At 41.3% G+C, this 144179-nt stretch overlaps 1 protein-coding gene across 1 annotated transcript; it reads right to left on the minus strand.

The window, feature by feature from the left end:
• Positions 1 to 36986: 36986 nt before the first annotated feature.
• Positions 36987 to 104561, minus strand: Rtl9 (retrotransposon Gag like 9). Its single transcript, XM_051177969.1, has 4 exons — positions 104472 to 104561; positions 49634 to 49749; positions 38625 to 42694; positions 36987 to 38099 (listed from the first exon to the last, which is right to left on the minus strand). Exons 3-4 carry the CDS (start codon positions 42627 to 42629, stop codon positions 37989 to 37991), a joined length of 4116 nt encoding a protein of 1371 aa, XP_051033926.1. The 5' UTR covers positions 42630 to 42694; positions 49634 to 49749; positions 104472 to 104561; the 3' UTR covers positions 36987 to 37988.
• Positions 104562 to 144179: the final 39618 nt, after the last annotated feature.

The following is a 144179-nucleotide window of genomic DNA, read 5'->3' on the forward strand; positions in this document are numbered from 1 at the left end:
TCTCAAATTATACTGTATATGATTATATACATTATATATATATGAAACCAAAGGACGAACAAGACCTAGCTTATGAGAATATCAATTTTATTCAAGCATGTATTTAAGCAAGCAAGCTTTATGAAGCTAACATGGTGCCCCCTTCCCCTCCCTGCTCTTTCCCTCCTTATTAGCAGGTATTTAGGCATGAAAACAATTCTGTGAAGTCAGCACTTCCTACTTTAGTGATGAAGAAACTGAAGCCTGTTGAAACTCAGTAACTTGTCCAAAGTGACTCCATCTCTAAGCGGGTGGGGAAGCTAACTTTGGAGACAGATTTAAATGATAACAGGTTCTCTTAATTCTTATGCTTTTTCTCTATAAAGCACAACTATATGGTAGACACGTTTACATACAGAACACATGTTTTTAAATGCATCAACCTTCTAGTCGGCTACTTTAAGCCACATCTCAGACACCACACACACACCCCTGTGCAGAGTACAACTTCCCTGTCTTCAGTCTCTATGGCTACTGTGGTAGAAAAGAAGTGAGAAGGCTGGCAGAAGGTGTACACAACCAGAATTAGATGAAATTTGGGGATTCAATGGGACTCATTCATACTAACTAATGGGGACTGCCTTGTGACCACTTGATTCAAAATTTCAAATCAGCAAGGACCTCAAAAAGAAACAGGTGGCACATTCAAGCTGGGAGAGAGGTTAAATCCGAACATGACTAGCAAAAGTTGATGAGAGGTGGGTACATGGATACATAATGTGTATATATACATGATGAATAGAGCAGTAATTCTGGACTACTAGCAGCAAAGCTTTTTACTAGCCTAAGGCCCAAAGGGACAGAAGGAATGACTTCTAAAAAGCAGAGGGAACGAGTGGTGTGGAAAAAGCTGCACTGAAAGTAGCAGCAGCATTTGGTTAAGTGACCCAACCGTCACAAGGAAGTTTTATAGGGAAAAACCAAAGGAACGAATAACATGACCTTATCTTCCTCTTTCCCTCTGACCTCCTATGGGAGCTTCCATTAGCCAAACACAGCCAGATGCCAGAGGGCAAGGGAGCTGGTTCAGATTACAAAGGGCAGAGAGCAGGGGGAAAAGGACAGAGTGGTTTTGAGAAGGACAAATAGAAGACCTTGGCACAGTTCCTTTGAGAGACTGCTATGGCAACAGAAAGATCCCAGAATGTCTTGTTACCACTGTTTTTGTCTACTGGTAACATAGATATTCAATGATCCAAGAAGCTAGCTTCGAGCAAGTAGATAATAGTGGAGAGGGAACTAGGAGAAAGAGAGGGAAGGCAAGGAAAGCACGTGGGACTAGAAAGATTGAGTCGGGGGAGGAATAGAAGACCGAAAAGAGGGGGGGGAGAGAACTTAAAAGAGGGAGCTATTATAGGATTGAAGAGAAAACTGAAACTAAAGAAATGTCCAGAGACCTACAAGACTGACTCAAACTAACAATTTGAGCAACAGAGGAAAGGCTACCATAAATGTCCTTCCCTGTAATGAGATCAACGACTAACTTATCCACCATCATGAAGCCCTCATCTAGTACCTGTTGGAAACAGAAGCAAATGCCCACAACTAAACACTGAGCTGAACAAGAATACAGATGCAGACAGGAAGGACAAGACCAGGCTGCAAAAACCCACAGAGACAGTTGACCTGAACAAGGAGGAGCTAACGGGACCCCAGACTGAAAGCTGGGAATCCAGCATGGGACTGACTCAGACCCCCTTAACATGGGTCTCAGCTAGAAGGCCTGAGCAGTCTGAGGGACCTCAGAGAGTGGAACCATGGAGGGATACTCCCTTAACCTAGAGACAGGAGAGAAGTCCTAGTCCCTACTTCAAATGACTTGACAGATTTAGATGACCCATCATGGATGGCATCACCCTACATGTGGAGTGTGGGGCGATGGGAGGAGAAGGTGATCAGAGTGCATGTGAGGGGGGAGAGAGGGAAAGAGAGAGGGAGGGGGAAGGAAAGGAGGGAGGGAGGGAGGGTGGGAGGGAGAAGGAACTGGGATTGATATGTAAAATAAAAATAGAAAAATAAAAAAACTTGCAATGTATATGTAAAGGTATTGTTATATGCTCTTATGCTCTGATAATGTTTAAACCCCCCAGTGTCAAAACACAGTAAAAGAAATTCATAGTTTAATATGTGTGTTCTTGGCTGTGAAGGTCTTCTATATGTCTCTATATAAAAGTAGAGAGGTTGGAAATGGTAACAAGAATCTTTGAGAGTCAATGAGGCATCTTTCCTACAGATAGCTTTGAAGACTGATAAGAACTTGAGCATATTGTATTGACTGACTATATCCTACCAATCATTTAAACAACTATAAGCTCCTATATGGTAAGTACAATGTGGAAGAGAAAGGAAATTACCAAGGATGGTGAAAGCCTTTAAAATTGCAAATAATTTTCAGATATATCAAAGTAAAACAGCTAAAACTGAATCAATTATTCAGTTGTCTTTCCGATTCCTAATGCTGGTACTACAAGAACATGTGTATATGAATAGTTCATTGAATCAAGTCCTTTTTCAATTTTTTCAAGTTCTAATGTTCTTTCCACAAACTCAGACAATTCAATTTTGGCTAAAATTGATCCATTGGCTTTACTATGCTATTAGTAGCTTATTTACTTAATCAGAAATGATAGCCAAGCACCTGGTATGTGAACTCTACTTCAGACTTGGGTTTCTTTTTCTTTCTTTTTTTATTTTTATTTTACATATGGATCCCAGTTCCCTCTCCATCCCTCTCTCCCACCCTCCCACCCATCCCACCCTCTCATATCATCCCCCAACTCCAGGAGGGGTCAACAAAATCTGTCAAGTCATTTGGAGTAGGGACTAGGCCCTCCCTCCTGCCTCTATGTTAAAGGAGTATCCCTCCATGGAGGATGTGCCCCCAAAGTTCTTTTGTGCACCAGGGATATATCCTGGTTCCACTCTCCAAGGTCCTTTAGACTGCTCAGTCCTTCTAGCTGAGACCCATGTTCAGGGGTCTGAGTCAGTCCAATGCTGGATTCCCAGCTATCAGTCTGGGGTCCATTAGCTCCTCCTTGCTCAGGTCAGCACTCTCTGTGGGTTTCTGCAGCCTGGTCTTGTCCTCCCTCTCTGCATCTGGATTCCATTTCAGCTCAGTGTTTAGATGTGGGTGTTTGCTTCTGTTTCCACCAGCTATTAGAAGAGGGCTCCATGATGGTGGTTAAATTAGTCCTCGATATCATTATCAGGGAAGGGCATTTATGATAGCCTTTCCACTGTTGCTCAAATTGTTAGTTGGTGTCAGTCTTGTATGTCTCTGGGCATTTCTCTACATAACCCCAGTAGCACAGACACTGAGATCGACAATTAATAAATGGGACCTCTTCAAACTTAGAAGCTTCTGTAAGGCAAAGGACACAGTGGACAAGACCAAACGGCAGCTCACAGACTGGGAAAAGATCTTCACCAATCCTACATCTGACAGAGGGCTGATCTTCAAAATATACAAAGAACTCAAGAAACTAGTCAACAAAACACCAAATGACCCTATTTAAAAATGGGGTACAGAACTAAATAGAGAACCCTCAATAGAGGAAATCAGAAAGGCTGAAAGACCCTTAATAAAGTGCTCAACATCCTTAGCTATCAGGGAAATGCAAATCAAAACAATTTTGAGATACCATCTTAATCCTGCCAGAATGGCTAAAATTACAAACACCAATGACAGCTTATGCTGGAGAGGATGTAGAGAAAGGGGAACACTCCTCCACTGCTGCTGGGAGTCAAAACTTGTGCAGACATTTTAGAGATCAATATGGCTGTTCTTCAGGAAAATGGGAATCAGTCTACCACAGGACCCAGCAATCCCCCTCTTAGGCATATACCCAAATGATCCACATCCATGCAACAAAGGCATGTGCTCAACTATGTTCATAGCAGCACATTATTTGTAGTAGCAAGAACCTGGAAGCCACCTAGATGCCCCTCAACTGAAGAATGGATAAAGAAGATGTGGCACATTTACACAATGGAATACTACTCTGCAGGGGGAAAAACAATGAAATCTTGATATTCTCAGGCAAGTGGATGGAACTTGAAGAAACCATCCTGAATGAGGTAACCCAGTCACAAAAAGAAGAACATGGTATGTACTCACTCATATATGGATTTTAGACCTAGAGCCAAGGATCACCAGCCTATAATTCACACTGCCAGAGAAACAAGGATGAAAGGGGGATTCTAAGAGATTCATACAAGGTCCCTCACAGAAGGGGAAAGGGACAAGATCTCCTGAGCATATGGGGAGTGGGGGGGGGCAGTGAGTGGAGAGGGAGCTAGGAGAAAGAGAACGGGAGGAGAGGAAAGCATGTGGGACTAGGAAGATTGAACTGGGGAGGAATAAATGAGAGGAGAGAGAGAGAGAGAGAGAGAGAGAGAGAGAGAGAGAGAGAGAGAGAGACTTGGGTTTCTTAAATCTCTGCAGCCTAGTTTTCTTATTCCCAGTTCAGTATCCCTGGGGCATCCATTTAATCCAAACAAATGATTGTTGAGGAGGTTAATTTTATCATCTCATAAAAAATGAATTATAATTAGTCACAGGTAATTTTACCCCAAGATTCTAGCCTTTATTTCAATTTCTACTGAGAGTTTTTCTTCTTTTTCTCAAATATCCTTTATGTTTTTTTAACATGTTTTTAAGCAACAAACATCTTGGTTGTCATATTCTTTTGGACTGAATTTTGTTTCAAAAAGGACAGTTGCACATAGTTCAATTTTGGTTTATAAAATTGAAATGCTGTCTGGCAAACACTTAGCAAAGGAACTCTGAAACGTCTGGAATCCATGGATATAAGCAAACTTCTGCATTCTCCACATGCCAAACACATTTTTTTCTGAGAAGAAATTTTGCACTTCTAACGATGTGAATGTGACATTTTTCTTCGTTGGATTAAGCAAAGGTTATAGTGAGTTCTTAAATTAATAAAATAATTACTACTGCCTGGCCTGCCAATGAAGGAACTGACACAAATCTATGGGGGCTACTACATAAGGCACCTGGATATTTGAATATCATAGTTACTTTTAAAACCTTAAAATTCGTCTGCCAAAATTCCAGCTTCCCCTCTACCTACATAAGAGTTCCTAATAAGGAGTGAAATCAGTATTTTTAAATTGCACCTCCTTTCCTTGGCTTGAATATATCCCCCAACGTTTATGTTTTGGAAATTTAATCCCCAATGCAATAGTGTTGAGAGGTGGAATTTTACAGTCGTCTTTAGTCCTTAAGGAATCTGTTCTCATAAGTCGATTAATACTGTTATTACTTGTTCAGTTCCCAAGTAGATTTATCATAAAAGTAAGTCCGATCCTCCCTTGCTTGCAGTTGTACTATCTTGAGCTTCCACTGTCTGGCGTGGGATAATACAGCACAAAGGCACTCACTCGATGCACTCAGTTGGATTTTGAGAAGTAAAAGAAAATCCTTTTCTTTATATATTACTCCAAAGGTGCCCCCTTTGAGCAGTAGGCAGCAAGTCAATATTATGAATTACTCAGTCTACACAGGAGTCTGTGGAGGATTCATTCCTAGACCCCTTAGAGAGCACCTAAAACCATGTATCGTATAGATCTTAAATATACTTTAACAGACTAACAACTAATAAAATGGAAACATACAGCAGAGGACTGTAATAAAAGTTATATGAATGTGCTCTCTCATTCTTACTGTCCTCTGTTCTTACACCAAATACATATAAGGGTATGTGCATGTATATAGTTTAGATGAAGTTAATGGCACTTGGGGAAACAATGTGCTTCCAAGAGCTATAGACTATCTAACAAACCCCAGTATCATACATACGAAGCACCCTTTAGAGTTGATGGTCAGGTGAGTCTCAGAGACTCACCAAAGAGTATAGGCTACTTCTGTTTTCCTTGGTTACCTCCCAGAGGTTGAAAGTAAGTTCCTATTTCTGAAGACCCCTTACACAGGGCTCAGAGGGTTCAAGATGGAGCTGACCCGAAGGCCTCCTCTTTTGAGATTACCTCTCATAGTAGCAGAACGTACAGCCTTCAAAAATCTCCAGAGACTGAACTGGAGAAGTTGGATAAGAATTGTCAGAAAAGACAGATAGGTGGTGCTTTCTGGTATCAAAGTAAAATAGGAAACTTTATACAGCAGAAAAGGAACAGTCCGGAGCCCATCATGAAGGGGCTGATGCAGTTTGAGGAACTCCCTTTCTCAGTGAGAGGAGTGAGTCGTTAAAGAGCCTCAGAAAATTGCAACTTTCACTATCAATAACAGACATCTAAAGGAGTGGCAGGCAGAAGAGAGGAAGCAAATGTTGCATGTGCCAGCAGAAGATGGAAGAGAGATTCTTGGAAAACCCTCCCCTATGTATTCTACCAGAATACCAGTTACAGGCCATTTTAAAACTACTAGAGGATTCTGGAAAGGTGCCATATCAGATACTGCATCTGTGAGACCAAGAGTTTGGAAAAAAGAAAAAAAAAAAAAAAAAACAGAGAACTGAAAGAACCACAGAAAGCAGAAATAAGACTGGGTGGGGATTTATTTTAACCAATGGGAAAGCCAGATGGGATGGTAATCCAGCCACACTAAGCAAAGTGTGTGGAGCAGAATCCCACCAGTAAATGACCAGAAGAACTCTTAAGCACATGGCACAATTAAAGTGATAAAAATATAGTTCGCACTATAGAAAATCTGAAACAGACTGAATTTTGCCATGGAGGAGAAATTTGAACCACAGTGAATGACAGACACACATTAAAAAAAATTAAGGAATCTGAAACAGCAATATTTCCAACACTCAAAATTCTTCTTTCCCACCACTGACCAGAGGAAGACTCTAGGACAGGCTGAACTCAGTCAGACTGAATATACCAGTAAAAGACAGTAACTGAGCATCCATAGACACAGCTCCAGAGGAAGGGTAAGGGAGTCTAATATCTGATACCATGTACCACCCTTACTAGTGTCCTCTGAAAGAAGAAAAGAGTGTGAAAGGAATGTGTAATATGGACTCTTGGCTCCTTCTCCAGCATCATGTCTGCCTGCACACCACCATGACCTACCATGAAGCTAATAGACTGCACCTTTCAACTGTAAGTGAGCCACTGCAATTATATGTTTTCCATTATAAGAGTTTGTGGTGGCCATGGTATCTCTACACAGCAATAGAAACACTAAGATATAAGTGGATTTTTCTGTCCCGCCGGCCAACTTCCAAATCATGACTATTGTCACCTCAGTACTGTATGTTCAACTTCCTCTGCATCTGGCTGGTGAATCTCCCACCTCAGATTCATTTTCAGAGTTCATGTCTCTGCCCAGAAGTCCTACCTATTAGATATTCAGCTTTTTACTAAACCAACTAAAAGGTGCCTTAGGCAGATGAGGTAAAACAGAGACATCTTCACACAGTATACAAAAAGATTATCCCAACAGAGTTAAAAGAAATGGAGTTGGATCCTGTGTTCGGGGAGATAAACAGATTAAGAAATAGAATAAAGAGAGTGACCATCTTGGTGAGTGTATAAAGGTATGTACCCATTATAAGAGCATTATACAAAATATCATCACTGCCATAAAGAGAATTTGGAAAAGAGTGACAGGGGCACTGGAAAAGGTAGGTGAGTAGAGGGATAGAAATTGTGTAAATAAATCTAATTTTAAAAAGAACTGTCAGACAAGGAGTATAGCTCAGTGATAGAGCAGTTACCTAGCATATACAAAGTCCTAGGTTTAATCCTTGGTAAAAAAGAAAACATACTAAAAAAAATCCAGCTATTCTACAGCACATGTGATCAGTGTGTGCAGTGAATCCAGATGGACAGATGTGCCCAAGCAGGCACAGTTATTTGACCTGCTTCTTTTCCCATTAGACAGACACCACTACCTTCAGTGGACTAATAACACCGCTCTTACTATTCAGTAAGCCCAAGCTTAAAGGCTTTTGGAATCCTGTCAGATCTTCCTTCCCCTGAAATTCCAAGGAGAGTGCCTGGGCTTTGGAAACAGCAAAAGTATCCCTTGAAAGGCCCCAAAGTACTCAGCTGGGTGGGCAAAGAGCATCTACCTGAAAGAAGGTTTTGTGTGAATTAGATGAGCCCTATTTCTCTCCACCTGTGCACACAATTGCCCCTAGTCTGATTGCACATCTTTGATTTCTGATGTGTCCATCTTATTACTAAAAAGGCACTAGAGAAAATTAGAATCTGTCATTTCTTAAGCCTACTCCAGAGGGGAAGTCTTATGGGAAGATGTTACTGCAGTGTCATCTTTTAAATAACTAGTCATTTCTGAGAAGTCTCAGCTAGTTGCAATTTTGCCTGTAGTTCCTCCAGACTCTAAAAGCTTGAATTACAAGTATGGTTGTAAAGCTTTTCTTGAGACCCAATTCTCAAGTATTTTCTTTGCCTTTCTTGGTTTCTGCTAATTCACTTTGTTTGCAGAGTTTCAATAGTCTAAAAAGAAATGCAGCCTAATGCATCTTACTCAGTTCTCTGCCTTTGGTTACTTTTGGCTGTTTCAAAGATGAGGTCGTCTTTCAACAGTAGAATTTAAAAGTTTTATTTTTCCTAACATGCTAACATGAAATGAAAATCGAATAGCATTTGTTAAAAGCTATGTAAATAACAGAACTAATTTAAAAGAGGGTACTCAAAGAAGTAAAGGGGGGCTTCCTATTTTTATGTGAAACAGTTATCATATTGGTGATTAACATGAAAGTCTTAATCTTGCCCAAGTTATCAAAGAGTAAATAACTCACTCATTATATATCCTCCAAAACTGAGTCTTCTTCTCCACTTGTTCCATGGAGACAACATAACTATATAACGCTTGCATGGTATCTTCCTTTGGGTATTTTTCGCCTCCAAAGCCACAGAGAAACCCTGTCTCAAAAAATAAAAGAGAAGAAAAGATTTTTTTTTCTTTTATGCTATTGAATAAAACAAAGTGAAAGGAAGAATGGAAACAAATTGAACCTAAGATTTCATTTGTGTTAAGATTGTGAATATCAGTGAGTCCTGAGTGTGAATGGAGGAGCAGGAACTGCAATTGTTAAGGACAGAAAGAAGGTCAAACATTAGACAAGCTAGGTCCTAGGAGTCGGCTACACGAATATGTATCACACATTTGCACACAGAAGTTGCCCAAAGTAGAGGTGTCACTCAATAACTAAAGACTACGTACTATATATACTGTTCTAGGTTGTCGAGATACAACAATGAATAAAACAGACAATCCCTCATCCCACTGCCTTGGAGTTTATATTCTAAACCGCTACTTGGATGTTATTTCCTATCATATTTATCTCCTAAGTACTTTCCCTTTGGCATTTCTCCTTCACTGCCATTTCCACAATTTCTGTTTCTTTACTTCTCTTTGGCCCAGACTATAACTATTCTCTTAATTATCTTCCCTTTATTCAGGTTGACAACTCCTCCCCTCCTAAATGTCAGTGAACTAATATTTCTGGAACACATCTTTAAACTTGTTAGTAATCTTCTACCCCAAAGCTTTTAGTAGTTTCCAACTATTATGAATTAGTCCTAAAACCCACAGATCATCATTAATGATCATTTTCAACATGGGGAAATGTACTTCTATATCCTTGTCCTACCCCACTGGCCTGTACTGCCAACGCATTTCAGCCATTCTATGCTTCCTCAAGAACTGCCTTTACTTATCTCACTCATTTTGGCTTGAATTCTGTTCTTCTCAGAATTTCAAACATTCAATTCATTCTTATACTTTAAGGTCCAGCTGACACTACAGTAGCTAATCACAGATAATTTGTATACATTTTCCCCTTCTCAGCATTACACTCCCCTCTTTCAAATTCAATTAGCGCTTACCTGTTTTCCGTTTTCCTCCCAGATTGGGATCCCTCTTTAGAGTTCAGAACCTCCACAGCATGTTGACTGTTGACAGACTTGCTTTATAACAATCTGGCTGAGTGGGAGGGAAGATGGCTCAGCACTTAAAAGTACTTATTGCTCTACCAGAGGACCCAGTTTTCAACTCCAGGACCCACATAATAGTTAACAACACTCTCTAATTTAACACCTTCTTCTAGCCTCCATGCACATGACACACATACATGATGCACAGTCTTGTCATGTTAACAATACAGCAATAAAATGTCATCCTAGACAAAGTAGGCCCTCACTGCATACTGCCAACACCTTGACCTTGACCTAGGATTCCTCAGCCTCCAAGATGGTTAGAAATACATTCATCTTATTTATGTAGAAATCACTCAAAGGCACTTTCATTACAATATCCTAAATGTATTTTAAGACATGATCCTATGTTTTGACCAAGAGTCAAAATGGCAAAGATAGCCTTCATTTCATCTATTAACTCTAATATGTAGTCCCTCCTCCCCTGGCTTCCTTGATTGGTTAGTTACCAAAAGCCATTAAATGAAAAGAATAATACGATAAATTCTGTATGAAGAAGGTAGCAGTAGTGTGGAAATAAAGTTCACTCACAGCACCAATACTTTCAAACTTCAACACCCTCCCTCAACCAGTCTCACTTTGAAAATTGCCCCAGACTTCCCCCAAATCAACGAAGCTATTTTAAGTCCACAGCATTATCTTGTGTCAGCAGTCAATGTGATCCATTCCTATTGCTCTGTAGATATACTAAATCTGACCCCATTTATACCCTAACAACATTTTCAAACAATGCCAAAAACATTGTAGAAACACAATCCAACAAGGTATCAAGGTGTGTGTGTGTGTGTGTGTGTGTGTGTGTGTGTGTGTGTGTGTGTGCTGAAAGTTCTAAATGTACTCTAGTTACTACATCCTGTCAGTAGAAAGGAGAAACAAAAGTAAAAACAGCTTTGTCCTTCCTGAAATATAAATATTTCACTCTCCTAACATTTGGATTTTTCTTCCTCTGGGACAGTTATAATTTGTCTTTCAGATTCTTCCAGCAGAATCTTGACTTGATTTAGTATGCTCCAGACCCTGGCACCCACAAAGGAATAGCTGCAAAGCAATGATACTCTAGTAAAAAATGGAGCATTCTGTTTGCAGTTTTCATTATACTTTCCTCCACCCTTCATACCCTAAGAATCTTCACTGTCTACTTGAAGAGTCCATTCCCCTGACTCTCTGTCCTTTCCTAATGATGCCCATGGCCTCTGGCTTTTCTTCTTCATAGTTCTCCATTCATGTGATTTTCAGGGCTGGTACTAGGAGATAGCTCTCCCTAAAAGACTTGTTTTTCCAACTCTACAGCACACCTGGGACACTGGCTTACAGCTACCTCAAAATCAAATTTATTTCATCCGCAATCCATTTCTCTTTAGTCCCCTACAATGGGGATCCTTAAAGAAGTTGTTCTTTTAATTATTTATTTTACTTTTTGAGGTTATAATTACATCATTACTCCCTTTCCTTTTCTTCTTCCAAACCCTTCCAGATACCTTTCTGTGCTCTCTTTCAACTTCAAAGCCTATTTATTATTGCATGTATATGTGCAAAATATAATAATTTATATAAATATTTATACATTTCTAAATATATGATCAGTCTGTGTAATGTTACTTGTATGTGTGTTTCCTGACCATTTGGTACTGGATAATCAATTGGTGTGCTCTTCCCTGGGGAAAACGACTTCTCCCACTCTCAGCATTTCATAGTTTCCTGTAGTTCTTTGGAGTTGGCTGTGAGTTTGTGTCTCCTAGTAGTGTCAGAAGCTATACCCCTAAAGTCTTACCAACATGACTGCCTAAACATGAGCTGAACAAGGACCACTCCAATAGACATTGATGCAAAAGTACTCAATAAAATGCAGGCAAATCAAATCTAGAAAATATCAGATAAATCATCCATGACCAAGTAGGATTCATCCCAGGGATGCAGGGATGGTTCAACATATGAAAATCCATCAATGTAATCCACCATATAAACAAATTGAAAAAGAAAAACCACATGATCATCTCAATAGATGCTGAAAAAGCCTTTGACAAAATCCAATACCCCTTCATGATAAAGGTTATTTTGGAGAGATCGGGGATAACAGGTGCGGACATACCTAAACATAATAAAAGCAATATACAGCAATCCAATAGCCAACATCAAACTAAATGGAGAGAAATTCAATGTTATTCCTCTGAAATCAGGAACAAGACAAGAATGCCTGCTCACTTTCTCCATATCTCTTCAATATTGTGCTTGAAGTACCAGCTAGAACAATAAGACAAAAAAAAAAAAAAAAAAAAAAAAAAAAAAAAAAGGAGATCGAGATCAAGGAGATACAAACAGGAAAGGAGGAAATCAAACTTTCACTATTTACAGATAATATGATAGTTTACATAAGTGACCCTAAAAACTCTACCAGGGAACTCCTACAGCTGATAAACACCTTCAGCAAAGTGTCAGAATACAAGATTAACTCAAAAAAGCCTTACCATATACAGACAATAAAGGGGCTTAGAAAGAATTCAGAGAAACATCACCCTTTACAATAGCCACCAACAACATAAAATATCTTGGGTTAATGCTAACCAAACAAGTGAAAGACCTATACAATAAGAACTTTTAGTATTTAAACAAAGATATAAAGAAGATACCAGAAAATGGAAAAGATCTCCCATGCTCTTGGATAGGTAGGATCAACATAGTAAAAATGGAAAACTTGCCAAAAGCAATCTACAGATTCAATGAAATGCCCATCAAAATCCCAGCATAATTGTTCATGGACTTTGAAAGAACAATATTCAACTTAATATGGAAAAAACAAAAGACCCAGGATAGCCAAAACAACCCTGTACAATAAAGGAACTTCCAGAGGCATCACCATCCTTGACTTCATGCTCTAGTATAGAGCTATAGTCCTGAAAACAGCTTGGTATTGGCACAAAAATAGACAGGTAGACCAATGGAATCTAATTGAAAACCCTGATATTAACCCACACACCTACAAACACCTCATTTTTGACAAAGTAGCTAAAATTATACAATGGAAAAAAGAAAGCATCTTCAACAAATGGTGCTGGCATAACTAGATGCTGATGTGTAGAAGACTACAGCTAGATCTGTATCTATCACCATGTACAAAATGTAAGTCTAAATGGACCAAAGACCTAAACATAAATACAGACACACTGAAACTCAGGGAAGAGAACGTGGGAGGAATCCTTGAACTAAGTAGTACAGGAGACTGCTTCCTAAACAAAACACCAGTAGCACAGACTCTGAGGTCAACAATTAATAAGTGAGACCTCCTGAAATTGAAGTTTCTGTAAGGCAAAGTACACAGTGAACAGAAAAAGTGGCAGCCCACAGAATGGGAACCAACGCCACATCTGACAGAGGGCTGGTCTCCAAAATATACAAAGAACTCAAGAAGCTAGTTACCAAAACACCCATCCAATTAAAAAGTTGAGTACAGAACTAAATAGAAAAGTCTCAATAGAGGAATCTAAAATGGCTGAAAGACACTTAAGAAAGTGCTCAACATTCTTAGCCATCAGTGAAATGCAAATCAAAACAACTCTGAGATACCATCTTACTCTTGTAAGAATGGGTAAAATCAAAAATACAAAAACAGTTTATGCTGGAGAGGATATGGAGAAAAGGGTACACTCCTCCACTGATGGTGGGAGTTCAAACTCCTACAGCCACTTTTGAAATCAGTAAGGTGGTTCCTCAGAAAAATGGGAATTATTCTACCTCAAGATCCAGTAATTCCACTCTTAGGCATATACCCAAAAGATGCACATTCATACAACAAAGACATCTGTTCAACTATGTTCATAGCAGCATTATTTGTAATAGCCAGGACCTGGAAGCAACCTAAATGCTCCTCAACAGAAGAATGGATGGAGAAAATGTGGTACATTTACATAACGAGGTACTACTCAGCAAGAAAAAAAAAACAACGGAATGTTGAAATTCACAGGCAAATGAATGGAACTAGAAGAAACTATCCTGGGTGAGGTAACCCAGGCACAAAAAGACAAACACTGTATGCATTCACTCATATGTGGATTTTAGACATAGAGCAAAGGATCTCCAGCCTACAATCCACATCACCAGAAAAGCTATGAAACAAAGTTGACCCTAAGGGAGACACCTATGGTCCCCTGGAGAAGGAGAAAAGGATAAGATTTCCCAAGCAAATTGGGAACTTGGGGAGGGGATAGGGAGTTATGAGGAAGAGGAGGGGAGAGGTGGGCATGAGAGAAAAGGAAGATTGAGTCAGGAAAAGAATAGAGGAGAGCAAGAAAAGAGATACCATAATAGAAGGAGCCATTACAGATTTAGAGAGAAATCTGGCACTAGGGAAATGTTCAGGGGTCTACAAGGATGACCCCAACTAACAATGTAAGCAATACTGGAACAGCTGCCTTAAATGTCCTTCCCTGGTAATGAGATTGCTGACTACCTTATATGCCATCCTAGAGCCTTCATCTAGTAGCTGATGGAAGCAGAAGCAGACACCCACAGCTAAACACTGAACCAAACTCTTGGAATCCAGTTGCAGAAAGGGAGTGATGAGCAAAGGGGTAAAGACCAGGCTGAAGAAACACACAGAAACAGCTGACCTGAACAAGGGGGAGCTCATGGACTTCAGTCTGATAGCTGGGAAACAAGCATGGGACTGACCCAGACCCCTTGAATGTGGTGTTAGTTGGAAGGACTGTGCAGTCTATGGGGCTTCTGGCAGTGGATCAGAATTTACCCCTAGTATAGGAAAGGACTTTGGGAACCCATTCTACATAGAGGGATACTGTCAGCCTAGACACGTGGGGGAAGGCCTAGGCTCTGCTCCAAATGATATGACAGACTTGGACTCCCAGTGGAAGTCATCACCCTCCCTGGGGAACAGAAGGGGGATGGAGGTTGGTGGGGTCAGGGGAGGAAGGGAGGGTTCCGGAACTGGGATTGACATACAAAACATGTTTGTCTCAAATTTTAAAAATATCAAAGGAAAAAATAATGAAGGTTAGCATACTTTGTAAACATAATGAAATATGTTAAAAAATACCAAAACAATATGAAAACAAAAACAAAAAATAATGCATGTTATAACTAAACTTAAAATATTGTTTATCTTGTTCTTGTGATTCAATTTGTATCTTTTTCATAAAACAACTCAGTTTTGTTTACAACTCTAAGTTAATTTTGAGTTTCTAACCTGTTTTTCTTTTTTGCTGTGAGCCACAGTTCTGGATTTCACAACATCAATCACCACTTAGCAGGGTTACTAAAAAAAATAGGCTCTATCAATATCATGTCTATATATCTTCATGCTAGAAGAAATCTTTGAATTATTAGCTAGAGCAGCTCTATACAGAAAGCCATGTCCCAGCTAGATTTTCCTCTGAAACAGTAAGCTAGATATGCAGAGTAAAGATAAGGACTTCTGCTTCAACAGAATTTCCTCAAGATCCTCAAAATTATGACTACTCAGTAAGTTTACATTGTTGGTTTTGAAAAAGCAAAATTACCAGTAAGCAGTAAAAAAGTAAACCACACTCACCAACATAGGGAACACAAATATTAAATTAAAAACAAAACAAAACAAAAAAAGAGAAACCCTTGGCAGTGGACCACAATGCAAACCTGGTATATGAGCTAGCTTGTTGCAGCCCACTCCCTATGGTGGTATGCCATGCTCAGTCTTAATACATGGGAGAGTGGCCTGACCCTGCCCCCAACCTACTGTGCCAGATGATGTTGACTCCTCATGGAAGCCCTTACCAGTGAGAAGGGGTGACCTGGGGGTGAGCTAGGTGTGAGGGGGGGGGTAGAAGGAGGAAAAAGGGGTGGTAGTAGGGGTGGGAGGGAGAACTGTGGTTGGAGTGTAAAATAAAATTAAAAAAAAATAAAAAACTGAGAAAAAAATGGCTTTGAACGTTATGAGGTTAGCAAGAAACCTGGCACTAGGGAAATTCCCAGGAATCCCCAAGGATGACCCCAGCCAAGACTCAAGCAATAGTGGAGAGGGTAACTGAATTGCCCTTCTTCTAAAATCAGATTGATGACTACCTTAATAGTCATCATAGAACCTTCATCCAATAACAGATTGAAGCAGATACAGAGATCCACAGCTAAGCACTAAGGCGAACTCCTGGAGTCCAGTCATAGAGAATGAGGAAAGATAATATGAGCAAAGGGGTCAAGACCATGATGGGGAACCACCCACAGAATCAGCTGACCTGAGCAAGTGGGAGCTCGCAGACTCCAGTGTGACAGCCGGGTAAACCTGCATAAGACTGAATGAACTAGGCACCCTGAAGGTAGTTGTCAGTTGAGGGGCTTGGGTGGCTGGCAACGGAACCAATAATTATCCCTAGTGCATGAACTGGATTTTTGAAGCCCATTACCTGTGGAAGGATGCTCTCTCAGCCTAGATTTGGGGGGAGTGCCTAGGTCCTGCCTAAAGTTATGAACAGACTCTGTTGAGTCCCCATGGGAGGTCTCTCACTCTCTGAGGAGTGAATGGGAGTGGGAAGGGGAGAAGGTTCGGGGAGGCGGAGGATGGGAGGGAGAGGGAACTGGGATTGGTAGGTATAATAAAATTTTTCTAAAAAGGTTTTGAGAATCTGAGCATAGTTGTGTGCATATTCCAAATCCTTTGGAGCTTCATCAGTGAGATTGAGGCTAGCAAGCTGTGAGCCAGTATGGCGTACAGAAAGACACAGTATTTAAAATGAGGAAAGCATGTGAGTAATCTACATACTTTCTGTAAAAGAATCAAAACCAAAGAATGTGGAACAAAACTTTATTGAAGTCTATTTAACAAATGGGTCATTTGGGGAAGCATTTTAATCGTAATTACATAGAGGACTGTTTTCTATGATCTCTTCTTTATTCCACTTGAAGCCATACATGTCTTTACTTTTCCTCAGGACAGATTGTTATAAATAAATCCAGCTTTTGATGTGTGAAAATTTAATCAGTTGTACACAGTTACTGGATTTGAATTTGGTTTGTTCTTGTTTTCCAAATTGTAAGTTGCACCATTAGGTCATTTATTTGTGCTCCTTTCGCTTTTTAAGTATAGGCAAGTGAAGCTATAAGTTTTCCTCATGGGACTACTTTTAGGGTATCCCAGAAGTTTTGTTGAATTATGTTTTCATTTACTTCCAAGTAACATTTTGTTTCCTTGGTTTCCTCCTGACCCATTCATTGTTTAGTAATACATTGTTTAACCTCATGAGTTTCTGTACATACTAGAGATTCTTGATTTTAAGTTTTACTATATCATGGTAAGATAGGATGCATAGAGCTATTTCAATTTTTTATTTATTGAGATTTGCTTTGTATTCCAGCATGTTTTCTGGATGAATAGAATGTGTACTCTTTGGTGTTTGGACAGAATATCCTGTATTCCATATTGTATCAATTAATGCAAAGCTACTGATGCCTGGGACAGAAGAATATTGGTGGAGGAATAGAACAGAATAGCTAAGCTCAAAGAAACACCTGCAATCAGGAACTTCACAAATTAAAGATATGTTAAATCAGCAGTGCTTATACATGGGAATAATAGAAATCAGACACCAGGGATTGGGCAAGAAATAGGATCAGAAATGAACGGAAACATCTTTCATCTTTCATGCTGAGCTGGTCTTGAGTTTCACAACATGCTCCACTAATCAAGCTGACTAGTAAATGCATTTTCCCAAATAAAAGGATAGAGTACAGAAACAGGACTGATCCTTATGTCTTCAAATGTGCAAACACAATCTCATGGTCCAAATGGTCAAAAACAATCAGAGAAATGTGCCAGCTAAACAGGTAAACAAAGAAAGCATCAATATGGGATCTTGAGTGTAAGGAGATGAAATCTACGGTAAAGGATACATATGTGAATATCTTTTTCAGGACTCAAAAACACACCACAAAAGACACACTCAACATTTAATCACATACATAAATCTAAGATTAAAGGTTTAAAAAGGTATTGCAAGCAAATGGAAGCCATCCAAGCAAAAGTAGCTATATTTATAACAGACAAAGTATATCTGAAGTAAAACCTTCATAATAAAATGAGTAGGTTGGCATAGACACCTTATCCCAGCTCCCAGAAGGAATAAGGTGGAAGATTTCAATTTTGAGGCAATTTGAGATTACATAGCAATTTCCAGCCTAGCTTGAGCTACATATTGTACTCCTATCTCAAAAAAAAATACATAACCCATAAAAGAAGAACATTATATAAGATAAAGTTGCCATGTTACTAAGACATAAATAATTATATATATATATATATATATATTATATAATATATATATATATTATATAATATATATATATATATATGGCATGGGATCACCAAACTATATACAACAAACATGAAATAAAAGATATACAGTAGTACATTGATGGTAGAGGACAGCAATGTATCACTTTTAACAATAAACATCATTGAATAGGAAAATCAATAAGGAAAATTTATACTTGAACTACATTTTAGAACAAGTGGACTTAACAGATACACACACACACACAGAGAGAGAGAGAGAGAGAGAGAGAGAGAGAGAGAGAGAGAGAACATTCCATCCAACAACAGCAGAATACACTTTTCTCTCAAGTGCAATGGAACAATCTCCAGGAGAGATCACATGCTAAGCCACAAAACAAGACTTAACAAATGTAACAAGATTGAAATCAGATGAATGACCACAATGGTATGAAACTAGAAATCAATAACAGAGGGCATTTCAGAAAATTAAAAAATTCATGAAAATTAAGTAAAACTCTCCCAAATAATAAAGAAGAACTTTAAAGGAGAACTTTAAAGGAGCAATTTAACATAGGATATGAGAACGGATCTACAAAATACCAAAACATGTAGGATGCAGCAACGGCCTTTCCGTGTGGGAAAAAAAAAAAATATGCATTGGCAATAATTGCTTACTTCAAAAAGAAGACAGGTCTCAAGCAAACAGCCTAAGATTACACCTCAAGGAACTACAAAAAGAGCAAACAGCTAAGTCCAAAAATAATATGGGGAAGGAAATAATGAAGATCAGATCAGAAAAACTGAAATAGAGACTAAAAACAACAGGAAAGATCAACAAAACCAAAAAATTGGTTTTTGAAAAGATAAACAAAATTAACAGAACTTTAGTCAGACTACAAAAGAAACATAAAAAACTCAAATTAAATCAGAAACGGAAAAGGAAACATTAAAGCTGATACAATGGGAGCAGAAGGGGTCCTGGGAGACTGTTATAAACAGCTATGTATAAACACTTTAAATAACCTAAAAAAATAATAATGGGTACATTCCTGGACACAAAGAACTTATCCTCGTTAACCATGAACATGTGAGAAACCTAAACAAACCAATGACAAGGACATTAAATCCATCATAAAAATTCCCCATCAAAGAAAGCTCCAACACAAAATGGTATTAATTTTGAATTATATCAAACATTTTTTTAAAACCAACTAACACCAATCCCTCACATACTATTCTAAAAAACTGAAGTGAGGGTAATGCCTGCAAATTCTTTAGCAACATTGTCTTGAGACCAAAATCAGACAAGGTCACTACAAAATTAAAAGAAAATTACAAGCCAGTGTCCCTGATGGGCATAGACACAAAAATTCTAATCAAAATATTAGGAAATTAATTCATCCGTCCATACAAACACAATCTACTACAGTTAAGTGGGATTTTTCCTAAAATACTATCTCTTGCTAATATAAAAAGCAAAAGTTATAGACATATGAATTTTATGTACTAGAAGAATTACTATTACAAAAATGGCTTCATTATCAAGAAGGAAAGATGGTTAAACACACACAAGTCTATAAATGTGATAAAATATTCACAGAACAAAGGACAAAAGTCATATCAGCAATATTAATTATTGATAACACTTTATATACTTGTATGATTTAAAAAAACATAGCTCAACAAATTATATACAGAAGTAATGCAGATCAGCATAAAATGCCACTTATGATAAACTCAACAGCTAACGTCATGTTCCAACTCAAAACTACAAATCTTGAATGAGAAGAGTCAGAGCAACTCATACTATACACAGAGATGGGAGGAGCATAGAGAAACAACACAACAAAAAAATAGGGTGACTGATTAGACAGCTGAAAGCATGGAAAACAGGAAAGGCCATAAAGAGCAAGGCAGGAAACAGACCTCAGCTCCAGCCACAGCATCATGGTAGGGAAGGGAGATGGAGCCACATCTGCAACCAAACCGAGGATGTCCTGGTAGCAGCTCACAGTATTTACTAGCCTTAAATTCCATCTGGGATTTTATAGAACAATAGCTTCACTCTCGTAGAAAGTAAGCATTGTTGCACTCCATATTCACTAGGTACCTCCTTAAGAGGGGCCTACTGTTTGACACTGAAGTACTCCGGTGACCTGGCGAACAGGAACCAAGACATTTAAAGAAATCCACCATACCCCTTACCAGATTAGAAATCTGAGTTAATTGGGGATTTATAATATCTTTCTCATTAGATGAACAATCCAATATCCTATTTTCTAGATACTAGAAAGAATTAATGTGACTTTCTCTATCCACAATACACATATCATAGCCAACCTATGATACATTCAATAGGAGAAATTAGGTTCATAGTATAATTCACTTCATCTGAAGACACAATCACATAAACATTCTACTCATCAGAAACCAATTTTCACCAGGCAGTGGTGGTGCACACCTTTAATCCTACCACTTGGGAGGCAGAGGCAGGCAGATCTCTGAGTTTGAGGCCAACCAGGACTACAGAGTGAGTTCCAGGACAGCCGGGGCTACACAAAGAAACCCTGCCTTGAAAAAACAAAAAAGAGAAAAAGAAAAAGAAAACAAACAGAAAATGGTTTTAAGATTCACTTTTTCTATTCCCAGTACTCTGAGCTTTATCTTGCTAAATGCCAGTTACACAGGTGTAACTCACACTGCTACTCATTGAGTAATGGGCTTATTTGATAGAACATTCAACTAACTCTCTGATTATGGAAATCTTGATGAGACGATTGTTAAGATTCACTTCCCCATATTTACTCACACTCCAATAGCTTTTATGTGCCCTACTGAAATGAAACAAATGGACTTTTATATTGAAATACATACTCAGTCATTCAGAACTAGAGTCGGCCAAAACAGACTAGAAGTAATGTGTTGTCCATACTTCACCTTTTGCAGAAGTGCTTTAAGCTCTTCTCTCCTGACCTCATGTCCCAGAACTTCTTGAGATTGCATCTCTTGTGAACTTCCCTAATCATTATGCAAAGTAAGCTGGCAGAAATAGATAAAGAGGTTGTTCTCGGGAAAAGATAATTGTAACTTAAGATACAGTGAAACACAATTACAAAGCCTAACTTATACCCAGTCTTTGATAATTGTGAGTGTGTGTGTTTGTGTGTGTGTGTGTGTGTGTGTGTGTGTGTGTGTACATATGGTCCTCACCAGTTTCTAATTGGGATAGTAATAAACTTGAGTGTCAGAATTATAAAAGCTATGCAGGTGGTTCTATGCCTACAAAGTTGAGAATGACTACTTTAGTCAGTTCCTTGAGTATTAGTGTTCTTGATACTTCTGTAATATATTAATACCTATCTTGCAATGTAATGCAACACAAATAATTTTATAGTTCTGGAGGTCAGAAGTCCAAAATGACTTTCACTAGTCTAAAACCAAGGGAAGCTTCTCAAGGCTCCAGAGAATCATCTGCCTCCTTGCTTTTTTTTTTTTTTTTTTTTTTTTTTCTTTTGCTCCCTAGAGTTACTTAGACATTGCCTCATGTCCTTTTCCCTCACGCTTAATGACATTGGAATATAAGGCCAAATCCCTCTTATACCACATCACTCTGCTTTTCTTCTTGTCACTTGTACTTATAAAAACACTACAGTTATATTGAGCCCACCCTTGTAATCCATCTAACCTTTCCATTTCAGGAGTAGTTGATTAATAACCTTAATTCTGTCAGTAACATGATTTCCCTTTGCTGGTTAATCTAACATGTTCACAGATCTAGGAGTAGGATGTAGACACCAGAGAGCAGTCATTTATATGCCTACCATGCTTTAGTCTCTCTAAATTATCAGAAATGATTCTCATATCAGAAAGTAGTGAGATGAAGAAAGGGGAATATATAACAAAAGGGAAACCGTGTATCATAGTCCATTTTCCATTGCTGTAGCAATACAGAGTGAGTAATTTATAAAGAAGTTTTACCAAAATTGGGAGGTGGGAGCAAGACGATGAGGTGTTTCAGCATTTCTGGGCTACATGAGATTTTATCAATAGAAAACGAAAGAAGGCAAGGAGAATGGGTGGAAGGAAGGAAAGGAGGAAGAAGAGGAGATTAAAAGAAAGTATGTTTATGTTTATTTCACAACTTTGGAAGTTCACATTTATAATGTGAGCAGGTAGTGAAACCCTTCTTGCTGCAGCATATACATAGAGTATCATGTAGTGACATAGAGAGAAGCAGCTTGCTAACCCCACTCTCATTCGTTACTTTTCAATGTGCTGATGCCATCATGGGACCCTCAGCCTCATGGCCTCGTCTCGTCCTCATTAGTCCCTCAAAACTTCAAATACAGTTAACATGTGAATTCAAACATTAGATGTCCAACATAAATTTTTCAGGAAACACTTAGACCATAGTAGCACAATCAAATCAATTTTTTTCAGAGCCTGAGAAAAGAAACATAATGGCAAGCTCATATTTAAGTGCTCATTTAGCTAGATATGTGTGATCAGTAAACACTCAGAGACTGATGGGCACTAGTCATTTGATAAATGTTAAATAAATGAATGAATACATGTCTTATATGTTTCTTCTTCAGTTTCTTTTGATTTGATACCCAACACATTCAAATATAAACATTAGCAGGCTTCCTGTAATATCGGATACCTGTATTCAACATGTAACATTTGAAATTGGTTAAACATATCTTTCCCTTGAGGATGTAAGTTCCTAAGTTTTAATTTCCTCACATTTTCAATACTTCCTGAATTGCCTGTGCTCTAGGAAATAGATCATCACTATCCTATCAGTTAAGAGAGTCATTGTGAACACATCCCCCATGGAGGGATAACTGCCTTAATCAAGAGACAGGAGAGAAGCTCTAGTCCCTACTTCACATGACCTGTCAGATCTACATGACCCCAACTGGATGGCATTCCCCTACATATGGAATTGGGGTGGGGGGATGGGATGGGAGGGTGGTTAGAGTGCATGTGAGAGGGCAGAGAGGGTAAGAGGAAGGGAGGGAGAGGGAACTGGGATAGACATGTAAAATAATAAATTAAATTAAAAAAAATGCTTTGACTCCAAAATTTAAGTTCAAGGACAAGTTACTGGGGAAAATGATTTCTATTTTTGTTTCCACAGAAAATGAAAAGATGTGGATTCCTTCCAGACTAATGTGGTTTGATCAAGCCAAACCACCTGAAACAGAGTACCAGGTGATCCTACATTCAAAACAGCTGGACAAAACAGCCCTACAGACTACAGCCAGGATTTCTGAATTTTCTTCGAATCCCCCATGACAGCGCCCCTTACCAGCAGGAAGTAGTTTGGAAAGAATAACGCCCAAATTCCCAAATATTGTCTATAAATGTTTGTTTTCATTTAAATGGACTTGGTTATATAAACTAAAATAAAAGAGAGAGAGAGATTCACTATGAAGAAATTTGAGTAAAGGATAAAAAGGGACTGGATGCGCAAAAGAGAAGACTCCTCAGTAGAAGAAGGTTAAAGTAGAGCATCACTAGCATAAGGAATAGTGCCTTCAGTGCCTCATCAGAGACCTTTTGTGAATGCATGATTTCCTGGTGTCAGACATTAAGATATTGCTTAATGTTCTAGACTGTCTTGAAACTTTAATAGGTAAGTTAGCGAAATGTTCTGTAACAACACCCCAAGTTTGGAATGCAACAATTTGCATTCCAAATGGTATGATATTTTCAGAAGTTGGAAGATGGAGCCCTGTCTGCAAAATCTTAGTGAAATGTTGAAGGAGAGCACAGGAAAACTAAGATGTTATCTGATTCTACTGTTGTATGCACATATGTAGGACAGCCTCCTACTATTTCCAGGTGGGGAACATGTTTACTGGGGTTTAGGACCATAGCTAGTAAATCATGGGTGATCCCTTTAGTGTATTGAAATTTCACAATGCAATCCAATCCCATTGCCTCTAAAACAGGCTTTCATTGTACACCACTCTAGTGTCTGGCTGCTGCCTTCTCTTCCAGGCACATCTGGTACCGCTGGTTTGCACTTGAAGCATTCAAGACATCAAAGCTACCTGGAGTTCAACAGTGAAGAAAGTCTGAACTAATCGTGTTTCTCATTTCTGTAACCAAATTTTGCCAATGGGTTACTTAAAGGGGAAAAAAACAATTTGGCCTCACAGCTTGAGGGTACAGTCCATTACAGTGGAGGATGTTTAGAAGAAAAAGTGGCTCCCAGCTATGGCAGCAGGAGCAAGAAGCTGCTTACTCACATCTCAGCCAAGCAAGGAGATGGAATAGGATACCGGGGCTGACTATCAAACCTCAAGGCCCACCCTCCTGCTTACCCATTCATTCCAACTAGGTTCTAACCTCTAAGAGTTTCACAACCTCCCTAAATACCACCACCAGCTGGGGGCCAAATGTTCAAATACATGAGCTTGGGCAAGAGCATTTCACACTCAAATCATAACAAAAGGAAATGAAGTTCTCTCTCTTTTTTTTTTTTTCACTCTGTCAAATAGGGTGCCAACTTAGGGACACCGCCAAACAACATAATGCGGTGTCTTCCAAACTGGTTCTCCTCTTCCACTCTGAGACTGTGTAATTGGATCTCCTCAGTCCCCTCCAGGCAGAATTCATTCTTTCCAAAGATGTCTTTTGGTCCCTCATGTAAGCAGATTTGCATGCCAGGATACAGCTACATTCCAGTCATGGACACAATTTACCCTCAGAATGGGACCTCTTGCTATAAGTTGATCATAAGGACTTTTTCATATACAAAGAGTGAATCATTTTTTTCCATAGCAAAATTAATAATAATACAAATGCCTTGTTAACACACTGCTAAAGTTTAGAGTTATTTTTTAAAATGTCTCACAGATTTGAGAGGGCCTAGCACAAACATATCTTGAGCAATGTGATGGCACATGCTTCTAATTCCAGCACTTGGGGAGCTGAGGCAATAAGGTTCTCATTTCAAAGCTAACTTGAGGTAGATAGTTCTTTCAAGGACAGCTTTGCTTTAGTAACACCCTGCTTCAAAAGTCAAAATTTTAAAAAAAAATCTATCTCAATTATTGTGAGGTAGATGGAGAGTTTTCTAAATAAAGATACTGGGAAGAAGGGGGAAACACTTTAACTGAAGTAAGTAAAAGAAGGATAATTTTAGCAGGGAACATGGACAAGTGATATATATGGATACATATAATTTGATCAAAATGATCAAAATGTAATTTGAATTTTTGCAAACATATGCTGTGCTGTGAACTTTGTAACAAAGTATTCCCAATTAACATGTTCAGTTGACATTTTATAGGCATTAACAATCATACTGATCTACAAATGCTAGATGTTTTTTCAAGGTCTAATCTACATGGGTATGATAACTAAGAAAATATTCTATAACTAAAAGTCCCTCTTTTATCTCCACTGAACACTGGGACTAGAACTCCAAAGCATTTCTAAGAAAAGAAGTTGGTGTTAAGTGAAGTGACTGGCTTTAGAGTTTAAAACAGTTAATAATTTTGCAATTGGGGGTCAGTGAAATGAGACGTAAAGAACAGCCCAGCTCTAATGGCACACACCTTTAATCCCAGCATTTGAGAGGCAGAGGTAGGTGGATTTCTGTACATTTGAGGCAAGCCTGGTCTACAAAACAAGTTCCAGGACAGCCAGGGCTACACAAAGAAACCCTATCTTGGAAGAGAGAGAGAGAGAGAGAGAGAGAGAGAGAGAGAGAGAGAGAGAGAGAACCAACTTCTTTGGGTTGTCCTCTGACTAGATCAGCGCTACAAAACAGGACCCTTTACATACATATGAAGCAAATGTTTTCTGTTTATTTTTAAAATATAATTTAGCAGTTAACCAGTTGTTTCCACTAGGTTGGAAACATCGATGTGCTTGCTTAAACTATACTGCTATCTGTCTTTATCTCCACAGCTGTTAGATCATAGATGAAAATAAAGTGTAAATGCATTTCTTAACGGGCAGGAACAAGTAGTGTATTCCAAATGAGGAGTAGCATATGTCAGGAACTGTTAGGAAAAGAACAGTTAGAAGGAGAAAGCAAAGGCCAAAACAGCAAAGGGAACTATATTATCATTCAGAACCACTGAACAGGAACCACATTTACAAAAAGTGACATTTGGGTTGATAGGATGTGACTTTTGTGGTGCTTTTACTTAGCAACACCTTGTTAGAGTTAATTATATAGCTAAATCAAGGTTGTGGCAGTTATTTTTCTTTGTTTTCTTTTGTAAGAAAATGATAATTTTCATGCAAAAGGGCAGAGGGTATAGTAATTAAAAGTGAAAACTGTAGATTTACCCTTCTCTTGATTTAAACACCTTCTCCACTACATGGAGACACACACTGCTCTACATTTTGTGTGTGACTTCACAAAATTCCTGAGCTCACAGAAGACAGAAGGAATTTGGACTTATCTTTCTTTCAAAAATTAATGTGTTTTTATCATAGTCACCCAGCTCCACCCTTTCTACTCCTTTCAACCCCCACAACTTCATGGTCCCCCTTCAAATACCATATTCTTGATATTGGGAGGGTTGAGATAGGGTTTCTCTGTATTGCTTTGGAGCTTGTCCTGGAACTCACTTTGTAGACCAGGCTGGCCTCAAACTCATAAAGATCTGCCTGTCTCTGCCTCCTTAGTCCTGGCATTGAAAGCATGTGCCACCAATGCCCAGCATATTCTTGATATTTTAAGTAACATACTGAGTCTAAATAGTTTTGTCCATATGCACATGGGTGTAAAGCCATCCACAAAAGCATGGACAACCTTGTGAACCCCTCCAGCATCCATGAAAGAAAATAGACAGGATTGATCTTGTGTAGGTCTTGTGTGGGCAGCCACAGCTGCTGTGAGTTAGTGAGACTAATTAATGGTCCTGTGGCATCCATGAATTACTTCCATAGGAGAAAATTGACTGCTAATCAAGAACACCACACTGGACTACCATATGAGTGAGAAAAAAAAATTCTATTTTATTAAGCCACTGAAACTCACAGGTTTGTTTGGTACAGTGGCCGTAGTATCTCTTAAGTAGTTTCAGACTCCTCATCACCCCCAAGATGAAACTCTGTGTGTGTGTGTGTGTGTGTGTGTGTGTGTGTGTGTGTGTGTGTGTGTGTGTCTGTGTGTGTGACTGCATCTGTTATTTAAGACAGTTGTATTAGTACCACTCCTCTCTGCCTACATCCCTCTTTGCTCTGTCCTCATTCTCCTGTCTTCCTCTCCTCTTTCCTCTTCTCTTCCTTTTCTTCTTAGCCATCTCTCTCTCTCCCTCTTCCCTTATCCTCCTCCCCTACATCTTCTTCTCTTTCTGCTTTTTATTACACATATTAACCATACAGCTCACTCAATTAATTCAGAAGAAAGAAATCTTCATGAAAGAAGATATGCACCTTTGGGGAAATTAAACAAACAGGTTCCTGAAAGTACGAAGCTAGGACATTTATAAAGGAAATGGCATAGCCATTTTTATAGCATCATTCAAGCTCTACAATAACACATTATATGTTAAAGGATCCTCACAATAGTTGTTATTTTATAAATATCACCATGACTCTGGTAAACAGGGTTTGTACTATTCCCAGAAAAGCAGTGAGACTTACATTAGTCACATGCATGAATTACGGCACAACTGGGTTGTGATTCTGACCTTTTCATAAATGTCTTATTTTGAGAGGAGAAACAGTCACTTGGCTATATTTTATGGTTATTTATAAGTCATTTACCAGTGACTGTCTCCACCCTAGCTGAGATGACAGTGACTGAACTAAGAGAGTGATAGATACATTAAGGGTGGATAGAAGTGTACTTTGCTGTATAATTGACTGTGGGAGCCTAGGGATTAAAAATAAAAGACATTTAGGATGATTACAGATTGAAGGACACCTACTGCTTTATTCATACAAACCCTCCTTTTAGAATTTTCTCTCTGACCACCTCAATTTTATGTCCCAGCAGATCATGACATGTGCTCATACTACCTTGCCCATCAAGCTATCTAAGAATGTTCTAGAAATGGGCATTTCACTTAGCTTTACTAATAAGTTCCTTTTCCCCACATTTTGTGCTTTGTTGTTAGAGAACCCAGTAAATCACCCCCCAAGTAGCCATGAGTTATAAAGCCGTTGACAAGCACAGTCAACAGAAATATACTGTGAGCCAAGTATATAATTTCAAATTCTCTAATGGCTACATTCAGAAAGAAACATGTGAAATCAATTTTAACATTTTAGCACAATGCACCTCATATATTATTATTTAAGCATGTAATCAATATTTTCTTAATTATTGAATTGGTTTACATCCCATTTTTCTTGTCCTTGTCCTTCAAAACCCAGTGCATGTTTATTTCTTCTTAACAACAAACATATCACAATTTGTACTCGCCATATTTAAACTGCTCAGTACCTACCTGTAACTGGTGGTTACCATACTGAACATTGCAGAACCAGGAAGCCAGATTGCCTACCATCTGTGCAGGGACATACACACAAGAGCAGCAGAAGGGCAAAGAATACTGGTGGTGCTAAGTTCTTGGTTCTAGTAGATTTTGATGAAGAGCTGCATGCCACCTTTGTGTCAGAGATTACCTAGATATTCTATGACATGCTAAACCTTTATTTCAATGATAACCTACTTTTATTTTTAAGTATTTTCCTAATATTATTAGGAAATTATTAAATTATTAATTTATTAATTAATAATGAATTATTTCATGGGAATTCATTTACCTCAGGATGTAGCAATACCACTCTTTGTATATACCTAAAGGATAAACTTTCATACAACAAGGACATCTGTTCAGCTATGTAAATAGCAGCATTATTTGTAATGGCCAGAACCTAGAAGCAACCTAGATGCCCCTCAACTGAAGAATAGATAAAGAAAATGTGGTACATTGACACAATGGAGTACTACTCAGCAGGGGAAAAAATAAAAACAATAAAATCTTGTAATTCACAGGCAGATGGATGTAACTAGAAAAAACATCCTGAGTGAGGTAATCCAGTCACAGAAAGACAAGCATAGCATATATGTACTCACTCATATATGGATATTAGACATTGAGCAAAGGATTACCAGTCTACACTCCACACCTCCAGAGAAACTAGGAAGCAAGGAGGACCCTAAGAGAGACATACATCGTCCCCCTTAGAAGGAGAAAATGACAAGAGCTCCTGAGCAAATTGACAGCACGGGGGTGGAGGGGTTAAGAGAAAGAGGAGAGGAGAAGAGGAAGGGGGAGGAGAACATGAGGGATCAGGAAGACTGAATTGGGGAACGAATAGAGGAGAGCAAGAAAAGAGATACCTTAATAGAGGGAGCTATTATAGGCTTAAAGAGAAATCTGGCACTAGGGAAATGTCCAGAGATCAATAAGGATGACCCCAACTAACAATCTAAGGAATAGTGGAGAGGATACCTTAAAACCCTTCCCCTATAATGAGATTGATGACTACCTTAAATGTCATCCTAGAGCCTTCATCCAGTAGCTGATGGAAGCAGAAGCAGACACCCACAGCTAAGCACTGAGCCAAACTCCTGGAATCCAGTTGCAGAGAGGGAGGAGTGATGAGCAAAGGGATCAAGACCAGGCTGGGGAAACCCACAGAAACAACTGACCTGACTGAGTGGGAGCTCATGGACCCCAGTAGTAAAACTGGGGAACCAGTATTGGACCTCTGAATGTAGGTGTCAGATAGGAGTCCTGAGAAGTCTATGGGGCCTCACTGATTGGATGGGTGGTGGGATGGAGGGATCGGTGGGAGACATGGGAGGATGGGAGAGATGGGGAACTGGGATTGATATGTAAAAGAAGACTGTTTCTAAATTTAAAACACGTAATTTTTTTAAAAATAAAAAATAATGAATTATTTCAATAACATCATTTATATGATTCTATCGGAAGGATGGAAGTTTTATCAGCTGTATAGCCAGTCCTCTGTTCTTAACAGACATTACTAAATTCCCAATATAAAGAATACTGAAAGTGGAAAATGCATTAATAGAACCAACCTAGCAAGCACTGGAACTTAATAACACAGCCTACTACAAAGTTCTTTCCCATTGTGATTGTGTAGCTGGTGCCACTGCTCAGCATCACTGGTACTTTGAATGTAATGGGCCCCCATATGTTCATAAGGAGTGGCACAATTAGGAAGTGTGTCTTTGTTAGAGTGTGTCACTGTGGGGGTGGGCTTTTAGGTTTCTTGTGCTTAGTGTCTCAGTCAACTTCCTGTTGCCTGCAAGACCTAGGACTCTCAGCTACTCTTCCAGCACCACATCTGCCTGTATGCCACCATGATGACAACGGAGTAAACCTCTGAAACTATAAGTGAGCCCCCTCAATTAAAAATGTTTCCTATAAGAGTTGCTGTGGTCATAGTATCACATGGTTCACAGCAACATAACCTCTAAGACAATCGCCATTTTATACCCTGCTAACCTGCAAAATGATCAAAATGTAAAATTTGAAGTTCACCTGCTGCTACCATTGGGAAGTTGAAAAATCTTGAATCAAGCCATCCTGAGCCTGAAAACTTGTGTATATTGATTCTAGAATCACTTTCAATAATATTCTAGGCAGCCACTACCAGTAATTGAAGTGTGTATGTGTAAATGGCAGTAGGTGTCACTATTTCCCAGTAATGACAATGTGCATAGTCCATTCTTTTCTTTGATTAACACAAATACCTGTCTTTATGAACGTACCCCGTGTGAGGCAGCCCCACCTTGGCTGGTAGTAGCCTGTGTGCATATTCAAGCTTAGGGAGGACATGGAACTAGAGAACCTTCAATAGCTGAAGAAAGTCAAACCAGAGCTACATAGGTTGAACAGACTTCAGAGCTATATATATATTTTTTTTCCCAGGCCAGGACAGCTTAGAATGCCACACTGACACACAGTACTTTAGCCACTATGAAATGTGGCAAACAATCAAAATATTTAACAAGGGCCTTCTGATTTTCTTTGTAACAGACCCATTTCTTAAATTTTTACTTCATAGTTGTCATAAAACATGTCATTGAAGAGAGAGCCTGGAGATAAGAAGTATTCTGATTGTTTGTCTGTGGACTGGAATAAAACCTCTGGGTAGTTCCCTCATGATGCTGATGGGATTTTCAAGGAGGAAAAGATAGTTGTGCAACTGTATCTGAAGGAGACTAAAAGCAAAGAGGCTTGATTAGGAATCAAAATGCAGCATTTTCTCTTTTTCCTTCTCAAATTGTTAAAGAACCATGAAATTTACAGGGAGCCAAAAACCTTTCTCTTCCTGGTTGCTATGCAGTTCATCAGAAATTACTTTCCCTTTGCAAGAATGCCATTTGTGGAAGAGAAAGAAACTACAGTTTTCAATTAAAGAATCCTGAGCTGACCGCACCCCAGGCAGCTATATTAGAATATAAACGCTGATACAATGCTGCCCTCTAGCAATGGCTCAGACTGGGCTTGGGCCCCTGTAGTCCTCTCCCCAAGTCACTTGGACCCCTCCAGACACCCAGAGTATGTTCAAACTGAGAAGCATGTGTCACACAGATGGACTCTCCAATAAGAATTTAGCAATGGTAAATGCAAGTTAACTAAGGCTCAGAATGACCAAGTAACTTCCTCAAAGTAACACAGCTTATTACTGGTATACTAAGGATTGGAATCCAGATTCCCATCTTGTTTTGCACTCATCCCATTTATTCTGTGCCCCCTGATCCCACATTCTCTCTTTGTTTGACTTTCTGTGATCAGGATATGGGAAGTCTGGGTGAGGTCAGGAAAGGAAAGAGCAATGACTTATTCCCACAACAGTAAATCAATTGTTTGGTTTATTTTAAGTTTTATTGAGAGGAAGAAGAATACGCAAGATAGTGGTCACATATCCCTGTAAATTCCAGTGTGGGATGGGGTTTATGGACGTGCCCTGAAACCCACCATGCAAGTTTACATGCACCTTTATTTGTAAGCAACCATGATTGAACATGAATAGGAACTGTAAGAAAGTTGTAGCCAGTCTGAGCCATTAGGGATAATCGGCCTTTCTTATTCTCTTCTCACGATTCTGAAATGACAATAGCACCATTGGAGCTACAGGGAAAAGTGAGATGCACAAATTAGTTGGTGAATTCATTGCAGAATATATAGTTTATTCATACAATGAATCGGGTCACCAGCCTTACATAGTAAGCACTACATCCTGAACCCTCCATCGAGCATAGTACACATTTTTTTTTCTTAAAGGAGAAAACGTCTCTGTTTCATTCTAACTCTTGAGGGCTAGTAGAGCCATGCATATAGAAACAGAAGGTCACAGCTTTGCTCCTGGCTGCTTTGTAAATAAGTATCATTCGGTCAAACTCTCCCTTCACTGTATCACACTGGCTTTTTGGTGTACTGTGAAAGTCCTGCTTCTGTCAGCTGGGTCTATAGATTTTCTTTCTGTTTTTACATTTTATTTTTCGCTGATGGAAGCAGAAGCAGACACCCACAGCTAAACACTGAGCTAAACTCCTGGAATCCAGTTGCAGAAAGGGATTGATGAGCAGAGGTGTCAAGACCAGGCTGGAGAAACCCACAGAAACTGCTGACCTGAACAAGGGGGATCTCATGGACTCTCATGGAAACCAGAGCCCCTGATAGTGGGTGTTAGTTACAAGGACTGGGCAGTTTATGGGGCCTCTAGTAGTGGATCAATATCCCTAGTGCACAAATGGACTTTGGGAGCCTATTCCCCATAGAGGGATACTCTCTCAGCCTAGACACATGGGGGAGGACCTAGGCCTTGCTCCAAATGATGTGACAAAGTTTGAAGATCCCCTATGGAAAGCCTCACTCTACCTGGGGAGCAGAAAGGGAATGGGATGGGGGTTGGTGGGGGGACAGTAGAGGAGGGGAGGGTGCAGGAACTGGGGTTGACATGTAAAACAAGCTTGTTTCAAATTTAAATTAAAAATTATCATAAAATATTTATATTTATTTTGTTAGTGTTCTGCCTGTATGTCTGAGTGAAGGTGTTGGATACCCTGGAATTGGAATTACAGACAGTTGTGAACTGCCATGTGGGTGCTCGGTATTGAACCCAGGTCTTAACCACTGAGACATCTCTCAAGCCCCATATTTTCTTTTCTCAATTCAGGCTCCACTATGGTTTTATCCCCACTTTGCTCAACATTACTTTGAATTTTTATCAGAAAAAAACACTCTAGGTTATAAACCATCAATATCCACTTACTAAAATGGAATCTGGGGATTTTCACTGTACATACTCTCCTCTAATATCTCAACCAGAATAACCTTCCATAGGTGAAGAGTGGTATTAGAAGGCAAGGATACAGGGTTTGTAAATAATCCATAACTTTAATCCATAACTTTATGTCCTGGAAATGCCAGGAAAATAAGTGCTGATAAAGAAGAAGCAGCACTTGTCATAACCATCAGAATGTCTTCCACCTGCAGAGTCCTGGGCCCAAGACTTTCTTCTGATCAATAAAAAGATGTCTTGGGGAATATTTTAACTTCCTTAATAGCTCATAGCTCAAACTGATGCTGCTCACTTCGAGACTACACTAGACTGTGCACAAACTTCTAGGGTTAATGGCATTCCATAGTGATTTGATTCTGTTCCCTTGAATATTGAAGACTTTCCCCATATGGAAAGTACAGTTTGTACCTAGATCTACGTTGGGGGAAAGGGATGTGCAGCATTGTTATAAGCTTCAAAAACTGGCTAATGTTAAGCAACATATTTGTTCAGTGGGCCCTCAAAGGGGCCATCAAGGCTAAAAATAACCAAACTTTATGTATAATAGTTCCATTGTATAAGGATCTTGAGACAGATTTCACATGTTCAAATACCAGCCCTACTTCTTTCTTTGCTCAGTAGCTTTGGGCCATATGGTGGCTTGAATAAGAATGGCCCCCACAGGGTCATACATTTGAATGTGTAGACACTAGGAAGTGGAACACTTTGAAAGGATTAGAAGGAGTACAAGGTGTGAAATTGGAGAAATTGTGTCACTGGGGGTGGGCTTTGAGGGTTCAAAACCCAATCAATCCCAGTGCCTCTCTCTGCCTGCTGCCTGTGGGTCAGGATGTAGAACTCTCAGCTGTGTCACCAACACAGTGTCTGTCTGTTTGCTGCCATGTGTCCCACCATGCTGATGATAGACTAAACCTTTGAAACTATATGCAAGCCCCAAGTAGAAATTTTAAAAGAAGTTGCTATGGTCATGGTGTCTCTTCACAGCAATAGAAGGTGACTAAGACGGGTCAGTTACTTAACTTTTCTTTGCCTAAGGTTCCTAGTCTGTAAAATATGATCAGTATGGTCACCTGATTCTCAAAGTTGATGGAGATTTTCTCACAAATACATAAAGTCAAAGCTGTCCAAAGAAGGTTGTTAGACTTTTCATTGTTCTAATAACACGCCTGACATAAACGACTCAAAATGAAGAAAGATTTATTTTGGCTCATGATTTCCGAGATTTCAGTCCATGGGACACTGGATCAGTTGTTTCTAGATAATAATGGCATGAAACACCATGGCAGAAGTGTGTGGTAGAGTAAATTTGTTTAAATCCTGGTACCCAAGAAGCATAAAGAGACATACTAGAAGGGAGCAAAGCGAAATTATATTTTGTTTATGATCTAACAATAAAGCTTGCCTGAAGATGAGAGTGCAAAGCTAGCCACACTAGTCATCCATACAAGCAAAGCAGTGATGACACACACCTTTAATCCCAGCAGCCACACTAGTTAGCCATAGAGGCCAGGTAGTGGTGGTACACACTTTTAATCCCAGCACTAGAGTGGAATTATAAGACTGGAGAAGAGATGAGTCAGTCAATCTGCAACCGCGCTGAGGACAGAATCGCCCCTTTCAGTCTGAGCATTGGTAGAGGTAAGAACTTCACTGATCTTCACCTTGAACCCCAATATCTGTCTCTGGAACTTTATTATTCATGATGCACTACTTTCTCCAAAAACCACACCTCCAAAGTTTCCAGTGCCTCCCAAAATAGTGCTACCAGCTGCTGACCAAGTTTTCAACATAGAAGCCTATATTTAAGGGTCGTTTCAGATCCAAATTGTAACCTGAGGCAAGTACTATTTAAGCTCATTGTTGTGTTCCAGAATCCAAGTCCCTGGCTACAGTTGGCCTCTGTATTCCATTCTGCAGCTAGAGTGGGGTCAAGTGGTGGCCCTACATATCATGTAGCCAGCTGAACTCCACAAGGCAGTGTATCAGTCAAAGCACAACAAGCAGTCTAATTCTACTGGGATCTCCCCCAAAGAACTTCAGAAAATTCTCACGGAACAGAGGTTCTATAACACACAGGAGTTGGTGGTATATAAGTTCTCCTTGCTTGTGGGGCCTTGTTTTTATCCATAGGTCAGTGAGGAATAGAAAAATATGAACCATCATTTTTTTCAACTGACAAAATGATCCCAAGTACATGGGTATAGGATTGCCAGGCTCCGTGAAGCTGCTGAGTGGCTCTTGAAACATTTCTAAATATAAATGCTAGGGTGGGTGGACAAGGGACTGGGCTTTGAAAGAGTGTGATTGGCCTTCATCGGTTCCATTTATCTTTAGTGAAAAGAAAAAAGCCAAGGGAAGATGAGTGGCTGGGGGAGAGAACTCAAGAACTACCATTGCTGTCCATTATCGAGGCCATAAGAAAATGAGTTTCATTTTGAAGACATTTTCCTTCCTGTATGCATTTTACAGGCATGGGTTGTGACTTCTGCATTACACATTTCTTTTTCAGTAGATTTTTGCTTGCTTTTCTGAGATAAAAGCAACCCCAACTGAACATGAATATCCACACTGCACTTGGGTCTAGACTGAGCCAGATGTGAGCCAACGGGCAAAGAAAAGAGGGTGAAAGCTGGGTCCCCTGGGGCTAATTGTCTCTCTGCCTAGAATGTGTGTTACCCAACTTACTGTGCCTTTTTTCTGAGGCAACAGCACTAGTTACTGAGGCAACACCTAGAGCCAAATTCTCACATACGGGACTGTGGGGCTGCCAAAGTGTCTGCCAGTCTTTGCTTTTCCTCAGAATACTTTCCCTCTCCCTGGAATTAGATCCAATGTTTAGGGTAACAGGGCAGCAGACTCAGAGAAGGGTTGGGTTCTGTCCTTGGTGTCCTTGGCTTTTCTTCCACCCCACTAGATATCGTGGCCAAGAAGTCTCCCAGACTGTACCAGGGGACTCAACTGCCTCTGACCCTTTCCTCCATGCTGCTTCCAAACTGTCACCAACGTGGCTTTATAAAATGTTTCAAATTTTATTATTTCTTCTGTCATTAAAATATCTTTGAATATCACACTACAGTGATTATTACTGAACAAATAAAGTGGTCCTATCTGTATAAAATTCCCATTTTCCTGTTTCTTGTCTTCAACTCAGCTTATATCTTATTTCAATGTGTTCTTGCTTGTTGTTTCTGCCCTGCCTTAATTTGAGCGGAATTTTAATATGAGAAAAGGTCTTAATTGTCCCCTAAACAGTGACCAACACATTATGTTAAAAGAACTCAAGTGTTTGAAAGATAGTTTTCCAGTATGTATCCCCAAGCCTGAGTCTAATCCACAGATCAACTCCCAAAAAAGTCTCTTTTTGCCCCTGAATAACACTGTGCATCACTTTCCCCCTCCATACACAAACACACAAAATAAAGATTAAAAAATTAAAGAACACCATAAATCAAATTCTAATGTCCATAATTAATTCATTTTCACAAATTGCCTTTATTTATGGTTACAAACGTAATACATGCTTACTGTAGTGAATCTGGAAATTACAGAGAACAGTACAAAGACAAAAATTAAAAAAAAAACATATAACCCACCACCTGAAGGCAAACACTGTTCATATTATGTTCTAACTACCTACACCTGTTTAGACACCGAGACCCTTAAGGAGAATGCTGGCCACAAAGCACAACAACCAAGGGGAGCAAGGGCAATTGACAACTGAGGGGATCACCCAGAGGTCATAGCTAGAGATTCCACACTGAAGGACAAGGGCCATAAGCAAGAGATCAGAAGCTAACAACACAGGAACAAGTTAGGTACTATAACACTGTAGTGAGATGGTGCTTTTCAAGGGTTTAGCTCAGTACCAGTCACATGGCACATTACCAACATTTGTTAGCCATTAATATCACTATTATTAATACTATGGGTCAAAACAATGGTTCAGGATGGAGACTATAAACAGGGCAAGGGCCCTGGAGACCCATTTAGGTACTATGAGTTGGGGCATATAAGGGTGAATCTGCTGATTTGAACAGATGGTATAGGAGTGGGTATCTCTCTCTTTATAGGCTCCCCTGCCAGGTGGAATAGGACAAGGTTTTCCTCAAGTTTGCCTGGTGACATGTGGCAAGACACTCTAAGGTGTTTTGAGGTAGGACATGATTTCTCCTGCCTAGACTTCTCCCTGGACCAAGAATTTGAAAAAGCCTTGATGGTGATGATGATGGGAGCTCAGACTCTCATACACCATACATTCTTATAGTCCACACTGATTGTCAGGGCAGGTCACAGGCATATAGGTGAAAGAGAATGTCAAGGCAACCAAAAACAGGAGATAAAGTGGGATGTGCCTGAAGGGGAAGGCTGGAAGGTGAAGGCAACAAGGTTTATGATATATTTGAATGGAATGGGTCCAGGAACCAGTCCTCAGGTTAGCAGCCAAGGCAGAAATCGCAGAAGATTTCAAGGAGTACTACTTGTTGGTGGGGGCCTTCTGTGCGCTCTGTCGAAGGTGGTCATGAAGACTTTCTTGGGGGTCTCCATGTTCTTTCAAGTAGTAACAGCGTTTGGGAACATGCTGGTGCTGTGAGAAAGGAGGAAAAAAACAACATAAATAAGAACCACACTTCCTATGACCAAAGGCATTCTGTCTGATTAAGTTCAGTAAGCCAACAAGTCTAAGAACTGGATAATTTAACAGATGTGTAAAAAGAGTGGCCAAGTGCTAAGTTCATGAAATCCTCTGGTGACTTGAGTCCACACACATGTGACTATGAGTAGAACCCAGTCCATAAAAGAAGTCGCTCCCTTGGAACTTTACTTGCAATAGACAGAGAGCTGCGATTGAGCCTACTGATTTTCCTTATAATCCAACGCCTTCAGTAACCTGGGTCAAACATTGTTTCTGAAAATGGCTAATATAACCAAAATAACTTCATATCCATACTCACTGATAAAATTCTACATTGAGCTCTTATTGTCTAGGAACTCAGTACTTCCTTCTCAGCTCTTTCTTAATTCAGCATGAAAGACTATGGGTGTTAATCCAACATCACTATTTCCTCAGTTTTCTAATCAGAAACCATGAGCAAAAGCCCCCCCTGATTACCTCCTCAGTCTGCTGCTGAGAGCCCAGGTCACTCTCCATGGCCTCCTCATTGTTCCGCTTACAAGATGTTGGCACAACTTGGCATGAGTTGCCTGAGGAATCCTTCTCTTCAGCCAACTGACACTCAGTGTACAGAGACCTATCTATCAGTTCCTTCAGGCTGCCGGCCACCTTCAGGAAGATACGACCCATTTTGGTGGTAACAGCTTCCGAGAGTCCTTCCAGAAACCTGGTCCGTAGAATGGCATCAGACCAAGACAAATGTCGGGCCAGCAGCAGGAAGTCAGTGGCATACTGTCTGACTGACTTCTGGCCCTGCTTGGGATGGCAAAGAACAGCACTTAGGATGTCTATCTCAGACAGGGAGTCATATAAGCCCTGTGATCTTCTCAAGAAAGACTTGTTTTCACCGGAGAGGGGGTTTCCGACCTCCATCTGCAAGATAGACCATCTCTCTGCTGCCCCCAGATGAAGAGACACCAGAAATGCCATTTTCTCAGAATCATTTAAAAACCCCTTCATTTGCTTCTCCTCATCAATCTCCTCTGCATCTTCTTCCACAGAGGATGAACCTCGGGCTGCTTCTTGCTCCTCTAAGAGGTAACAGAGTGCTGGGGTCAACATACCAAGGGATGGCACTTCTTTTGGTGGTGGGTTCTTCATCTCAGGGTTTGTGGCAGTCCCATGTGGTGTGCTCTTTGATCCAGGGGCTGTGGCTCTGAAGTGAGAGGTAGATGCCTCTCCTGAGTCTGTGGCTTTGATATTCACAATGGGTGTCATTCCAAAGGCTGGTTGTGATGTGGACATTTTTCCAGGTGCTGGGGTACTCATTAGTGGTGTAGACATCTCTCCAGAGGTTGGAGCTGCCATGTGTGGCATGGTTATCCCTCCTGAGGCTGTGGCCCTCGGTAGTGGCATAGACATCATTCCTGGAGCTGAGGTTCTCATAAGAGGTGTAGATACTACTCCAGAGGCTGAGGCTCTCAGTGGGGGATTAGCCATTCCCCCAGAAGCTGTATTTGTTGGCTGCGGCAAGGATGTAGCTCTAGCACTCACAAGTTTGGTTTGTAGGGTTGACATTGTCCCAGAAGGCATGGTTTTCATTAGTGGCATAGACATCTCTCCAGAAGTCATGGGTGACATCAAAGGTGTGGGCATGGTTCCAGGAGCTGAAGCCCTCATTAGTGGCTTAGACATCTCTCCAGACGCCATAGCTGCCAGCTGTGTAGTGGACATAATTCCAGGGCCTGGAGCTCTCGCTATCTCTGTGGCCATAGCTCCAGACGAGGGTCTCCTAAGTGTTGTAGATATGGTTGAAGAGGCTGGTGCTCTGACTGGTGGTGTAGATAATGCTGCACTGGCTGGAGCTTGCACTGGGAGTGGGCATATGTCTCCACAAGCTGTGGCCATCATTTGAGGTATGGACTTTGCTCTGGAAGCTGGGGTTCTCATCAGTGGCACAGACATCATTCCAGAATCTGTGGGTCTCAAGAGTGGTGTGGACTCTGATACAGGGACTGAAACCTTCATAGGTGGCATGGACATCATACTCGAGGCTGGAGCTGTCATGGGTGGAGCAGATATTGTACCATAAACTGGGGCTCTTGGGGATGGAGCTATCTCTCCAGAAGCTGGAGGTCTCATTAGTAGTAGAGGCTTCTCTCCACAGGATGAGGCTTTTGAGAGCAATGTAGACATCTCTGATGAGTCTGAGGCCCTCATTAGGGGTGTAGACATAGTTGCTGAGGCCTGGGATCTCATCTGCATCCCTCCCAAAGCAACAGGTCTCATGAGTGGTGTAGATACCCCTCCAGAATCTTGAATGCTTATTGCCTGACCAGGCATCTTGTCAGAGGCTGTGGCTCTCATTAGTGATATGGATGTTGCCCCAGGACCAGGGACTCTTGCTAGAGGCTTAGACATGCCTCCAGAGGTGGTGGTTGTTATCTGTGATGTAGACATCACTCCAGAAGCCGTGGCTCTCATTAGTGGTGTGGACATGCCTCCTGAGGCTGGGTCTGTCATCTGTGGCATGGACAGAACTCCAGTAGCTGTGTCTCTCATTAGTGATGTGGGCATTGCTCCAGAAGCTGCAGTTGTCATTTGCTGCATGAACATTCCAGAAGCTTTGGATGTCATTAGTGGCTTGGACAAGGCTCCGGGGCCTGGAGCTCTCATCTGTGGCATGGATATCACTCCTGAAGCTGTGTCTCTCATTAGCAGTGGAGATGATGATCCAGAGGTTTTGGCTGTCATTAGTGGAGTAGACATTGCTCCTGAGGCTGTGGCTCTCATTTGTGGTGTAGATGTCAGTCCTGAGGCTGTGGTTCTTATTTGTGATGTGGACATTGGTCCAGTGACAGGAGCTCGAATTTTCTGTGTGGACACTGACCCAGAGGTTGATTGTGACACAGACATTTCAGAAGCTGTAGCTATACCTGACTGGGTGGACATCAGTCCAGAAGATGAACCTCTTACTCGCTGTGCAGAAACTGCTCCATTTGCTGTGGACTTCGTAAAGCCTATGGGCATTATTCCTGGTGTTTTGGCCATTGTTAAATGTGTAGACATCACACCAGAGGCTGTGGTTGACATTTGTTCTGTGAACATTGCTCCAGGGCTTGTGGCAGCCATCAGTGGAGTTGTCATTGATCCAGAGACTGGAATTGTCTTTTGTGATGTGGACGTATTTCCTGATGCAGGGACTCTCGTTAACTGCATGGGCATCGCCCCTGTATCAGAAGCTCTCACTGGTAGTGTGGACATCAATCCAGTGGCTGGGACTCTTATTGGTGGAACAGACATGATCTCAGAGTTGATATTTTGTGTTATGTCTGGGGACATCACTCCAGAACCAGGTGCTGGCATCAACTGAGTAGGCATCACTGTGGAGGTGAGAGCAGTCATTAGCAGTGGGGACATTGCCTCAGCATCTGGGACTGGCTTTGGTAATGTGGCTGTTTCTCCAGTATCTGGGATTGACAGCAGTGATGTAGACATTGCTCCAGAACCAGAAATTGGTTCTGGCATAGGCAGTGAAGACATGACTCCAGAGTCTGAACCTGACATGAGCACTGTGGGAATTCCCTCGGATTCCTGAGGGTTTGTTGGCTGAGTTGTTGGTTCTCCAGAAGCTAGAGCTGACATGATCAGAGAGGATATCACTTCAGAGTCTGTGCCTGACATTAGCAGCGATGATATCTCCCCAGAAGCTAGAGCAGTCATTAGCACTTTGGACATTGCTTCTGTGTCCTCATCAGTAATTTGCAATGGGGACATTGCTTCAGAGCCTGGAGCTGTCATTGGTGGTGTAGATGCCACTCCAGGGTTCATATCTGGAATCAGGAGTGGGGATATCTCACCAGGATCTGATCCTAGCATTAACGATGCCTCAGAGGACGAAGTACTCATTACAGGTGCAGATATCACTCCAGAGGACGGAACTGGCATTGCCAATGGTGATATCTCTGCAGAATCTGATGCTGCCATTAGTGCTGTGGACATTGTTCCAAAGTCAGGAATTGTCATCATCCCTGGAGACATTAACCCATAGTCTGAAGTAGACAACAATGGGGACAATGTTCCAGAATCTGAGGTCGGCATCAACAGTGGGGACAGTGCCCCAGAGTCTGAGACTGGCATTAGAAGTGGGGACAATGTTCCTGAATCTGAGGCTGTCATTAGCAGTGGAGACAGGGTCCCGGAGTCTGAAGCTGACATCAGCTGTGGGGACAATGTCCCAGAGTGTGGTGCTCCCATGACAGGTGTGGAGGGTAGACTGTCAAAGGCAGTGGATGTCATCAATTGTGTAGCTGTCCCTCCGAGATCTGAGGCTGAAGTTGAGACTATAGGCAACTGCAACTGAGAATGTAGGATTTGAACCTCTGCTCTTGTCTCTGCCATTGGTCTAGGGAAAGTTGCCCCCCTGTTTTGGGGGTCACTATTTTCCTCCCTCATCATATTGTTGAATCGTAATGAATGCAATGGTATTGACATGTCTGCCATGGCTATAGGGCAGGGAGGATGGAGACTCTAATGTGTTGACATCAGGGCCCACAAATCAAGGAAACCTGTAAAAGAGAAAGAAGTTTAAAGTCAAAAGCCAATTTCAGAAATATATTACAACAATTCATAGAGACCTGCTTTTATGAGTTGTCATGTACGTGGCTTTGAAACCTGGTCTATCAGTTTGAAGAAAGCATATAGGAAATAGCCCAGAGCAAGAACAACTTCTCCTTCAAACTCTGTGCTTTTTAAACCAACCCACCCAGGTACACACCACAGCCTCCACGTTTATAAACTCCAATAGCAAGCTCCAGAGCCTGGGAAGCCCTGTCTCAAATGAGTCAGCAGCACCACCTTCTGGCCAAGTACAAGAAGTTCAGGCTCTCTGGCTATGCTTTTCCACTACAGAAGTCAAAAAGTCAACCCAGGTACCATCAGGGAGCTCTTTACTCCATGATAATTATTACTTCTTAATGTTCATTGAATCCCAACAGTTTACCCCAGATTTTACTACTATGATATCCCTTTTCTCAGGAAAAGTAGCACATTTATCTGATGAATGACTAAAAATGGCATTCCACAAAGTAAACTCTTGTTTTAATATTATCATCATTATTGCTATTAATGACAGCTACTACTACAGTATTGGTTACTTAGTAGATGCATGAATGCCACTGCACTTTAACTGTAAAGAACTTTAAACTGTCTGATATGCACGACTTTGCGAGTCTGATTCTACTTGGGATTTAAATAGTATTATTATTCCCATTGTACCAGCTTTCTAAGATTAGCAAGAGTTGTAGCTAAAATAAAACCAGTGTGGTTTTACCCTTTCCTTGAGGTTGCATGGTCTTTGGTCTCACTGAGAGTGTATGCAGCTGCTTGTCTGACATCCTAGACTAGAAATCAATCGCAGCTTAGTCTTAGTCAATGAGCAGAAACTTCAAGTTTGCCTGTTTAGCTGAGAGGGGACTGGTCACTCCCATAACCTCACCTCTCTGACCTGCTTCCATAAGCAGCCACAGAAGTGGTACTTTGACACACAAGTTGTAGACCCATGCAGGCAATCACAGAAGAGTAACAGAAACCCATAGCCTGATCATGCCCTAAAAAGAAGACTGGATACTTTGAGGCAATGTCAAAGAAATCATCAATCCATAGTTTTGTGCCTCCATCACAATTGGAACACAGACAGCAGAAATACCAACAGCAAGCAGTACTTGAGCATGCACTGGCTGGTAGATCTTCTAGGCACTTTACCTGTCTCACATCATTCGATCCACACAGTAACCCTCCAAGATTTTTGGCCTTCCTCCTTCTTACAGATGGGACAATGAAGACACACAGAAACTTGATCATTTGTGTGTGGTTTGGGAGAGTCTCAGGCCCATCCAATTCTATAGCCCCCTATTCCTCACTAATAGGCAGTAGTGATCCTCTTCTTCTCGTCCTCAACCCCATTGACTAGATAACCCCAAGGTAAGGTGTCAAAGAAATACGAGAGTCCTGCTGATATCTCAGTTACCTTAATCTTAATTTATGCCATGGGAAACATGAGCAAAAAGATCCTCCAACTCCATCTTCCATCATCAAATAATCCCTGTCCATACCACAATTTTTCACTAGGCACAACTCAGAAAGATCTTACCTTACCAGTGACAGAGAAGAGTGATAGTGTCCTTTGCACTGCAGCTTTTGTGGTGTGACCAATTGACTTATACCCCGTGCCAATTCATTACAGCAAGGCCCAATACCGGCAGCTGTTCTCAGCAATCTCCCTTAGCTATCCCCTGCCACACCCCCTCTTGCCCGCCTGCCAGCCTGCCGGCCCGCCCACCAACTCCACTGCTCTTGACTTGCTAGCGCATGTTCTGGCTCTCTGGTCCCAGATTCCTGCCTCTATATAGGCTCTGACATTTGCCTCTGGCCACCTTTCACTTGTCAGCCCTCCATAAGCTCTGCTGTAGCTCTGGGCCTCTGCAATCCTACCCCTTTTCCCCTTGCTTCCAGGAATCCCACCACCTCTACTGCACATCCCTGCAGCCATCTCTGGCTAGCCCAAAGAGAATAGATTGTCACAATTAAAGAAATGAACCAGCAAGTGTCCTTACTCAGGAAATGGAACATGTATGCTCTCTGAGACTGGGTGTGCACAGTTACTCTGGGTCCTAGACAATGCAGCTGGCCAGACCAAGAAGTACTGGCTCAGTGTTAGAGGTAAGGACCAAGACTGCGGGTCCAGAGAAGCAGCATCAGTGAAACTCAAGGGTAGGAAAATGAGGATGGGAAGAAGCTGGGTGTGGGGCTGGGAAGTGAAGACTTTAACAGTGACTCACAGTCATGAGAATTTTTAAAGCAGTACCTACCTTCTGCATGTTGGTGGGAAGCCTCCGTAATGTAATATGTATCTAGTATGTAGCCCAAAGTCTCACTATGGTCTGCTGCTTATTATGAGTCGCTGTTGGTTGATGATTTTAAATGACTCTGCTAACAAATTATGAGTCCGTAAACCCAAGTCCCCTGAACTTTACCCAACGGTCTCAAGTGTAATGGTCAATTCTTCTTCCAGACTAAATGGATGCTTAAGTAGCACTAATCTAAAAGACTGGAGTACTAATCTAAAAGACTGGAGTGGGCCTGGAGGTGTGTCCTGGTAGTAGAGTACTTGGGTAGCATGTGTATGGCCCTAGGTTGCATCCTCAGTACTGAAAAAATCAGAGGGGGCACTCTGGTTACTTTTCTGTACCTCCTCTCTGACCTTGTATCCTCCTTCTACGAAGCAGGCTTCATTTTTGTTTATATAAGATGGGTCCTTGCACAAGACCATCCAGCAGAAACACATTCAGACAGCTTACCTGAACAAGGAGGAGCTAATGGCCACTAGACTGATAGCTGGGAAGCCAGCATGGAACTGACTCAGGCCCCCCTGAATATGGGTCTCAGCCAGAAGGACTGAGCAGTCTAAGAGACCTCAGACAGTGGAGCCAGGATGTATCCCTGGTGCACAAAAGGACTTTGCGAACATATCCCCCATGGAGGGATAACTGCCTTAATCTAGAGACAGGAGAGAAGCCCTAGTCCCTACTTCACATGACCTGTCAGATCTACATGACCCCAACTGGATGGCATTCCCCTACATATGGAATTGGGGTGGGGGGATGGGAGGGGAGGGTGGTTAGCATGCATGTGAGAGGGCAGAGAGGGTAATAGGGAGGGAAGGAGGGAGGAAGGGATGGAGGGAGGGCGGGAGGGAGGGAAGGAGAGGGAACTGAGATCGACATGTAAAATAATAAATTTAAAAAAAAATGCTTTGACTCCAAAATTTAAGTTGAAGGACAAGTTACTGGGGAAAAGGATTTCTATTTTTGTTTCCACAGAAAATGAAAAGATGTGGATTCCTTCCAGACTAATGTGGTTTGATCAATCCAGACCACCTGAAACAGAGTACCAGGTGATTCTACATTCAAAACAGCCGGACAAAGCAGCCTTACAGACTACAGCCAGGATTTCTGAATCTTCTTCGAATCCCCCATGACAGCGTCCCTTACCAGCAGGAAGTAGTTTGGAAAGAACGACACCCAAATTCCCAAATATTGTGTATAAATGTTTGTTTTCATTTAATTGGACTTTGTTATATAAAATAAAATAATAAAATTTATAAAAAGGTAGGTCCTCGCAGGGTATACTTAAGTCTGACATTCTTGCCAGCTGTTTAAAACCTATGGAACTTTCTGCTGAATCTTAGATCTACAGAATGGACAGTGGCCACCAGATTTCTCTCCGTCTCCATCACTAGGGCATATTGGGCTTTAATTGTCATTTTACAAATAGAGAAATAGGCTTGGGGGGGGGTTCACAGAATTAATCCTAAAAGCAAACACTGAGTTTAAGCCCTGACCACTTCACTTCTGAAATCATTTTCGGTTTAAATCCATGATTAGAAACACTCAAAATGCTCTACTCACTGCCAGGTGCCCACCCCACCAAGGAAGGAACTTTTCTCAGCACAAGTGTTTAAATTGCAGTAGTAGCAGTGGTAATGGTAGCAGTCACAGTAATACCTGGCTGGCCTTGAATGCTATTCTCATATGTCAAGAATTGTGCTAAGGGCTTCAAGAGTTTTCTTTTTTGCTCTGTACAACTACCCTTTGAGCTAGACCCTTGTAATTCCCAGTTTACTGATAAGGAAGTTGAGCTTCAACAGGTGTTATGGTTTAAATGTGATGGGCTCCCTGACATATGTTCGTGCATTTGAAGACCTGAGCTGGCGGGACTGTGTTGGAAGATTATTGAACATCTGGGACATTGGACCCTAACTGGTAGACATAAGACTTTGATGGTGGGCTTTGGAAATGAGCTCTGCCCTCTTTTCCAGTCTTGCTCTCTATTTCCTGGGGCATTCAGATAGGAGGTACTGTCACCTTTTCATGCTGTGGACCAGTGATGCCCAACCACCATGCCTTCCATATGCTGACATTTGGACCCCTGAAACTGTGAATCCTCTGAAGTTGCTTCTATCAAGAATGTCTTCAGTGACAGGAAACCTAATTAACACAGTATGTGACACGGGAAAAAAATAAAATAAAATAGCACAGCTCTGCCTGACTCAAGTTCACTACTCACACTACTCAAAACGAAACTTTCCAATCAGTCTCCCCTGAATGAAAAAAAAAAAACAGTCATAGAAAACCCATTTTAAGGTTGGAAAGAATGCTCAGTAAGTTAAGAAAAGACATTTAGGATACAAGGCTGATGGGCTGAGCCTAATGCTCAGAACCCGAGATGGAGAGAATCAACTTCAAATGTTATCCTCAGACATCCAGGTGTGCTCCATAGAAGAAGCATACATGCCTGCACTCACACCACACACACGTGCACACACTGCAATAATGATGATGATGATGATGATGATATAATAAACAAAATTTAAAGGAAACCCAGTTATTTTAATAATGGCTTCATAATAACTGCTGTTAATATTATTATTGTACCTAATGATTAAAACTATTATTGTGCCATGTACTATGCTAAATTCTTTACTTACTTATGTGATCTCTTCTAATAAAGCATCCGGGTGAGGTGTTACTATCACCTTCATCATCCAGATGAGAACCCAAAAGCACAGAGACCTTAACTAACTTTCCCAACATCACCCAGCTACAGAACTCAGTTACCTATGAAAACAAAAGCTGGAAATGCCCTGAATACATGATGCTAGAACACAACTGCTTAACGGTTAAATGAGTCAAGGTACAATTTAGTAGCCCCTAATGTTATCTACTAAGAATTAAAATCTAGTGTGGGCTTAATTACAAGATTCTTTTACAATAAAGTAAATGCATGTGTTTCTACTGTGTGTGTACACACATGTAATCCCAGAATTCAGAAATCTGAGTGAGGAGGACTGACAGTTGGAGGCCACCTCTAAATTGAGGTTGTCTCAAAAGAACAAAATCACAATTGTTTTAAATGTGCATATTTTACTAAGCCTTGGTGAAATGATAATATAATTACATTTCCCCAGAAAGGTAAAGTCTAGAAGAGCATACCTAAATATTAACAATAACCATACTTGAATGGCAGAATTACATGACATTTTTATTTTCATTTTCCATATCTTTATTTTCTCATCTGACTAAAGTCATCTCATTATACTTATTCACAAAGAAAATAAACAAAAGTTAGTTTATAAACATGTTGGCTCCCTATGGCTCTATGTCTAGCCCTTTCTAGTCCTCTGCATGCACTCCCTAGGGACCCCCCAAATTCCTCCACAATCAACCTTTCTCCCCCCAAAAGCTTAAGAGTTACATCACTTGGGCCTTTCCTTCTGATGTGACCTCTAAAGTCATGTCTTGGGTGCCTTGCTATTATTCAGTTTTTCTTGGTTTATATTAAGATGATTCCTTCTAACTTTTGTTTGGGTTTAATATACACGTAATCTAGGAATTTAGTCCTAGGCTTAAAACCTTGAAATCTCAGACCAGATAGAGTCCTGAGACTACCCCACCCTACTTCCCCACCCTGCTTCCCCACAAGTCCCACTGCTCGCTCTGCTCATAGTTGGGTGTGTCTCCTTCCAAACTTTTTCTACTTGCAACGGCATTCAGAGTTTATATCATGCAATTGCTTGCAAAAACCCAGTGTGTGCGAAAAAGCTACAGTTAAAAAAAAAAAAAAAAAAAAAACATGCTGGCCACTCCAGGGTTTCAGGTTCGTCCACTGTGACAATTTTCATCAGCTTGCTTCTAAGAAGGCTACTGGGAGAGGGCTCTTGCATGCTCAGCCCATTTGGGCATAGACTTCTGTTTTATTAAAGTAAAGAGTCTCTAGGACCACAGAAAATGAAGGCCTCCTAAAGCAGGCTAAGTCCACAAATTTCTGCTTAGCATCTCTCAGATCCCTCTTGTACCCACCCAGTCTCTACTGATCAATACAGCTAGATGTCGAGATCCTGCTGCCTTGCAAGAGGTAATTGAGTTTGGGGGATTGCAAGGCTAGCTGCTTAGGAAAATAAGAATAAAAAAGAGACTGTTCAATAGTCAACAAATAGCTTTCTAGCTATTGAAAATAAGCCTGCCTCTAGATTCCCAACAATATATCCCCCAGCCCTGGTGAACACATACTCAGTTACCTGAAAACAGAAAAGCTTAAATCGAGCTCTAGTCCGGGGTCCCCTACCTTCCCCCATCATTCAGCAGAGAAACACATGTAATTTTCACACGCGCGCATACACACACACACACACACACACACACACACACACACACACACTTGGCTGTCTATCATGTTTGATACTTGAAATGCCCACCCGGTTCTCTATAGAGGAAGTGGAGACTGGCTAGCATTTACTAAGTTCTTACTATACCAGACACTGTGCTAAGCATTTTACACACACTATATTATTTTATTGCACAAAATACCAATAAATTGGAGGAGTTGCCCCCATTTTATAAATCAGCTAAAAAACTAAAGTAGAGAGAAATTAGAATGCAGTTACTTACCTTGGCTCTTACAGCTGAGAGGGAGTGAAGCTGGGCTTGTCACTCGGGTCTGTCTGACTCAGCCAATGCTCTTAGCTCACAGGAGAGTCACACACTGCCTTTGAGTCTCTGAAGGGCTGTCATATGGAAGAGAGGGTAGGTGTGTTCTGGGTAGCTCCAAAGAAAAGGATTTGACTGTTAGTTGGGAATCACGCTTTCATTGGATGTGCTGCAAATTCCCCCAAACAACATGTATATGCATGTCCAACTCTATAGTGAAAAGAATATTAGAAGAAGAGCAAACGAAACTGCCTTACATTAGGTGCCGTCCTGAAGGATCTATGGAATCAGAGAGAACAGGGGAATACAAGAGGACTGCAAATGGGCAGTGTCCCAATTTTCTTAAATAAGGAAACTACATAGCAGTGTACTGTAAACTCCAGAGCTGTAAGCTTGATGTCAATCCTTGGAGAGATTCTGCTGCAGATTATGAAGCAGGTAATTTATAAGCACTTACGATGTAAGTGGCATCAGGAGGTATCTAGAGGTACTCACAGGACTCTACAAATGAGACCAGGCTCCCGGACTATTTATAGCAATTGCAAAGCCCCAAAAGTGGGGGACTGACACTGGGTTACTTGATTTTTCTTTTTCCAAGGAAAGGCATTAAGAAACAAAACAACCCCAAATTATCATTTCCTAAAGAGAAAGGGCTTTCTTTAACACACCACAAGAGAAGGAAATAATTTTAGAAGAAAAAAACAATCATTTCAACACAACACATTTGTCTCCTTTTTACAAATCATTTACTACATAGTCCTCAGGCTTTCTCCTTGCAAAGGGGGTGGGGGGGGCAGGACACAGTGCTGCAATATTCCTGGAGGATGGGAACTTGCCCAAGAACCTGCTTCAGGGAGTCACTCATAATTAAGACATCAACATATACAAAATCCGATACCTGTAAGACAGGAAGTCTTTCTGGCCAGGAGAGAGGAGAATAGTGTGACCTTAGCCTAAGTGAGGACATAAGCATAGATAAAGTGTCCACAGGAACAAGTCACAGAAAGAAAAGTTGCCAAGTGGGAAGGAAAGCCCGGCTGAGGCGGGACTTGGCCAAAACATTTGACCTGTGCTACCCCTTGGACCATACAGCTCCCTTGTAGGAATAAGTGCCCGATACCACTAAGCATTTGTACCACAAAATAATTTCCGACCTGATAATCTCCACACAACCTTCACACTACGACTTGTCTTCTCAAGGCTGACTTTCTAAAGGCCCAAGAATACAAAACAGGCGAATACCAGTTTCCAGAGCCAGGGGCTAGTTCTAGAAGGGATTCTCTTGCTGGGGCTCATTCCGGTTCCACATTTTTACATGTGCTGTAAATAAAGACACTGATGGGATTCTTATACAGCTTTTCTAGAGCTGAGAAGCCTAGCAGGAAGGTTTACATTAGAAGTCCCATGGTTTACAGTATGTCTGTCTGCATTTGGTCATTTTCTCTCAGGGTCTTTGCTGCCAGTTCACTAGGTTCCAGCAGTTTGTGCTTCTCATGTAAAATCTCACAGACCATATGCTCATTGGGAGCTCTGCGCCCTGAATAACAGATACCTTACTCTACATAGCAGCAGAGCAACCATCTCGCTCCTGTCCTCAGCTTTCAAATGACCATGGCATGGCGTTACAGTTCCTTGATGAGCAAAGAAGAAGAATCTGCCTCCTTTATAAATGTTTTTAAATTGCACTTTGATGATGTTTATTGACATTGACCTTCTTTCTGAAGATGACCACAACACAGTATACACTGCTATATCCCTGAAAACTGCATTTCTCAAAATAAATGTATGGTGGGGAGTCTATACATCAGTTTTCCCATAGGACGAGCAGAAAAATGCACACTCAGTTGCCAAGGGGGCTCAGTTTTCATGAGTAAGACATAGGAAATAAGAGCTGAGGCCAAGAAATACACAGTTTAACCCATGATTTCCAATCCCTTGCACTCAAGAACTGTTTCTCTGATTGGGGGTGGGAGTGTGTTTTGTTTGGGTTTTAACACTAAGTCTTGCTATGTAGCCCAGGCTGACCTCCAATTCATGATGATCCTCCTGCCTCAGTATCCCTCAGTACCCTGCATGCTGCTGGGATTGCAAGCGTGAGCCACCATACCCAGATAGAACATGTTCTCTGATTTTTACCATCACACAAGCCTGAGCTGGAACCCCAGTACTTCTAAACACGTCTTAATTATTCAGAACAATCCCAGACCTATCTCATACCTCTTTAAGAACTTTAAAGAAAACAACATGTATAAAGTATCTGGCACATGAACTGAAGCTCGGTAACCTCCCTTCGTTCTGTTTCTTCGCAGACTCTGCCACCTGCCTTTTCTCTCGGCTCAGCTTCTGCCTCTGTTGTCAAACCGCTCACTCTTTTCGAGGGCTGGTATTCAAACTCCCCAAGAGAGAGATTCTCATTGGTCCGATTTTAGTTACCACTGTACTTGGTGGGCAAAGTTGTCACCCCTGGTTCCATCATAGGTTCCTTGCCAGCCTATAGAATGACTGCTCACGGATCAGGTGCCCACTCCTTGCTCAATCAGCTCTTGGCTGGGGGAGGGGGAGGGGGAAGCAGAATCACGTGGTACCAAACATAGCCACCTATTCATAAGAAACTGCTATTTCCCTCGACTAGGGTCTGGGGATAGAAACTCCTTAGAAGGGGCCCGTGGGTGTGGCAGGAATTCTGAGGCTTAGCTGGTCCAGCACACCTAGGCTGCTCATTTATCCAGCCTGCCAAAGGAATGAAGCATTGAAGTTAACTGAAGTCTCTTTTTAATTCCAACTTTTCATCTCCACCAGGCCAGAAACAGCGGTTAAAAAAAAAAAATAGACCACAGTTAAGGAGGGGAAAAACTTAAGCCCTAAAAAGAGACCTGTTTCTAGAACGCATTTTTCAGTTTCACATCCATCTCCTCATTGCAGAGTTTACAGACTGGCACGGCCGGCTGGATCCAGACTACAGACAGATTTTATTTGACCCACAGAATTTTTTTTAACATTTTTTAATTAGTTGCCAACACTTAAAACTCAGGAGATTTCCCATAAAACCCTGGATTTCTGGCTTCTCTGGGAAAAAACAGAACAATTTAGATCCTCTTTCCATCATGACAAGTGTCAGCTGGGACGGAGAAGGCTGCTCCTTGTGGACGGGGCATGAGCTCACTGTATCCTCCCAGCCACCTTTACTTTCTCACAGTGACCTACTTGGCCCCTGTAGGCATTTCTTGAAGTTACATAACTTGGGAGAGTTTATTCTGTCCTTCTAGCACATGGATCCCGGGGATGGGACTCTGGTTGTCAACCTTCACAGCCAGCATCTTTACCCACTGAGCCACCTCACTGCCTCTCTTGTAGGCTTCTGAAACCCCATTTGAGTCCCTTAGATTAGGTAGGTAAAGTGGAAACCAGCACAAATTCCAAATCCTGACTGGGTTGGAATCTGCACTTTGCTCTTTACATTTGGGACTCTGGGCAAGTTCTGCAACTCACCCAATATTTTTTTTTTCTTTTTTCTTTTCTTTTTTTTTTTTTTGCTCATCTGTAAAATGGGTATGATAATAATATCATCCAACTCAAAGACATATTGGGCCAACTAAATGAGCAAACTTGTTCTTAGAACTCTAGCCAATAAGCTGGAACATAAGAAGCATTAAATACCTATCCAGTTCCTCTCTTCTCCTCCTGTGCCTCCTTCTCAATCTTCTTCTTCCACTTCTTCCCTCCTCTCCCTCCTCTCTTTGTGTCTCTGTCTGTCTCTCTCCTTCCCTCCTCTCTCTTTCTGTCTCTGTCTTTCTGTCTTTCTGTCTCTGTCTGTGTGTGTGTGTGTGTGTGTGTGTCTTTCTCTACCCCTGCCCTCTCTTTTTCCCTCCCTACCTCCCTCCCTCCCCTCTTCAGTACATGGAAATCCTCAGCCCCAAGTCAGAGTCTGTTTAAGTTAAGGTCCCAGACTAACCTAGAACTTGAGATCCTCCTACCTGCCTTTGCCTCCAGAGTTCCTACAGATAAGCCTAGCTTTCTACTAATTTCTACTCTGGCCTACAATTTCCTTATGTGCCTCTCTGACATTTCAAAAGTTTCTGAAAGCTAACATTTTTGTAGCAAGCTCATTTGGTAGCAAAATTGGACGTGAATTGATACTAAGCTATTTATCCCATTTTGAAATACTGATGTGTTTTCACAAGGCACTCTCCCAGACTCCACTGGCTTGTGTCGTATAGTGTACATTTTGTGGACCAAATTGCTTTACAAAAGCCCCCAAATTTGGAACTACAAAAAATTATTATGACTAGTTTATATACCTACTCAGCAGATAGGAAAGCCTAGAATAGTAAGTAAAACAACTTTCCCAAGGCCTCATGACTTAAAAGCACTAGACAAAAAGCCTATCATGGCATATTAATGCAGGTAGCTGCTACCAGGCAGGGTCCCCTGAAGAGCTGAAGAGTACCACCATTTATTGAGAGTGGCCAAGTCTACTCTCTACAGTAATCTTTGCTATGTGCCATGGGATAAAATTAGGCTCTAGATTAATGTCTTCTGTTTTAAGAGAAGAGGAAACTGAGGCCTATAGAAGAGAATTCACACACCAAGAAAAAAAAAAGGCAGAACTGAAACTCAAAACCCAATTCTGTGTTTTTCCTCCTTAAACCCATGGCCAGTCCAACAGTGACATACACTGACCTTTTAACATACTGACCCTCACACTCTGCAGACAGTCCTAAAGTTTGCAACATACCTGATGAAAGGAGAGTTTCCCAAGATCTCAGCAAATATAAAAATGAGACAGCATGTCTGGGTGGACCTCATCCTTCCCTGTTCCATAAGCAGCAATGTGCAGACACCATCCAGTCAGAAGCCAGGGAGGGGAGATTTCTCAAATCCCAAGAAAAATCACAGAGACCCTACTGTTTGCTCTTCTCTGTTGATTTTTAAGAAGCTGACATTTACTTATGCCAAAGGCCAAAAGAAATGAAAAATCTACTGGAAAGGGAATTTCATCAGTCATGAAGCAAATATGTTACAGAAACCTTTGCACAGTATCAGTTCCCTTCTTTGAAATGCAGAAAGCAGAACAGAGCTATTTCATATGTCAGTGCATCAGAGACAGGGGCATGAAAACAGCGTGTCCAGGACCTCTTTGTAGCCCCCTGCCTCAGCACAGGGGAGTTTTGTGACATCAGACTCGAACTTAACAAGTTGGAAACAAGAAGACAGGCCATAACCTGGGTGACCTCATATCACTGCTAAACTCAAGGTCTGAGTTCCTGCTATCAACAAATCCTTACTTTGATCACACACCCACAGCGACCCAGATCTTTGAATTCTGCAATTCTTTCTCAGGTTTCAGCAAAGCATTGGAAGCCTGAGCTATTTTGGGACACTTTCTCTGCTGTGGATGCCACTTTCGGAATACGCCAGGGATGTGCTAAGGACCTGGAGCTCTCTATCCTGGACCTGTCTTGGGGGTTTGCTCTCTCTGTCTCTGTCTCTGTCTCTGTCTCTGTCTGTGTCTCTCTCTGTCTCTCTGTCTCTCTCTCTCTCTCTCTCTCTCTCTCTCTCTCTCTCTCTCTCTCTCTCTCTCTCTCTTGATCATTTGGAGGACAGTCACGCCTGCCAACCTAATCCCAGAGGCCTGACTACCTTGCCCAGCCACAGGCTCCAAGAGGCAATGTGCCTGCCAGCACCCTCTCGGTAAGGGACATGAAGGCAACAAGCAGCCTGACAGGATGGAAACCATCCTAAGGAATGATCTAAGTTTGGATGCAGGCTGAGAAGACAAGATGTGAAAGTGGTAGGGAAGAGGGAAGATGAGGATTTTTTGTTTTGTTTTTTTTTTTCTTTTTCCCAAACATCTTATTCCTATGATCATCACTTCCCAATCTGATGCAACTGACTCGGCAGGCATTCAGGAGCCTGTAAGCTCCATTTTCCTCCTCTAAAATCTTCTGCACCTGTAAGTACCGGGGCTCGTTGATGTTCACGCTGACTTCTGGGGAGGGGGAGAGGAGGAAAGAGTGTGGAGATGGTCATTATTATCTGATTCAATGTGGGTAAGTCCAAAGCTTTGGAAGAATGGCTGAAAGACACCCCCCTTCCATTCCCCGGCTTCTTAGCTTGAAAACTGAAGATGCCTTGTTCTTTCCCATGCCACCCCCCCAGCATAACAGAAACCCCACCTGTCCTTTGGGGTGCTTTGTTCATCAGTACTGTTCACACCTGATTTTTTCCCTCATGTTGGATTTAATGGCAAGAGTGTACCCTTGGCATTTGAATTTCTTAAATGCATCCACAGCTACTATTGTGGGCACAGCCCCTGCTGGTTTCTCCATCTTTTATGCAGTAATTTGCTGAAACTGTGAAAGATGTTGTAAGCGGGAGGGTATAAATGAGAATCTAGAAACTCCTCCATGGTAAAAAGGAAGAGCAATGTGGTTGATTCTCAACGCAGTTAGAAATGCTGCCACAATGGGGAGGCTTCCTGCTAGGCAGCGAGATGGTCCCTTTCAGTGCCTCCATATTTTAATGGAAAGAGAGGCCAAAATAGCTGCTAGCTCCCCAGGCAAGGAGCATTTCTGATGCTTTTACCACTTTGCTGAGAGACTGGACATTGTTTCCGGCCAGCTTATCAGTCCCTGAAGCAGCTCCAGTGGCTGCCCCAGATGGGGAGGGGGAGGGGGGATAGAAAAAGAAAGAAAGAGAGAGGAGAGTATCAGCCCTTCTATGGGGGACTGCAGTAGGTCCCAGAAAATAGCCCAAGATGGCAAAGCCAGGCCCTGCACACCCCACTTCCCTCAACACCATACCAAATCATTCTCAAGGTACAGAATCAGTTGGGAGGTGAAATGAAATCTGTCTTGGCTGGGAAGCGATTTAAAGTACCTGCCTATGTCCTAGTGTCCATATGAGCTTTTGTAATAACTCTCTCAGCCATAAATAAGAACGGGTCAATTCTGTATGGATGCAACACTGTCCATAAGCAAACAAAAAGGGTGAGATGTCCCTTAGATCAGGCTGGCTCCTTCAGCGTCTGTGATAGGCAAAGTCAAAAGCTTGTTGGGTTTTACAGTCAGTGCTGGGTACAAAGTGGGTTTAGAGAGAAAAATGTTGCTATCTGGACTGGGGAAATCCAGAAGTGACATGTACGCTGTGTGTGGTACAGAAAAAGAATTACTTCACAGTGTCCAGAAAGAAGCTGGCCTCATAAAGAACTTGTTTTCACCTTGGCTGCTGCCTATTGGTACAGTCTTTGGGATCTCATGAAGTTTCTCTTTCTGAGTAAATGACACTCCGATCCCAGAAGTTGACTGTCAGGAAGGCTTTGTGTCAGAGACTTGAGTGTTAGTGGTAGCCTGAATCTTATGTCTACCCTGTGGCATTCCAAGAGCATTAAGAATGTTCCCCCTGGCCTTCTAAAATCCTCCCTATCCACTCCCAGGGGCTTGGAAAGTCTTAAGTACATAATTCCTTTAACCCAGGGCTTTGGCATCAGTTAAAATGCCAACCTCCTGGGAGGGTCAGCCTGTTAAACCTCATCTTGGTAAATCTCTTTCTGACAGCAGATTTGGTAGAGAGGAGAAGAGCAAAGAGGAGGGGAGTGTAGTTCGAAATGACCCTCCGATGAGAACCCAGATTAGAGCCAAAAGCCCCAAGAAGCTCTAATGGCAAAGAGAGCTCTAGTCTTGTTAAAATAGGGTACACAACTTGTTAAAACAGAGACGTAGCTATTGGAGAATGGGAATATACTGAATGAAATTGGGCTTCAGAAAGAATCTCATCTACAAGAATGGAATAATGGGTGGGTTAACTTCTTGCAAGTTTATCTTTAGGGTGAATTACTTGAGCCACTGAACACAGGCTGCTAAAATTGTGAAAGGCCTCAGGCTAAGAAGTAAAACAGAACTTGTATTCTGAAACGTTTACACTCAGGAGGCCAAAGGAGAAGAACACACAGGAATTCGAATGTGGGACCTTGCTCTCATCATTTCTCTACTGAGACCAGCATTAAGGCATACTTTCAAGTAGTTTCATGGTAGATGCAATGGCACATATGGCTTAACAGGAGCCATAAAGTACAAAGAGAAGTTACCTTAGTACAGTCACCGTTCAAGTGTTAAGCACCCCTACATCTCTATGTGGGCTCCTTCCTAGGCCATTGTAAACAAAATCGGACCACCCGAGCTCAAGCCTTAACTCTTCCACTTTCTAGTTTGGTAGCCTTGGTCAAGGCTTGTAACCGATTTGGGTCTCACCTGCCAAGTGGATACAGTAATGACAGGATCTGGCATACAGTGTTGTGAGGGCTAAATAAAGCAATGCCTATGAATCCCTAAACAGTGCCTAGTACAAAGGATGTATTTAACGAGTCGGCAATGATGAACATTTCCTGCTTTCTGCTGTATGCGTCATCCTCTGAGAATGTCTCACAACAGCAGTCAAGGTGGTCCCCACTCAGTACAGTTCTAACAGCACTAAGGGTTGCTGGTTCATCATTTTCTTCATTTAAAGTGGCACTCTTCCTCTTTTCCTGCCAATATCCCTCGAGTAGAGCAAACCTTTGCTCCCACTGGTTCTGTATCCACTCCATCTCCCAGATAACTAAACAGATCAAGTCACTGCTAGAGGTTCAGAATGTCTCTTTCTTGGCTACCCAATGAGCTTTGCTGCCCGTTTCCTAACTGGAACATGAAATCAGTTCTGGAAGGGTGGGTTCACTAGAGTCCCAAGAAGAGGAAAATGAGACCCACATAAAACTCAGAGTCTCTGCTTCTTTTCACTAACCACACCGTCACATCAATAAGTAAAGATAGAGCAGCTGTACTCACTGGGATTCCCTAATCCTGTGCCTGCTGGACCACTGTTGTTCTCTTCTTCCAACACCATCCACCCTCCCTCAGAGGAGTCCCTTTTCTGTACACCAGGGTGCTGAGGCTTCCACAGCTTTTCCTCAGCTTCCTCTCTCTGCCACTCCCTGTGCTTTCCTGGGGATACAGGGTTCACTCTTGCAAGGGGTGTGGTGATAGAAAGGAGCTCTGCTTTCTGTGCAGGCATGCCCTCTGCATGCCCTCTGCTTTCTAGCCCTCCCTGTGTCTCTGCTCCACAAGGGACGAGGAGGAACTGTCCCTGGGCCTGGTTACACTGGTAACTCTCATTTTTTGCAATGATGAAGATTGAACCAAGGGCTATCAAGCCTACAAAAGCAAGTGCTGGACCGCTGAGCTCTACCCTAGCCTCAGTCAGTGTCTCTCAAATCAGAAGCCAGACCTTCATTTTCTTAAAGACTAAATAAGGGTTTTTCTTGAACTAATTCAGTCTGGTAGTTGGATAAATACATACTTTAAAAACTATCTCCATAGAAATACAGTCTTTGGGTTTGGGCTTCAGCCCTGGAATCTGCATGTTTAAAATCTCTCCTTTAGATAATAAGAACAAAATCTCTGCCAAAAACGGAGAAGTTTTAAAATGAAAAACATAAATAGCAAAGAAAGAAAGAAAACCCTATAAAGTTATATACATGCATGCACATACTCCCCCAGTCTCCATGAAGCTGCCTCTCTGAGGGTAAAGCAATTCATTTTCTCCTTGCCACCCTTGGCCCTCTTCTTGTTTTTAAAATAAACTTTTGAAAGGGAAAAAGAAACAGAGAAAGAGAGAGAGAGAGAGAGAGAGAGAGAGAGAGAGAGAGAGAGAGAGAGAGAGCTCACTTTGGGCTGTACCTTAAGAAACTGCTGTGTTCCATCTTGTGGAATGGGGTGGGGATGAGGGCGAGAAGGAGACACTCATGACTCTGGCTCCTATTAGCTCTAGCCTTCCACCCCAAGTTTCCAGAAATGTGTGAAAATGCCTCCTGAGTGTTGGTCTTGTCTTATCCAAGCAGCAGCACCCAAGCTACTTCTTCAGAACTTTAAGCAGTTTCAGATTTGGGTAGTGCAGGTTTAAATCATTGATGCTATCAGTCTAAAGTGAAAAACAGATAGAGCATCCTCGTCTAGGTCGTTTGGAGCTAGTCAGAGTTATAGAAGATCTCGGTGATTGATAATGTGCTACAGCCAAACTGGCAGGGTTTGGGTCAGCCTAGGCTTCACAGGCTATATGACCCATGATTTGTTCTTCATTTGCGAAATGGAAATGATAATGCAGGGACTACCTACCTCTTGTTGCTGTTCATGTGGAATTATAGGTTACTTCGTGTAATATGTTGAAAACTGTGCCTGGCCTATATTAGGCACTTAGCAAGCAATATCTATGATTCTTGCTATTATATATGTAGGTTATGCTTACCGTACATAAATTAATATATTATTAAGATATCAACATTAATACTCAACTGGTAAGTTGAACCTAGAGCTTCATGAATGCTAGACAGACACCTTCCCCCGTCCTATATTCCTAACCATCTTTTTATATATTTATTTATTTTGATACAACTTATCAAATGCAAAATTACTTGAGCTGTTTTTTAATAGGCCTGCATTACCCAGTGTAGGCAACACACACGCACGCACACGCACACACACACACACACACACACACACACACACACACAAACTAGCTGCTATCCACAAGGAATAAATGAGTTGATGTGTGTGAAAATAATCAGAACTATTATAAGTATAGTTCTAGAATCTTTAAAAGAGAATTCTGTAATGTTCCAAGGGTCCTATCATTGAAAATGTCATCTTGGATCAATATTTAGGGAGGAGACATTGACAAAGGGTCATTCAGAGTCCCAGAATGAAGATGGCAGTTTAGGGTCTCTTACACTAAAAATGTGACTCAGACTCTTATCCGTAACTTGTTGCATTAGATTTATGGGATTATGGGATTTGGTTCTAGGACCTGCTGGGTCTAATTAAAGTTTTAGGACTCCTAGGAGACCAGTTGTGGTTGCACAGATTGACTCTTAAAAAAAAAAAAGTCTCTATTATGTGCTCCCAGCTCTAGCTTCCTAGCATAGAAGGTTCCAGCCACCATCATGGAGTTGTGGCATTTTTTCCTTTGGGCCTCAAATGCATTTATGGTCATTAATTTGGTAACATCACTACAACATAGTACCCCAGTACCAAAAAAGACAAATAGCTCCCTTCACTGCAGGTCAGCATCCCCACCACCCAACTCCTTAGAGACTGGGGGGCGCTCATCTGGTTCTGTTTCTAGCTCCAAGCCCTAGAAGTATAAAATAGAAGAGAAAATGAAGTCATGAAGTTATCACTACCATTTGGCCTCCAAGCTTTGCCTGGGCTCTGGGCCAAGATGCTCAGCTTCTTGTTGTACACAGCCACTTAGAAGGTCCATTGATACCCAAACATAGCAAGTCCATGCAGACCTTTTCAACTATCTCCATCACTCCTCATATCTACATGTGTTCCATGTCTCTACTGACAGTATCAGCGCAGGCCCCAGCTTGAATATCAGGGTCATTGTCACCTTTTACCCTCTCCTCGACCCTATGACACTCACCTCCATGCTTTCGACATATTGACATGTGTCTGAAGCCATTCCTTCCTCTCAGAGCTCACTGCCAGTCTCCGATTCAAAGAAATTCCCTGATCAGATGGTCAGCCTGCCTTTAGGTTTTCTCCTCTCCATCCTTGCACCTACTCCCGGTGCTATAAAAATGATCTTCCTTCGCAGAAGCCTTCATTGACTCCATATTGCTCACAGGACAAAAGTTCTCATCTTGACAAAGGAAGCTCTGAATAGCTGACCCCAGCCTCCTCTCCTGCTTGCTCTCCTCCACATCTGTGGATCACACTCCACTGAATGCTCTGAATTGCATACAAATATAAGCCCTCTGCCCCTTTCGTTCCTCCATTACTGTTTCTGGCAAAAAAAAAAAAAAAAATCCATCCCTCAGGTTCTAGCTGAACCTCCTTCATCTTTAAGTCCTTCCTAACTTCCCCAGGCATGAGGATGAGGTCAGTTACAACCACTGCCCCATGAATAGATATCTGCCCCTACTACAGCATCCACTAGTCCATACAGTTTTATGTGTGCCTCTGCACCCTACGAAATGAGTAGGACCCCAAAGTAGAGTTGGGAACACACTAGACTCTCGTGTATTCTCTGCACCTTCAGGCTTATTTGCAATAAAATGCTGTTTTCCTCCGTTATAATTTGGGAACGCAAATGACAGCTGCTACCTTCTAGAGTTATAAAGAACAGGTAAAGTGATATAGATAATATCCATGCAGATAAGATAAAGAAGGAAGGATACTCATCATCCATTCAGTGCTTTGTAAGACTTGGAATTTATTCTAAGCTCTTCATATGGCTTTGAAAGTAGGTAGAACCAAAGGTTACTCCATGCTATATTATTATGTGTCTCCGTTTGTGTAGGTGTATGTATGTATGCGTACTATGACTATAGTATAGTTAACATATATCCAAAATTCATACTCTGCCCTGTGCCCGATATTTAGTAGGAATTCTAGTTTTTCCTTTCTTTCATTCATTTTCCTATCCTGCATTACCATGCCCTAGCCATCCTCTCATCTCTGGTCCCCCAGAGCTGGACAATCCAGGAGTCACTGCTTCATTATCCATTACAGCAGACTGGTTAATCAAAAAGAGAGAAACCTTGGAATTACCTTTGGAGTACCTATCCCCTGATTTGAGTCACCATTTCTTAAAGGACAGAAGCAATATTGTACTACAATTCGTGTCCCCCATAAGCACCAGCACTGTGGTGAGCAAGTTACATGCACTAGATAAATTCTTGACCTTATGATTTCTACTTATCAGCACCATCAGCATTTTCAATGATGGCTGAAGCAGATGCTAGACCATAGCTAACAGGTTCTCATGAACAAACAGACAGCAACAGCTAGAGCCCCCCAGGAGATGACCTTTTGGCTGCACTTTGATGGAGATGTGCCACCAGGCCAGGAGGCCATGGACTTGTGCCCCAAGAGATGTATCCTACCACCACCATCAGGGTACCCAGATGCAAATCTCTCCACTTCCTTCCTTGGGCCTCCGAGTCCTCACCTGTATAATGCTGCCCCTCCAGGCTGTCTGGGAATGCATGCATGGCAGGGCAGCTGCAAAAGTTCCTTGCCAAAAGACTGCGCAGAAGCGAAGTGTTGCTAATTTCAAGTGCTGGGGCTTCACTCACCAGGAAACACTCAGGAAGAGGGTGTGGGGGAAGAGAGCAGGGATTTGTGTATCCAGGACATATGGGGGCCTATATTTGTTGTCCTCCTGCTTAGCAGCATTAACGATTCAAGCTGGTGCTGCCTGTGGAACACTCTGTCCTTTGGGATCCTCAGGGACAGGAGGGGTTGCAGAGCAGTAGGGCTGCAGCCAGCGCGCAATCCAGTGAGAAATGGAGTGATAGAGATGAGGCGCCACGCACACAGGTTCATAGGCATGTATTCGCACTCCTCACAGCCCCCAACGCTGCCTCGAAACAGCAGCTGGAGCTAATTACAGACAGACAAACAGCGCCTTCTCTGGCTCTTCTCTCAAAACTGTCAACCCAACCCACCCCCACCCTCACGACTCCCCCACGACCCCCCACCCCAGCACCACCACCACTGCTACCAGCACTACCCGCCCCTGGGAGTTGCTTGAGTTCTTGGAGGGGGTGTTGCCGGCGACACAGCTAAGTGCCTGGAAAGAACATTGGGGGGGGTGGAATTTTAGGGAAGTAAGAAGCAGCCATGTGGCTCCCTGTCTTAGGGTGGGTAAAAAGGAGCGGACTGAAGCGCGGGAGAGAGCTGGCTCAGATACAGATGCAGCTTTGTGTTAACAGATGTGCTCTCCTGGCAAGCGGGAGCCTAGGAGCTCCTCCCTTCTCCTTCATCTGGATCCACCCAGGAATCCCCTCTCAATCCTTCTCTCTCTTAAATCCCCAACTTCCTCTCCAATTCTATATCTGGCACAAAGCATATAAATGTTGAATGAATGGATGGATGAATGAACACATGTACCCTCCTCAGACCCTTACAACTCCCAAGCTTTATTCCCACCCCCACAGACCATAATAACGGCATACGCCCTTTCTTCTGCATTTCTTTCTATGTACTCTCTTTGGGCACTTTCAACTCTCACCTACATGCTCCGAACTCCCAAATCCAGCTGTGTGAATGTTCCTGGTGGCTCTCGTTTATGTCTCTGACAGTTACCTCCTCCCAGGATGGATTTCTAATGGTGACGCTTGGTCTGCTAAAGTGGGTGCACAGGCAAGAGAGACCTGCCTCATATCTCCTAGAAGAATAAGGCAAAATCCTGATACCAGGGCCTCTCTTCACTCTAGCACAAGTTCCTTCCCGTCATTCCCTTACCCATGCCCCACATACCTACAACGATTGTCAAATTGGAAGCCAAGTACCATACTGGGGTTAACTGCCCAAACTAGAAAACTAAAACTAGGACCAATCAAATTGATATTCAAAGACAAGCTCTTGAAAAGAAGTGGCCTAAATTGTATTATTCCTTCTCCAACATGACCCCTCCTAATCCATTGTCATTTTTGCAATTCTGGCATTGCCACCCCCACCTCCCCATGGCACCATCCCTCAGCCAGTACCTCAGACTTCATCTCATTGCTCAACTCCATTCCTCTGCATTTTAGAGCCCCGTCTCCAAGCTCACTGCAGCCCCCAGGCAAGTGCTGAATGAAGACTGGGAGGGTATGGGGATTTCATTCCAAGAGAGGAGTGCTGAAGCTGATGACCCAGAATGTTTACTGAGAGCCCACATTTAAATTCTTTCCTGGTTTTGGCAAGGATAAGAGTAAATAAAGCCCCTCTTTCCTCCAGGCCCTCCTGAATTTGGATAGCCGTCCAAAAAAAATGGTGAAGAAACACAGTGGCCTTTGGTTTTCTGAAAATCTGGGTCCTATGCAAGCAGAACCCAAGTGCCTTAGCTAAGATTTCTATTGCAGTGATAAAACACCATGACCAAAAGCAGCTTGAGGAAGGAAGGCTTATTCCAGATTATAGCAATCATGTCACACTCTGTGTCTGAGGGAAGTCAGAGTAGAAACTCATGGCAGGAACCTGGAGGCAGGAGCTGAAGCAGAAGCCACAGACAAATGCTACTTACTGGCTAGCTCTCCATAGCTCGCTCAGTCTGCTTTCTTACAGCACCCAGGAACACCAGCCCAGAAGTAGCACTGTCCACTGCAAGTTGGGCTCTACTGCATGAATTATTCATCAATCAGATACCCTGCAGACTTGTCCACAGGTCAATGTGGTTGTAAGGGAGGATTTTCTGAATTGAAGTTCCCTCTTCCCAAATGACTCCAATTCGTTTCAATTTGACATACACCTAGCCAGCAAACTAAGTCTCTTCCTCCTTCCTTCCTGGGGATCTCTAGACTGTACACATGCAAGGTGTCATTATGCTCATCCATGAAACATGTTACCATCTAGACATTTTCAGTTTTTCTATGTAAAGTGAAGACTTCATCAGTAATTTTAGTTTGACATATACACAGGGTGTGATGGAACGTACTCAAAATCCTCGTGTTCAACTTAAAAACAAACATTTGCTTAGCAAATCTATACTGAGTCAAGCAAAGACCTATATTCAATGGTTTCTCCCTTCAACGTGCTCCTTTTCTTCTTGGTGGGGATACAGCCTTCAGAGTGTCTTATTAGTCTTAGTGTTGATAACATTATTATTGTTAACAATCCAAAACCATGACAAGTGTCATCCTATGCCTGATGAGACTTTTTATGTAGCTCCGGAAGTTCATTTGACAGCACTAAAATGTGTCATTCTACTGGCCTGTCACTGCTGGTGCACTCTTTTCCTGTATGGAATGGTAAATGGGCATGCTCCCAGAGGCCGTGAGCTCTCTAACTGTGCAACTTGGGATAACATGCGTAGCCTGCCTGTATGCACCACCTCAGGAAATTGAAGACCACAATAGCACCCATCTCTCAGAATAAGAACTATTAATAAACTAGATGATTATGAGCTGGCAAGATGGCTCAGAAAAGAAAGGCACCTGCTGTCAGAGCTGATGACCAGAATTCAATTGTCATAGCCTACCAACCTAAATGGTGGATGGCGAGAAATACCATAGATTGTCCTCTAATTCCCATATGCACACTGTCACACACACACACACACACACACACACACACACAGAGAGAGAGAGAGAGAGAGAGAGAGAGAGAGAATTTAATTTTTTATTAAATCGCATAATTAACAAAACACCTAGAATTACATCTGGCACATAATAGGTATTCAAAAATATTAGCAACTGGGACTGGAAGCATGACTTATTGGTTAAGATCACTTGCTGCATTTGCAGAGGACCCAGGTTTGGTTCTCAGCACCCACATAGCAGCTTACAACCATCCAGAACTCCAGTTCCTGAGGATGCGACACCATCCTCTAGCCTCTATAGGCACTAGGCAGCATGCAGTTCACTTACAGTGTTTGTAGGCAAACACTCATACACATAAAAATAAAAATAAATGGATTATTTTTTAATATTAGCGATTATTATTTTTAGGCTAGATATACTGACCTTTGTTAACACTGGTGGTTATATTTTTTTAATTGGGTCTCCAAAAAAAGCTGGTAGAGTGCCCTATTCACTCATCTGTTCAATCAATGAGTACATGCTGAGCTCCTAAAAGTTCTTGAGCTAAGTATTGGAGTTATATAAACAAAGAACATATGAACACTGCCTCTGGGACTAAAGAATTCCTCCAAAGCAGTCCTGGATTAATAGTGCCCTGAAGCTCCTAGATGAAGCAAACACAAATCCTCCTTGGAGAAACACACCCTCAAACCAGTTTTCACAGGATTACCAAGGTAAAGTCTGGCTGAACATGAACTCATAATCAAAAATTACAAAACATACAATGAAGTCAGGAACAAGGAAAACAGAATTAGATCCTCAAAGACCTCAGGTATTGCAGTTATGGAAAATGAAATATGTTTTATGAGTATTATAAAACAAAAGCCTTGCAAACATTAGAATGGAAAAAGATGCTAACATGAAATACAATCTTTCTAAGTACCTTATTTTATAGAGTAAAGATAACACTTGGAGAACATTAACTCCTTCCATGTTGCACAATTAACAATAATTTACTCAAATCAGTCTTTCAGTGGCTAGTGTATTTTTGTCAGACTTGGTGACTAGAGATATGGAATGTCTTCTCCATATCATGAGACCAATACAAAGCACAGTGATGGACATAACAAAGTCCCTACCCTCAAGTAGCTGAAAGTTCAGGCCACACATATGAAACTACAAATTGATATCATATTGTGTGGCAGCAACCACAAAGGTCTTGAGTGGTTGGAAACGAGAGCTGAGCACGTCTTTGAAGCATGGAGTGGATCTGTGCCAAAGGGAACCTTTTTGCATTAGCCAGTAATAAGGGAAAAACTGGAAAAAGCCCTAGGAAAGATAGAGTGCAAAGGAGCTACAAAGCAGTACAGGGCAGAGTGTGTGTATCTTGAGAGCACAAAAGACACACAGGTTGACCTGGGCATCACATATGATGTTGTTATTTAAAAGGTCCCAAGTTTGCTTACTGCTCAATTGTCATGTTGAAATTCTCAGCTCCCTTTGAACATGAAGCTCTCTCCTTCTCATTTTATATCCAGTATCTTCTTTTAGTAGCTTCAACATCAATGCCTGGAAACAGGATTTCTCAGTGAACTGAAAGTATGGCTTTTTGGCTAGGCTGCCTGGCCAGTAACCTCTTGAGGTCTGCCTGTCTCCTTCCCACCCCCCATTGCTTGATTACAGGCATGCATTGCCAAGCTTGTGCTTTCAAGTGGGTGTTTGAGATTTGAACTCAAGTCCTCATGTTTGCAAAACAAGTGTTCCTACATACTAAGACATGTTGTCGATTGTCTTCTAGGCTCTTATAACACTTTAGCTATAATATTACCCTAGTCCATAGCAAATTAAGACTATCATAGTTTGTGTAAGTATCTACCTCCCTCATTGAACTGTGAGTGCCTTGAGGTAGGGGTTACATTCTTATATCCCAGCTGCCAGCACAATGCCTAACCCAGTGCAGGTGCTTAGTAAACATCTAAAGAATGAATAATGTAGTTCATGAGCATCCTTATCTTCTTCCCCATGTCTTCTGCCACTATTTCTGTCCAGGCTCCTATTGTTTCAGCACAATAGCTCCCTGATTAATTTTCAGCACTTCCTTCTCCAACCCATTTGAACACCTCCTCTCCCCAGTGTTATGTCTTTCTAAAATCAGAGTCACTGTACCCTCTGCTGCTCCCTTTCTATGATGTTTTCCTGTTTGCCAAGAAGTATCCTAGTGACATCCAAGAGAATATGCCTTTCCAGCCATATTCCCCACTCTCCCCCATATACAACTGGTCACATTCATGAGCCCTGTACATGCCTGTAACCCAAACACTGGGGGGATGGAGACAGGGAGGCCTCAAGAGGTCACTGGCCAAGCAGCCTAGCCAAAATAGCATGCCTCTAGTTCACTGAGAAACCCTGCCTCGAGGCAATAAGCTTTGGGGTGGAAGAATAAGGTACATGATGTCCTGCTCTGGCCTCTGCATGGTACAGAAAAGCATTACCACACACAGATAAGCACGCGCGCGCGCGCGCACACACACACACACACACACACACACACACACACACACTATATTAAGAGCCTAACACAGACAGGTTTCAAAAGCACCATCTAAGCTTCACTTTGAAGTTGGACTAGAACCCCACCTCATGGGCAAGGCAGAGAAAAACACCCCAGAGATAACCAAATGCAAAGGACCACTGAAAACCAACTGTGAAATGGATACTTTACTGCAGGCTAAATATTGTAGCTCTCATCCTAGCTCAAGCCAATAAAGAAAGATAACTAATCAGAGAATAACAAGATGATATACCAAACGTTATGATATGAGCACTGCAGGGATGTGGAGGAGAGATACCTTATCCACGTTGAGGGGAGAACATGGATCAAGGAGGTATGTTCCATAAAGGAATCATTTTCCAAGAGCTATTTGCTATGAACGAGAAAGTGTCAGCTAGGTAGAGGGAGGCAGGAAAAAAACAAAGGCAAGGCATTGTAAGTGATATGTTCCAATACACGTGCCTCTAAGAGAATTCTTAGTGGCTATGTGTGATTAAACTCCAGAATGAGTAAGTAGGATCATGAAAAGATATTACCAGGGAAATAGACCTTTAGTGCCAAGTTAAGGAAGGAGTTTGGACTCCATCCTTCAGTAGCTCCCAGCCTTCATTCCACATTAGAATCACCTGAGAAAGTTTTAAACTATTGATGACAGGATCTTACACTAGGAACTCTGATTTAATTTGTCTGTGGGTAAGGCATTGGGATTTTTTAAAAGCCTTCCAGTTTAGTCTAGTGTGTAGCCACAGCTTCTGGGAGCCAAGTCCTCAATTGAAGTACTTATCAGAATCATCTAGAGGGTTTGTTAAATACAAGTTGGAGGTGGGTACTCCCTAACTCTGATTCAATAACTCCAACTCCAGCAAGTTGTCAGAATTGCTGGTGTGGCTGTTCCTAGGACCTCACTCTGAGAGCCTCTAGTCTCAGATGTTGGGAATCCCTTTTCAAGGATTAAGTAGAAACTATCTTATTTGTGTATTTGAAAGATCACTCAGGTCCCTCTGGAGAGAATGCATACGGAGGTGAGGAAGAAAGTGAGAGGACTCATCAGCTTCTATTATTGCCTTTATAATACCTTCACAAAATCTAGTCAGTCCATAACCCAACATGGATTTGTTAGGGGCCCAGAAGGCCCCAACCCCAACAGAGGAGTTTTTGACAGGCTATGGCTTCTAAAGGACTGGCTTTCTTCAAGGATGTTGCCCATGCTCCTGTGGCTGGTCCTACAACTATGCACATATGGGCAGCACTAATTGAACTCAATGGATCATAGGGAGGGAGGAGGAGCCAGAGTGGGAGAAGGATGGAGGAGAATGGAGGAAGATGGAGAAGAGGGAAAGATGAAGTTGGAAGGAGTATGGGGTGGGAGTCTGGAAGGAATTGAAGTGAGGAGCAGTAGGTGGATTTTAAAAAGTGAGAGTAAAGCAAGCTATTCTAAGTATCAAGGTAAGAGATGCTTGGGGAAGAACCAGCTCTGAATGAAGGAAGTGGAATGGAGAAGATGGGTCTCATTCAAGGGGTGCTTAGGATGCACATGTGGCAGAGCACAGAGATTGCCTGAATATAGAGGGGGAGATGAAAGCAACAGTGAAGGACAACTCTGGGTTTTTTGCCTTAGGTAACTGATGGTCCTGGTTGTACAAGGCAGGTTCCTTGCTGGAATCAAAGTTAAATATGGTGGCTGCTGAGATTCCTCAGTGAGCAAAGGCATCTGATACCAAGCCTGACAAACTGAACCTGCCCCCCCCCTGCCAGGACCCACATCATGAAAGGAAAGAACTGAGTTCCCAGGTTGTCCTCCCCAAGTTGTGACTTCCACATGCATACCACAATATGTGTGCATGAATGCACAAACACACACATACAAAAAAAATAAAACTGTCTTTACGAGTAAGTTGAATTTGTGCTGGGCCTATAGCTCAGTCCACAGAGAACTGGCCCATCACACACAGTGCCCTGAGTTCAATTCCCAGCACTGAATAAAGTGGGCATGGCAGTGCACACCTATAACCCCAGCACTTGGGAAGTGGAATTAGAAAAATCAAAGGTCAAGCACTCCCTACCAAGTTTGAGGTCAGCATGAATTATATGAAATCTTGTCAAGCAAACATGCAAGAAAGGAAGGACAGAAGGAAGGAAGGAAGGAAGGAAGGAAGGAAGGAAGGAAGGAAGGAAGGAAGGAAGGAAGGAAGGAAGGAAAGGAGAGAAAGGGGGCAAAGGAAAAAAGAAGAAAAGAAGGGTAATTGGGTGTGGTGGCACATGCCTGTTCCAAGCAATCTGGAGTTTGAGGCAGGAAGATATTGAGATCCAGGCTAGCCTACACCCTAAGCCCAAAAAAGAAAATTGCAATCTGTAAGCAGGCTTGAATGGGCATAGGGAAGGAGAACATGTCTTCCCCTGTATGTATAGCAAAAGTCTTATAGACTTCAACAGGCAACACATTCTACTTTCAGTACCATAAGTTTCACTTCAATCTTAATCAACTTGGGATTCCCTTCCAAATGGCAGTCACCCTGACAGGAAGATCACCTGCCTGAGCCCTGGGTAAAAATCCTACTTCTCTGCTATACCCCTAAGTATGCTTATTCAATCCATCCACTCATCCATTTTTATTTTAACAAAGTTGTAGAATGTTGTTGCCTAGAGAGGTTTTTTTTTACTTTCAAGTCAATAAATCGTTTTCAAGCTAGGTGTAGGTGGCACATACATGCCTTTAATCCCAGCACTATAAAGGCAGAAGTAGGTGGAGCTCTGTGTGAATTTGAGGCCTGACTGATCTGCATGGCAAGTTCCAGGCCATCCAGAGCTACACAATGAGACCTTGCCTACAAACAAACCAACAAAAAGTTGTTTCACATCCAGGTAAAGAATTCAAAATATGTCCTTATATAACAATAAAATAAACATGACTTCAGGACAGCTTGCAAAGGAATTCATTCTTCATGGATAGAAAAATTACAAAAGCCAAGCAATTTCACAGTGCATCATCCTTGTGACTATTTCTGAGTCTCCTCCATGAACAAGTAGACTGCCAGCAATCAGCAAGACCAGCAGGAGTGATGGATGGAATAATTGTCCATTAGGGTAACAGATAACTTTCATACCGGGAAGGATTCAACAAGGTAGACACATGATGAATGGAAGAAGAGTTAGCTAATGTGATAGGAGTTGTGGTGCCATTTGTTAGAGGCTGTGCTGTGGTCGAACTGATGATTAATCATTTGAAACCCTTTGCTGATAGGAACACCACACACACACACACACACACACACAGAGAGAGAGAGAGAGAGAGAGAGAGAGAGAGAGAGAGAGAGAGAGAGAGACTCTAGGTTAAGTCAGATAGCATCATTAAAAACTGCTGTTCAAGAAACTCAAATTACTTCAACCCACAAGCCATGCTACAGTAAGAAATTGCTTCTGTGAGCTCCTTGATGGTAGAGGCCATGTAGTCTCTCTCTCTCTCTCTCTTTCTCTCTCTCTCTCTGTGTGAGTGTGTGTGTGTGAGTGAGTGTGTGTGTGTGTGTGTGTGTGTGTGTGTGTTGCTACATGGCACAGGGGCTGACTCAGAGCATTCAACAAATGTTTATTAAAGTGTAGTTAATTAATACATATGTCCTTTCATCCATCTGTTTCTTCCTTCAACAGACATTCATTACATGTAGGAATTAACAGCTCTGGCCCTGGAAATCCAGGCTTTGGGCTTCAAATTACACCTCCAACTAGCTGTACCCACCTGAGAAAATAATGAGTCTCTCTGAGCCTGCTGCCTGCTGCCTAAAGGGGGAGGGGGGTTTCCATACGGCTGAATAAGGAATTGATAAGTTAGTAAGTGCTCACTAAAAGGCAACTCTTAATTGTGTGTATGCAAGGCCAGGCCTCTCTCCAGTAACTAGGTCATTATAAGAGGCACCAAATGTCTTAAGAAATGACAAGGCTTTTCAGTCAAAGCTGGTTTTCATTAACATGGTTATTTATGTCCTCAGCCCAGCGCCCCACTGCCCTAGGCCTGCCGTTTCTGGCCTGGTGCCTTCCTGTGGCAGCTCAAGCTGTCTCTAGGTGGCTTTGCTTTCTAGAGAAGCCTGAGAAATTGTGGAGCTAGGAGGTAAAGAAGGAAAGAAAAAAAACAGAGAGAATGTGATCAACCAATAATGTGTAATCCCCACCACACCCCATCATTGGCAGCCAACTAGGGCACTTCCCTAGACGTCTTCCTGCCAGGGGCGATTTGTGGGGTGGTTTGGTTGGTTTTGGGGGGTGGTGGGGTTGTTGTTGTTTTCCTTTTGTTGTTTGCTTTGATTTCAATTTGTCATTGTTTTATTTTTGCCTTGCTTTTGTTGTTGTTCTTTTAAGACAGAGTCTCACTACATAGCTCTGGCTGGACCTGCATCTCGCTGTGTAGAATAGGCTGTCCTCAGACCTGAAACAATTTTCTGTCCTCTGCCTCCTGAGTGCCTCTTTCAAACCTTTCACAGTCCTTGTTTACACATACCCTGATATACACTCATCTCCAAGGTCATGCTTGGCTTTTAGATCAAACACACGTAATATGTTCAAATTTATGCTTCCAATGTCTGCCTTCCTTCAAGGTCTTATGACCCACTTGAAAGCAAGAGCTACAGCTTGCTCAACGCATGTGTGTACAGCTCTTGTTTGGCAGAGCGTTCAGCTATGTTGGCCTGAAACCTGACCCAAGTTGTGGATGTCCCCCGTCTTACATGTCACAGGGCAAGCAGTATAGAAAAAAACTGAAATGTGCATATTGGATGTAGCACAGGCAAGCCTGCTTTTGAGCTCTGTAATTGGAAGCAGGGAACAAAGTGCCAACCAGTTCCAGAAAACAAAATGAGCAAAAAAGAAATGGAGGAGAACAAAGAGAAGAGCAGGAGAAAGATGAAGGAAAAGGAGGAACAAAGGAGGAAGAGGACAAGAAGAAGGGTAAGGAGAGAAGCAGAAGGAGGAGGGGGAGAAAGGGTGCATGAGAGAAAAGGGAAGAGGGAGAGGAAAGGGAGAGTTGAGTCAGTGACCGTGCAGTAGGGAGAGTCCCCTACAGATGATTGTTGTGCTCAGGGCCTATTGGGTGGCTAAAATGCACTGCATGAAGAAAATGTAGTGTAATTGAGGCAGAAAACCCCAGGTTTGAAGCTCAGCTGTCCATTTCTGAACTCTGTGACTCTGTATTATGCTTTCTGGACCTCAGTCTTTTCGTTGTAAAATTAAGATAATGATAGTGCCCATCTCACAACTCTGGTGCGATAGCATAAGATACAACATAGAAAGTATACGATAGCACAGCCCCTCACCTGTAATAAGGGACTCAGAAAAGCTATTTGATGTGTTAATGCATGGGTTTTTTCTGTAAAATGGCATGAAAGAACTCTGGACAACCTTTAGCATCTGCATTACATCTGGAAGAAGAATATATAATTCCCAATAAAATGTGGTTCAGTAAACCAGGTATGGTGGCATACACCTGCAATCCCCAAACTTAGGGGAAGCAAGGTCATCCTCAGCTGCATAATGAATTTAAAGTCAGCATGGTCTACATGAAACCCTGTCTAAAAAACAGTGGGTCCAGAGCCAAATACAGTGGCACACACCTATAATCTCAGCATTTAGCGGAGGAGGCAACCAAATTATGAGTTCAAAATCAGCCTGACCACATAGAAAGATGCTATTAAAATTAATAATAATAAATATAAAGAGCTAGTTCAACAATCAAGCTCCTGTCTGTTAGCACATAACAAGCAATATCGAAAACAACAGAAAATTAGCTTGACCAGAGCCAAACCATTCACAGTAAGTGTATCGAAAGAAGCCTGCTTTGCCCATTATAACTGCACAGTTACTTGACCTGAGAGTCTACAGGAATGTGAAGGAGTGTGGCAAAGGCAAGCACAGGAAGAATACAGAGTAGCTTGCTGTATCTGCGCCTTCCCTACTTCCCTCGCTAACAAGGAGAATCCAGCAAATCCATCAACACCAAATCCACAAGGAAAAAAAACACACAAGCCAAAGTGCTACCAACCATGGTAGCAAACTCACTGGACTGACCCTGTGTTCTTGGCTCTGTGGCCTTCCCAGCCCAAAGAACCTCTCAGACTGAGCAAGTGACTCCGGTAGGGAAGTCAGCTGTCACCGGGTCACCACACATCCTCTGTCCTCTTTAAACTTATAGGGAACAAGATCTGGTGAGATGGCATTAGCTTACAACCCAGGCTGCAAAAATCTGTCTTTTCTTCCCTCTGTGATTTCCCCCTACTACCCTGCTCTTGTTTAAACACGTACCTTTAGAGTAGTCAAGATTCTTGTATTCCCTGTCTCAGTTTTTTTTTCTTTGTGAGTGAGTGTGTGTGTGTGTGTCTGTGTGTCTGTGTGTCTATATGTCTGTCTGTGTATGTCTGTGTGTGTCTATATGTCTGTGTGTGTCTGTATGTTTGTATATGAGTGTGTATTTCTGTGCATGTGTATGTCTCTGTGACTCTGTGTATCTGTATGTCTATGTGTCTGTATGTATGTTTGTGTGTGTGTATTTCTGTGTGTGTACGTGTGTGTGTGTGTGTGTGTGTGTGTGTGTGTGTGTGTGTTTAGACTGGCCATTTACCTAGGTGGCTAAAGAGCATTTTCAAAGAGCAGGTGAGTTATTGTCTCAACTATCTGAACTGCCTGCAACCTAAAGCAAGCAGAAACCCTTTAGAATATAGAAGTGTTTCTGGACCTTTCAAATTAAAATCCGATTTGGTAGCAAACAAGACTGTCATTTTCAAAGGCAAACTACCCAAGTGTAGCAGCCACTTTCAGGAATTTTGAAAAGGGGCCTAGAGGTTACATCTTTAATGGCTAAACCACTCTGTGTTCTTTGTAATCAACCGTTCAATAAGTTGCATTGTAGTCATGGGTGGGAAACATCTGGTTTTTACCAGAACATGGGTGATTTGTTCACAACTGGGGAGGGGAAGGTAAATATAGCTTTGCCTCCTAGTCATATATTTGGCCCCAACATGCAAATTCCTGTCTGCAAACTTATTCTATGCCAGGATTTGATAGGTTAATGTCAGCAGCTGGCAGAGATCCACCTGTGGTTACAGTGAGTGCCACATGGCGACAGGTAACGACAACAGAAGGCTGCCAGAGAGGAATGCCTAACTTGTCTGAGGGGCAGATGACCTAGATTGCCAGTCATCGATGTTAACAGGCCCTGATCCAGGATGCTATTGGAACTACAGAGAAGAGAGTCGGAAGCAGCCTGGACAGGGCAGAGGAGATGACAGCTACCATTTATTGAGCACTTACTCGATGCCAGGCACTATGCCAGCTCTGGCTACATTTTCTTATTTGATCCTAGCAAGAACCCCATTTTACAGAAAGGGAAACTACAGCCAGGAAGAGAAGACCGATCCAAAGCAGAAACCAGGAGCAAGACTAAGTCCAAGGCACTTTGAAGGCAAAGTGGTTCAAGCCAGTTGCCAACAAACATTCAGGAATCTGAGCTCTTTAGTGCTGTGGTGGCTGGGATTTGGAGATTTATATCTGAGCCATTCCATCCCTTTGGCAAACTTGCTTTATCAAGCTAGCCCTGGCAGCCACACCTCAAAGTGCCTGGCAAGGGTACATTGGTACATTGCCGGTTTGGCAAACACTGGGTCTAGAAGAGGAATGGACAGGTGCCTACCATAGATTCCTTGGAGGAGTACCTTAATGGCCACATGCCCTAAAAGTCCAGCTAGCACAGCAGTAGGAGAGGGAGACTGATGAGTTGCAATAAGAAAGATGGCATCCAAACCTGGTCTCTGCTTATGCTTCTATAATCAACACCAATAATGTCCCTGTTTAGAAGATAATGTTGCACTATCATGGCTACTTGCCCATGAGCACAAATATTCTTGACTATCAGTCATGAAGAGCGCTGCTCAGCTTTCACGGCCTCTACAACAAAGACCCATGCTCTGCTGACATTAGCACATAGTAGAAGTCAAAGCTGAACCCTGACGTACGACCTATCTGCTGAATCTTGTCCCACAGACAGCATCAACAGTCTGTTCTTGAGCCAGAACTGTCCTTGGCGCCAATAGGCAGTTTGGGGACAAACAGCACTGGCTTTCAGCCCCCTGCCACTAGAGTGCATGGCTCCTGTGCACATGAAAAGCAAGCATCTGTCACTTTTAGGAATTTGGGCTCTTGGGCATAAAAGTAGGTCCAAGGGCATGGACAAAGTTCCACCCTGCTTGGGCTTTTGAAGCATGAGGAGGTGTTGCAAAGGTGACATGCAAGCATCACGGAGATCCATTTACACTGGCTGGGCAATTTAGCAAAGTCTGAGGGGCTGGTGGAGGACCTCAAATAATAACACAGTTGCATTCCCAGCTGTGTTCAATGAACAGCATATCAGGATTGCCTTTTTACAAAAAAATATCAGTGACATAATCCTAACAGGCTCACAGCCCTCTCGCTAGTGTAATAAAACAATGACCCAATTATTTCTGAGAGCCGAAGCAGCAGATACGATGACTGGGTGGGTCGTGCAGGGCCTTGTGCATGATGGATGGGGCACAGTAGGGCAGCTAACTGTGTGCTGGGATTGGAAACCTGCCTTCCCAGCCAAAACTCCTGCCATTCATCTGGTCGACAGGGGGAAAAAATAAAACCATTCAGTATGAAAGTTCCCACTTGTTCTCATGAAGGAGGCACAGCACTGATTGAAGCCGATTCTGTTTAAAAAGCTAGCCGGTTTGTGGGTATTTGTTTATTTATACCTCCTCCTCTCTCAGGCTCCCCACACCCTGCCTCGTTCTGCAAAGGATTTGAGATAGGATTTGAACACTGAAAGTTTGTTTAAGTCCTAAACAGGTCCAACCACTTTTTAGACTGACAAAATGAAATCCTTTGGATTTCACTGTGCTCTTAAAACACAGGGTCGCCCAGTCAGAATTAGTGCTCCTTGTACCCTGTGGTCAGAGAGACTCCTTCCAACAGACCACTCTGGTAGCCAGTGCCACCCTTCACTGGGGAAATAAACAGAAGGCTGAAGCCAGAATAAAAGGAGGCAACAGAGATCCACTCACGCTCACATGAGTCCATTCAATCTGCAAATAGTGACAAGATCTATTCTGAAGCAAGCTGAGTGGCTGAATGACAGACAGGTAAAAACTGCACACTCAAAGACAAGAGCCAGTTTGGGGGGGTACAGACACTGCATGCCAGTGTGCACAAGGACCCGGGTGCTGTCCCCACCACGGGAAGAAAAGGAAAGCCCTGCTCGTGCTGTGGGGGACCCACTCCCTGGGGTGGTGTGGGGGCTGCAAGTGGAGTGGTTAACGTAGTTCCCACGCTGCTCTGGCTGCCTCAGAGTTCAGCATTTGGTTCTGTCTCTCCATAACTACGTGGCCTTAGGCAGTTTGCTTCTCCCCTCAGAGCCTCAATTCCCTCATCTGTTAAATGGGGCTAATAATAGAACTGACGTGGCCGAGATAATCCATGTAGAAACTGAGAAGAGTCCCTGGCACACACTAAGCACCCAATAAAAACAAGTTAGCTTTTTCATGCTTTTTTTATCCCTTTTGTTTAAGAACTGGTTTCTAAAACAGAATTGTTTTCAACAGACTCCTCCCTTTCAGTCCCATTTTTTTTTTCTTTCATATGGAATGACACAGATCGGCCATGATCTTTCCCTCGGCAACCATATGTCTGGCAAGAATCTCAGGGAGAAAGCATTTCCCAGATGGCTTGGTTTATGTCGGCCTACTATGGGCCGAACACTACTCTAGATGAGAGCGGGCACATTGTTAGCAGCCATACAGACAAGGCCCCTGCCCACTTGGTGTTTGCATTCCAATGGGTGAAGTGTACAGAGACGGAAAATATAAACAGGCATAATACCCAGAGAGGTAATAATAATTAAGGAAGCCTTGCCCACAAAAAGAATATTAAGAAGGAGCAGGGACAACTAACTGTTGGTAGCAGGAAAAAAAGGAGTTCATCTTCAGAGTGTAACATTAAAAACAGAACCAAAGGTTAGGATGAAGCCTCCCATGTTAAAAGCAAGAGCAAAGGCAATCCAGGCGGAAGTAGTATGCACAAAGGCCCTGGGGCAGGAAAAAAAAAAATTGGGAGTGTTCCAGAAACTGAGTGACCAGTGTGGGTGAGATATAGATCTCTGACAGGGAGGTAAAATAAGCAAGATGGTTGCATGCATATCGAAGCCGAGAAAGCCCAGAAAGATTAATGGACTTACCCACAATGCCTCGCACATAGTAGGCGCTCCATATGTTGCAGACTGCTCAGCCAGTAGGGCGGGGCTCAGGCCTTTTGCCTTCCAAATTCAGACTGAGATTTCCCACCAGAACTAGGAACAAGCTACCCAGGGAGACTGAAACATACAGTCTTTTTTTTTTTTTTTTTTTTTTTTTTTTTTTGGTGGTGAGTCATAGGCAACGCGCATTAGAGTGTGGGGTCCAGTGGCCCCAGCAGCTGCCTGTGTGTAAGGGGCGGGGGTGGGCTCAGGCCGTGGCTGAAGCTTTTTAGCATGTTTATGATGAGCTGAAAGCACTCGCTGCTTAATTTAAAATACCGCTCACACATACACACACAATTCAGCAGCTGGGGGAGCTGCCAGGAACTGAGGCTAAGTGTAGAAAATTGGAGGATCAGGAAGATCAGGTACCCAGCCCTGTTTCCTAGCTCCCAAGGGCTGTCTCTGATCCCACACAGTCCCATCTTCTGGAACAAACTCCTGGAAGTCAAGACATAGATGGGGACAGCAGCAGTTTGGGAAACAGAGACCTCTCCAGAACCCCTCAGGCTAGCCACACTGTTAGCCCCACCCGATCTTCAGCTTGCCTGCCTTCCTCGGCTTCCAAACCCACCCCCTTGGAGAAGCCTCCTCCTCTAGGCGCCTCCCAGCTCTCCTTGAAATCTGACAGTTGGGAAAACTCATTTAGTCCAGATTGCGAACTGCCTAGGCTGGCTGCTGCTGTTTCCGGGGTGTGTATCTTGTCTCCCCAACCACACGGGGGCCCCCATCACACACTGAGTAATTCCTTTTGTGTTCCTCACTCTTCTCAGCACGCAGAGAGAGGCTCGTATACAATTGCTCATTGGTTGCAGGACAGCATATCCTTTGAAAAGTCTTTCCGGGTAGAGTACATGCTCTTTATAGGCGAGCATGACCTTCAACCTGGGGGTATACTCTACACGAAAGGTAGCCTGGGTACAAGCTAGATGAACGTGCAACGTGTCAGTCACAATGCTGCGCGGGGGAGGGGGTGTCCACTCTGAGCCTGTGGTTCATAGCATGCCTTCTGACCCAAAGGCATTCTATACGAACACAACTTGTACAAACACCTGTGTACCCATCAAAGCTACACCGTGGATTCTATGAGGCTCTCCCAGCTGGACCCTATGCACCCTTCCTCCCTTCTATGTCCTTTGTGATACATGCTGCTAAACGGGAGTAACCTAGCTTCAGATCCCAGCTCCATCCCTTCTCAAGATAATATCCGTTTTCTGGAAAAGAAAGTGCTAATGGCAGCCTCAATGGGCCCTTGGAAATGGCCGGTGAAATAACACCTACAGCCTTCTCATTCCAAGACAGGACCTTCAAAGCACAGAAAAAGACTTCTTGTCATCTTCATTGTTTCTGGGAAGGAGGGGAATGGAACGGTTAAGAATGTGAACTTGAGAAGCACACTCATCTCGGTTCCAAGGCTGGTGTGGTCACTTCCTAACTATGTGACCTTGGGCCAGTCACTTCCTCTCTGAGGCCCACTTTCCTTAGCAAGTAATGTAAAGTAATCATAGCCCTTCCCCAACACAGAACCTTCTGGGAGGGTTCGAAGATGAAATGGATGCAAGGCAAACTTGTCACATAGAAAATGTTCATGCATCCACAACTTCTACAAGCCAGCAAACCCCTTTAAGGGCACAGACAAGATTTTACTTATCTCCGCATCCCCTCTGCTGCCTAGCCGAGCCCAGAACCTCTGCAGCTGGCAGGCCTACAATAAATCATTGTTGAATTGAATTGAAAACCCAAACCAGATGTGCCTCCTCCTCTGTCAGATGAAGCTTTCAAGCTGGTGGGCTGGGCCTGCTGCCCCTCCACACACACACACACACACACACACACACACACCCCTTCCAGCTGAGCCGCAGCCATTGTCTGGGCTTGGCTTTAGGGAATGAGGCTGTGGCAGCAGCACTTGGAAGGTGTGGGAGTTAGAGGTGTGAGCAGTAGGGTAGGGAAGGACTCTTGCTCTGTTCCCCAGGAACCTCATGCAGATTACCTCAGAAGGGCACTATCTTGGTGTGTCTGTTGAACAAAAAGAGGTAGCACACCAAATGAAAGCCCTTTGGGAACCCAGCAGGCGGCAAATGAAGCCTGCCTCCCCCCCCCCCAAACACTAAAAATCACACAAGTTCACTGCATGAAGGTGTGCAGAGAGAGACTCCTTCTTAGGCCTTGGAGCTGAGACACTGAGGTCTGGAGAGGCTCAGCTCTGAAACCCTAACATCAGAATTCAAACCCCAGCCCTATTCACAGAAACCTCCTCCCAAGCCATTCTGGCTACAGGACAAAAGATTGCATTTACCCCCACCCCATCCCCACACTGCAAGACCCCTGGTAGCTGGGGATGTGTGGTTGGGATGGGCTTTACTGGGGGAAAGGCTTCAAAAATGCAAATGACAGTTTTCAAACACTGTGTCTTTATTATTTCTGAACCAGAGATGATTAGACAAGGTGGGGGTTGGGACAGAACCTGTGTTGTGCAGCGGAAGGTCAAGGTTAAGAAGCAGATCCCAGAATGTGGCAGGCTAGATGGTGACTCTGGCTTTGTCACATGCTAGCTTCCTTGATCCCTAGCAAGTGACTTAAGCTCTCTCTGCCTCTGGGATCCCATCTCACATGGTATTAATAATAGTACCTTCTCACAGGCTTTTCTATAAGAACTAAATGAACTAGTGTTTATACAGCCCTGGCCATATGCACAGCACATGGGAAACACTAAACTGTTTGCTAACTAAAAGATAAATACATACCCCCGTTCCTCTACAGGCAAACTAATGGAGAGACAAGGTTGCCAAATGGTTAGGGATGGCCAGCTGAGCTTGCCTTTGAATCCTGGTCTCAGAATCTCCAAGTAAATCTCTCTGAACCTGTTTTACAGTCTCTAATGGAGGGGGGGGACAAAGGAAAATGTCTTGGAAAACACTGTTCCAGGATTTCAGTGAGATATTGCCGCAGTCCTGGGTGCAGTGGCAAACATGCCATGCTGGGTGAGGACGTGCCAGTAAAAACAGAGCATTCATCATCATCTGAATCCTTGGGAACACTACCCTCTACCCCCGATTTCTTCCCCTTTTCTTCTGGGATAACTCACAGCATGTAGCTTTGGAAATCCTGCCACAGTAAATGAACAATTGCATCATTTTGCCAATGAAATTACTAAACATGTTATCCCCGAGCCAGAAAGAGGGAGCACTTGGTCACCTCTGCACCAACCAAGTATGGAGAGTTAGTTTCCCTGCTTAGCAGACCTGACCGCCACCCCCCACATACACACACCCAGCAGAAGTCACTCTGCAGTATAAATTTGAAGGAATGAGTGTTTTACTGCAAACAAAAGCCATCTTTGTTTGCTGCCCAGCTTTAGGAGAGAGAAAAAAAAAATACCTCAACCCAGGAGCTTGGAAAATTCTTGAAAGTTCTCATTTTATTCCAGCAAATCCAACAAAATTGGCAAGATTTCTGGATGTGTGAACCTGAATCAGAATGTGCCCGCTTTACACACTTGCCTCCCCACAGCACCCAGGACCCAGGAGGGTCCCCTGGGCATCAACACATTTTGATTGTCGCTCCTCCATGACAGCCCCGGACTCTCCTTCTACAATGTCTGCCGCTTTGCCAAAGCATTCGCAAAGTAGTGCTAAAGAACATTTTGCAAACAGGGAGGGAAAAAAAGCATCCATCAACTCACCACGCTAACACAACTCTTAATTTGTGTGGAAACTTCTCCTCCAGTCTTTATCCACGTGCAGACATATTTTTACAGCCCTGTAGTCATAGGGAAAGACTGCAGCAGCTTCAGCCAAGAACCAGATACCATACAGCTCATGTCACTAAACTTTCCAAGTGAGGGCTTTTTCCTCCCTCGTTCTCTCCATTCATTCAGTCAGTCAGTCAACAAACGTGGGTTTAACTAGGCTCGTGTGCTGTGCCCTGGGGAGTACTGAGATAACAAAGACGCAGGACCCACCTTTAAGCTGCTGCCTGTTTACTGAAGGAAACAAGAAAAGTCAGCAGGCAATGATAGGATGCTGGAGTCAATGTGGAAACGCTCTGCATAAAAGCAATGAAGAGGCACGTTTAAGGGAGACAGGAAAGTGGTATTGAAGATGGAGCCAGTGGAAGGCAGAGGAGAACAGGGTGTTGTTTCGTTGGGTAGCCCAAAGTAGCCCTGCTCTAGCCAGGTGGCAGAGTGTGCGGAAGGAAAGGAAAGTGGGAACGAAATCATTAAAATCGAAGGTTTCTGAAGGCTGGGCAATGTTTTGGAAGGATGGAAAGCAAGACAGGAGCAGAGGCACATGAACATTTTAGGAAGCTGAGGACATGATATGGTTAATAGTTACCAGGCGACCCATCATAATAATCTATCAAGATGAGGGGGCGCTAAACTGATGCTGTGGCCTCTCCACTTAGGAACCGAGCCACTGGAGCAAGTGTCTCATCTCTCTATGCCTCTATCTCCCCCCTCTGTACGGTAAGAATCACAACAGCATGACCCTTTATGGAAGCTGGGGGCGGGGGGATGAGATGCTGCAGGCAAAGCACCTGGCCCAGAGGCTTGTCACAGGAGACGCCCAATCCATGGAGCTATTGTTGTCCTTCGTCCCCTGCCCTCCTCACCCTTCCCTAAAAGTTGGTACAATATTAAGCATGGACGTGGCTGAGGCCCAGATCATCTGACTCCAGAGAACAGTGAAGAAAGTTTGAAAATGCTATCATCAGGTCAGGAGTTACAGAGGATTGTTTAGTTGAGCCGACAGCCCTGCAGAGACCAGAAACTATGACTTCCTAGTGGGACTAATCAACAAAATGATGGGATGTTCTCTCAGCTAAATTTATCCAGCCTTTGGATTTTGCCTCATGGGTATATGGAGGGAGTTGTCAATATAGGCAAAATCTTGAAGTCTATGTTCCTGGAGTTAGACAAAACACCCAGCTTCCGATCTCATTTCTGTTCCAACCTAGCTGTTGGGCTTTGTGTAAGTCACTCAACCTCTCTGAACCCCATCAATCTCATTTTTAAAGGACAACAATAGCTATCTCATACAATTATCGTGAAGACGACATGAAAATAAAGAAATGATGGCAGAATCTAATCGGCTTATTACGTATCTGGTACATACTATTCGCTGCTATTCTTATTATCAGTGGTTTCCTTTTCTTTCTTTTTCTTTCTTTCTTTTTTTTCTTCTTTTGAGAATGAAAGGGAAAGGAAGTAAGGTAGGAGGGGTTGATGGAATGAGACTATGGATGGAGGAGCTTCAAAAGCCTGGCGAATCTCCTGAGGTAAAGAGAGGAGCTTTGAGGTCAGCCGGCAGGATGTGAATGGAGGAGGTTCTGGCTGATGATGAAGCATGGTAAGGCTAGGAAGGGAGGTGTGTCCTGCACATGGACCATCGATGTGAAACTCACCAAGATTGATGTCAGGACTTGGGGTGGAGAAGACAGTGAGCCAGATGTTGAACTCTTCCTTGAATGTGGGAGTGGGGGTTGACCAAAAAGAAGAGCCGACGAGGAGAGGAGAGAAGAGGGTGCTGTAGCCAGATGGCATGGGAAGGAGGAGTTCTTGGCGGAGGATGGAGGACTAAACGGTCTGGAAGCAGACAGGGGAAGCTGGAGCACAGACCCCACCTCCCAGCCCCAGGGTGCCCGTAGTGGAGTTGTTCTGACAATGGACACTAGAGGGCGCTGCCGGCAAAGCCGTGAACTCCGCGGCGCGACTTGGGTTTCAGCACTTCCAGAAGGGGAAGCAGACCTAGGACTGAACGACTGACTGTACGTGGAAAAGTTTATCCTGAGTAGACAGGGAATTGTTGGTTGTGGGGTGGCACTTCTAAAGGGCATTGGAAGGAGTGGAAAGTAGCAATGATGGGGAACTGAACGAATCTAGAATGCTCGGGATGGGCTTACGAAGCAAGCAGTTAGGAGGATGGAGGCGAGAGGACGCCAGTGCAAAGGACAGGGAGGCTTAGCACTTGGGACTGTAGCCAAGGACAGGGGGATGTGAGGCCTGGTGGGATTAACTGTCCTTGCAGTTATAAATGGAGATTTTGTCTCCCTCTTTACATCTTTTGTTTATTATAAAACTAACGTGCTTGTCTCAAAAGGCGTATAATCATCACTAAGGTGAAAATTGATCTCCTGCAGCCTGTTCGCTAGAAGTAAGGGCTGTGCATGCAGTGCCCTTAACCAAAATCATAGACTACAGTGTGATTTTAACACAGTGCTACATCCATTGAGCATATCTCTGCATATCAGTGTACAAGGAGCAAGGCTGTCCTTATTTGGGGCTATGTTGTCATTGTCATCATTGAAGTCTAACCAGAATAGTAAATGGTAGCAGCTACTAGCTGTTCTGTGTGTGCCAGGGGCTACCTGGGCATTTCTTGTGTGAATTATCTCATTTGCTTTTCATAACTTCATGATGGAGATTTTGCCAATTTTCCCATTTTAGTAGTGAGAAAATCAAGGTGTGTTTAGAAACTTCCTTGATATCACAGAGCTCATAAAGGCAGAGCGATAATGAATCCCAAGTTATTCATATATATGAACATGTGTGTTCATGCTCGTGTGTGTGAGCATATGTTTACCACAGTGCATATGTGTCAGTCACAGAACCACCTATAGTGTCTGTACAGGCTCACCCTCCACCTTCAGACAGGGTCTCTTGGTGGTGGTGGTGGTGGTTTGTTTTTCTGCTCTATGCCAGGCTAGCTGGCTCATGAGCTTCCAAGGGAGTATCTTGTCTCTACCGCACCTGGCTTTATGTGGGTTCTAGAGTGTGGCAGGCACTTTGACCACTGAGCCATCTCCCTAGCCCCAAGCCCAAGTTCTTCCTTGGGAACATAGAGAAGCTTATTACCATACTATTGAGGTGTGCTTTAACCAAATCTTCACTGGAGTCATTTTGCTTATTTCCATGTCGTTGCTGTTTACAAGGAATATTTAAGTGATCAATACTTAATGTGGGGCATTTGGACACTATGATATTTCCATCTGCTGTCTAGAAGTCATGCTTATTTAGATGTGAACCAAGCATGTGTGGCTGTGCTTGCTGTTAACACATCCTCACAGACCCTAAGCTTTTACAACCTTTGTGAGGTGGTCTACTTGAAAGATGGAAATGGCATGTCAATCACCTCAACACTGTCTTAATTAGCATTTGTTCATTATTTCTACTCCTTTTCAGTGACATAAGCTTTTTCTTTTGCTGGTAGCCATTCTTTGAGCACGCTGCTGCCAGATTACTTTTTAGAAAATGCACTAATCTGCAGGAGCGCCCTCATTCCTTCCTTTACCAAGCACTGGCATTGTTCCTAACACAAGGAATATAGCAGTGAATAAGGGAAACCTCAGCCTTCGTGAAGCTGATTTGGCTGTATGAGAAGAAGATGATAAGCAAGCAAATAATCACCTAATGCAATTTCAGATCACTGCAAATGCACCAAAGGAGAGAGTCACAGCTTGTAATAAAGCTCTCACAAATAATACAGATAGAACCTGACTCACAATGGTCCAACTGGGATTTTCAACATGTCCAGTGTGAAAGCAGTACACATTCTGCAGAAACCTAGAAACAATACTTCTGATTTTGAATGTGACTTTTTCCCAGAGCTAGTGATATGCAGCTTGGTGTTCTGTCATAATGCTGGACAGCACAGCAGGTTCCCCAGTCAGACATATGATAATAAGGGGCACTACTGGCCCTCTACAGTGTACTGGGTTGCTAAGCAATGATGCCCAGTATGGTAAGTATATCCACTGCACTTTCAATTGACAGGGTGTTCAATCTATAATGGGTTTAAACGGTTAGAACACCATCATAAGTGGGCAGCACAAGGACTAGCCTCATTCCTAGGTCCTGCTTGATCCTCTGTCTTTTGAATTGGTTGTGCCAAAGTTGTTGGATATTTTTTTTTTAATTTCAGTGCAATTTTATAACTACTCAGTTCTCTTACTCCTCATATATTTATCCTGATTTTACTTATTTATTTTTATTTATTTATTTATTTATTTTTTGAGACAGGGTTCCTTTGTGTAGCCCTGGCTGTCCTGGAACTCACTCTGTAGACCAGGCTGGACTCAAACTCACAGAGACCCATCTGCTTCTGCCTCTGGGATTAAAGGCGTGTGCCACCATTGCCCTGCTGTATCCTTGTTTTAAACTATCTCCCCATGCACTTTCAGTCCTGGCATCATCTCTCTGTGGTCATTGATTACTGCTTTATGATGTGTATTTTTAAGTTGTTGAATTGGTATGTAGCCAACCTGTCAGTCACTTTTCTTTGCAACTCCTGGAGTTTCTCTTCTGATTTTGAACTTCAAATTAAAAAAAAAAAAACAAAAAACAAAAAACAAAATTCTTCTATGATTTTGTCATTTGGCATCTAAAAATAATCTAATTTGTTCTTTTTTTAAGGCCTTTCCTGAGACTGGTATTGTATATATCAGGTTGTTCTCAAACACAGCTGCCCTCTCTGTTTGTAGCAAGAGGGGTGTTGTGGATTTAACCCAAGACCTCTCACATAGTAAGCAGGAAAGACTGCTTTTTTACTCTTTGATCTAGCTGGAAATTATTTTAGGATAAAGAATGTAATATAGGCTGAGCTTTGTTTTCCGAATGGTGAACTGGTTGCCACAGTAATTAGTACCAAGTACAACATGATGGATCGTCTCCCACAGAATGGTAAGGGCGAGGCCCAGGGCAGGAAAGAACCTTGCTTGGGGTATCAAATCAGCGGTATCATAACTCTGTAGATGCCAGCATTACTCACTTCCACGGCATTGACACACCCGTGTATGTAATTGTTATACCGCCATCCCTTGATGCACTTGAACTTTGTCATTCCCTGCTCACCATGTGACCCACACCAGGATTCACATAGCAGCCATAGCATCTCTCCTTAAGAGCTAGGAGTTCAGTGACTCATAATAGCTGTCACCTGGGGGGGGGGGGAAGAGCAGACACCTGTGGCTCTCTGTTGAAATACATCCAATTGAGGCACTTAGATCACAGAGGCCTGGGGTTAGAGAGTAGATAGAATAGTTATGTAGGTATCATAATAGGACATGTGGAGTCTAAATAAAGAAATTTGGCAATGTTTTACTTCAGTTGCTGATAGAGCAGCTGCCTTCCCAAAGGCCTTTGCACAGGGTTGCGCGGAATGATTTCAAAGTGATAATTTCGGGGCTTGGAGACTCTGAAAGCTGCAAAGACTTGTCCTGAGGTCCTAGTTAGAGCGGGCCTAAGATTCCAAAGAGTATCCTCTTTTTGAAAGTTTTTATTTTCATTTTTTTTCATCTATTTTAATGCATGTGTGTGTGTGTGTGTGTGTGTGTGTGTGTGTGAGAGAGAGAGAGAGAGAGAGAGAGAGAGAGAGAGAGAGAGAGAGAGAGAGAGAGAGAAAGTCAGAGGAGAACTTGAGGCAATCAGCTTTCACCTGTGTGTCCCAGGGATTAAAGTCAACTAACTCATCAGGCTTGAAGACAAGCACCTTTGTCCCTTGAGCCGTCTCTTGGCACACAAACGTTTACCCTGCAATGGCCAGTGCTCACATCCAATGCATTGAATTGCAGCTAGGTTGTCCTTTACATTTGGTAGTGCTAAGGAAGAGTTCTCCCTCTGCCTCCACATTTCCCAAGGCTGTGGGCATTTTCATAACACCCACCAAGGGGAGAGGCACCCACAACATGGTCCCTAGGGAAAAGGGAAGGCAAAATGGGCGTTGAAATCATTCGGGTTACCTCAGACAACACTGATGCACTCATATTTTCCCTCAGTTACAAAGAGGTTTTTAGCCGAATGTTCAAACAAAATAGGTGTATAATTGCCTCCATTATTTCACTTGGCTTTCCACGTAAAAGCACAGCCAGACAAGCAGTTGCCAGCATGCCCAGTTGATGCTTCTCTCCCAATCTCTGAAGCAAATTTATTGCTTGTAATAAGGTGAAGCAACTTTTTTTATCCCCCCTGTCCTCTGGGTGGGCAGCAGCAGCCACCATGAATCTGAAGGCCCTTCATCTACGAATTCACATAGAAGTACCATGGATGCAATGGAAAGAGACCTGGAGGGTGGGCTGGAGATGAGCTCAGTGGTATTTTCCTAGCATCCCCAAGATCCTGGTGTTCACCCCAAGCAGAAAGAGAAAGAGATAGGGAGGAAAGAGGGGGAAATCAAGGCTGGGGTCCCAATCCAAGTAGGGATACAGACATTATTGTTGAGGAAGTGGCCAGAGGTGTGAAACACAAGTCAGAGATGACTATGGGAACTGGAGGGACTGGATCTGCCTGATGACCAAACTGAGCTGAGGACCTAGTAGAGTCATGGAAAGTGTTGACACATTGAAAGGACAGACAGAACCTGGAGCCTCTTTCCCTGGTGTCCCCTCAGCCCTTGCCTAAACAAAACAATAGAAGTGATTTAGTTAAGTGGGCAAAGTCCCTTCCCTTGGTTTAGCAAAATCAGAGGTGTCTGAGCCCTGTAGGCTTGCTAACATCTCTCTACTAGCTTGCTAAACTATCTCTCTGTCCATCACTGTGCTCAATCTCCTGGCCTTGGCACAGCTTGAGACAATTGGGACTGTAAGATTCACTGAGTGTTGACATCAGGATACTCTAGCGTCAAGGTAACATCTTCATTAGGTCCTCTGGTATCTAGAATCCTGCCCTGGTTTTATGATCAGCCACCCAGGACATGTCTATATGCTCCAACTATGATGGCCTAGATTTGCACTTAAATCCACGTGCCTTATTCATCATCCATTTGCCCACTATTTACCATGTATCTCCTCTGGTCCAAGCCCTCAGTTAATTAGGCCAAATGAAAGCAAAGCAGACATGATCTTGGCATCAAGAAGCCAACAGGTAACTTTGAACTTCTCAGCAACACTATCGACCCACCCCCCTTTTTAAAAAAGAAATGTAATTGGGTTTTACATTCCTATACTCAAATTAAATATATAGATATTATTATCTACCCTCAAGTGCAAAAATATACATGAAATAGATACACAGAGAGAGGAAATTAACGCAACCCATAAGAAAATGCTATATGGTTAGTTATGTAAACACTTGCACAATCAGTCCCACACAGAAAGACTGAGTGACAACGATGGAAATGTGTGGTTTTTTACGTTAAATTTCTATGAATGCAGATGCAAACACAAGTAGGTAGAGGGATATTTTCTTGATTACTCTCATCTCCAAACAGCACGACTGTTGGCGTGATTGTTTTTTGAAATGATGGATGACTCAAGGTCAACCTCCAGGCAAACAGTTCATTATTCCATCTCTTTTCAGAACCTTTGCACTAACAGAAAAACCCTTTGTGGTTATATGGAACCCATTTGAGGTAATATGATTATAAACTGGGTTTTCACTTCAATGGAAGCCCAGCAAACACTGGGAAAAGCATGTGGGATGATGCTGACTGTATTCTTTGGCTGTTCTGGGCATTGCCATTTCTGATACACTAAATACCCTCCTGTAGTTTCCAAAAGTCCCTCCAGGGGGCAGTATTGTCTCAGTTGAGGACAGTCTAGTTATTCCCTTCCTGTAGGACAGGGCCTTTACCTGGTTCTGGTCCTGGTCCTGCCTTATCCTCCTTTGTCTGGAGTTCTATCCTTGTTTATTCCAAGGTCTAATAAAATTCCTAAACTTCAGCACTCCTAATCTGTTCAGCTAGGCTAAGTAGTACTGTTCCTTCCACCCAAGCCCTCTGGATTGCACTCTGGTTGCTATTCTCTGAAGTACCCCCACGGAACTCAGCTTTTACCCTTATTATCTTGCCCAATCCCAAGAGGTGTCCTTCACTCTGCACTTGGACCTCTGGCCACCAACACCACCACCTCATCCAGCCACAACCTGCTGAAAATCAGTAGGACAAATGCAACCACAACAAGGTTTGAACTCATGCCTCCCCAGATCTAGGATCCCTTAGGATACCTAAATAACAAAGAATCCCCTTCTGCGAATAGCAAGACAAAGAGAATAAAGCCACTCTTGGGCTTTCTTCTACCAGTCTCACTCCACAGAAACCCCAAACTATTGAGAAGCTTGCCTCGCTCCTTGCAGGACATTATAGTCAGGAGTATTTGCCTGAGAATCAAATGGGGGGTGTGTGTAGTGTCTGATCTACTTGATGTTGCTTAGAGCTTCATTTGCTAATCTGGAAAATGGCAATAATAATGAAGGATTTGAATGTTATGTAGACAATGTTTAACACGTAGGAATCTCCCACCTCCAGATGCTCAACACATAGGAATCTCCCACCGGAAAAGCTCAATACATAGTAATGTCCCACACCCAAAAGCCCTTAGTTAGTTGTTATGATTCTGGTAAGCAAATGGTGTGTGGTAAAATCTGGCTGGCTTGACTTGCCCCACCTTGTATATTTTCATATGATGTCTAGACCAAAATAGAAGCTTTTAGTGTCACTGACCAAAACACACCCATATTCTGGGTTAAAATCCCACACAATCAGAAACTCTGGCCTTGTAAAAATCTTCATCCAGTCATGAAAAAAAAAATGATCCCATTTCATTCCATGAAGCAATTCTGAGATGTAACCATTGAGCAGACTTGAATGGCAGAGTGTGGCTAACTAGGAATTGTCCTTAAATGGGGCCCCTATATCTCTATAGAACTCAAGAAGCATCTGCAAACAAGGCTGAAGTTGCCTGTATTGTTAATCACCTCAAGCAACGTCTGTACAGTGCCAGAGCTTTGGAAAGAATGGGAAAAACACCATCAATCATCCAGGTGCCAAAGAAAGCCTTCAGTTCCTGTGCAGACACAATGTTAAAAAGTTGTCTCAGTACAAGGAACTAGGTTGAGGCAACAGACACCTTTAAGGTTCTAACCTGCTTGCTTGACATCAAGAAAGGGTCTTGAAAACCCCACAAAGGATTGACTAGTACAGCTGCACATTCATCAATCAGTCGATATTTATTGAGCATGTACTATGTACCTGACACTATGGGGGATATAGAAAACAGAAGAGTATAAGATGGACAATAGCCTTCCCATGAAGAACCAGTGAAGGGGGCAGAGAGGAAGGGAGAAAAAAAATGTCTCAATGCCAAGCAATGGAGAACTGTTCAGCGCATGCTTTCAGAGCGCGCTCACATCCTTTTAGTTGCCTGCCATATTTACAATCTCATAAAATCAAGCAGACCAGATGTTCTGTTATTTGGTAAAAGGAAATACACTCAGGTTTATTATGGTGGATGACTTCTCAAGGACTTACACAGAGTGATTCGGAATGTTTTTGGCGTCAGAGGAGCTAGGGTTAGCTTCTAGGGCTGCCACTTCCTAGCTGGCTCTCTCTGAACCAGTTTCCTCCTGTGGACACAGAAGACAATAATAATCCCTTCTTTAAAGTACCATCACGATGGTTAAAAGAGGGGTGCCTATGGCTAGTCATGGTGTTGCATGGCTATAATAGCAGCATTCAGGAAATACAGGCAGCGATTGAAGGCCAGTCACAGCTATAATGAGTTTGATGCCAGCAGCCTGGGCAACATGTGAGGTTGGAGGTGCACCCCTCATGTAGTTCCCTTGGCAGGGAACTGACCACAAGCCAAAGTTTTCTACAAATTAGCTTATGATGGTCGTTAAAGGACAGAAAATGACCATCATTGGCATTTGACCAAAATTATCCAGAACCTCTCCGAAGCAAATTCTTCCCTTTCATGCTGGCAATGGGGGAGGACACTCCCTCTCCAGAGTACTAGTGTTCTTGGGGACATTCCAGTGGGGTTAGAAAAAAATGGCAAGACCCAGGAAGTGTCTATCCAAGATCCCCCATCTTCTCCCCACAGGTTTAAGCTGCCAACCCCTTGCCCTTTCACCACTATGGCCTCTTGCTGGGAGCTCCTGGTCCCCAATTTCATACCCACCCTTTGCAGCCCCACATCCTACATTTTCTTCCTCGGTGGATTAGCTCAGGAAAGGCTAGAGAAATTGTAATGTGACCTTTTCGCAATGAATGACCTGTATTAAATGAAAAAACAACAGCACCTTGCAAAAATCCATGTACACAAAACCTCACAAAAGGCTCTGACTCACAGTTAAGATAAGCATCGTGAATAGATTTTTCAAATGTAATGGCAAAGCCTTATTTATCTCCAGATCCCTATTAGAGTGTTCCTATAGTTCCCACCCCAAAAGGAAACGCTTTGGGCAACTATAAGAAAGATTGGCAATTCCAACAGCCTGCACAGTTTGCTTGCTAAAAAGCTACCACGTGTATTTTGTTGTTTCCTGGGTATTGGTATAATACATTTTACGTGTGAGTCAAATGTTTTTACTTCTGCCACGAGAAATCTGGAGTTACAGGAAGTCTAACAGGCCTAATTAGTGAGGGTTTAACTTAATCCAGTGGTTTTGCAGCAGCCCTGATGGAGTCAGGCTCACTCCTGCAATTAATGGGAACTAAGTGGTCAAAATGGCCTTTAAGAGCTATAGGAGAGAAAAGGTGGTTGAGTAATGTGCACAAATAAGGCCCATTCTCCTGAGATAAAAATAACAATCGGCGATACTGTGGTTACCAATAGTGGTTTTTGTTTTCTGTTTGTTTATTCTTTGTTACTTTTTTGTTTTATTTTGTGGGTTTTTTTTTCATTCAGGCTCCCATTGCACATATTATGTGTTGCTTTCAACTTTCTGTAATTATAGTCTCATGATCAGATAGGGCTGTCTTCCCTTCCTATTGCCAGTCATCATGCTCAAGAGAAATCCACTCATAGCCTCATGACTTTGCCCCGCATGCGTATTTTCAAAGACATTACGTCTTAGGCCAGGCAAAATGAAACTGGGAAAGCACCATAGAAGCAAGAAGCCTATGGTGTTCGATGGCTATGCGCTTTTTGCGGTCCTATCCTGAGCACGAGGCCCCAATTTCAAAAGGAAAAAGCCTGTACAGACTTCAGAAGACAGCAGTGAAGATGACTAAAGGACTGGAGAAGGGGACCTAGGACAAAAGGTTAAAGGCATTAGGATCATAAAGACGATTCAGCCCCACAAGAAAATAATAAAACAAAATAAAAGTATCTAGGGTTGTCCTCCTTTAATTGATGACATAGGAAAAATGGTATCGGGAAACATTTTAGCTTAAATAGAAAAAAAAAAAAAAAAACTTGATAACTGGTCTCCTTAATCAGTAAAGACCACTCTTCATTTCTTTTCTTTTTTCCTTATTTCAGTTTTTCAAGACAGGGTCTCTCTGTAACTTTGGAGCCTGTCCTAGAACTCACTCTGTAGACCAGGATGGCCTCAAACTCAGACACCTCTGCCTCCCAGGTGCAGGGATTAAAGGAGTGCACCACCACCCCACTCATTCATTTCTAAAGTACCTTGTGAGCCCAACCTTGGGGTAGACTATATGCTAGGCCCTAGTGGACCTCACATGCAGGCCTGATCATTAGAAGACAGGGGGATGTGTGCTCCAATAGAAAGAACTCAAAACACTTAGGATTGTTCAAAAGTGATCGAATGTATAATGCGGCATATGCATATGTTACAAATCTTCTCTAGTGGGTGTCTGAGGCCATCCACAACATCAAGTACCTAGGTATTTCTGCAGCAAAAAAAAAAAAAAAAAAAGGTAGATGTTTGCCAGGGTTTGGTAAACTAAGACTATACGTAGCCTCATACCAGTACAAATATGGCTTCCAAATGAGGTTTTTTTTTTTTTTTTTTTTTTTTTTTGCAACTTATAAAGGCTGTCATTTGCTCAGAGCCTTTTTAAGTTTGGAATCACAGATATGGGCCTAAGAGACTGTGTAAGGGGAATCTGGCCCAACACCAGAGCCTGGGAATGCCAGACAGCTGCAGGCTGTGGGTAAAGTACATGCCTGGAAATGCTTGTAATGTACCTCTGCTACCCTGTGCAGCATGCTCTCTCTCACTCTCTCTCTCTCTGTGCCTGTCTCTTTCCCCGTCTCTCTGTCTCTCTTTCTCTCTGGTGTGTGTGTGTGTGTGTGTGTGTGTGTGTGTGTGTGTGTATGTATGTATGTGAGAGAGAGAGAGAGAGAAATAAAACAGAAAGGTATCTTTCTTCCCCACATGCCTCAAAGGAACAAGGTCTTTTGAAACCTAATGCTCAGTAAGTCGGTTGTGTCGTCATACGATTTCAATCATCTTGTTCTAGAGTTTTTATGAACACGTCCACGAACTTTCTAGAATAAACACCTTCACGCAGGACTTCTCAATATGATAGAATCACTGTGTTTCTGTGATAGGAGTCACGTCTCTGGCGTTTGTGTTCTGTCAAGGGCTGGGGTGGAGAGAGCCTGATCACCCTGTTTCCTCTCTCATCCAGACTCCAGAAGATGACAGGGCCTAGCAGGTGATAAGGAAAGCTGACAGCCCACAAGGAGGGGCACCACCTTCTGGTTATCAGGATTGGGGAACACCCAAGTTACCCTCTACCGGCCAGGCAGCTTCACAGAGGGGCAATTTCCCTTGTGGGAAAACAGCCAGTAAGCTCAGCCACACCCTCACAAGTTGTTTGCTTCCTGGGGAAAAGGAGGCATTCTCTGGACTTGTTCTTCTGTTAGGAAGACTCTGGTAAGAACAGTTTTCGTCTCCCACCTACACCCAACCATCTCCTCTACCTAACAAGCTGGAACCCTCTGTTCAGCCTTAGATGCCTGCAAAAGCATGTCTTCCCCTCTGGCCCAGTCTTCCCCTCCGCCCTCCAGAAATCTGAGCCCACATCATTTCAGGATGAGCTCAGTTTATAACCACTCCCTTACTCCCTCTGAGGCCTGCCTTCCCAGCCCCAGTAATTCCAAAGCACACATCTGTTGCAACACACAGGGCCCACCCTAGGCAAAACTGAGCTGGGGACATGCTCTTTAGTCTGCTGATTTCCCACACCCCCGCACCCCACCCCTGCTTGCACAGCCTTCCTCTTCCTTGGGGAGTCAATTCCCTGGAACCCTTCACTCCCTTCTCCCTGACAGGAAAGCCTGAGATAAAGGAATTTGCAGTGCATATAAATAATAACGCTTCCTTGCAGAGTCACCCCTGCCAGACCACCCCTTGCAGTCTAACTCAAATTAATTGTATAGTGATGATGGGGTTCCTGGCATCGTTCTCAAGTTTAAAAAAACATGTTTGTGGACTGAATGTCTTCCTGGTGTCCGCTGAATTATGGATGGAGGACCACCAAGTCAGCTCTGGCCTTCTTGATGGAAGATGGACCATGGGAACACTCCTCCAAGTAATGAACTCTTTTTTTTAAAAAAAAAAATCAAAACAGGTTATGAAGTCAAACATCTGGAGATATTATCTGGAAAGAGGATCAACCTGGAAAGTCTGGGCTATAGGGATGCCAAAGGTCCAGTGTGCTGGAGGGGAAGGAAGAAGACACGTAAAGCAGGGATGTGCTGGTGGAAAAACGAAGTGAGGGGAAAAGCAGTGGGGGAGAGGACTGTGTATGTCAGGAGGGGTGAAGCAGATGGCAGTAACAATGGATTGGAGAGAATAGTGAACTTCTCAGTGCTCGCTTTACATTGAAGTTTTGCAGCTGTGTTATCTCACGTCATCTCCCACCACCGCTCAATGAGATGGGAATCATTATCAAATCTATCTTATTTATATTTTTGTTTTGATTGCTTTGAGATAGGGTTACAGCAAGTATCCAGACTGGCCTGGAGTTCACTATGTAGTCCAGCCCAGCCTGCACTCTTGCCTCTGCATCTCCAGCATTCTGGATTACAGGCATTGTCACTAGAACAGGCTTGCAGGAGCTGTTTACAAAGACAAGAAACAGGGTCACTGCAGCTGTGTGCTGTGTAGCAAGTCATACAACACATGAATTGTAGAAGCTGGGCTCAAACACTGATCTGATTGTTACACATCTTAGGTATCCAAGGAAGGAGCAAAGCAACTTTAGCTTTTGCTAGGAGGAAGAGTCGCCAGACACCACATGTCCCCCACTATGGCATAAAAGCATCCACAGAAGCAGGCAGTGGTGGGCATCTAAAATACAAGCACACGACTGAAACTCCTCTCACAAGAAGCACCAACTCTTGGGTTAAAGAATGCTTTCAAGATAGCCATGGTGGCACATGCCTTTAATGCCAGTACTTGGGAGGCAGAGGCAGGTAGACCTCTATGAGTTCAAAACCAGCCAGGTCTACAAAGCCAGTTCCAGGACAGCCAGGGCTGTTACACAGAGAAACCCTGGCTTGAAAAAAATAAAATATTTTCTGGGAGGCTACAGATGAGTATAGATGTGTGTCCTGGAAATAAAAGTGATTGCAACAAGTGATTTACTTTAAAAACAAAACAACACAACAAAACCAGCATAGCCTAGAGTCCAGCCACAAAGTCTTGCAGGAATTGAGAAGGAGAGGTGCTGAGGAGGTGAGCTGCCTGATGGATCCACAGAACACTATGGGGAGGTAGCACACGGGCAGGGTAACATTGTGACACCAAGTCTGAGATATGTTTGAAGTCTGAAGACACAAAATACAAATTCAACTGTTTTGCCCAGAGCTGCCCTTCGTGCTCCATACTGACACTGAAGAGATGGCAGGGAGCAAATAAAGGCACTAGAGGTTCAGGCCCTGGTTTCCAAACTGACCAAGTATAAACCTCCACACTCATCAACCCCAGTCTGTGCTTTCAAAGCGCAATGACTGGCAAGCATAGGATAGACATCTGCATTCCAAAGGGGGAAAACGATCAAGAAGAAAGGGAAAAAATCATGTAAACAAGTTCAAAAAGAAACCAGCAGAAAACATTAAATATGAAGATGTTAACATAATCTTCCATTCCAAGTGCATCCTCTTGAACCACTAGAGCCTAAGTGCTCAAATTACTGGGCACTCCAGTCTTTTTGCTGTTACCAGGCTCTGCACATTACAGCAGCTTGCAGTGGCTAGAGTCTCACACTTGCCAGTGGCCAGTCTCACACTCTCTAGGTTGGAGTCATGCACTAGTGACTCAATATATGTGGGGCCTCAAAGATAGCCTTTAACCGGGCTCCACTGGGCAATTGCCCTGGCAGGGGACATCTGTTTTGACCTGCTGTCTGCAAAAGGTTTCTGTCTCTCCCTCTAAGACTTTTTCAGCACACACTTTGAAATCAGTCTGGAGGCCTCTGTGGTTCCACAACTTAGCTCATATACTCTGAGCATCTACAGAGCTAAGCAGCCTATGAATGTAATGGAATCTTACTGTTTGTTACTGCCAAAACTGGTACCCTGGGGCCATGGATAAGGAATTCACAGGACTGCTATGCTAAAATGTGGGGAATAGGCTCAAGGTAACAAGTGCTAAAATTTCCTTGGCTGCTCTAGTTTGATTTCTGTTGCTGTGGTAACCACCACCATCACCACTACCAAAAATGACTTGAGGTTTATTTGGTTTACACATCCAAGGTCACAGTTCATCACTGAGGGAAGTCAGGACAAGAAGTAAAGGCATGAAGCTGGGGAGGCAGAAGAGGCAGGAACTGAACCAGATGCCATGGAAGGGGATGTTGCTTACTGACTTTCTCCTTAGGGCTTGCTCAGACTGCTTTCTTGTACAGCACAGGACCACTTTCCCAGGGGTGGGTGGCACAATGGGCTAAGCCCACCATCAAACATCAATCAAGAAAATGCAACCACACACTTGCCTACAGGCCAACCTGATGAAAACATTTTCTTAGTTGAAGTCTCCTCTTCCCAGATGACCCTAACTTATGTCACGTTGACCAGAAAGAAGGAGAAGGAGAAGAAGGAAAGAAAGAAAAGAAAAACCACCTAACCAGCACATTGGCCATTCTGGATACCTTGACTTCAGGGTCCTAACTTGTTTTGAAAATCACTGCAAGGCCTTTAGAGTCACTCTCCCATTATCTAAAAGTGCCCAGCTTCCTTTTAGTCATACTGACCTCTAAAAAGCAGTTGCATAGGATTCTCTCCCATGCTCAATCTTCAATTCCACACACTATCAGGATGGGAGGTTTCCAGACCTTGTGTTTTCCTTTCCTTTAGTTCTACATGCCATCTTTAACGCATTCCTCTCTTCTTTCATTTTAAAGTAAATAGGCAAAAAGAAGCATTTGTGGCTCTTGAATTTTTGGCTGGTGCTTTATTTCTCCTGTGAGGAATCCTAGTGCATCATTCTTAAGTTCCATTAAGTCCTTGGACATGAATATGACTCAGCCAAGTTCCTTGCAACTGCATAACAAGTATGACCTTTATTTCAGCTTGTTACATTATTCCTCATTTCTACCCGAGACCTCATTAGAATCGCCCTTAATGTCCATATCTACCAAGACTCTCACTGTTCTTTTTTTCTGGTCTCTTACAAGAACTGTGCTGAATGCATGCATGCTTGCTTGTGTTTTTCCCATCTCTAGAACAGAGAGTCAATCAATTTCTGTCTATTACAAACTTACCTGTTCTATGATACTGAGTTACATCAGTGCTAAATGGACAAAGAAGACAACTGGGCATCCTGCAGGGGTTCAGGTCACATGCCTGAATCTCCCCTAGGCAGGACTTGCACAGTGGTAACTCAACAAATCTAAGGCTTAGCATCATGGCTATGCCAGGCATTGCCCTGGTTGAGGCTGTCTGCATGGTTTTATGCCTTATGACAAGACTGGTCTGGAAGTGACTATGTAGCCCAGGATGGTCTCAAATTCATGGATACTTTCTGCCTCATCTTCCCAAGTGGAGTGCTGGGATTACAGACATACTGCAACACCCAGCATGAAAACGTACCATTTATGACCATCTACATTTCCCCCAACCTGCTCCCCTAAGGTCTTCTAATTTCTATTCATTGCTAGATTCCAATCTTGGTTGAACTTTTTCAGATATTTGGTATAGAAACAGACACACTTCTCAGTTCCAATTCTCTCCTTAGTCTAAATTTGGTTGTTATAACACAAAGAAATTGATTGGCTCTTCGTTTTAAAGCATGGGACCTCTGAGATCAAGGGGCTGGCACATGAAGCATGTCATCCTGCCACATCATCCCAAGGCAAAAGGTGAAAGGACCAGAGAGTGCAAGAGGAAGTGGAACTCATTTTCATACCAGATCGAATTTCACGAAAACAGATTCACACTTGTCATAGCAGCATTAATCCATTCACACTCGGATGGTCAAAACCCAACAAATCATTGGTAAACAGAGTAATCGGTTATAATCAAGACACGTGAAAGAGAGCTGTGGGAGCACCCAGTGATACTGAGAAAGCTTCCCAGAGAAAATATTTGCTAGCACATTTGAGGATTAAGTAGCTACTTTTAGGCAAATGAGTAAAGAATGTGTAAGGAAAAGGGAAGAGAACAAAGCATGACAGGCTTCTGTGGAGCATGGAGCTATCTGCAGTTCAGGATGCAGTAGATGTTGAACAATCATGCTAGAGAAAAGAGTAGAGGGGTAGGATAGTCTTAAGGGACAGTTCTGAGCCTGGAGAGAGATGAAATTGAAAAGCTAGAATAATAACCACATGATATGTGCACTGAGCAATTAGAAAATACCTACTATAATAGGGAAGGTAACAAGTAGATTTGCTATTACCGAGGCTTCAGTGTTACTTGGACATTTAGCCTAACGTTGAATTACATCGGTTCTATAATATATGCATACGCTGGCACACATACTATTTTTCAGAAGCCGTTTTATAAATTTCACATCTAGCTGTGCAAAAGAGGTTCCTTACTACACAAGCTATTCAGAATAATCCCGGGGAAGAAGAGTGGAGAATCTTAGCAACTCTCCTAAGCACACAGGCCATAGCCATATACTTAGCACATCTCTCTCACCAATGTTGAATGGCTCTAGCAAATTCAGTTGAACAGAATGCCTTCCCTTTGAAATTTGATCTCTTGCCAATTTATTTTAAATGTGGTACTTAGTAATTCTCATTAACTTGCCTTTTCCTCCTATCTGTTCCTTGCCTTTATTAATAATGCCAGATATCCCTAGGTTTAAAAAAATGAATATTTTTCAATTCTTTTTAAGCTCCATGGAATGCTCTCTTCGTTAATTATCTTCTGATTTTCTCTGACTCATCCATGGCCTCCCACACTAAGATCCCAGGCTAGTATAGATTTTATTGTGTAGCTGTTTTTCTGTGCCTTCCCATATGAGAGAATCAGCAGGTTATATTAATCATTAATTTGTGAGGCAGGTCACTTTTCACATCAGCTCTCCTAACATGTCAATTTTTATCACATTTCATACAAAAATGTACTAAAGAAATCAGTTCTACCTAGGTAAGAGCCTTCTGGCAAAGCTTTTTGAGAAAAATGAGTTAAAGCAAAAATGATTTTATTTCATTTAGTCCCAACAAAGTAGGAAAGACCGGGGCCACCGCTACCTACTAGAGAACTGTGAGGTTAAATTCAAAGTTGTGCTTATAAGAGGTGAGAGGCCAGAGTTTCAGCTTTGAAATTTGACCACCTTCTGTTTAAATTCCAGCTTTACCATTTGGTTGCTGCAGACCTTTGGTAAGAGTGTTTTGTTTGTTTGTTTGTTTGTTTGTCTTTGCTTTCATTTCACTGAGCTTAGACTTCTGTCAACTGTTCAGGGTTGAGTGGAATTAAGATCATGCATAAAAGTGGAAAATGCTGAGAATGGGGCCTGGCAGTAAATGGTCACTTAGTAAGCTATAGTTACTACTGTTATCACTATCATCAGTCCAGTCTACCACAGAGCAAATATAAGACTACAAGTCAGGAGTCCAAGTTGTGTTCTTAGCTATACCACTAATAAGGCAGAGACACTGTGCCTTCTCTGTAGCTCAAGAAACTGTCTCTATAAAATGAGATCTGCTGATGGATCTCATTTTTTTTTCTTAACACCCAATAATCATAAGAACACTCATTCCTAATAAGCGAGAGCACGGGGCTCAAAATCATTCTCAATACTGGGTTCCAATTAGCTTCTCTTGCACAATTAAAGTTGGCAAATGAAATGAAGCTTATTTGCCTTCCTTCAATTAAATGAGCTCAGATGTACCTTTCAGGACAAGCATTATATGGCTCTGAGGGAAGAGTGCCCTGTAATAATGTTGGCATCTCAACTGAGATGAAGGGCTCTGAGTTCAGAGAGCGACTTCCTGTGTAAGGAGATGAAAGCAAACAATTCAGCTCTGTGTGACACATTAAGATCCACCTAGATTTATGTTTGTTTCTTCGCTTGTGTCTGAGCTCTGTGACCTTTGGCAAGTTGCTTAACTCTCTAAGCTCCGTTTTCCTCACGTGTGAAAGTAGTTAAAAGATGGTTTTGCAAGGGATGTGTTAACATGGTAGGAAATTGGACAAAGGATACATGTACTGCCATTACAACTGTTTTGAAGATCTAAAATTATGCTGAAATTTAAAAGCTTATTGAAATTGAGCAAAAAGGGAATTGCCCTGAGGAACCTTGGAAAACAACTAAAGTAAGTATGGTAAAGCTCCTAGTTTGGTTCTTTTATTTGGTTCTTTTACATGTCCCCTAGGGACATCTCCCTTTACCTACACATTCAGATTTGTAGAACACCTAAAGAATCAGGACATATGTTTGCTAGACTGTAATGCAAGCAGGTTGACCAGTCTGGCAACATTGCAACTCAGAGCCTTGCTGCCAAGCGGAAGCCCAGAAGGCAAGGTCTGATCCTCCTTAAAACCAATGAATGTATCTCACATGGCCAGAAAGCAAACCAGCTGGCCCATCTTTATTGACCTTTGGATGTATAGTGTTGTGGTAGGTAAACACAAGGGGTGAAAAAGAGAGAACTAGACTAAAACCTAGATGATGAGATGTGCCCATAGACAACCAGGGAAGCAGGTTCTCACTTCATTCCCCAAGCTCATGCTTAAAACAAAAGCACTATTTCCAGCTGGACCTTGAGATAGCCAAAAATGTTAGTAGGTGATGTGGGAGAAGACAAGAGGAGACCAGTGCTGTCCCAAGGTTTCTTTGCCCTCTAAATCCTTTTCTTTTTTCTGATGTCTATTGAAGTGTAGAAGGGTGTAGGTGGCATAGCCTTTGTAGACTGTTTCCCAGGTCTGGTGGGTTTGGTCAAAATTTGGGAAAGGTAAGACATTAGAAAGCAAGAGGAATAAAGAAAGCAAAATATTTTTCTCTCTCCCTTTCTAACTTGTTTGATGTCTAACAGTGACTGGGCCTCTTTTGTGACTCTGGAGTTACTGATGAGGTTACTATTACCAGAATCTGACCCAGCAGGAAGTTTTAGCATAGGAATAGTAGCCTGAAGATGCAGCTCCTTCATGGCTTGCCAGGTCCCCCACATTGAACCCTACTCTCTGGAAATGGTCAAGAGATTCTGCTTCCTGGGTTGAATGGCCATCACCTGTGTTGCTAATTCTATGCTCTGAACCCAGAGTCCCTGAAATCCTCAGGTTCTGCATTATGGATTGGACTCAAGGTAATGGATTCTCTGTTAGCCAACAGCCCAGATTCCTTTTTCCCCGCTAGCCAATTTTCGATTTGGAATGCAAAATTTTTAATAAACTTAGGTAGAAAATTTGGGTATGGGGTCAAGGAAGTAGAAATGGCCTGGGAAATTAGAGATGGAGGTCAACTCAGGTTGGGGTGCATCTAAGGAGACTTTCTTGGAAATGGGGAGGGAGTGAGTAAACAGAAGCAGCTATACTAGTCCTGCTGTTTCTTATGTTTGCCCTGGCCTCTGCATGTTCTGGGACTCCAGAGCAGGTCTAGGCCTAAAGGGAGGGGAGAAACAAGGTCACAGAATCCAATCCAGGAATAAGAAGAGGGGCAAACATAGGAGGATGTCATTGTCCTGTTTTTAAGTTGAGGCTTTGGTGAAAAACAAACATAGGAGTCCAACTGATCGTATCAATCAGACTGTCCTAATGGACCATTATCAGACTGTCCTAGGGAAAGAATTTGCTTGAGGCTAAATGGCAAAGACTTCAATAGCAACAGAAGCCATGCAGTACCATCCTAAGGACAGTAACCCCTTCACTTAATTTCCTTGCAAATTGTGTTTGGGACTACATAGACCCGGGCATAATACTTGAGTCCCATTCATCTGCCACTAATTGACTGTGTGACCTTGTGCAAGGCACTTAATAGCTCTGTCTCCATTTCTCTTTGTAAAACAGGGCGAGGGGAGCCTAGGCCCCTTCTTACCTAAAAGGGTACATTGTGAATGGTCAGTAAGCATCAAGCTGCAATTCCAGCTCTGAGCTACAAAAGATGCCCATGACGTTCTTCTTACAGTGGTTGAATAAGACAGACGAATAGGGTAATTTTGTGCTCAATAGCATGGTTAGAAAGGAATTCTTGTTAGAATAGTTTGGGGTAATAACAATTGCCGTTTATTTATGAAAATATGCTCAACTTATTTAAGATGCATGCTGAGCATGTATAGCTAAATGAGAGGTGCCTAAGATTTATTTCAAAATATTTAGGTAAAGCAAAAAAGAGAAAAAGAAAAGAAGGTAGTTAGAACTAACTTGAAAAATCTTAATAGTTGTTAAATATGGGTGCATTAGGGGTTTATAATAGTTTTCTATTAACTTTGCATATGCCTCAATTTTTCATAATACTTTAAAAAGCATATATTTTAGAGTTGAATCTGGATTTAGCTTCATTTTTAAGCCCTTATATGGTGAATATATTTGCAGCTTTGAACATTGACTCAGTATCAATAGGTGGATTAGACAAGAAAAATATAGAATCAGAATTCCCAAGTGGAAGAAAGTGAAAGATATTTAGGTGGGTAGGGTGACTGAGGCAGGAGTATAAAAAGTTTGACACCAGGCTATGTTACAAAAATGAGATCTGGAGCAGAAAAGGGAGAGAGGGAGAGAGGGAGAGAGGAAGAGAGGAAGAGAGGGAGGGAGGGAAAGAGAAAGGGAGAGAGGGAAAGAGAAAGAGATCATTTAGATTTAGATTTTTCTATGGCCAGAAAAAAATTAAAAGTGTCCATTTTACCTTCTCTAGTGTTCCTTCAACTTGGAAGACCAGAGTGTTGTCTGGTAACTTCTCTCTTAGACCCTGCAGACACTCTGTGACCTCTGCTGTTATAGTCAGCAGCTAGACAGGTCTTAAGTCCTCCACGGGGGTACCATGGAAACCAGGTATGGGCTGCATTCCTAGCCTCTGAGTGACTCACCTAGTCCTACCTAATCATCCTTCCTGAGAGACCTAAGGCCCCCTTAGATTACAAGCAAATGGCCCCTACCTCCCTCCCCTGGCTATTTCCTTCAAAGCTCCACAGACTTGTGTAACAGCAGTCAGGAGGCAAAAGTTAAACAGCTGTGAACTGACTCCAGATGCTTCCATTTAGTAACATTCTAAGCAGGTCACCTCCATGCTCCATGTTGTTAGGGTGGGACAAGATGATGCATCCCTCAGTGAATAACAGGCAGATTCCTCAGCACTGTACCAGGAACCTGCCCACATCTTCAGCCATGGTGAAGAGAGACTGAGAAGTGAGCTAGAATGTCTTTGAGGCAGGGCCTGAGGGTTTGCCTTCAAGGAGTCCTCTTTAGTATGGGTCCTGGGGTAAATGAGCACTTGCTCATTATGCAGGAGACCCTAGATCCCTTCCTAGTACAAAAAAAAATCCTGAATTGATCAGATTCTTTAACTTTGTAATTGTTCTTGATCTAGTATCATAGGCTACTATCCAGGCATGGTAGAACAAACCAACATTCCAGCACATTGGATGTTGAGATTAGAGGATTGCCTTGAGTTCAAAGCCAGTTTGGTTCACGGTGTAAGTCTCCATCCTCCCATACAATTAAAAGAGAAAGAGAAACAGAAACAGACAGATCTCTAGCTATCAGCGCAGAATCTGGACTTTTAAGAATCTCGGGACAGCCCAAGGCTGCCAGGCAACCAGCTGAATGACACATAGCCCCCCCCCCCAACTGCTCTGCATATGCTGCCTTATGTCCGGAGAGTTAGCATGCCCTTCCTGAAGGCTAAGCAAAATGCCACAAAAGCAACCTGGGTGCCACAGTTTACAGTCGCCATCTTCTAGCTCGAGAGACAGAAGCAGAGAGAGGAGAAGGGGGCCGTGCACCGTGATCCAATGCATGTGCAAGAGTTCGCAAGTGGCAAGCAGGCACCCTCATTCTCACCCTCCCGTCTGCTTTCTTGCCCCTGATACCCCCCCCCCCACATACACACACACACTGGAAATAGAGTTGGGCCAAACAGTGCTCAGGCAAAGGAAAGCCAAAGGTTGGATGAGAGAAAAAAAAAAAATGGAAGACTAGAAGAAGAGTGACCCTTTTTTTTCGAGCAGTATAACTTGGCTGTCATTTTGTAGGACACAAGGAAAACTTGAGAAGCCTAGGCAGAGTGATGTGTTGAGGAGCGCGAGTCCCAGGAGGAAGGAGAAGGCATCGAATCCTTTTGTTCCTGCTTTTTCCTCACGGTGTGACCTTGGGCCCATTCTCCCGTAAATGGAGATAAAGAAATAAGTGTTTCTGTCACATAGGCTTGTTATGAAGATCAAAGACAAAGATAAAGTACCTAGCAAATACTAGTTGCTTAATAATCACAAAGGCCAATAGGCACCTGCTGTATGTTTTCATTGTGTTCTTTTTCTGTATAGGTGAGGAAAGGCTAGGCTCATAAATGTTAACTAACCCCCCCAAAAAAAACCCCACAGAAAATTAGTGATTGTACCAATATTTATTTTATCTTTGGGTGCTAATGAATGTGTGTTTTGGGGAGTTATATGTGCATGTGTGTATGTGCTCATCTTCACACAAGTGTGGATGAACAACTTGCTCATATGGAGGACAGAGGCCAGCCTCAGGTATCAGTCCTAACCTTCCGTTTTGTTACAGACAGGAACTTTTTCAGCATGGGAACTTTCAGGAATTCGCCTACCCTCACCTCCCACCTCGGAAGGAGCACTAAAATTGCAGGCATGTGTTACTGGGGCCCAGTTCTCTGTGTGTTAGGGCGATTCAAACTCATATCATCACACTCGAAATGCAAGTTTTTCACCCACCGAGTAATCTACCCACCCCAGTACCAGTATTAAAACACAGGCAGGCCTAAGAATTAAAGACCATGTAAACGAGGTAAATGTGGGCTTAATCCAGGCAGCCAGGCTTGTTTGAGCACATACTGTCATAAAGAAGTTTCAAACAAGCCAGGCAGTGGCGAGCATGCCTTCATTCATAACACTCAGGAGACAGAGGCAGGAAGATCTCTGAGTTGGAAACCAGCAAGTTTCCCGGACAGATAGGGCTATACTAAGAAGCCCTACACAAAAGGAGGAGGAGGAGTTGTTTTAAGCAGAGACCAAATCCTAGTCCTTCTCATCTGTGTCTTGAGCCTGATGATTCCTAATCCATCATTGTCCACAGCTCACATACTATTCAATGTCTACTGCCCAATCTTTTACCACATGCCTCCTTAATTTCACAAGACACATAGAAACATCAATGTTGAAGTCTCAAATGCCATTTCTCCCTCAGGCCTCTTCCAGAAACTCTGAGAGTTGAATGATAAATGTCATGACACACCAACTGAGTCACTCTGCTCTAAACCACAAGACATTTCTATGTGTAGTACAGATCCCATGCCCTAACTATAAATTTCCAATCCAACTCATACTCAAGAGGCACTTTAGCATAAGTCCTCATGAAGGGATTAATATAAGATTTTTAGCTCTTTTTCTTTTACTATATTTTGAGTTTTGGATCCATTTTCTTTCACATACTTCTGAAGCCGATAGATGAATAATTGCCTGACAATATCACATTGTCATTTTTAGACATGTTATTTCAAATGTCTAATCAATATGAATCCATTTGTCATTTTTTTCTTCAAGCATGGATCATAATAAACTCATTTGTGATTCATGAGAATATAAAATATGCTGTTACAGAAATTTTATTTTAATTCAATATTATTGGTCTTTTAAAATGAAACATTATCTGCTTCCTCTTCTGAACAGAGAATTCACAGGTAATAACCCAGCAGAGGGACAGAATAATAGTTTTCATAGGTTTTTTTTTTCAGCATTTGACAAAACCAAGAGCAAAAATTAGCTATGTCTGCATGTTGCCAAAATATCTGGTTGAATAAAAAGATGATGTCGTTCGGTGACTAGACTGTTACTCCAAGTACTTCTTGTCAATACGTAAGTATCTGATGTAAGAAGACTGACGTATTTCCTTTTCATCCACATAGGAATCTTGTATCCTATCTCTGGCTTCTGCCCAGGTACAACTCCATGACTGAGGCAGAGCCCTTTTCCAGGATGACTTGTACCACCATTTCCCTTCATCTCATCACTTTCACTTTAAACTTTGGAGCTCTTTATTTCTGTCTGTTTAATATTTTCATATTTCATGGAAGATTATTAAAGCAACAGTAGGAGGCTTCAACAATGGCAAAGGGATCATGCCTATTCTAAAGAACACAGGCAGGGCAACGAGAAATCAACAGTGTAACACTTGGCAGAAAATTGTTTAGTCTAGGTGAGGGCTTATTAACCCACGCTCACCAGAGGCTACTGTGATAGCTCTGAGCATGATGGTTGGGGAAACAATGCCTGGCCCACAAATGCAGCAGCCGACGGCCCACATGGCAGTCACACGCACTCATAATACATTATTCAATTGTTGCTCTGAATTGGGTTAGTGGACAGTCACAGAATGAGGAGCAAAACAAGGGGATTTCACTTTATCAAAGCAAACCCCAAACAGCTCAGTCGACTGAAAAGCAGCCCGGAAAAGCAGCGATTTCAGCACACCTTTTCAAACTGCAGATCCATAGAAAATAACACCAAATTGTAGAAGGAAGGAAATAGGCAGAGAGAAAGGGCTTCAAAATGAGTCTCTCCATTTTACATCCCAGCGTAAATGGGGCTCCCTTTGAAGTCGTGGCTACTTTGAATAACCATTGTTCCAGTTGAGGAAAAAAAAAGTGGTGGAGAGAGGAACCACCTTTCTTCACCAAGGCTGACTTTGGACAGTACAAGACAGTTAGCTGTCCACCCTGGTGGTGAGGACAGGGAGAACTTGCTAGCCAACCCTGCAGCTGCCCAGGCCCAGAACCAGGATTATGATTGGCGCGCCCCGCCCTAACTACGATCGTCAGGAGCAGGTAAAAGGACCTAACCCGAAGATCCAAAGCTGCGGGATCTCCACAACATAAGGCAACAACAAAATACCCAAGAAGAGTTCCAGTGAGGGCTCAGCATCAATAGTGGAGCGGAATCAATGGTGGAGCGGAAACCGGAGGCCTCGAACCACACCGATGACTCTTTGCAATGAGCACTTGCAAGTAAAGATATATGGACAAAGAGGTTTCCATGACAAGGTTTTTAATATTTCCTTTTTTCTCTTAAATTTTGTTTTAGGGGGGAGCATTGCAAGGGCAGAGGGCAAATGTGAACGGATGAAGAAATGAATGGGATCAAGATGCATGATGTGAAAGACACAGTGAATAAATAAAAAGAAAGTTTAAAAAAAGACAGCTCTCATGAGATAGAAAGGTACACTGCAGAGGCTTGCAGAGGCTTGTAAGAGAGATGAGAAAGCCTGTCTTGAAAGTGCTCATGATCAAAATCAATCCCACTTTCTTCTTCTTGGCTCTTGTTGTTTTAAAGAACACTGCCTCACTAAATAGCTCAGCTGACCTCAAACTTGTGATCCCCCTGCCTCGGTCAACTAATAGATGGATTACAGAAATATGCTACCACACTTGGCTTCAATTTCACCTTCCTGATAATGCTGTTTGACTGGCTTAATCAGCTGTATAACTAGAGTAACCAGACAATTTAGTTAATAGGTCTCAGCACCTCCTGAACCTAAAACCAAAACAGAACTGGCTTTCTTTCTTTATTTTTGGGAGTGGTGGTAGTGTTGTTGATAGAGCCGAAGGTGTGATTTCTCCTGAGCACTGTGCCTTCTGGGTCTACAGTAGTGGAGAGTCCCCTGAGCCCCTCTGGTCAGTTCACATAGATTCACGATCCACTTGAGATCTGGTTTGAAAGTGAAAGATAAAAATGAGAAGTCGCTGCTTCTCAGATATTTTAGTGGAAGGCAGGCAGCACCGGTGTCCCTGTCCTTCTCTGCAATCACATAGGTAATCAGGATTATGAGAATCCAGATGCTCTCCAATTTAGGATAGTCTGGTTTACAATGGTGCAGAAATGATACAAATTCAATGAGGCCATACTGTAAGTTTTGAATGCTGATCTTTTCCCGGGCTAGTAATTTATGCTCTGATACATGCTGGGCACTGGCAGCAGGGTGCCTCAGGTCCTAGTCAGCCACGTGATCAAGAAAAGAAACAAGTGACACTCTACTGTGTGCTTTGTTGCTAGGCTACCGTGTTTAGAAGGTTGGCTGTCTTCAATGTGTTTACGACATATTTTCAACTTACACTGGCTTTAATGATATTGGAACCTCCTTGTACATAGAAGAGACTCTGTGTTTATGTGCCTCCTAGGGATTCAGAAAGCAGTCACTGAATTTTAAACCTACTCAGTTTCTTTTCAAACAGTCGTTTAATGCAGCCATGCAATTTATGTGTGTATCAATGTGGATGGTTTGTGACAATAGACAACTTAACAATGTTTCTCTGTTGGTTCCAGTTCCTGTTTTGTTCAAGCGAAAAATGATTAATTTAGGTAAAAACACACTTCCAATACTCTGTGGTAAACAAACAAAGTGATTCGACATCCTTGGTGAAATACAACTTCCTTTGAATGGCAGGAGTAAAATAAAGGATGCTTCTGCTTCTAGGCCTGTTCTCTCAATGGCCAGTTTGCCTTTCTTGTTCCTTCCCTTCCTTTTATTCCCCCTTCTTTCTTACCTTTGTTCCTCAACTCTCGACATCAGGTTTCTCACCTTTCTGACTTGGAAGGCAGAATATTCCTTTGGGCATGTTGAATTTCAGATAGTTTTAAACTTGGTGTGTGTGTGTGTGCTTTCTTTTTGACTGGATGTTACCACTCAAAAAGGAATGATGTCTTTTAGTCACAAATATGTGTATGGGAGCAAGTCAACTTGTGACAGAATGGAGTGACCCAGTGCTATCTACATTGTTATAAGTAAACATCCTTACTCATAATGAAATATTTTGGCATTCTGGGTTCATCAAGGTTTCTTATTTCACGCTTTATAAAAAGCTAGGTAGGTGTTTACAAGGGATGCTTAGCCAACTAAGTCTGAATAGAGTGTACAGTGAGTAAAATGGCAAACACTCTCTTTCTGTCTTTCTGTGGAGATTAGCACTACATTCACCTTGAGCTACATTGCTGTAAAGAAATAACTCCACAATTTTAATTTAGAATGTTCTTTCACTGTAGGTACTTTTCTCTTATCCCACTGAATGTTCATTAACATCATAAGAGGACTCCCTAGTGAATAATTGGGGAAAAGCTAGTAAAGTAAATCAGGAACATGTGGCTCAGACTTACTGTGCTCTGGACACTGTTTAAGGAGATACGATCCCCTTAGTGCTGGAGACCATTTCCTTTGGGTTCCTGACCAGTTCTTGATCTCCCTACTACCTATAGCACAGGCTTTCTCCACATTCTTTTAAAATGCCAGTTACAAACAGATGCTCAGATGTCTCTAATTAGCTACTTTTTAAGACAACACCCTTGTTAATTCAAGGTCATTGTTCTTACTGTGTAGTTCTTAGATCAACAGTGTGTCACCTCAGAACACGTTAGAAATGCAAATTCTTGTACCCTACTCACTTTAAATGTAATGAACTAGGAACCCTGTGTGAGGACATAGCAGTCTGTGCGTAACTAGTATTCCAGTAGGCTCTCACACTTTTCGAATCACTGATCTCCTAGGGCAATATGTAAATTGCTTTTCTAAGAATCGCTACTATTTCATCTTTTATCACTCAAAACATTCAAGAGAAAGCAAAGTTCAATCCAGTGATATACACCACCTCTCCATCCTTCCTGCAAAGCAAATGGAAGCATTTGGCAAACAAACCACTTGTTTTCTTTTGATAAACTTGATTTAGTATAAAACAATGTTGAGTTTAGAAACAGATACTATGGATTTAGTTAATATTCTACAAATTAAGAGTAATAATACCATGCATTTCCAAAACCAGGAAATGGTAACAGATGTACACTTGGGGTACCTTTCAATTTATGACTCATGATTTGAGAAGTCTCTAACTAGTGAGTCCTCAGGTACAATCAGGAATGAACTCAACTATGACCCTGAAGAGTGAATTCTCTATCCCATATTTGCCAGATCTTTCTGTCGTTTTTAGAAAACCTGGAAATAAATATTTCACATGAAAATTGGCCTATGGAAAAAAATCAGCTCATTCTATTCTTTTAATTGGGCCAAACTAAACAGGTCTGGGAGCCAGATGTAGCTGGTTGCCTTGCTAATTGGTTACCTCTGGACTAGACAGCGGCCACAAAAGTCTTCATGTGGAAGGTTGGGCTATGAGGATTGCTGCTGAAGTTGAAATGAAATACCACTATCAATTTAATCACTGAAGTACCTCACCTCCAACAGAGTCAATTTTTTTCTCTCCAAGTCTTTGTTTGGTATTACACAGGCATGGCTGTAGTCAATTATAGACTGCTTAGATCCCTCCTCCTTAAAGTTTTCCCTGACCACCCGAGCCCCAAGTGCTCTCTTCCTCTGTTGAGTTCCCATAGCAATTATTTTCTGTGCAATTCATTTGGCAATTAATCACACAGTGCCTTGTGTCATCTTTTCTATTGTGGTCTTGAACTGCTATTTAAACATGTTATAATTATTTAAGTTTCCACATGTTTGCATCTTTTCTTCCCTCTGAGTTAGTAAGCTCTTTGAGGATAGAGGCAAGCTCGTACTCCCCACAGTGCCTGGCACTGAGTGGAAGCTAGATCTGTTTTGGATTTAGTTTCAAAGGAAAGCTGTAGAGCCAGAGTGTACCTAAGGACATCTTCTAACCAATTTTTAGATCTGATCCTTTAGACTACAGTCTTTCCTATTTATTATATATGTACTTGTAACCTTTTACATAGTAACAGCAGATTCAAGAATGTTAAAAGACAATCATACAGATTGTTCAAAATATTCACAAACATGTATCTGAAGATGACTTATATTAAGAGTACAGTAATTATTAAAGCTCAATCATAGTGAGACAAATAGCACAATTGAAAATTAGACAAAGGATTTGAATAGACAGTTGGCCAAAGACGTGAGAATAGCTAATAAGCACATATAAGTTATGTGCAACCTCATTAGCCACTAGGGAAATACAAATCAAAACCACAGTGGGATCCAACTTCACACCCTCTAGGATGGATATAATAAAAGACAACAATATAATAAAACAGCAAGTATTGGTGAAGAAATAAAAAAAAAGTGTAACCTTTATTCCCACAAATGGATGGAATTCAAAATGCTGTGGCCACTTTGGAAAACAACTTGGCAGTCCTTCAAACCATTAAACACTCGTTACCATATGATGCAGTAACTTGACTCCTGGGTATATACCCAAAGAACTGAAAACATATCTTCACACACAGACTTGAAAAGGAGATTGAATCCCAGAACTTGGGTAGGAACAGAGGAAGGGAGGTTTCTGTGAGTTTAAAGCCAGGCTAGTCTACATAGGGTGTCCCAGGATAACAAGGGCTACATAGTGAGAATTTGTCTCAAAACAACAATGATAAAAATTTGTAATGGTACATTCATAGCAACATTATTCACAATAGTCATAAAACTAGAAACAGCCAGAAATTCAATCAATTTATGACTGTGATATATGCATACAGTGAACTATCATTCATCCATAAAAAGGAAATTCTGAGAGGTACTACAACATGGATGCATTTCAAAAATATTTTGCAAAGTGAAAACTGCCACAAAACACCATCTACTGGGTGGGTCCATTTATGTAAAATGCCAAGAAGAGGAAATTTTACAGAGACAGAAAGTGGTTACTTGGTACTGGTAAGGTATGGAAAAATCACAGATAGAAATTGTCAACAGCATATATAGAGTTCCTTTTCAGAGTAACAAGATCTTCTAGTATTAGATTGTGGTGATGGTTGCACAAATGTACAAATATGCTAAAGAAAACTGAACAAAATACTGTAAAATTAATAAATCTTGTTGTTCGCTGTCTCCATGAAGCTATAAAAATATGAATAGCTAATTTTACATTACACTTACTATACAACAGACACTCTTGTAAGTGCTCTATATTTACTCGATCATTACCAAAGTCTACATCAATATTTGTACTGCCCTTACTTGACAGGTGGAGAAATAAATGCACATAAAATTTAAGTGGTTCACCCAAGGACTTACTGTAGGTAAATGGCAGAACTAACATTTCAAACCAGGCCATTCAGGTCTAGGGTATTAGATTCAACTCTGTGTGTTATACTGGAGTTTGTTCTTGATCCTGTAAATCCATAATGGAAGGAGGTTACAATTTCAACATGTCTTTTACTCATCAATATGAAGTACACTGGAGATGAATATAAGGGAAACTAATTAGTGATTAAAATAGAAGAAGAAACTGAAGCAGAAACAGAGATAGATTCATAAACATTCAAGATTTCAGTAATTGTGCAGCCCTTTCTTCTACTCATCACAGGAAGTGTATGTCTGGCACCTAGTAAGAGAGGCACCGAGTCCAATGAACTATAGTGGGGGCTAGGACAAGCCTTGTGTAAGAAAAGTTCTTAAAGTGACTCAGCTGGCTACATCTGTTGCCTTCTGGGGGATGGTGTCCCGGTTCAGAGTGACCTGCGAAACAGAATGAAGATGATTCACATTTTCTTCCCTGGATTTGGAGTCGCTCAGCCTGGATCCTCTTGACTCCAAGGTGATTTTATTTTTTAATAGTTGGTGAGCTCATTCAGTGAAAGATTATTTTTTCCTTTTCCCATTGCCATGTGCAGGACTCATCCTCTATTGCTTTTCCATTTTATTCATTGAGGCAGGGTCTCTTAGTCTAACCCAGAGCTATGGATATAGCTAGCCTCCCTGGCTAATTTAGCTAAGGGATCTTCTGTCTCTGCTTCCAAGGCTTGAATTACAGGCAGGTCGCCATAGCCACCTAGCTTTATATGGTTTCTGGGAATCTGAACTTTGGTGCTCCCACTTGGGAGCTAAGCACTTAAACCTCTGAGCTAGCTCCCCAGTCCCAGGTGCAAGAATTTATTAATCTAGATGCAAAGGGAAAGAGTTGATAATAACAAGCATTTAGAGTGTGTCTATTATATGCTTAGCTTTACACATACTAATTTATTTAATCTTTAAAACATCCATATGAGATATGTACTGTTCTAATTTAAGAAAAGCAGCTCATGAGAGAAAGACACCATGTGACAGGGTTCAAGCAGAGGGTTTTTATTAGAGAAAGGAATCATTAAAAAAGGGAAAGGGATGGGGGGGGGAGACTGGCCTCAGAAGACAGGAGCAGCAGGAGAAGAGAGAGAGGAAAGAGAGGGAATGAGATAGGGAATCAGACAGAGAGAGGGAGAGGAAGAGAGAGAATGGGCAGTGGGCAGGACCCTTTAAAAGGGGACATAATGAATATGCACAGTGGCTGCAGCTGAGGACATATCCTGTCAGAACCCCAAGGACAGGCCAGTACAGATGCCTGAATATTAACATGTACTATTGTTACCACCATTATTTTCCTGGTGATAGGAATACAATAATCAGGAATAGAGTCAAAATTCTAACCCAAATCTATCAGTCTACAGTGCTTTTTTTTATCTCCTGCTATACACTGCCTCTGACACATATTTAATGATCCCACACTTACCATGAAGAGTAAATAATACAAGTATCCTATACTCAAAGCACATCTAAGCCAGGTGAGGAGAAAAGATATAAAAATAGTAAAAGTTACACAATGCTATAACAATAATGACAACATATGCATAATATGCATACAAGTACATTATAGTAGCAATAAAACAAAAGTTCGTGTCTAATATTGATTAAATTTTGCAATATGACTGACTATTCTAAAGGATTCACAAGAATTAGTTCACCTGCCTCATATTGGAGAAAAAAAACAGGAAAGTGAAGCTAAAAGAGTTAAGGATTTGGCTGGGCAGGGGTGGCACGTGCCTTTAATCCCAGTACTCAGGAGGCAGAGGCAGGTAGCTCTCTGTGAGTTTGAGGCCAGCCTGGTCTACAAAGAATGCCTGGTCTACAAAGAATCCCTGTCTCAGAAAAAAAAAATGAAAGTTAAGGATTTGGTCTAGTGCCAGATAACTTATCAGAGGCAGGATCTGCTCTGATTAAAATAATTGTCCTTAATCCCTCATCCATTTAGGCACTACATTGCATTGCTCCCAATGAGTATAGTTCTATAATAAGAGCAAGAAAAATATTACAAGAGCTCTAAGGAGGATGGCTTTAATTCTCCTTGGCACAGTCTGGAAAGGTTTCCCAGAAGAAGCAACAGGTATGAAATCTTAAAGAAGATAAGAATTTACTGGCAAGATAAGAGGACTAAGGGTGTTCTAAGCAGAAGGAACATCATGTGTATGGGCTTTTTCCCAAGGCCTGGTTTATCTTGGGAATGCTGAGAAGTTCAGCATGAGCCTAGGGTATGTTAGGATGATGGAGGGTGTGGAGGAAGCAGTGAAAGTACATGATGAGGCTGGTGCTGTTACCTAGGTAATCAAGGAGGGAAAAGCCTTGTGTATAGTACAATGATGTTTTGTACATTGTCTAGTACAAGACTTTACCCCCTTTACTTACCTCCATGTACAGGAAATGAGTTTTACACTCTAGGCAAGTACAAAAGTTCTTGGCTTGAGGAACTGAAGATTGAAGGATATACTTTTTGAAAAGGGATGGATCGTGGTGGGAAAGGAGACTGGAAAGGGGCAGCCTCCTGGGAGGAGGACCCTTATACATTCAGTTGAGAGAGGGATGGTTCTTTACCCCCCAATATTCACATAGGATAAGCTTCCCACCAGAAGGAAGAAGGTATTATTTGGTTTGTTTTTAAGAGTTTCTCATCCTCATCATAACTCTTTACTTACCTTATTTTCCAGGATCTGAAATATCCTTTAGTTGTTTTGCCTTTATATCACTCAGAACTAATGAAACTCCATGATCTTTAGTATACACTGGGCTACCAGATAAGCTGTATAAGTGGGAAAGGATTGGGAGACTCATTCTTAACACTAGAGCCAACACTAGAGGAACCGGGGGACTGGGGGACTTGGCACAGAAAGCATGGTTGGGGTGAGGCAGTTTGTTATTTAATGTGCTGTCCCTCGTAGTGAGAGGAAGGAGAATCTTGGTTCAGGATACCCTTCCGGAGTAGACTCACATGAATATGAAGGCAAACTGAATTTGAAAGAAAGACCCTGAAAGATAGTCAACGAACTTGGCAAAATAGTCACCAGTAGCTTTATCTACAGACCTCATGTACTTCTGGTAGCAGCCTGTTGAAGGCCAGTGAGCTTGTTTGGGTTGATACGGCTTGTCTGTATTGTCGCCTCCCTCCCTGGGTCCATTCTATTTTACCCCATTTAGCCTCCCCTTCAATTCTGTGGTCCTCCTCCACCTCCTGTTTTAGTTTCTCCTCTGCTTTTGTAACAAAGGGAACCAGCAGATGTGAAAGTGCCATGTCTATAACCTCGGTGAATTCATCTCAGATCCTGGCTGCCTTTGTTTCTTGCTACTGAAGGTTTTTTCCCCCTGCTAGTTTTTTCTTTTCTTTACAACTGGAACACACTTTATTCACACTCCATTCAGTAAAGTTTGTCACGACCCACTGTGCTCTTTATTCCTGAACTTGAACATAATTATCTTGTGTTTGTGTGTGGCTTCTTCTATGTTTTTTTTTTTCCAATGTGGCCTTCTAAATTTTCACTAAAAAATTTGAGACAAAGAATTTGGATCAAATCGTAGGTTTGGAATGAATAAAGAGTTCTTAGTAAAGAGGTTTTTTTTTGGGGGGGGGGTTGTTGTTGTCTTAATACTTATCAATAGCAGAAAAGAATGATAGATTAAATACTGAGTCATATTAATCCTCTTAAAATATAACTCTGATTATATTGGCTCCCTCCAAAACCTTTTACTATTCCTTTGGGTCAATGGAAAGGAGGTCATATTTCTAAATCCTACGTGTTCTTGTATGTTGCAATGATAACTCCTACTGCTCTCTGATGAGTAAGCTGTGCTTATTCAGGTCTATACCTTTATTCATTCTCACCATCCCCTTTCCCACCCTTATTCCCATGGGCCATAATTCCAACCATTCCTTGTATCTGGAAGACATAATGGTGATAACAAGTCACACATATTTTCTCTGACTGACTGAGCAAAGTTGGGCAAGTCATTGCTTCTGGATGAGATTCATCTGTCAATATTCTCAGCTGTCAATGAAAATCATAATGATCTCTTCTCAAGAACACACAGAAAAAATTATGTTACATATACAGCAATATCAGCATGCTACCCATCATGACTTAGATGTTTAATAAATTAATGGATAAATTTCAGGAGAATGCAAACCACCCACAGGTTGTCTGTACATTTCAAAAGGCAAAGTCCTGGATTTTATTTCATTACTATTGGGAAAATCTATCTAAATGAAAAACAGTTGTTTATGGCCTCTTTTACCATTGCTTTCTGCATCCTTCAAAAGTACTTTATAATTGCACGCGTATGTGGTAATGAGTGTGTTTTGCTGAAGATGAGCAGTGGGATTTTACTACCATGACTACATTTTAAATGGAGTCAAGACAACACGTTATATCTTCCAAGTAAGTCAAATAAACTGAATGTCAAGTGGGATCATTCTAAAGAAGAGCCGGGGTGGGGGGGACATGCAGGTTGGGGAGGGGTGCTGCACAGAAAGCCACAAGGGACTGGTCTTCTCTGGGTTTGAAGTTGCAACTGGTCACTGAATAAAATAGCTTGCAGTAAAGGTGGCAACCTGACAGAAGCCCTCTGTGACTTACAATTTAAAGGAACAGCGGAGAGCAGCACTCTTTCCCCTTCATTTTCTGTCCTTCACAGAGAAAGACTTAATATTCGATGGAAATCAAAATTCTACCGAAGCATTTACTAAGAAAGTAGGCCAAGGAAAGGCTCTCTCGAGAAGCTATCATAGAGGTGGAAAGCAATCAAGACGGGAACACTAGAGAGCCATTCAAAGGTACAATGAAAGGGACAGAGGGTGGTATGAGGTGGAGTACGTATTGTGAAAGAGCAAAGCAGTTGTTAAAGAAAAACCAGGGAGGGGCCTCCAAACTTCATCTGAGTAATGAGAAAAAATGATGGAAGTAGAGAGACAAAGTGAGGATGATCCCTTGGGAGGGTATGTTTGCAGTTTGAAGAAGTCTGTGCTCTACTAGACTGTCAAAGCCACCAGAGGGGGTCAAGAGCTGCCATTTCCATGATTTCTGTCACCAATCAGATATGTCTCCTGCCCCAAACATTTCATAGGAAGAAGTAGGGTAGCTCCCAGGGCAGACGCAAGTGGCATCTGACGACTGGTACTGTTAGACTATTTGTACCCACCATGATGTGTTCATTAAGTAATCATTATTGACATAAATGAGATTGCTTGGGGGAGCTATTTTTCCCAATAGTGTTATTACACAGTTTGGTAAATTCCACACAATGCTGATCTACATGGTATGTACCCTGTATTGTGATTAGACACACAAGGTCATCCATTCATTTGCTGAGTACTCAGAGTATCAGGCAGTTTTGTACAAAAATGCCTGTCCCTGTGGAGTGGCCATACTAATGAGATCAAGGAAGAAAGCAAGCTGGCCACCACTGAGAATCTCTTCTATATCAGATACAGGATCACATATAACCTTCACAACTGTAACCTGAGCAAAAGGTCATTATTCCCATTTCACAGAAGATCAATAAAGTTATCAAAAAGACTAAAAACAAAACCAAGAGCACACAGCTAGGTAGTGGAGAAACTACATTAAAAATTGTTCATCTGTCTCACCCATAAGTTTATGGATTTCTCTTAACATTTTAACCTTTCTCAGACATTAGTGTCAGCTTCATGAATACCAGTATTATTTACTTTAAAGGTTAATAAGTTCAGAGTCAGACCCTAGGGATATAGAGATGCTAAGGCACAGCCTTTTCCTTAACTTATCCACTAATTAGAAAGTCATTGTCACATTGTGCGTAAGTGCTGAGGCAGTTATTGAGAAATGAGCAAGTGACTTCCAATCTCAGATGTCTGTGTATCAGTTCATTATGTCCCATGTGTTCTAGAATATGTTATCTAAGTTCTCCATGACTTAGTTTCCTTGGAGACCATAAGGATTGGCAAAGCTATTGATAGCAAATACTTATGTACTGCTTATCATGGGACAGACCCTATTCTAAGTACATCATACATGTTATGTCTTTAACCCAAGCCAGCAGTTCCCAAAGAATGGTTCAGAAATACGTGTAGCTGTGAAGTCAAAATTGTTTCCATAAAAACAGTAAGAGTTCGGCAGGTGAGATGACCTAGTGAGTAAAGGCATCTGCTGCCAAGCCTTGTGACCTGAGTTCATTCCTCAGGCTCCACGTGATAGATGTGAACTAACACCTACTAGTTGTCTTCTGAACCTCCACACACATACCGTGTCTCCACTCACATATTGTAGCAGGTGTGTATGTGCATGCACGCACGCACGCACGCACGCACGCACACACACACACATAATGCATAAATAAAAGTAAATAAGCTAAGAGTAATTTCTTTTGTTTCCACCCCATTCTCTCATAATTGTGCAGTAGAATTTCCCATAGGTTTTGTGAGGTATGATAATGTAATAGCCTGAATGCAGAAGCAGATATTAAAATCTAGATAGCATCTCTAAATCCTTATACTGAAGAGGTTTATGAAAATAAAAAATTGCTATTCTAGCTATATTGTAGATGAACATAAAGCTAGTTTACATTTAAATGTGCTTATTCATACAGTTTAATATTACTTAGCACAATAATAAATATTTTAAGTATCTCAATGTCAATTTGTAATGATAATTTTGATAGATACCATTATAGATAAACACTAGAAGGTCTTAAATTATTTTGTCAAGATCTAAAGGTGTAATGAACCTGAGGCCAAAACATTTGAGTAACTATGACATACCTAATACCTGGCTGGCACATAGTCATAAATATGTTCGTGGTGATGTTTATTATTGTATATGTAAGCATAATTATCTCCAAATGATGAGCTTCATGATGAAAATGCTAAATGTTAATGCTACAGAAATTCAAAGAAAAGAAAGTTTGTATCCCTGAGGTATCCTGGAAAGGCTCCATGAAGTAGCTAGCATTTGACTTTGTATTAAGGAATGAGTAAAATTGGATTGGGAATGTGGCCCTGTGGCAAAGCACTTGCTGGGCAAACAGATGTGGCAGGGGAGATATTGGAAGTAGGAGTATATATCAAAAGTTCAAAGTCCCCGTGCAAAACTGAAAACCATGTGTGAAGATGTATGGTTGATATAACCTAGTAAAAAGAGAAGTAATGAAACCAAATAAAAAAGTATTGTTTTTCAAAGAAAAGCAAAAGACATATTCCACCCATCCCGAGTAAGATTCTGTAATGCAACATGTGGACATTAGAAAATAGAAAGCTTAGTCCAAAGTAGATATGGCCTTTTTTGCTCAGCTAATTAATGATATTATGTGGGTGTGTTTTTATTATTATTAAAAGTGGAAATGAGCCAGGCTACTTGGTGAGTTACTGCAATGCTCCTTTAGATCTTCTACATTCTTTCTATACTACGTAAAGGACAATGACGTTCTTGGAAAACTATGGGTATCTATGCTCTACTATACAGGTCAGTCCACAGAATTGTGAGGAGGTAGGAGAGGTCCTTCAGACAAAGGTGTTAAGATTATTCTATTTCAAGTACCTACCACATGTAGCTATGCTGGGGCGGGAGTAAATTTTTTACTCTTAGTTCTCAGTCTGTGAAGAATCAATGTAAGAAAAACACTTCCCTGGAAGAATTCCAAGATAGGATTTAAACTGTTCTCTCCAGTGAGGGAGTGTCTTCAGGATGAGGGGAAATCCTTCTCAACTCCATTCTCCTGGAATGTTTGTTATTAGTACCCACTAGAAGATTCCCTTCCCTTTAATTCATAGCCAACTACTAACATTGTGCAGTACTAGAGTGTAAAGGGCTTTCTGTACCTTCTAGGTGGATGGGCTGATTTGACTACTTTGTCATTGCTATGTTTTAAATATGACTTGCTCCCTCCCAAACTCATACTGATAACTGATTGTTGTAGAGTGTCTGGGATGAGTCCTTGGGACAGCTGTTTAGGTGATGGGAAAGTTGCTATGAACAGTTGAATGCTTTTCTAGTGGGTTAAATGTGATGCAGGTTTGCTCTTCAATGCTAACAAATGCACACAAACTCTTCAGATACCTCTGTGGTTGCCCTCTCCATCTAAGGTGAATGGATACTCCTTTATATCATGCTTGAAAACTTAATGCCGCAACAACAGCCATTAAAAACTCAAAAAGAAGCAAAGGACTTATATAAATAAATACTTGCTTCCCAGTGATAGTTTAGAATAGCACTGATTAATACCAACTTGTGTTTTGTCATTGATGCCAGCATCGCAACATTGTACGCCGGGTACTGAGATCATATTCTAAGTAAGAGAATAGGCGAGGGCAGTGTTCTATGATTTCTTCAAAGGTTAGATAGTACCTCTAAGAGTTACTACTGCCTGACTATACGTTATGCTTCAGTGCAACGAAAATGTATGTTGACGTTTTCTGCTTGGTTCTTACATGGTTCTTATTTGTAACACTGTTGACCCCTTGGAATTAGTTGTCTTGCAGAATTTTCTCTCGCCTGATTATCTGTCTCTAAGGTGTCATGCCAACCCCATTAGGAAGTGCCCTTAACCCATTAGGTCGATTGGTGTAGTAGAACCACACAATCTCATTTAGTTTTAAGCTGCCCACACCTATGTATCAACTCATACTGACTCCTGTTCTAGCATCCCTGTTCAGAAGCTGGGAAACTTGTAAAAAAAAAAAAATCTAGTCAGACCTGATTTCATGTCCGTGGTGACATTTTAGTTTGCCCTGAGCTATGTAAACTATGTAGTAACCCTGCTTCAGTGATAAGAAACTCATTAAACCAAATCGTTCCGCCTTTGAGTTACATTGTCTCTTAATGAGGGTATCTTTATGGTGTGTAGAAGCCTGTTTATCTACATTTTCTTTCCACCGACTTAGGAGACATGCTAGCCTGAGATAAGTTTATCTTTGCAAGCTCATCTTGGTTTTAACCAAGTCATTTAACTTCTCTGAATCTTCATTTTTCTAGCCTCCAAAAGGGTACACTACTACCTTCTTTGCAAGATTCCCCTCCCTGAGACAGGATTTCACCGTGTAGCTCTGACTGTCCTGGAACTTGCTGTGTAGACCAGGCTGGCCTCAAACTCCAGAGATCTACCTACCTCTACCTCCCAAGTTCTGAGATTGAAGACATGCACCACCATGCCCAGCTAAGACGTTTTTTAACAACAGAGAGACCTAACACATTTTGTGTGGTCAATGTGTGGTAACTCTAGAATTAAAATCATTGTAAGCCCTAACATTAGATCCGTGGGTAACAATGAAAGAACGCTTCCTGATGTGTTTCTTACCTTACTTGAAGTGTCTTAAAATTTTAGCATTCTTGTTATTTTCCGAGCTAAAAAGGACTTGAAAGTATTGTTCCATGTACCATTTCATCCTTAAAGGATTACAAATTACCTCATAATTTAACTTGAAAAAATAATTCTCAGTAGTACACGCAGTACTTTACTGAAGGGTTGCTTAGTGTTTTCATTTCCTGTAATATTTTCTCATGTCTAATTTCATGGGAAGATCACAGTAACTTTCTGCTAGAGACAGAACTGGCATTGGTTCATTCATACATTTATGTATTTAACGAATATTTGCTGAGCCCCAACTGTATGCTAGACCTTATAATTGAAACTAAGGATACAGTACTGTAAAAGAAGAAGAAAACAAATTTAGTTCCAATCCTCAAGGGCTCATTTTTTAGTATAGTCACTGATGAGGAAGCTGTACAAAGTTAAATTGTTTGTAGGATGTAGAGGTAGGACTAGAACTAAGGTTTGCTGATGCTCACTATGATGTATAGTCCACTCTCTCATTCTGTCTTTAGTTGCCCTGTATTCAATATCTTCCTTTCATATACTTTACACTTAGGCTTAAAGAATTTTTTGCATGAAAGAAAAGAGAAAAAGAAATAGAGAGCAACAAATGGTAAATAATCTTGAATTTGCTATTAGATTAAACTACTGGAACATCACTTTTAGTTTCCAGTTCAAGTTATACTATACATAATTTTTGTTGGACAGGTCATCCATCAAATCTCTCCAGTGTCCCTGAGCTATTAGCTAAGACCCACTACTTAGCTGTACAACCTGTCTAGTACCCCGGAAGCAGGAGGACTAGAAATCTGCATTGCTTTCTTTTCCCCTTGAGGTCACACCCTGCTCTTGAACTGGTATCTCTTTACCCTTCATGTATCTCTACCCTCCTTATATTTACTCTATGCCCCTCTCCTGTCCTATGACTGGTTCACATACCTCATCACACCGATAGCCTACACCCCATAAATATAGATGCAATCCTTTGTATCCCCATCTTAAGATAACTCCTATGCAACCTAAGTCCTATTTTCTTTAGGGAACTTCTTTTTTTAATGACTGCAGCTTTCAATGATCACAGCCATGTCCGGATAGTCCTACATTTGTATTTTAAACTTTAATTGCCTAGGTCCATACTGAAGAGGACCTCATTTGACAGCCTTTCACTTGAAAAAGGTCTGGGGATTTTAATTGGCCTCATGCTCAATAAGAATCAATAGTGGTGATGCAGTTGTAAACATATAAATAAATGGATAACTGAGGTGGTTATCCTCACTGTACGAAAACAAATATATTTTTAGACTGAGAGAAATACTATTAAGCCCCTTGATTCACATTTTAAACACACTCATTGAATTGATATTTGTAACCCTTGTTCCAGAAATTCCATTTTAAATAATCAGTCCTACAGAAATACTTTGCATCATTGCTTGTCTCTAGCAGGCTTCAGTATTTTCCTTTCCTCTGCAGTTACACATAATGCGTGCACAGGGTATTGATTTGTCTTCATTTACCCTAATGAGGACTTGATGCATGCTTTTAACCAATCTGGAAAACTAGTAGCCATTTCTCTGGGAACATTACCTCTTCCTGTTTCATCCTTTAGATTTCATGAAGTTTATGTGTACTGTCCATGTTCTCATTAACATTTAGTGTCTAACAATGCTATGCTATGTTCTATGATCATCTTGGCTCTATTTAGGATTTTACTCATTCTCTCTATCTTTTTATTTTATCTGTTTAATTTTTTATTGCAAAATGAACACAAATGCATTTTTACTTTTAGGGAAATTGCACAGACTTACATCAGTAATTGACAGAAAATGCCAATTGAAGATGATATCACAAAACAAATTCAAATTTACCCTGTTCAAAAGACATGTGAATCAGATTGATTTACAAGGGTGGTAAATAAAGACCTGGCAAGTGCCCACAAGAAAGAAAAGGGTTGCCTTCTTCATATAAAGCAACATGGAATTAATGCTGCAAGCATTAGAAATGATAGAGAAGTGCACTCTTTTGCATAATCAAGGATCAGTTTACTTGTGAGATACAATATAATTTTGTATATAGGGCAAAGAAACATAGTAATAGATTTCAATATTAAGTATTATACTCATTCTCTCTTAACATGGGTCATATTTGTAGTCTAATTGGACAACTGACAGTTTTAAAAATTCAAAAACATTTCAATTGCATCAGTGCAAAGGTCATCCTGTACCTATCACGCTTTGCACATATTCCTCATTTTTACAATAGTTCTGTGGTAAACACATAAGCTCTGTTCCTGCCTTAGGTACTGTGTTCCAATCCATTTCTTTAAAGACAAAAATATCTTAACATCTTTTCCTATCACTATATCACCTGTAGTTCATTGGAACTAAATTCTTTCATTTGATATATGCAGCAACTAACTCGTATTCTAGTGTGTTTCCTCATAAGCTTTATCAGTTTTGCATGTGATCTTTTTCTCTGAAGGAATGGTTATCTCTTAGAACTCTTCCAAGACAGTTTTGACAGTGAGTTGGAGAAGTAGCTTTATGTACAGCTTCATATTACTGTGCTAGAATCCTGTAATATTCCCGTTTCTGAGTTAGTTCTTACAATTAGCTCTCAGTGTATGACCCGTGTCCCCCAAAGATGCCACGGATATTAGAACCCCCGCTGTACTTACAATCATTCTTTGTCAATTTAACAGATTTTCACCCAGCCCCTATTGTGTGATGGGTACTGTGCTAGGTGCTGGGGATACAATAGTGTCAACATAAAACTCTTGCCTTCCTGAAGTGTAGCGGTGGAGATAGACAGTAAGAACATGAGTAAAATTTAATATAGCTGGTAATAACTGTCTCAGAAAAACTTGAAAATGGTTAATTGGTGGGGACTATGTAGAGGATGGTGACCTTATGATGCGGTCGTCAAGGAGATCTCATTGATGAGGCATCATTTGCACAAAAAGCAAAGAGTACTCAGTAAGCCTATGGCTCTGTGGTACAACAGCACTCCAGTTTCAGGGAACAATGAAGTCCCTCTGGGAATTTGTGAGTGTGTGTGTCGGAGAAGCACCAAATAGGGTAGAGTAATCAAGGGGGAAAGTAGTAGGCAGTAATGTCAGGGAGACAACTGGAAAAGAAGGCACATCGTGTACCATCTGCTGATCATTCTAAAGACTTTGTGACTGTAGACAGTCAAAAAAAAAAAAAAAAAGCCATGGAGAGGTTGAACAGAAGCAAAATATGACCTGACTCACATAGTCAATGGATTTCTGATGACCCAAGTAAGACGTGATACTGGCTTCCACTAAAATACATCGGTCAGTATGGCAACAAACTGTCAAAATCTAAATATTCTTTTTAAGATGCTATACAAACTTAAGTGTTGATCTAGAGGAAATAAGAAATCATCTGAGGTTTGGCCTGGACAACTAGAAGGAAGAATAAAAATGACTTGATGGTGCAGATATAAAGGAAAATAGTCATGTTGTCTGGAAGAAAACATTCTTTAAAAGATTTTAAATTGTGTTGGGCAGTGGCAATACGCGCCTTTAATCCCAGCACTCAGAAGGCAGGGGTAGACCAATCTCTGTGGGTTCAAGGCCACCCTGCTCTACAGAGCAAGTTCCAGGACAGCCAAGGCACAGAACCCCTGTCTCAAGCAACAACAAAGATTTTAAATTGAGGTTGAAAAAAACTATTTTTTGGGACTTCATTCAGGTATACAATTAAATATTACCATACCTACCCACTACTTCCCCCTCCAACTTCTATCTTTCTTCTTAGACATTAGTTATTTATTAGTCTGTACAGTGTACTAAAGCAGACTAGTTACTGAAGTGGGAGGAGAGGCTAAAATGTATGGTATTCCAGAAGTCAAGTGGGGAGGGGAAAATCAGTGTTTCAAGGAAGGAGTATTTAAGTGTTATGGCTGGATCAAATAAAATAAAAATAGTAATATGGCCACTAGATTTAACATTATTATTGTTATCCTGGGCATGAATCCTCGTTGTGAACTGATGATGACTTATGTCTGAATGGCTATGGTTCAAGAGAAGAAAGCAAAAGAACTTGGGATTAATGAGCTGAGAAACCATCCATTATTTTTTGCTTTGAGAAGAGAAATGGGATTTCTTTGAGAACAGTTTCTAAATCTTGTTTCACATTATCTGTTAAGACATCGATTAAGAGAAAATTGGTTGGTATCATTGGCGGCAAAGTGACTAGACCCAGGGTCTTGATTAGGTTAAAAAAAAGGGGGAGGATGGGATCTCGTATACAAATAGAGAGATCAAGCAATGGTGACAAGGGAGGAGGCAGAGCTTGCCAGTAGTAAATAAGATGGTGCTAATTAATTTCTGACTGATTCTGTTTACCCAGTGAAACAGGAAGCAAGGTCACTCTCATATGAAGGCAGAGAGTCCAGGGTGACTATAGTGATGGACAAGGAGTCTGAGCTGTGCAAAGAAGAAAGTGGGGCTACTAGGAGACTGAAGGACAGTACTCTAGAGTCCAGGATGCTGAAAAGCATCCGTATTTCTCAACAAATAGGAGCCACTTATAGAAGTTTTCTCATAAGTGTGTTTCTCAAGCTTTCCCCTGACCACTATCCTTGGAATGGAAGGGAAAAGTAAAACTTAAAACTGCTGTGTGCTCTAGCCACTACCAGAAGGTTCATATTACCTGTTATCATAGTAAGGACTCCAAATATTCTGGCAGCTGGGAAAACATATTGACTCCTGCAATGGTTGACAACATTACTTGTTCACAGAGCTCTTTTCTGTAAAAACTATCAAGGTCTATTTCTAGAGACTAGTAAATGCACTCTGAGAAATCCTAACTCAGAAAGCACATTGGAAATTAGACATGGTGTTAGGACAAGACATTTGCTCAGTCAGAGTTACCACAACGTTTTTCTAAAGCAAATATGTGTCAGCAACTCATGCCTTTCCCAGACTAAATGTGTGTCAGCAAATCATGCCTTTCCCAGACTAACTCAGTATTCTGTTGTTGAGCCAGAATACAGAGATTTGGGTTCTATCATGTTTACCTAAAGTCAGATAAACACAATATTGTCGATACAGCTGATTCCCCAGGTTTCATTCAGAGGCAGTTCTCCAATTTTATATTTTCAATAATTTAAGAGATACCCTTGTATCAGTGTAGCAGAAGCAGCATGAACATTTATTAACCACATTCTTGTATTAGGCACATGGTGTTTGGCATAGTGTATATATTGTTTCACTCTTCAAAGTACTGAAGAAGTAATATGTTATGAGAAAATATTCTCCTTTTAAGAAACTCGTTACCTAGAAGCAGAAGGGAAATAAGTCTCTTCTGCAACAAGCAACATGTTTGTTACAAGCATATTTGAAGCCCCAGGAACATTTCTATGATCAGAATGTTGGAGTAGAAAGAGACCTTAGAGATTATTTCAAGATATTAGGGAGTTGTTATTGTAGTTTCCTCAAAAGCTATTACATACATTGCTTTAGGAGAGTGGAGTTAAGAAATCTTGCCATAATTGCTTTGATTTAAATATAACTATAAGAAATGATAATAATACATAAAGCCTACACTTCGTGATGCAGCAATATAATACTTTCATTGGCTATTGAATAAAATTGTAAATGAACATTTAGAGTTGGGTCTACCTATCAATGTCCTAGAAGCCTGATTTCACTAGAATGCAATGGTTCTCAAAGTCAAAAAATATCAGAATTACTTGAAGTACTTGTTCTGAAAAGCAGAGTCATAGACCCCATCTTCCAAAATAACTAATTAAACGAATCTGATATTAAGATCAGGGAGTTAACATTTTGAACAAGTTTCCTGGATGGCACCTTGTAGAACTTATGTTTAGAGAAGCATATCTCTAAGAATATTCTCTTCATAGTCAAGGTATTGGGCAATTTCAAATGGCCAGGGTACAATTGCTCTGCACCCACACCAACTGAAAGGCATAGGAAATATTGTTTCTATATTTCCATCTGTTTCTACAGAATTTTTATCTTAAGGTGATAATCCATGCTTGGAGAAATCTTTTCTGTAAGTTGGCATAGCTATCTAGGTCTGGAAGTATACAATATAGGTGCTAGGAGGAATCTTTCTGGTATATAATACAGAGGTGAGCATGAAAGCCTTGAAAGCCTTGAATGATTAGAAATGTCCACAAAAATGTGATATTTCACAAGTTTATAGCTATTTACATACTAAAGACATGGACATGGCTGGGGTCTTTTGGATGTCCATACCCCAAACGGATATTGATCTTTATACAGGAAACAATCCTCAATTTTGCAGGTTCCAAATTAAATTTTGTCCGTTTTAGCCACGAAATGATTAGAGTATGGAGGATAAGCTGAATACCACATAAACACTTGCAGCAATATTTTAGATGTCAAAATATCAGCATATTAATTCATCTTGATGATTAACCATAAAACTCATTCATGCCAATCTTCACTGTAGGAAGTCTACTAAGGAAGCCAAATAACCTCAAAAGACTCCTTGGTAGAGGCAGTCTACCCTAGTGGCAGGCCCAAAATCTTACAAACAAATAAGTATTGTCTAGGTGACTTGTACTGGGTTGAAGGATGTTTCCCAAAAGACATGCCCAAATTGAGCTTCAAAATGAAGATGTGGTGATATTTGGAATAGGATTCAGTGCAGATACAGTTACAGTAAGAATATGTATTGTTAGTACCCTGAATTACAGTAGGCCTTAAATCTTACTCTACATCATAACTGAATTTTGCTTTTGTTATTAATCTTAATGTAAATATCTGATATGCAAGATACCTGATATGACACCCCTCCCCCCATGAACGCTTAGTTCATGACCCACAACTTGAGAACTGCTGTTTTAGAGACTTGATGCCACCACCAACACCTTGATCTTAGATTTCTAGCCTAGAATTGTGGGGGACTAAATTACTATTGTTTTTAGCCATTAAGTTTGGAGTCCTTTGTTGTAGCAGTCACAGAAAACTCATATAACTCCCCTGTCATTTTAGTTGCTTGGGTGACTCACATAACTTCTCTGAGCTTCAGTTCACTCATCACAAAATGGGTCTCATAATAAACGCCTATGAAATCAGAGGCTAACTGTGATGATGAAATAAGATAATTCATATAAATTGCTTGTCTTGGAGTAGGTTCTCATTACATGGTGGCTGCTATTACTGATGCCTGAAGAGATGGTATAGGGTGTGAAATGATCTGAAAAGATGGAGTCATACAGTTTATGTAGCCTGACACAACTATCCATTCCCTATCAAAAAGGTGGTAAATGCACCAGCAAGTCAGGGCACAGACGCAGAAAGACAACTTCTCCCTCTAATTATTTTTATGTTTGTTTCTACAAGTGCTAAGTAACTTGTTTGTACATGTCATGAATATGACCTCTTTCTTAGTTTCTTAAGGGCTTTCCAGTCAGAGCCCTTCCAAAACTACAATGGTGTTTTCCACTGATGATGTTAGGCAATGCTGTTTATTGACTTATAGGGAGGTTCCTAATCAGGAAACATTGTTCTGTGGGCAGCTTATCCCATTTCTATGGGGGAAGACTTTATAGTCATCCAAAGTTCTTCTGAGTCAAATGCTCCTGCCTACTTGTTGCCATTAAGTCTGGAATTAAGGGTCATTTCCTTTTAAGTCTCTAGTCCATAGTTGCCATTTTACATCTCAGGACACCGAATTCATAGTGCTATGACCACTTTCTCACCAATTTGTTTATAAATAGAAAATTCCTTAGTTGGCTGGCTGTGCAAGCTTAAGCAAATTATTTCAGTTTTTGGCACCTCACAGCACTCATCAGTAAAATCACTGTAATAATGAGCCCTTCCCCCCTCCCAGATGCTTAACAAGAATTAAATGAAAGCCCTCAGCACACCACCACATACATAGCAAATGCTCAGTGGATGCTAGCAACATGTGAATGACTGTATGATACAGTGGATGAACTGATGGGACTTTTCAACAGGAAGGTATATATAACCTCAAAAAACCTTTAGAACTTATGAGAGATCTAGGGAAAGATGAGAGAGTAGTCAACACTAGCCAATAAATACTTAATTTGACATGTTTCCTACTACGTGTTCCCAACTGTCTGCTGGGAGTACCTTGAAAGCTAAAGTTTATTAGAATAAACCATTCACATCAAGTGCACGGAAGGAAAACAACACCTCATATCACAGTAGTAACAGTTGCTTAACTTCTGAAAGTCCTTCAGAATGTGCCAAACTGCCAAAAACTGTAGAGTTGTCAATAGGAGCTATTGCTAACACTTGCTTTAAATTAATTTTTAAAATGATTTCAGCATTCGGGTTTTAGTGCAGACTATTTGAGTTATTATTGTTATTAGAGAGTATGAGTTTGAGTAGACAAATGACAACATTAAAGAAAGTCAAATGAAATTTCACACACCAGGAGAGTTGCATAGGCAATGAAAACAGCTTTTATTTACTTCACAGAACATGCTTAAGTGGTAGTGTAGAGATGAGAGAGATTGGGAGGAAAAGGGATTGATATGCTATAAATCTAAGCAAAGCCCATTCTTGCTCAATATTCTGTGCTATCAGTGCTGCTATTATCATTGTCTCCCATTAATTTGCTGATTTCAAAAATATATCAGGTGCACACTATGTGATGGTACTGGTCTCAACTTTTGTTGGAGATGTGGCAGTAAACTAACCCTTTTTGCCTTTCTGGAATGTATACTGTAGTAAGAGTTAATCCACTAGCTCCCAACATTTGAATCTGGCCTTCCACCTATTACAGTAAACACAGTCTTATTGAAACACAGACATGCCATTCTCACATACATCCTTTGTGGATGTGTTTGTGTATCAATGACAAAGTTAAGCAGTTAAGTTAGAGACTAGATGCTCACAAAACCTGAAACATTTACTATCTGTTCCTTTAACAAAACACTTGGTGGTTCTTCTTCCAGCAGAACTGAGTGAGACCAAAGAATAGAAAATTATATAAAACATAAAAAATAAAACATAAAGGTGATTAGACAATGGGGTAGGAAGCATTTGCCAATTCAAATATGACAGTCAGGAATATTTCATCTAACTCCTAAAGGATATAAGTGAATGAATTATGTTATGGTAATTCACACACACACACACACACATATGGTCATTGCAAGGAGGAGATGTGTTATCACTATATGTATATGTGAGTTATCACTATGAGAAGAGTGACACGGTCTGACTTTCATATAACAAAATTGATCTGCTTCCTAAAGCCAATTAAGAAATAGTAGACTTTGATGAGAGTAGCAAAGACAGAAGTATGAAAAGCACATGGGAGGCTAGTATAATTCACTCCAAGAGATAGATCATATGACATGAATCAGGGATAGTAGTAATGGAAATTATGAAAATGATAACATTTTAGATGTAGTCTAAGGCAAAACCAAGATTTGCCAATAGAATAAATGAAGAATGTAACAGAAAGAGAAAATTCAAGGATAATTCCTGGGCCTTCTGCCTGAGCAACTGGAAGGATGAAGTCAGTATTCAATGAGAAAACTGAGGATCAGACTTGGCTAGTGGAGTCAGGAAACCAACATGGGATGTTAGATGCTTATCAGGCATCCAAGTTTATATGTGCATAAAAAGGCAGGTAAATGGACATGAAAGTGTGGCCTAAGTGCACCCTTGAGATGCAAATATGGAATTCATCATTAACATACAATAGCCTTTTATTTGTTTGTTTTGTTTTTTTTTTCAAAACAGAGTTTCTCTGTGGCTTTGGAAGCTGTCCTAGAACTAGCTCTTGTAGACCACACTGGTCTAGAACTCACAGAGATCTGCCTGCTTCTGCCTCCCAAGTGTTGGAATTAAAGGCGTGTGTCACCATCGCCTGGCTTACAATAGTGTTTTAAGCCAGGAGAATGGATGCTTCAAAGAACAGATGAGATTTGTGACTTCCAAAAATTCTCTATTTTATAACTCTTTAGTCATTCCAAGACAAAATCATGTCGTCTTTCTTCATAATACATTTTAATCCACCATTTCTTTTCCATTTTCCAAGTTATTATGCCAACCCAGGATCTCACTCATACGATTAGGAATGGCACCCATAGGCCCATATATTTGAATGCTTGGTCATTAGGGAGTAGCACTACTTGAAAATGATTAGGAAGTGTGGCTTTGTTGGAAGAATTGTGTCACTGGCTTTGAGTTCCCAGATGCTCAAGTCAGGGCCAGTGCTGCCTGCTGATCTGGATGTAGAACTTCCAGCTCCTTCTCTGGCACCATGTCTACCTGAATGCTACCATGCTTCTATCCATGATAATAATGGACTAAACGTCTGCAATTGTAAGCTAGAACCATTAAATGTATCCCTTCATGGGCATTGCCATGGTCATGGTGTCTCTTCACAGCAATAGAATATTGATGAAGACACATCCCAAGTTAAAATGGAATAATGTAAAAAGATTGTGTTTGTCATACGTAATGTCAAATGAGTCAGGATGAAAGATTGGACAAGGAAACATAAAAACACTGAAGAAACCAAATGGGAACTCACTAATGAAATAAAAGCTGAGGGGTTTGGGGAGATTTCCTAGCACAGTACACTTTCTAAGGGGCAGCTGAGAAAGAAAAACACAGGAGAAAAGAAATTCAAGCTTTTGTCCTGAAAGGCAGTATAACAGAGCCACTATATCCTGAATGCATAGATTCAAAACCTCACTCTGGTGTTTACCAGATGTACAAACACAGACGTGTAAACTAACACCTCTGAACTTTAGTTATATCATGTAGATTGCAAGGCTAACAGCAATACCAGTTGTTACAAGATCAAAAGGTGTTAATCATTCCACCACCTGGACTGTCACTTCCTCCTTGAGCCATGCAAGCTATGAGTTGCTCCCCAGTGGTGACAACTTTCCAAGTTCCAGAGGCAAATCTTCTTAGAATCACCTATATGTCTCAAAGACACTGGGCTTCCCACCTACAAAATGTCTTCTCCATTCCTTAGCCTTTTCTGTGCTCAGTAGAGTGCATTGTAGGGACAGACAACCATAAATTGCAAAATCTCTGAAAACAAATACAGGCAGTATATCCTTATACTTAAAAGCAATGGCTCTACAATCAAGTTAAAGGGAGTTTGGAAGTCAAAGAGCAACTGGCTGACCACAGACAAACCCTCCTCTGGTTTGTAAAATGAGACCCCACGGTAGTTGTCAGGCAAGATCAAAGGAGGAAATGGATGTAACGCATTTTCCTTAGGACCTTGCACATGGTAAGCACTTTAAAAAATGTTAGCACTTATCGTTAATGACTGCCATGATTATGGGGCTTGATTTTATCAGCTACAGTGCCCATCCACTATTCTCGTTTTCTCAATTTGCCCTTTCTAACCTTAACAGGTGTAAAAATATTCCTGGGGCCAGTAAATTGAGAACACTCTCCATTTTATACTCCATTTGATATTTATGCCCATGTTTAAAAAATACGAAAAAAGACCAGCAGCGCTTGGTACACCACAGATTTCAGTATATCTGCTAAAGCCTTAAAGACAGCAGGGTGCACTAAGGCTAGGGTAAACATCAAATCATGTATTTGTCATTAGAACTCTGTTTTTGCACATTTCTACACATTTCACAATCTCCAATGCATTTCATTCTGATTTTGATGCCTTTCATCTTTCATTAGTTCTCATCATGCAAATTTGAATTTAATAAAAAAAATTAAAAATAAATGGTGTTTCAATACACAAAACTACAGCTTTTATACAAGGTCAAAGAAATAAAATTTTTCAAAGTGCACATGCTGACATTTTCTCTAAATTGGTCCTCCAATTGAAATAAATTTCCAATGTTGAAACTGAAGTCTAGGCAACCATGTTTTCTATAGCTTATCAAAGTGAGTCTGAGAAGCACTATGGTAAATGAGAGGGACTGGAAAGTGAGAGTGGAGAATGAGGTCTGGATCCCAGTTCCAGAACTCCAGAAGCACAAAGTTGATGTATGGAAACTCATCTATGCTCACCAGATGAGAACATGAGAGAGAAAAACAGAAAGACGCCATGCGGCAGGGCTTGGATGGAATGTTTTTTTGTTTTTGTTTTTTGTTTGTTTGTTTGTTTTTTATGGAATGAAATGGAATGGGAAAAGGGAGAGGGGAGACTGGCTTCTGGGACAGGAGAGTCAGAAGAGAAGAGGTAGAGAGAGAGAGACAGAGAGAGGGAGAAAGGAAGGGGAGACAGAGAAGCAGAAAGAAAGAGAAAGATGGGAGGTGGGCAGGGCCTTTTTAAAAGGGAGCATAGTGAATGTGCACAGGTGTTGCTCTTAGTGGCTGCAGCTGAGGGTGTATCCTGTCAGAACCCCAAGGACAGGCTAGTACAAATGCCTAAATACTAACACATAGTGTTTCTCCCCAATGTATCAATCGTAGAAGTCTTCTCTCTATGGTTTCATAGACATAACAATTGGAGGATTGTTCTCAGTAAGATGAAAATGTTTCCATTCTTTCAAAATCCAACTGTATTTAATGACTGGATAAATTATTATTTAAGGACAAAGCAAGGAAGAATGGTTACCAAATAATTTGGTTATTTTTGGTTTACCACATTTGTTCTTAAAGCTAATTGTTTGCTGACAAAAACTGGCCATGGTTACTATCTTTAATGAATGTCCTTATATTTCACATCAAAGAATCCATCTCTCTAATAGCCTTAACTAAATCAAAAAAAAAATTTGAAAAGAATAGTGGAAAACAAAAAGAATGTAAAAACCCCATAATTAAAGACACTACATTTCCCCCTCTGTGTACACATGTAAAATAGCTTAAACATGTCTACTTTGGTGGTTCACCAAACAACCATAGATTGTTTCCCCTGTACTATATCTAGTTTTTTTTTTTTTTTTCTAGCTAGGTCTCACTGTGTAGCTTTGGCTGTCCTGAAACTCACTATGTAGACCAGGCTCACATCTAAGTCACACAAATCCACATGCTTCTGCCTCCTGAGAATGTCTCAAATGTTTAAGTAAATTTTTATTTAAATCTTTCAAAGGTAGATTTTTTTTCATATTAGTGTAACCTACGATAATAGGTATATGCTAACACATACATATACAGATCTCATTTTTCTATTTTCAAAATCCTTTATAGCCAAGGAAATGAAACTCTTGATAAAAGTCTTTAAAAGACATGCTACCTTGAATTTAATATTTAGTGCAAGGTTTTAATGTCTAAATGGGTTATACAGACTCAAACATCAAGTAGAACTGATTTGATTTTCCATCTGTTTCCTTTCTCTATGTTCCACCGTCCTTACAAGAATGGATAATATCTTTCTACTCTGTGTTTTTATGAGAGTGATTTTTTTTAGATCTCACATGTAAGTGAGACCAAGCAATATTTGTCTTTCTGTGTCAACTTATTTCACACAGCATAATGTACTCCAGTTCCACCCACGTTGTCACAAATGAAAGAATTTTACCATTCTTAAGGCTACAGCATAGTATCCCATTGTGTATATGTACCACATTTTCTTTATCTATTCATCCATTTATGAACATTTAGGTTGTCCACATATTTTAGCAATAATGCTAAGATGAACATGAGTTTACACATATCTCTTTGATATATAGATTTCAAGTTCTTTGTTTTACATATATATGCACTCATATATGTATATGTATACACAGATAAATAAATATATATGTATATATAATATGCTATATGTACATACACACAGAAGAAGGGCATATCATATGGCAGTTTCATTTTTTTAAATTAAAAGGGTCTATATATACTACTGTTGGTAGTGACTATAGTTTATATTCCTACCGATAGTGTGCAGAGTTTTCTATTTCTGACCATTTTCAATAATGGCTATCTTTAACAGTAGTTGTTATAACAGGTGTAGGTAGTGTGTCATTGTAGGATTCATTTACATTTCGATGTTGACTCGTGGCACTTGATTTTTTTCCATGTTTCTTGAAAAATAGATGTTTGGCTCATAATTTGTTCATTTTGTTGGGTTATTTGTTTCCTTGGGACTGACTTGCTTAAATTTATCATATATTTTAGGTTCTTATTACAAATACGTTTCCTAGCTCAGAGTTTCTTTGCTGTGAAAAGACACCATTACCACAGCAACTCTTAAAAAGGAAAACATTTAATTGAGTGGTTTACAATTTCAGAGGTTTAGTCCATTAGCATCATTGTAGGACATAACAATGTATAGGCACACATGGTGCTGTAGCTGAGAGTCCTTCATCTTCATTGGCAGGCAACAGGAAGTGAACTGAGTGTCACAGTGAGCACGAGCAAAAAAGACCTCAAAGTGTACCTACACAGTGACGCACTTCCTCCACAAGGCCATACATACTCCAACAAAGCCACACCTCCTGATAGTGCCACTCCCTATGAGTTTGTGGGAGCCAATTGCATTCAAACCACCACATTTCCCAAATGCATTGGAAGGCAGAGGCAGAAGGATCACAAATAGAAAGCCAGCCTGCACTGAATACTGAGACTATCCTCCTACACACCCCAGATCTCTGTCCTTCTCTACAAAAGACAGCCTTCCTTTTTTTTTTTTTTTTTTTTTTTTTTAATTCTGGCCAGAGTCACAATTTTCCAAGACTTTTTCTGTTTCTCCTGCTCTCACTTGTTGTCTCCTTGAAACAGGGTATAACCTTTCCACCTCCTCTTCTACTGTTGGGGGATGGGTCAATACAATCAAAATAAAAATGTCATTTAAAAACAATGAATACTATGGCTGAAAAAGATATAGAGAATGTGATGATGCAGGGAAGATGACAGTCTGGTAGCCAGGAAGCCAACAAGGATATATCTACACTGGCATGCTATTTTTTGCCTCCTTTGGGCCTCCAACCTTTACAATCATACAACCCATATTCACAATAAGATTTTCTCCCTCAGTTAACCATCTCAAGATTAATTCACAGACACATGTTGAGGTGCCCTTTACTCATCTCTTAGGTGCTTCTCAATCAAGACGGCACCAAAATTAACCATCACGATACAAGACAATCTCTGGTACCATAGTCTGTTTTTAGACACTTACTACTAGGCTATATTGTGATGTTCAATGATAAAAACATGGCATAAAAAGCCAGCCAGATAAATCAAATTGAAAACTCTATTTAGCTACTAGGGATTCAGGATTTGTATCTTTCAAAGTTCATTCCAATATGGTCACAATTAAACACAGAGATGAGTTTTTTAGAAGGTAGCTGGGTTTTGAAGGTAATTGGGCTGTCTAAGAGAGGAAATAAGGGGAAAGATTCCTATTAGAAACTAATGACATGAACAACTTCACTTGAATCTTAAATTTGTCAGCTTCTGGAAGTGTGAGAATTAAATGTGGCTTTTATATGGCCTAGTCCATTATTGTCTTTCTACAACATCCTGATCAGACTAACAAACCAACTGTATGGTCTCCACCAAACTAATCTCTCAGACCACTAGCCTTTTCATTGTAAATATGGAGCAGAATCTATTTTACAAGGTTATTAGAAGTAATCAATTAGATAACTTCTATGCAAAATCTGAATGAATAGCAAGTATTAATGCTGAAATTCCCCATTCTGGCCTTGACGTGGGCATGTAAAGGACAAGCTCATATGGAACTTTAGTTAGAGAAGATTGTTTCCACAATTATAAAATTAATACATACTCAGAAAATCCAAGTTTTATAGAGCAATACAGTGAAAGGTAAAACTCTTTACATATCCATTCCTGGCCCTTTGTCCCTTTCTTTCCCAAGGATAACAGCAATAAAACAAGTTTGTATTATATACACCTAGACCTTTATCTTTGCATGTGAATTTATGCATAAGAACACATACATTTGTATTTTCAAGTATAAATTATACTTTACCATATAATTTTCTGTGGTTTTGTAGTTCTCTCACAATAGTGTATCTAACATCTTTGCATTTTAGTCTATAAAAATTGATCTTTTTCTCCTTACCAGCTACTCAGCAATCCATAAAATAGACATACCTGTGGTATGCTTTTCAAAATATGCAATCATTATTCTCAAAATAGAAGCATGAATAGGATTTTAAGATGCCAAATATAGTGCTCTGTACTTCCCAAGCTGGTATTTAACAATATAGTGTATTGACATGCAGTTTGAGATAGACTCATAATTTGCATAGATTATGCATAGTTTATTGAATTCTATGGTGTAGAGATACAAAAGAAAGCTAAATAAGTTACCAAAATTACTACTAACATTTACATTTTTCCTGGTAAGTTCTCCTATTGCATGACTAAATAAAAAAAAAAAGGGCTGGAGTGGAAATAAAAAGTTCAAGAAAGTAAGAAGCAACTCAATCCAGGACACAATTCTTTAAGTCACTAATAGCAACTGATATTTTGTATCAAGAAACTACTCTAATAACTTTTTATGCTGAAGAGTTACAATAAAATCACTGTTGGATGAGAAATTGACCCACACATATTTGAGAAATGCCAAAATATGAGAATTATGCATTCAAAATGATTACATTTACATAAAGAAACCCACAGAGGACCATTTAAAGTTCATAATTCAAGAATAAACAAAATAGATTGTGCTCCTTTTCAACAGGCCTAGACTATCAGTGTGCTACTGATAGCGGTGTCAGAATTTCCGGAAAGCATTCACCAAGTTCATGAGTAAGAAAATGCTGAAGCAAAGTAGATATAAGAGGAGAAAATGAATGAACGGAATCATGTGCCTAGATGGAAATGTCACTCACTGTAGTTTCTGAGCAGGAGGTTGTAATCAAAGCAGTCAGCAATTATACATCACAGAGCCCCAACTCCCACAGAATATTTGGTACAAGCAGCACTGACAGCGGACAGAGCTGTTGTCAGTTACTTTGTGAGAAAGCTTTGTCAGTAGTAATGCCTGCTTTAATGACATCTGGAAACAGCTGTCTTTCTCCAAAAGACAGCAATATGTCTAAGCCTGCCAAATACAGATAATAAGGTGCTTACCTATCATTAACAAAATTACACTTTCCTTACTGATGGAGAAGATCTGTTCACATTGTGAAAAGAATGTATTACAGAACTAGTGAAAAGCTATTGAGAAATATCATACGGATGCTTCAAAGGAGGCATTTAAATTTGCCTCCCCCTGGAGTGGGTACAATTATCCTAAGGAGCACCATGATCTTTCTGAACACTTCTCAAAACAAAATTAAATATGAGGTCCTTGAATGTTTAAAAAATATATGCCATACACAATTTGAAGGAAAAGAAGAAATGACATAAAAGCAACCTAATAATAACAGGGTATTATAAACTTCCAAAAGGTCGGGAACCAATAATAGTAAAATTGGCAGATTATATAGATTCACTGGTAGTTTTTTCTTCTAATGAATTCAGAACCCTGTACCAAGAAAGTCACCAGAAACAGTTACTAAAATAAAATTTTAAACTAGCAATAATTAATTGAATGGATTTTATGTGCATTTCACAAAAATAGTAGTCTGTGAATTCTTTTTCAAGTTTTGAATGCATTTTGTAATTAAGAATTTTCTGGATGTCTCAAATGTATTCAAAAGGCTACAACAAAATTGTTCATTCATTGACTAAATATAAATTGATAGCACATTATATTGTGTGTATCAATACACACAATGCATGTGAAAAATATATGTATCAACAATGTATGAGTGCAGGTTTTCCTGGACCTTTATAATAGCATATTAAAAGCACCTTTGGAAACCTCATATTGGTGAAAAATTGTTTCTTATTATACTTTATTATTTCCTGGAAGATTAGACTAATAAGACTGAACACTTTTGCATGGGTTCATCGGCTATCTCATTATTTGTAATTCTAGCTAGAATAATCTGTATATATTCTTCTTCCATTTTTCTTGTTATGGTTGTTAATGGTTCTTTATGTAATACTGTGTCGTTTATGTGAAGTGCTACATTTAAATAGGAGCTTCCAGAGATAGAAAAATTTGTTTCATACCTGTCACAGTGTTAATATAAAACATGTCAGTTAATACAAAGCATATCTAATAAGGTCTATGTGTGCATCTATCTTATTTTCATGCCGTCCACATGCCCTGTTTTTGCATTAGATCTTATTTTATGTACATTAAATCAGGTTAAAATTCACTCAAGCATATTCGGGGAGAATATGAACAGCAGTATTGTTCATTGATCAATAGAGAAATAATTGGACTATAAATTTTGATGTAAAACAAAAAACAATACAAAAAGCCCTTAGAAGATCTTTATTGCTGCCCCACGCTTTCCATTATTCTTTTCCATTATTCTTTGTGGTAGTATTAATAGTATCATCTTTGGACTATTTCAGATCTTTTTCTTGAGAAAGTTATGTTCTGACATCTAAGCCAAACTTTATCATTTGCTTTAAAAAAAATCCTTGCAGACATACACAATTAAGTCCTGGAACCTTGTGGATATGACAGCAATACTGACCTTTTCACAAGAAATGGCAGGAGCTAATTTGAGGCAATACCAGTGCTGCGTAGCAACTTGGGCCCTCATTCTCAATGACAAAGTATTAACATCTCTGCAGAATTATTCTCTCCTTGTGATTCAGAGTCAACAAATATTCACTGTCTATCTAATATATGCCAGATTCTTTAACGGGCAATCTTTCTCCCAGTATTAACCACTAATCTATGACATAGGTATCCTCCTTTCCATGAGAAAATTATAACTCAAAGAAGTTTTACATGATTTCTTCACAGTTGCCCACACATGACATTACCAGTAGCCATTAAGTAGCAGAGATGGGACTGAAAGACAGATTTTTTTCAACTCTAACCATCTACTGTTCTTCTAAAATACAAAAATGCATTACTATTCATTGTATGTGTGACACACACACACACTTGAGCACACCCATGACTTGGGGATGGTGCATGTGCCAAAGCAAGTATGTGGAGACCAGAGGAAAATTCTGTGGAGAGGTTTCTTTCCTTCTGCTTTTACATGGGTTCCAGGAATGGAACTCAGGTCTCCAAACTTGTGCAGCAAGCACCTTTGCTCACTGAGCCATCTTACTGATCCAATTATTCTTTTGTGTCTCAGCTAGGGATGTGGATTCCCTAAAGTGACTTAGGACTTGTGTTCCAGTGCCTCTTCCCTCGAAAATATTTCTCAAATTTTGTTTAATGAAAGTAGACAAAGACAGAACAACTAATACAAATATATACCTATTTATATTCAAAACATGCCTCCACCTGCACTAGTAACAGTAACATTCACCATGTATTAAGGGATTTCCACATGCACTAACCACCTTGCATGCATGTGTCATTTCACCATTGGAGGTTGGCTCCTCCTCTTCCTTTTCCCCTTCTTTCTCCTGTACCCTCCTTTTTCTTTCCTCATTTTAACATAGGAGGAGGCCTCAAAGATCAAGATGACTCAGTCATTATCCCATAACTAGAAAGTGGAAGAACCAAGATTTAAGTTTTTGGGTGCTGACACCTGAACCCATGGGCATGAACACTATGTTTAACTGCCTTCAAATACAGCAAAATCCTAAACTGACATTTTGACTTACTGATTTCATACTTCATTTATTTTGTCACTTTAAATGTGATAGCACTAACAAGGATATAATTTTAATATGAGTTCAATTGTGAGAGCATAGTTTATAAAATTACATTTAACCCTCTCCTGATTTTTGTTTTGTTTGCTTGATGAACCATTTTCTACTTCTAGGCAACTGGTATTTTGTCTTCAGTTTTATAAACCAGGCAACTCATAGGAAAGTGTATTATAAGATATAAGATGTAACAAAAATAGAAACACCAAATTCCTGATGCACACCACTGGTATGCAGTATTTGGTTTCCCATTCCCAACTGGCAATGAAGAGTTTCTTTTTTAAAGCAGCTCCCAGAGTTGACTAAAGGGGTTCAGACTCTTAACCTTTTCTTTTCTTCTTCTTTTGCTTAAAGCTTCATGTTTGTTTGTTTGACTGTTTTTTGAGAGAGGTTCTCACGTAGCCTAGGTTGGCTTTGAGTTCTTTGTGTAGCTGAGAATGACGCTGAACTTTTGATCATCTTGCTACCGCCTCCTAATTCCTGTCTGGCCAAAAAGTGGTGAAAAAAGTGGTCAACTACCACATCACTTACTTTGGGAAGTACTGGGGAAAACAAGATAGTTGACACCAATTTAATGATTAATCTGTGGCTTAAACATATATTTTCTCTTTAATTGATTGAATCATTAATTGATTGATTGATTTTGAGACAAGGTCTCACTTGTATTCCAAGAAGGTCCTTCAGCTTTCTATCCTCCTGCCTAAGCTCTGTAAATAACCATTTTAAATTGTCATCTCAAGCAACTCCCTTGCTGACCCATTGTTTAATGTTCTTAGCTACCTCAGAAAGGCTACTGAGTAGATGGGTCTAATAAATTTTATCACAGTAACTGAAATTCATGAGTTGATGAACATTGAGATTATAATTTGAATATATACATATTTTAATAATTGTATATACCTCTTGGCTGACTCTGATGGCTATATAGATTGCAGAACAAAATTTATTCTGTAGTGTTTCTTCATGCTGCCATTTGTGAACAGGGGGAATTTAATTGTAATGATTGTCAAAGGGCAGCTGGAGCTTGCAGATTGAACACTGATGTTGACAACTATTCGGTCACAACGTGATTTTAATATAGGATGTTTCATTTGTATAATTATAATGAACTTTAGGTAATTAAGAAAAATGATTGTGAACAATGTAAGGCCATATATAATCTGAGCTTTACCTGTGTGTTGAATTAAACAAAACTTTAAATCAAATTGAAAATGAAAGGCAACATCCAGTAACCAGACTCTCCCATGCTGGTTTCTAAGTCAGTCTGCTCAATGAACATATACGTACTTCTAAGGAAAACCCAACACTTCACTTCTTGAATTCTTCTAGAATCAAGATCACAATTCTTCTTTACCCCATTTTCATAAGTACAACTCCCCAGTAAGCCTTCTTATCTATGTATTTATTGCATTGAAATATGTACAACATTCAATTTAT

This window comes from Phodopus roborovskii, unplaced genomic scaffold (genome assembly GCF_943737965.1).
Source record: "Phodopus roborovskii unplaced genomic scaffold, PHOROB, whole genome shotgun sequence".
NCBI lineage: Eukaryota > Metazoa > Chordata > Mammalia > Rodentia > Cricetidae > Phodopus > Phodopus roborovskii.

What these genes read in the sequence shown, in the direction of transcription:
- Rtl9 (XM_051177969.1), bottom strand. Translation starts at nt 42,629, where the DNA reads ATGGCAGACATGTCAATACCATTGCATTCATTACGATTCAACAATATG. An exon ending in CTCAGCAGCAGACTGAGGAG is followed by an intron (nt 38,100 to 38,624) that starts GTAATCAGGGGG and finishes CCTTTCTCACAG; the next exon opens with CACCAGCATGTTCCCAAACG.